The sequence below is a fragment of the Rhinoraja longicauda genome, chromosome 2, assembly GCF_053455715.1.
Source record: "Rhinoraja longicauda isolate Sanriku21f chromosome 2, sRhiLon1.1, whole genome shotgun sequence".
Taxonomy (NCBI): Eukaryota; Metazoa; Chordata; class Chondrichthyes; order Rajiformes; family Arhynchobatidae; genus Rhinoraja; species Rhinoraja longicauda.
The window spans coordinates 93,741,609-93,885,787 of record NC_135954.1 but is presented as its reverse complement, the minus strand read 5'-3'; the positions used below and the strand labels follow the sequence as shown (position 1 = coordinate 93,885,787).

Below are 144,179 nucleotides of genomic sequence, written 5' to 3'. Positions count from 1 at the left end.
ACGAAGAAGCTGATTTTTGATAAAACAAAGTTTTGAACAAGATTTCTATTCAGTTTTCAGTCGCAGTGCTTTCATGTATCTAAGTTACATAAATCTGCTACTTGTCAGCATAAAACAGATTCTGTCTATGTGTGTGTGTGTGCGTACACATGCATTGAATGATTATGGTTGTGGATATGTTTATATTTTACATGTGACGTTCACCTAATAAGGAAATAGATGCTATACCAATGCATTCACGTATTTCAACTGTGTGCACAGAATAATTTTTTTTAAACCCAATGGAATGAAAATGTTTACACTACAATCTAGTTAATTGTTAACTCAGCGCTATTGATTAGGGAAATAAAATGCCTGAACATGGCTATACGGAAGTTATTGATTTCTAAAGACCAGTCTGAGAGTAAGCTGTGGTGCCTGCCTGTGGTTTGATTTCAAGATTGAGACTGAAGAACAGGGTGGTTCTCCAGAGATGCTGCCTGACCCGCCGAGTTACTCCAGCACTTTGTGTCTTTTTTGTTGTTGTAAATTACCACCTGCAGTTCTTTGTATCCAGATAGAGGAGGACATGGCAAAGGCTGCAGACAGTTCAAATGAGCAATATTTAAAACATCACTTAGGTACTGAAAGCAAGTGAATTTACAGAAGCCAATTAACCTACAAAACTGCACGCCTTTGTGATGTGGGAGGAAACTGGAGCACCCGGAGAAAACCCACGCGGTCACAGGGAGAACGTGTAAACTCCATGCAGACAGCGCCTTTAGTCAGAATTGAACTCTGGTCTCTGGCGCTGTAAGACAGCACCTCTACCACTGCACTACCATGCTGCCCCTGACCTACTGAGTCACTCCAGCACTTTGTGACCTCTTGCCCTTTTCTATCGTCTCTAGCATTGCAGCGCTCTGTACCGTGTTTCTCCAGTTCTGGACTGATCACTCTAATTAAGTTGCTCCACCACTGACAGCAGTAGCTTCAACTGCTAATCTTAAACTGCACAAACCCATCCCCTGAGCCTCTCTTATAAGATGCTGTAAAGGCCAGCATATGGGAAGCTTTTGATTATCTATCCTGGTGTATTTTTTATGTGCCATGTTGTCAGCTTTTGATTAACAAAGCTCCCATGTATGGCACAAGATGTTTAATGTTAAAGATGCTCCATAAATCTATTGGTGAAAAGGAGAGAACAGGAATTGATTAGAATTATTTGGAATCTAGGCTTGGAAAAATATCGTTTGAAATTAGGTCAAAGTAAGGACAGCTGATTATAAGTTTAACCACAAAAGGCGATAGGTTACAGCACGACAAATGTTCATGGAGAATTAATTTTTGTTCAATTAGTCCTCTACTATCCTCGCCAAAGTATTACCTGCTTGTCTCTGCAGCATGAGTTATTCAAATTTGTATTTTTTAAGCAGCATTTCTAGCAATGAAGCTTTGAATATTATCTTGTGCACTTTGAAAAGTGCAAGGCCAAAGATTGACAGGCAATCGGCTGTTTTCCGATAATTTTATCCAGCTGGCTCTTGTGTCAAGTGTATGCCTGTGTGGCATATCACAACCTTGTCTCTTCTCCTTCCCTCCCTCTCTGACTGGGTCAGATTCCAACTAGGGATAGATAGACCAGGCAACTCTACTCTTTGTCCCTGTAAAGACCGCGCACTGACCTTGCTGGCTGTATTTCTGGTGCCGATGTCACCCACAAGCCTCCAGGGTTTGTGGCATTTGGGCGATAAATACTCAACTGCAGCGGGCGTGCCAGAACTGGAAAACAAGATACCCCTCAAGCTGAGCCTTCCGAGAAAAAAATTGTCCTTTCAAAGTTTTGCAGTGTGTTTGTTTCTAGATTTTATCTTTGGATGCAGAGGTTAGATCTCAGATTCTTTGTTCCAAGGAGCATCATGATTCCATCAGACACAAAGGCCAGGTTGACCTTGTTTGCTTATCTTTATTGTGCACCTGTCAACGCATGGAATTTGCAGCACAAATCAGGCTGGCCGGTCCTGCTACTCTACGCCGGTATTTATGCTTGATATGAGTATGCTCCCATCTTAACAGCAGGCCCATCTGTTTATTTTTCTTATCTGTGTTCTCTTTAAGGAACATAGAATTGTACAGCACAGGCTCTTTGGCCCACAATGTCTGTGCCTAACGTCATGCCAGGTTAAACTGATCTCTTCTGCCTGCACGTGAGCCATATTTCTCAATTTCTTGCATACCCATGTGCCTGTATTAGAGCCTCTTAAATACCACTGTCATACCTGCCTCTCCCACCACCCCTGGTGGTGCATTCCCTTTGTGTGGGAGGGAAAAATACTTGTCCTGCACATCCCCTTTCAACGTTGTCCTTCTCACCTTAAAGCTATGCCTTCTAGTCTTTGACATTTCCACCCTAATTTGAGATGAGGATGAGGGGTGCAGTGGTTTACCAGAATGTTGTCTAGATTAGAGGATAATCTCTAATCTAGAGATTGGATGTAGAGATTGGATAAACTTGAATTGTTTTCTCTGAAATGTCGGAGGTTGAGAGGTTGGTTGAGAGGAATCTTGATAGAAGTATATCTAGTAATGAGAAGCATAGATAGATAGGGTAGACAGTCAGAATTGCTGTTTGTGATTTATATCAACGATTTGGATGAAAATGTACATTGGCTTTCATCAGTCAGGATATTGAGTATAGAAGGTGGACACAAAAATTTGGAGTAACTCAGCGGGTCAGGCAGCATCTCTGGAGAAAAGAAATAGGTGATGTTTCGGGTCGGAACCCTTCTTCAGACTGATAAACCGGCATCTGCAGTTCCTTCCTTTTGAGTATAGAAGTTGGGACGTTACAGTTGCACAAGAAATTGTTTAGACCACATTTGGAGTATTGTGTTCAGATTGTGCCATCCTGATAGAAGTACAGTACATGAGTTTGTTTCTTGATTTGCCTGGTGTCAGTGGGCAGGGAAGAGTTATGTTTGGAACCAGTTTGATTTTGAGATGAGTGGAGAACAAGCTCTAATACTTGATCTTGTTCGTATCCGAGCCAGCCGGTCATGCTGTGAAGGTGCTGGATGAATTTCATCTTCGTGCTCTAACCTTCTTTCTCCCTTTCCTTTAACAGCCGAAGAGTCTGACAGTGATATTTATATGAGATTTATGAAATCCCACAAGTGCTATGACATCGTTCCCACCAGCTCAAAGCTCGTTGTATTTGATACTTCATTGCAAGTAAGATTTATTTTATTTATCTTGAGTGATTGGGTAATCGGGTTTAATATATCAGACTTTACTGGCATTGTCGATTGTTATTGAAGTGTTTTCACTTGAATGAGATTGCTTTATAGACAATAGACAATAGGTGCGGGAGTAGGCCATTCGGCCCTTCGAGCCAGCACCGCCATTCAATGTGATCTTGGCTGCTCATTCTCAATCACTACCCCATTCCTGCCTTCTCCCCATACCTCCTGACTCCGCTATCCTTAAGAGCTCTATCTAGCTCTCTAGAATTTGATAAAATTCCAGTTATAAGTGCCAGTTCGTGGGACATGCGTTGAATCCGTAACATCTAGCATGTGGCACAACGGTAGAGCCTTCCAGCGCCAGAGACCCCAGTTTAATCCTGTCTATGGGCGCTGTCTGTATGAAGTTTGGTTGTTCTCCCCGTGCCCTGCGAGGGTTGTCTCTGGGAGCTCCGGTTTCCTCCCACACTCCAAATACGTGCAGGCTTGTAGGTTAATTTGCCTTCGGTGTAGATTGTAAACTGTCCTGTGTATGTGTAGGAGAGTGTTAGAGTGTGGGGGTTGCTGGTTGGTGCAGACTCGGTGGGCTGAAGGGCCTGATTCTGCGCAGTATCTCTAAGCTAAAAGACAAAATTACAATTTCCCTGTTAACCGTTATTCCAAGCTCCACAACTGAGGGCAATTTCTAACCAATGACAACAACTGCCTGTGTTTGGGTTGCACCTTTAACCTTAGAGCATCTGAAGCAGCACTGCCAAGCAAATGATTAAAATTGTGCCACACGAGGAAGGCAGGTGAGCGAAGGTGATTTTAAATAACTCTTTACAAGGGGAGTGAGAATTGGTCTTGGATCTATTTAGGAGAACAGTTCAGAGTGTAGGCCCCAAGCCGCTGTAAGAATGTTCAGCGGGGATGAAGGAGTGTGAGGCCAATAGGACAGTGCTACACATAACTTGGGACAAGTATGATTAGATGCTGTTTCTGATTTGGAGTGATATCTGGACCAGAGAGAGAATTGCTGAAAGAAACCTGTATGTGCAACTTTAGTAGTATGGTTTACTTTACACTTCATGTATGTACTGACATCTTTTAGGGAAAATGTCTCCAGTGTATTGGGTTTCAGTGCATGAGGGGAGTGAGTACATGGAACGCACTGCTGTGCGTGGCGGTTAAACCAGATTCATTAGTGTCAATCAAAGACTTCTGGATAGTCATACGGATATGGAGGGATGTGGGTCATGTGCTGGTGGATAAGTGATGGCCTTGACATCACGTTCAGAACAGACATTGTGGGCTGAATGGCCCTGTTCTTGTGCTGCACAGTTCTATATTCTTTGAACAACTATCCTCGAGGCAAAACTTTCCGATTAAGCTTGAGTTGCTTAAGAATATGTAGAAAAGCGGGCAAGCGAGAGGGCAAGATCATCTCTGACCCCTTTCACCCTGGCCACTAACTCTTTGAAGCACTTCTCTCTGGAAGGCAACTCCGGACTGTCAAAGCAGCCACAGCCAGACATAAAAACAGCTTTTTTTCCATGAGTGATAGTTCTACTCAATAACCAAAGTCCGTAGTCTCTTTTTTGCTCTGGTTTATTTTCACCCACATGTTTAGACCGTAATGGTGTATCCTTATTGTTTTGATGTGTTTATGCTTTATTCTTAATTGTTAACTGTATGTTTGTGTTGTCATTTGTGAGCGGAGCACCAAGGCACATTCCTTGGATATGCATACTTGGCCAATAAACCTATTCAAAATGAGAGAGTGACATTTCTGGGAAATGGGTATCGATTTGTTCAAACAATTTCTGGAGATCAGAAATGCCTTTTGAGATGTGTAAAGCAAGATGGTTTGACACAGTACATAATATTCATCCAGAATCATGACCACGGCAGGGAAGCATATTAAAGTTTTAATAAAGCATAAGTGTACAAGGTTGTGGCAGCTTTAAATAAGGTATAGTGCCCTCCATAATGTTTGGGACAAAGACCCATCATTTATTTATTTGCCTCTGTACTCCACAATTTGAGATTTATGATCGAAAAAATCACATGTGGTTAAAGTGCACTTTGTCAGATTTTAATAAATGCCATTTTTATACATTTTGGTTTCACCACGTAGAAATTGCAGCTGTGTTTATACGTAGTCCTCCCATTTCAGGGACACAGAAATGTCATGTAAATGAAAGTAATCATGTTTAGTATTTTGTTGCATTTCCTTTGCATGCAGTCTGCGATTCATGGACATCACCAGTTGCTGGGTGTTTTCTCTGGTGATGCTCTGCCAGGCCTATATTGCAGCCATCTTTAGCTTATGCTTGTTTTGGGGGCTAGTCCCCTTCAGTTTTCTCTTCAGCATATAAAAGGCATGCTCAATTGGGTTCAGATCGGGTGATTGACTTGGCCACTCAAGAATTGACCATTTTTTAACTTTGAAAAACTCTTTTGTTGCTTTAGCAGTATGTTTGGGATCATTGTCTTGCTGCAGAATGATCCATCGGGTGGTGCCACCACAGTGGCTGCCTCTCCAGCAGTCTGTCTGTCCTTTTAATTGTTTTATTATTTAAATTATGTGTTAAAAGTATGTTACCCTTTCTTCCTCTCCAAAGATGCTGCCTGTCCCGTTGAGTTACTCAGTTATTTGTGTCTATCTTGGACTGCACACAACTGCTGGTCTACAACTCAAATATCACTGAGTGAAAGACACAATATGAAAGTGTCAAATTGCCACTGAGTTACTCCAGCTTTCGTGTCTATCTTCGGTTTAAACCAGCATCTGCAGTTCCTTCCTACACAGTGTGTACAGTCATTTTCAGGTTTCACTGAGTGAAGCACACAATATGAAAGTGTCAAAGTAATGAAATTATTTAGCTAACAAGAAATCTTCCCATCTACTGTGGTGACAACACAGATGAACAGCTGATTATATTCCCAACAATAATCTGTATAAACAGTTGGAAAAGGTTTTGACATTGCATCAAATAAAATTTATTAAACTTAAAACTAGAGTGATCAAGAACGTTGAGCAAAACAATTTGACCCGAAACTTCACTCATTCCTTCTCTCCAGAGATGCTGCCAGTCCCGCTGAATTACTCCAGCTTTTTGTGTCTATCTTCGGTTTAAACCAGCATCTGCAGTTCCTTCCTACACAAAACAATTTGCAACTCTTCCATCCTTCTCCTATACTCTTTTGTCTTTTCATCTCTGGCCTTTTGTGAACCATCTGCCTATCCAACACCCCCTTGCCTGTACCCACATCACTTGTCATGCCTAATCTTGCCCCTCCTTACTTCTCTTCCAACCCCCCCCCCCCCCCCCCCCCCGCAAATCAGTGTGAAGAAAGGTCTCAACTCAAAAAGTGACCTAAACATGTTCTCCAGAAGGGCTGTAGGAATGAACTGCAGTTGCTGGTTTAAACTGAAGATAGACACACAATGCTGGAGTAACTCAGCAGGGACAGGCAGCATCTCTGGATAGAAGAAATGGGTGATGTTTCGGGTCGAGTCTGAAGAAGGGTCTCGACCCGAAACGTCACACATTCCTTCTATCCAGAGATGCTGCCTGTCCCGCTGAGTTACTCCAGCATTTTGTGTCTATCTACAGAGGTGCTGTCTGACCTGCTGAGTTACTCCAGCATTTTACGTCATAAACTGTAAAGACAGTTCTTTCACAAAAATCAGGAAAGCGTGAGTAATTGAAAGAAGTGTAATCCAGCTCAGGAAGTATTGAGTAGAACTCTACGAAGATCAATGATTAGAATTTCTTTAAGTGGCCTGGATAATCAAAGCTTTTGCTCTATTGTGGATGGGTTGAAAGTCTACCCGTTGTAGACTTGCATATCTATACTCATGACTGTTCAAAGCAACTCCAAATATTTAACTAATTAAGAAATATAAGTGAACCATTGAGTATATAACCATCCCCACACTCCCGCTCAAGTTATATATCGTGTTCAACACAATATTCAGTACATTTAGTAATTTTAATTTGTCTCTGTATTATGTGGAATTTCATGCATTTAAACTAGACGCAAACAAGATACACCTAAAACAAGCTCTGCAAGGAATGGAAATTGGCAGCACAGTGGTGCAGCAGTAGGGTTGCTGCCTTACAGCGCCAGAGACCCAGGTTTGATCCTGACTGCGGATGCAAAGGTATCGCAAAATGTTGGAGTAACTCAGCAGGTCAGGCAACATCTCTGGAGAGAAGGAATGTGTGACGTTTCGGATCGAGACCCTTTTTCAGACTACGCATGCTGTCTGTGCAGAGTTTGTACGTTCTCTCTGTAACCACTTGGGTTTTCTCCGGGTGCTGCATTTTCCTCCCACACTTCCAAGACGTGCAGGTTTGTAGGTTAATTGGCTTTTGTAAATTGTAAATTGTCCCTAGTGCATAGGATAGTGCTAGTGTACGGGTGATCGCTGGTCGCCTCGAACTCGGTGGGCCAAAGGGCCTGATTCCATGCTGTATCTCTAAGTCTAAATGAATACAAGCTGTCTTGTATTTCCGTTGCACCTGTAGTGATCACCAAAAGTCCCAAAGTGGGACATTGAACAATTAAACACTTTAACACTGCTGTAATTCAAGGATATGTGACAACCAATTTGCACTCCTCAAGGATTTGCCCAAACCATTGGAATAAGGAAAAACATTTTGTTTTTAATGAACTTGGCTTAAGAATAAAAGTAAATCTTTCCTGCTTCTCTTTGAATGATACTGTGGGATCTTGTATGTGTTCTGGAAAAGGAAATTGGGAGGGAGGGAGGAAGGTGTTTGTAGAAGTTACCTAAAGTTAGAGAATTCAACGTTCATACCGCTGGGTTGTAAGATACCCAAGCAAAATATGAGGTGCTGTTCATCCAATTGGTGTGTGTCCTCACCCTGGCAATGGAGGCAGTCCAGGATAGAAAGGTCAGTGTGAAGGGGAGTAAAAATGGTTAGCAAGTGGGAGAACCAGTGGGCCTCGGTGGACTGATGAGCGCACATGTTCAGCAAAACGGCCGCCAAATCTAAACTTAGTCTTGCGATGTACAGGAGCCCACATCGGGAACAGTGGATGCAATAAGTGAAGATAGATACAAAAAGCTGGAGTAACTCAGCGGGACAGAGAACATCTCTGGAGAGAAGGAATGGGTGACGTTTCAGGTCGAGTCTCTTCTTCAGACTCAAGGTTAGAGAAGTTGCATGTTAACCTCGGTCTCACCTGGAAGAACTGCTAGGGTCTCTGGATGAAGGTGAGGGAGGAGGTATAAGGACGTGTGTTCCATCTCCATTGGTTGCTAGGGAAGGTACCTGGAGAGGGGGTAGTTTGAGTGGGAAGGGATGATGAACCATGGAGTTGCAGAGGGTGCGGTCTCTGCAGATGATGTGTAGGGGTGGAGATGGGAAGATGTGACCAGTTGTGGGATCACATTGGTGGTGACGGAAATGTCGGATGAATATCTGTTGCATTGCCTGTTTTTGATTACTTTTGATATCCTACCGGGTTCTTCTCTTTTTTTCTGTCATTTTTCCATTTATTTTCATTTTATTTCTGTTTGAAATTTCATTTTCTTTTCTGGTAGATTCCATATAAATAAGCTGCCTAGAGTTTAATTTTGGCCATCCAGAATAGAAAGACTGCTGGTCAGGCTGTACAATGAAGGTGGTGCTCTACAGCCTTTAACAGCTTTGTTTCTTTCTTCAGGTGAAGAAGGCCTTCTTTGCTTTGGTGGCTAATGGTGTTCGAGCAGCCCCGCTTTGGGAAAGCAAAAAACAAAGTTTTGTAGGTAAGTAAATGCAGTTGTTGACTCACAGTTGGGCAAAGCACTAAAAACCTTCCTGTACATCCAGTGTCACAAAGGTTGAATCCTGCAGACGCAGGAAATCTGAAATAAAAACATTGAATTGCTGAAAATGGTCAGCAGGTCAAACACCAAACGTAGAGAGTGAAACCATTAAGTGTTTGGTGTCAATGACCTTTCATCGGAATCTGTTAAAAAGATGTGTGTGTCAGAGGGACCATAGGAGGTTTACGAGAATTATCCTGGGGATGATTAGATTAACGTTTGAGGAGTGTTTGATGTCTCTGGGCTTGTACTCGCTGAAATTTAGAAGGATGATGGGGATCTCATTGAAACTTACTGAATAGTGAAATACCTAGATAGTGTGGATGTGGAGAGGATGTTTCCAGACGTGGGAGAATCTAGTACCTGAGGGCATTGCCACAGAATAAAGGGACGTACCATTAGAATGGAGATAAGGAGAAATTTCTTTAGCCAGAGGGTGGTGAATCTGTGGAATTCATTGCCACAGATGGCTGTAGAGGTCAAGTCACTGGGTATTTTTAAATGGATTGATAGGTTCTTGATTAGTAAGGGTGTCACAGGTTGTGAGAAGGCAGGAGAATGGGGTTGAGATGGGAGAAATAGATCAGCCATGATCGAATGGCAGCGCAGACTCAATGGGCTGAATGGTCAAACTCTGCTCCTATATCTTATGATCTTATGATCATTCACATGGAAGGCAGTATGAAAAGTCTTATTGTAATGCAAAAAGCATTTACTAAAATCTCTTTAATGAGCTTGGGGATTGTACTGCATGTATAATTTGAGATATGTGGGAAATGCCAGGACATATTGTGCAGACTGCTCTCATTACAGTGGCACTGTCCTTACGCTTTCCACTGTTGAAAATCAAGCGATCGACTGCCATGATCAATTGTATTATCAAATAAGCTGTATTATCATTATATCAAGGACCCTCTACAGTGGAACAGACAGATTTTGGAATTTTTTTTGTCTGGTAATTTCCATGTTACAGAAAAGGCTGTACAGTAGCTAGGCAGAGTGGAGGTGACAGGCGTTTCTATCAAGTGCCATGTTCACCCTGCTACAAGTAATTGAAATTTAATGCATGCAATTTATGCGTAGCTGTTACCCATTGCATTTGTTTAGTTTAGAGAAACAGCGCGGAAACAGGCCATTCGGCCCACCTTGTCAGTGCCGACCAGTGATCCTCATACACTAGCACTAAACACTACACAATAAAGATAATATACAATTTTACCAAAGCCAATTAACCTACAAACCTGTACGTCTTTGGAATATGGGAGGAAACTGGAGCAGCCGGAGAAACCCCACGCATTTTACGGAGAAAACCCACGCAAGGGAGTTTGTACAAACCGTACAGACAGCACCCGTAGTCAGGATCGAATCTGAGTCTCGGGCTCTGTTCTGTCAGGCAGCAACTCTACCGCTGAGCCACCATACCGCCCTGTCTGGAGAAATATTCTGCTTTCATTCGGAGAAATTGCTGTGGTTTTTGTTTGCCCTGTTCTTTTTAAATAGACTTGTTTTTTTGTAGTCAATTGACTTTGTACAATGGACTCCTGATAATCCTAACCACCCCACTTCTCAATTCATTATCTGATGCAGTGTTGTCACTGATCAGGGGCATGCTGCAGATTGACATTTTGGTTGGGAACTACGAATCCTCTGCCTGAAACTGCCAGTGATTTTGACATCACATCATTCTCACATTGCCATTGCAAATTTGACCTCACAGGGTAATTCTATGTGGTGTTGTTTTTGCTATCTCCACTTTCTTTGAGTAGTTTGAGAGGTCCTCCTCATTTTCCCCCTTGGGTTTCTTCATGTCATTATTAAGTTTTTATTCATCGTGTTCCAGAAATGGATCCTAGGATAGACACATAGTGCTGGAGTAACTCAATGGGTTAGGCAGCATCTCTGGAGAAAAAGGATAGGTGACGCTTTGGGGCGGGACCCTTCTTCAGAACCTACCCGAAACGTCACATATCCATTTTCTCCAGCGAAGTTGCCTGACCTGCTGAATTATTCCAAGAAAGAGCACAGAGGGGTCAGAGTGAATTTGAGGGCAGGGTGGAAATTATTGGTAAAGTTAATGAAATCAACGGGCTCTGCATGAGTGCAGAAGGCAGCCCTGATGCAGTCGTCAATGTAACAGAGAGAGAGTTGTGGGGTGATGCCAGTGTATGTTTGGAACAAAGACTGTTTGACGTGACCACAATAGAGCAGGCATGGCTGGAACTCGGACCAGTGCCCATGGCTACACATTAAACTGGAAAAAAATGAGAGGAGTCAAAAGTGAAGTTGAGGTGGAGGACAAGTTCTGCCAGGTGGAGGAGAGTGTTAGAGGAGAGATATTAATTGAGTTTCTGTTCAAATGTCGATGATAAAGATGAGGCAATGAGAGCTTAAAAATTGAAAGGTGTTGAAGGGCGTGTCTCGAATCTGGATCAGAAGGGACTGGTCAGATGGAAAGAGGATTTAATCAACGTGTTTGGAATTGTTCTGTGGGCAGGAACAGTAACAGTAGGTCTGGTCAATCCTGTTTGTGGATTTTGGGAAGGAGAGAGAACCAGGCATTGCGGGGCTAGGGAATGATAAAGTTGGTGGCTGTGGAGGGGATGAGATCAGAAACGGTGTGGGAGATGAGGCCTGATATCCGAGTGTGGGGTCAAGGGAAGGTATGAGGTGTCCAAGAACTGGCTCCTGGCCTCAGCACAGTAGAGGTGTTCCAGTCAGACTACTACAGAACCTCCCTTGTTTAATGTGTCTATTAGGTCTAACATGTGGATTATTGGGGAATGGAGGGATATGGATCATGTGCAGACAGTTGAGATCAGTTTATCTTGGCCTCATCTTCGGCACAGTGTGGGCAGAAGGGCCTGTTCGTACTTTTCACTAACATTCAAAACTAAAGTAATACATGTTTTGACTTCTCAACAATAGTCTATAATGATATACGCTTCAAACCCTGCCGTTTTTTAGTATATAACATGAGAGTTTTGGTCAGCCATTATGGTTTATTTATTCGTGTCATCACACAACTGTTTGGCAATAACGAGCAAATTTTAGTGCCACATCGTTGGCCTCTGCAAGTTCCTTTCCTGTTTCTGACACCTCTGTAAGACCAGTGTTTATTTTGTCTCCGTTCTTTTTACATTCTAACACCACTTTAGGTTTTGATTCCTATCTGGCCACGGGCCATTTTCCAGACTGTGCTTTCAGCAGTGCTAGGAAAAACAATCTCCTTGCTGGTAATTATGAGACGGTCATGGATTTGGAAATCATACACAGATCACTACAAAAAAAAACCGATTGGATTAGCCTTTCTCTCGTTATATATTGGGCTGGTACAATTACTGTGGACAAAGCCCTGGTTAAATAGTGTAGTAATCAATATCTCTAGGGTTTGAATTTTTGGGTCTTCATAAACAAAGTCGTCTATGGCTAATTGGGAAATGGAAGTGGGTTTATTTCCGCCGATGATATTAACTGTGCAGAAAATATATTCTTACTCATTTCACTTGACTTTTGTTTTGGTCTGATAGTGATGGTAAAACAGACCCCTGAACCAATTGCCTCTTTCACCCTTTCTTCCACATACTCTTACTCTTAACTCTACCTCATTTGGTTATTCCATTATTTCACTTCAGACTTTCGAGATGCAGCGTGGAAATAGGCCGTTTCAGCATACTGAGTCCGCGCTGACCAATGATTGCCCCATACATTAGCATCATCCTACATACTTGGTGACAATTTACAATTTTACCGAAGCCAATTAACCTACAAACCCGCATGTCTTTGGAATGTGGGAGGAAACCGGAGCACTCGGAGAAAACCCATGCGGTCACAGGGAGAACGTACAAACTCCATACAGACATTAACCTCAGTCAGGATTGAACCCGGGTCTCTAGCGCTGTAAAGCAACAACTCTACCGCTGAGCCACTGTGCCGTCCCTTGAGTTTTTTCTTTGGCACTACTTCTGATCGCACTGCAGTCTTTTCAGCATTTTGCTGTTTTGTATTTGTCTTTGTTTTATTGTTGTATTTATTGTATTTCCTGTTTAATCTGAGCTTCATGCTAACTAGGAATTTCACCGCACACTGGTGCCTTTGACAATAAACAAATCTGAATCTGAAATGCAGAAGAGATAAAGTATGGGTCAGAATGCGATCCAGGCTGTCCGAATTGACCTGCGTTTTGGGAGTCGAGGCAAGCAGTTAACACTTGTCTCAGTCATGGACCGAATGTGACACAGTTCTAGCAGCTGTTAATTTGGTGGTGGCATGCCACGTGAAATGCTAGCTACAACCTGTTGTGATGGGGAGGGGGACAGGGGTGGAGGCTGATTGTTGGAGTCAAGGTACTCCATGAAGCTTATGAAGATAATTCCCAAACATCTCCAGTGACTTTCAGTAGCTGCTTTAATGTCCACTGGTTAGGCCATCGTGGGGAACAAAACTCCGCCAACTTTAGTTTAGAGATACAGCATGGAAACAGACTCTTCGCCCACCAAGTCTGTGCTGACCACTAGTACTACCCTACACACTAGAGATAATTTACAGAAGCCAATTAACCTACAAGCCTGCACGTCTTTGGAATGTGGGAGGAAACCACAGCACCTGGAGGAAGCCCACGTGGTCACAGGGAGAACGTACAAACTCTGTACAGACCGCACCTGAGGTCAGGATCAAACCTAGGCCTCTGGCGCTGTGAGGCAGCAACTCTAACTCTGCCGCACCTTTGCGATCAATATAGGCCCCAATTCCATGAAAATCGAGTCTCCGTGTAGTACTGTTGCCCCTTCTGCACATAGTTAAATGTTAATTATCATTGCTAGGAACTGATGTACGCCATTCATCATTTTCACCCTAGATAGAGAACCATAGAAAAATTCATTTGGTCATTTGGACTATTGCGTCTGTGCTGACAAACGTTGTTTTCTTTTTTGCTTCTTTTAATCCATGGCCTTGTAGGTTCTTCAGCTGCATAGCGAGTAATTTTAATAAAACATGAGGGTTTCAGGCTCTGCTGTCTGTTTTGGGCAGAGTTCCAACCTACCACTGCACTTTGGGCATAGATTTCCATAAAGCCGCTCCCAGACTTTTACTGACTACCTTAAATGTGTATGTCCTCTGCTCAGGAAATCATATGCACCCTCCCTGCCTGTCTTTAGGATATGCTGAAATAAAGTGGGGAAGGGGGTATACTGTACAAATGGTTAGCTTGGTAATATTCCAGAATTACCATATTCTTTGAATACAGCATGGAAACAGGCTCTTTGGCCTACCGTGTTCACACCGACCATCAATCACCTGTTTATGCTTGTTATGTTATCCCACTTTCACATACACTTCCTACACTAGGGGCAACTTTACAGAGGCCAATTAACCTACAAATCCACACGTCTTTTGGGATGCAGGAGGAAACCGGAGCACCCGGAGGAAATCCACGTGGTTACAGGGAGAACGTGCATACTCCCCAGAGATAGTACCCGAGGTTAGGATCGAACCAGGGTCTTTGGAACTGAGGCGGCAGCTCTAACAGCTGCGCCACTGTGCCGTAGAACTATATGCAGAATAACCAATCGGCATAGCTGAATTGAAAGCTCACTGACTCTGAAGCTCAAAGATAAATTATTAATCCAGCATTTTAACACATTTTCGGGACTGATGTTGTGCGTTACTAAAATGCCAGATGCGATATCTTTCAGATGTGGAAAACTAAAGCCTTGTCAGCTTTTCCAAGTTAATGTGAAGGATCTCATAACAGGTTTTGAAGGGGTTTGTGGGAAAACGAGATCTAAACACTCAATCTTTTACCAACATTCTGCCTGGTTAAAGGGTTTGGGTTGGCCAGACTTGGATTGTTTTCTCTGGAACGTCGGAGGTTGAGGGAAGAATTGATAGAAGTATATAAAAATTATGAGAAGGATAATAGATGGGGCAGTCAGAACCTTTAATGGAGATGTGTGGAGCAAGTTATTTTTTTTACACAAAAAGTAGTGGGGGGCTTGGAATGCTCTGCCAGGGGTGGTGGTGGAGGCAGATGTTTAAGAGCCTTTTGAATAGTTACATGGAAGTGCAGGGCATAAAGGGATATGGATCATGTACAGGGAGACAAGATCAGTTTAACGGCATCATATTTGGCACAAACATCATGGGCAGAAGGGCCTGTTCCTGTAGTGTTCTATGTTCTGTTATTGCCATCCTTGCCCCATTTCACTGCAACTCAAATATCTATACTTTTCCTAGTTTTGGTGAAAGTTTCCTGACATGAAATGTTTACTGTTTCTCTCTTCGCAGATGCGGCCTGATCTATATTTTCTGTCTTTGTTTCAGATTTCCACCCAATAAAAACTAAACGATCATTTCTTCATTTATTCTTTGAGAAAACCTTTCTCTCTAAATAATACCGTGAAATGGCTGTTATGCTACTGAGAAGCCTAGACCATGTCAGCCTGTTCATTCAAATTTTGTTATTATTACATTTTTGTCTAGTTTTAGATTCTTGCTGTGGTTCTCAATTTAAATTGCAGAAGTTTTTTTTTACTTCACCAATAACTTTTGAATCAAGACAGTGAAGAGTCGAGAATGTTTAATTGTCATAGCTACCGAAAGGGAACAATTCAATTCTTACTTGGAGCGGCACAACAGGTTTGTGAATGCAGAACTCCATAGACAACATAATAGACAAACAAAAACAAGTTCAATAAATTACAAAACCCAATATGGTGTAAAACAAAACAAAGTCCCTAGGGCCACAGTTTAAGAATAAGGGGTAGGCCATTTAGAACGGAGATGAGGAAAAACTTTTTCAGTCAGAGAGTTGTGAATCTGTGGAATTCTCTGCCTCAGAAGGCCATGGAGGCCAATTCTCTGAATGCATTCAAGAGAGAGCTAGACAGAGCTCTTAAGGATAGCGGAGTCAGGGGGTATGGGGAGAAGGCAGGAACGGGGTACTGATTGAGAATGATCAGCCATGATCACATTGAATGGCGGTGCTGGCTCGAAGGGCCGAATGGCCTACTCCTGCACATATTGTCTATTGTCTAACCAAGGTAGTTCAGAGTTTGGTTGGAGTTTAGTGTTTGACAGCCTGAGGGTTGGTGGGAAGAAGCTGTTCCTAAACCTGGTCATCAGTGTTCACGTTCCTATACCTCCTTCCCAATGACAGGAGTGAAAAGAGAGCATGACCAAGATGGGCGTGGGTCCCTGGTGATGCTGGCTGCCTATTTGAAGCAGCACCTGCTGTAGATCCCTTCAGTAGTGGGGAGATCAGTGCCCATGATGCATTGGGTAATGTTCACCAGTTTTTGTAATCATCTTCATTCCTGGGCATTCGAGTTGCCGGTTGAACCAGGCTGTGATGCAACCATAAGGCTAATGCTGTACATACATGGGACATTAAAAATAGGAAGGCAATTTGGCTGAACTCATTCATGCTGGTGATTGTGTGGTGCTCTTTCACACTATTTCCCTCTATTGTAGTACATCTGTCTCCACTAACTCCCCCCCCTCATAATGCATTTAATGTATTTCTATGTTTTATTAGCCAAGTATGTAAACATACAAAGACATTGATTTGCCAACAGTCATACAAAAAAGCAACAAGATACATAACCACATAAAAATTAAACATAGACTTGAACAGCCACCACAACGTCGTGTGAGAATCCCCAGGACACACAGCATAAGTGGAGATCCACAGCCATCAGTTCAATGTCCGGGCCACACACACGCTCCTTCACCGTGATGTGACCAGAGTTGTACCGACCGCTGTCACTCTCCACCCGAACAGTCTGTGCTGCCCTGCGATCCCCGTACACCAGTACTATCCTACACATGAGGGACAATTTACAATTCTTACCGAAGCTAATTAACCTACAAACTTTGCATGGAAGCAGGCCCTTTGGTCCATCAAGTCTGCGTCAAGTACCCACTTACACAAATCCGTATATTTTCCTTGTGTACCCATATCCTAGATGGCAGAGGCACAGCTGGTTGAGCTGCTGCCTCACAGTGCAGGAGACCCGGATTTGATCCTGACCTTGGCTGCCGTCTGTGTGAAATTTGCATGTTCTCTCTGTGACCGTGCTGGTTTCCTCCGGGTGCTCTGGTTTCCTCCTACATCCACAAGAACAGATGATCGATGAACTGATGCGTGAACTTGGTAAAGCAAAGGGCCTGTTTCCGTGAACTAAACTCCTCCTAGATTCTACCACTCCCCTGTGGGTTAAAGACAATTTATAGCAGCCAGTTAATCTATCAACCGGATGCGGGAGGAAACCAAGGTATCTAAAGGAAATACACATGGTCACAGGGAGAATATGGAAACATCATGCTGACAGCATGAGATATCAGGATCGAACCCAGATTACCGAGCAGTGTGATAGAGGCTCTCTCAGCTGTTCCTCTGTGCACTGTCTTCATTTCCACTGTGACGACTCACAATCGAGGGAAGTTTTACTGATTGAAATCAATAAATCCATGTGCAATCATGTTTTGAATCCAATAATGTGCTCTGTGAAGTCCAATAGATTTTTCAGTGTTTCGTCCCATGATTATAATGCCTGCAGTAATGTTCTGTACAGGACTTCCCTAGGTTACGACAGGACTCCCACTGGACTCCCACACCCTCGCTTCTACTTTTGTGTTGTACAAACATCAGACTGGGGGAGAACCTGTGAATAAATTTGGTTATTCAGCTGAATAATATTAATATATAATATGACTTGCCATGTAGGAAAATAACTGCAGATGCTGGTTCAAATCGAAGGTAGACACAAAATGCTGGAGTCTGAACAAGGGTCTCGACCCGAAACGTCACCCACTCCTCTCCTGAGATGCTGCCTGACCCGCTGAGTTACTCCAGCATTTTGTGTCCACCTTCGATATGACTTGCCATGATAATAATAGTAATATATGATTGCCTAAACAATAAATGACAATCATTAATATCATTTTTATATATTAAAATATAATAAATAATATTATTTATAATTAATTAATAGTAAATTAAGTGATTTACCTAGAAGGTGAAAGGCAACAATCGAATGGGTATGCCAACGCTTACAAATTAACTTTGTTTACATACCATACTATTTTAGAAATGAGATGCGACTTTTCATCATTGCCGCCATCATTGCATCTAAATCCTTCAGCTCCTAAACAACAGCAGCATCCCAATAACTTCACAAGGGCAATTAGAGGTGAACAATAAATATTGACAACGAATGGACGATAAAAGTATTTACAAGCAAACTAGTTCTTTATTGCAGAAGTGGTCATAAGGAATAGTAGAATTAGGCCATTCAGCCCATCAAGTCTACTCCACCATTCAATCATGGCTGATCTATCTCTCCCTCCTAACCCCATTCTCCTGCCTTCTCCCCATAACCTCTGACACCTGTGCTAATCAAGAATCTATATCTGCCTTAAAAATACCCACTGACAGCCTCTACAGCCTTCTGTGTCAAAGAATTCCACAGATTCACCACGTTCTGACAAAAGAAATATCTCCTCATCTCTTTCCTGAAAGAGCGTTCTTTAATTCTGAGGCTATGACCTCTAGTTCTAGACTCGCCCACTAATGGAAACATCCTCTCCACATCCACTCTATCCAAGCCTTTCACAATTCTGTATGTTTCAATGAGGTCCCCTCAGTGGTTCTAATTAAACTGCCGCTGCAAAATATAGGAAGAGCAAATCTCCTGATAATGATGTATTTTTGCAGATGAAGTATTGGATGGGCTGAGGCAAGGCTAAATGGAGTATTCAGCTCTTGGATGATGTCACGTCAACCTTGCTGTGAATTGTCCGCCCTCATGCTTAATCTGAAATTTAACTTTCATACTCAACATCTTTTAATATAATTCATGGAGACAGATCGCATGGAAACAAGCCCTTCATTCCACCAAATCCTCATCAACCTTAAAGATCCATTTGCACTAATCCCATTTTTTTTCCCTCCAGATTCTACCACTCACCTAAACCCGAGGGGCAATTTTACAGTCGGGAGTTACCTATAAACTCGCATGTTCTTGATTTGTGAGAAGAAACCGCAGTACCTAAGATAAAATATAATACTAGGGAGAGAGTACAAAATCCACATAGACAGCACTGAAGTCTGGGAATGAGCACGGATCACTTGAGCCTTCAGGCAGCAGCACTTTCGTGCCATTACATTCCATATAACCAGTAGAATTATTCGCAGTTAAATTCCTTGGTGTGGCCATAGCAATAGTTCACCAAGCTAGTGAGTTTCGTTTTCCTTGCTTTGTGCTTGGCTATTTTTAAACCTTGTCTGAAGTCTTCTCGAGTTTCATTTCTTTTCCCGAATGATTAGAGTGCTGACATTTTTTAGCCACTATATTTCTTGGAATGGAAAAGTAGATTCCACTGCATTAATCTTTAATCAGCTTGCATCAATAGCACTGCTAATTTGCAGTAGCTGCCTTATGACTCAGCGGTACCAGCATTAAACTGTGCAAAGCAGTAAGCTCTTTTGAAAAGACAGTGGACATAATGAAATAAATGGTTTCAATATCTTTCAACTAAGGGCAGCACTGTGGCGCAGCGGTAGAGTTGCTGCCTTGCATCACCAGAGACCCGGGTTCGATCCTGATCTCGGGTGTTGTCTGCGCGGAATTTGCACGTTCTCCCTGTGTGGGTTTCCTCCGGGTGTTACTGTTTCCTCCCACATCCCAAAGACGTGCAGATTTGTAGGTTATAATTAGCTTCTGTAAATTACCCCTAGTGTGTAGGATATGAAAGTGGGATAACATAGAACTGATGAATGGGTGATCGATGGTCAGCGTGTGGTCTCGGTAGGCTGACGAGCCTGTTGCCATGCTGGGTCTCTGTATCTAAGTCTGGTCTATAAACCTCTTGTCTGTGGCTGTTGCCACTGTAATTTCTGTTGCAATTCAAAATCATTTGCCGTTATATTTTGCAATGAGGATATGGAATCTTTGTATAAATGTGTATGATGGATTGTTATTGAAATATTTGGTACCAAAATTAAAACACAATGCTGGGCGGTAACAACAGGTCAGTGAGTATCGAGGAATAGCGTTATTGATTCAAGTCAAAATTAATGTTTTCAATTTAGATTCTCTGAATCCAAAATATTTTTACACTATCAGTTTCCAATATTTATTTGTCATGTTTTTAGATTCCCCAATTTTATCATTAAATATCTTTATTCCATTCTATCATTGACCTTCCCTTCTGCTCTCTCCTCTCCACCCTCCTTTCATTGCAATTGTTTCTCTCTCCGAACCTGTATAAGAACCTGTCAGTTATGATGTATGGTCATCAACCTGAAATACATTAAACCCTCAGTTTAACGGAACACGTTATAACGGATTGCACTTATAGCGGACGGACCTGCCGATGCCACCCAGTCTTGTACCTCTACCACAGCCCCGGCCTCCGACACCACCAACAAGTTGCAAGGTGCACCAGCGAGCCCTTCAGCTACCAAGCGGTCCGATTTACACTGCAATGGTTGGACCTCAAGTTGTAGACCCTGGGACAGCGCTTTCCTCAGGCCGCTGCCACTGACAGGACGTGCTCAGTCACCATGGGGCTCCCTCCGCCCTCACCAGCTACCGCTTCTTTCTGTCGGCCATCGTTTTGTCCACTCAGCCTCTTCCCCCTCCACCGCCATCCCCTCCTCTTCCTCCCGCCGCTTTGTTTCCTCTGCCGCTGCCTCCCGTCACCCTGTCTCACTTGTCCTCTCCACATCTTCCTCCTCCGCCAGAGTCTCCGATATACTCCTCAATGTACGTTTTGTAGGTTAATTGGATTTGGTGAAAATTGTAAAATGGGGATTAGTGCACATGGCATTATAATAACATTTCTGGTGAGTTTGAGACAATCAGTTATTACAGATACAGGATAAGGGGTAAATTTGTTCACCTTTCCCAAGGAACTTTGATTTGATTAATATGAGCAGTGATTTTCAGAAACATTACTGCATGTGTGCAGTGTGTTTTTTTGTCGAAATGTCACTCCAACTATTTTGGTTTGGTGCCTCTGACCACACTAGTGAGCAACTATCCTCACTACTGTTAACTCGATTTTTCTGTAGTGGTCTTAAAGAGATTATAGATTAGTATGGGTGTCAGGGGTTATGGGGAGAAGGCAGGAGAATGCGGTTAGGTGGGAGAGATAGATCAGCCATGATTGAATGGCGGAGTAAACCTGATGGGCAGAATGTCCTAATTCTGCTCCTATCACTTATGAACTTATGAATGGATCAGTGTATTTGTTTAGTTTAGAGCTACAACAAGGAAGCAGGCCCTTTGTCCCACCGAGTCTGTGCTGACCAGTTATCCCCTATCCTACACACTAGGGACAATTTACAGAAGCCAAATTAACCTACCATCCTATAGACAATAGACAATAGGTGCAGGAGTAGGCCATTCAGCCCTTCGAGCCAGCACCGCCATTCAATGCGATCATGGCTGATCACTCTCAATCAGTACCCCGTTCCTGCCTTCTCCCCATACCCCCTCACTCCGCTATCCTTAAGAGCTCTATCCAGCTCTCTCTTGAAAGCATCCAACGAACTGGCCTCCACTGCCTTCTGAGGCAGAGAATTCCACACCTTCACCACTCTCTGACTGAAAAAGTTCTTCCTCATCTCCGTTCTAAATGGCCTACCCCTTATTCTTAAACTGTGGCCCCTTGTTCTGGACTCCCCCAACATTGGGAACATATTTCCTGCCTCCAACGTGTCCAACCCCTTAATAATCTTATACGTTTTGATAAGATCCCCTCTCATCCTACTAAATTCCAGTGTATACAAGCCTAGTCGCTCCAGTCTTTCAACATATGACAGTCCCACCATTCCGGGAATTAACCTAGTCCCTTTTATGAGGAAAGGTCACCAACGTGAAATGTTGACCATTTTTTCTTTACACCGATGCTGCTTCACTGGCTGAGTTCTTCCAGCATTTCTGCTTTTGTATTGGCTTTCTTGATTATCTTTTTGTTTTAGTTGATTTCCAGTCAGCTTCCAACTATTCACAGATTTGTACATATTATCAACTTGTCTGACCCTGAATCTCTCTGATTGCATTTGCCTTTAGATTCGAGTGGACGTTTCCAAGGTTAATTAAGATATCTGTGGCACCATTACTGTATATCACCCTTGCTGTACAGTTTGCATGGTGTGAAAAGAAAATACCAGTATCTATTTATAAAGATAGTTTGATTGCTGGAGGCCTGAATATCATTCAGTGAAGTATATATTGTCAAATCTCACACTGGGTACGTTGAAATAAAACAAAATACGAGAAGCATTCAACCAGTTAGGCAGCATATGTGGAAAGATATATTGCTTTTTAATATATGTATCTTTCAATTCAAAGCTTTTGGATCTACTCTGGGCGGCACAGTGACTCAGCCGTAGAGTTGCTGCCTTTCAACGCCAGAGGCCCGGGTTCGATCCTGACTACGGGTGCTGTCTGTATGGAGTTTTTTACGTTCTCCCTGTGATCGTGTGGGTTTTCTCTGGGTGCTCCTGTTTCAATGACGAGCAGGTTTGTAGGTTAATTGGCTTCTGTAAATTAGTCCCTAGTGTGTAGGATAGAACTTGTGTATGCGTGATCGCTGTTCGGCACGGACTCAGTGAGCCGAAGGGCCTGTTTCCAGGCTGTATCTCTAAACTAAACTAAATTTGTATTTTCTGTGTATTTCCTCCTCCTGCCTCTGTGGTGTTGGGAAATTTTCATTGCACCTCGAGCTGCAACTGGGACAACACTTCCTTTCCCATCAATCAGTTAGATTGATCTTCCTGCTTGCACCACGGCTGAAGCTAACTGGAATCGAGTTCCGTCCAAAATTGATCACAGCAGCAAGCTACAGGCTTCAGGACCGATGATAATCATTATTTGCAAACAACTAGAGTGGATTTCGCACTAAGTGCCCCTGTGATCCCTTGAGAATATATGTTTCATATTATTCCAGAGATGGAGGCGACATTGCCCCATCGAGTGCCAGCTCTTGGAGTAATCCTATTGCTCCACTTATTTCTTTGTATCCTATTCTTTCAACATATTAATTACCTCCCCACGACTTCTCCCACAAGGACTGGTTTAGGTTAGAGATGCAGTGCCGAAACAGGCCCTTCAGCCCACCGAGTCTGTGCCAACCAGCGATCACCGCGATGCACTAGAACTATCCTACACATGGGACAATTTACAATTTTACCGAAGCCAATTAACCTACAAACCTACAGGTCTTTGGAATGTGGGAGAAAACCAGAGCACCTGGAGAAAACCCACAAACATCACCCGTAGTCAAGATTGAGCCCAGGTCCCTGGTGCAGTAAGGCAGCAACTCTACCGCAGCGCTGTCCTGCTGGACTAATTTACATGTCCTCCCTGGGTTATGAACGCCCGACTTATGCACCCTGTACATAAGAGCGAGTCTTTGGGAGGCCAAGGGACGGATTGTAATGGATTTGCCAAATGCTGCAGGCATCTTCTGCTGGGTGGGAATGAGGCGTTTCCATCTGACTTCTCTTCCCACCCAGCCTCCGAGCTGCAATAATAGTGGGAGCCGCTGCAGAGCTGGGAGTGTTGAAGAGACTCGCTGACTCACCGGATCAGTGAGGCTAGCTGGCAGCTGCTCTCCCCATCACACCACTTCTGTCCATTTCCGACTTATTAACATTTTGCTTACGAGCAGTTCTCAGAAGTTGTGTAGGAAGAAACTGCAGATGCCGGTTTACACCGAAGATAGACACAAAATGCTGGAGTAAATCAGCGGGTCAGGCAGCATCTCTGGAGAAAAGGAATAGATCACGATTTGTAGGTGCCGAATAGGTGAAACTCTTCAGACTGAGAGTGGGGGGGGGGGGGGGGGGGGGGTAGTGGGAAACTAGAGGTATGAAAATATTCAGAACATATCAGAGCCAGTACCGGTGACCAAGGATAGATGGAGCCCACAATGATCCGTTGTTGACTGTGGAAGAGATGATAACACAGGGATCTGTGGATGCAAACAGTGGAACTTGCAGGTCGACTAGGGTGGGGGAGGGTCGGAGAGAGAGGGAGTGCAGGCGATACTTGAAATTAGAGAAATCAGAAGCTCTACCCCGTTGTAATCTGGGGGACTTGCTGGAAACAAATAATGTTACTTTTTGAGGTGTGGGAGGAAATGAAAGGGCATAGCATTTAAGGTAAGAGGGGCAACGTTTCAACACAGGGTATTGAATGCCTGAAACTCACTGCCGAGGGTGGTGGTGGAGCCAGATGCAATCGTAGCACTTAAGAGGTTTTTGGATAGGTGCATGGAAATGGAGGGATATGGATTTTATGCAGGTCGATAAGAGATGATCTTGGCATCGTGTTCAACACAGACATTGTTGGCCGAAGGGCCTGTTCTTGTGCTGTACTGTTCTATGTTCTATGTCTCACAGCTCCTGTGCTGCTCTGAATACCTCCCACTGACATTTGTAGAGTTGCCTGCTGGAGTGATATGAATGCAAGAGGAACGAGTGGCAACGACAAACTATGTCATTTGAGCCTAAAAATAACAGTGCTGAAGTAACAGTATATTATCAACTGAATACCGTGCTAGATTGGCTTACAAAAAGCACAGCTTTCTTCCCACAACCTTAGTGACCCTGGTGCCAAGTGGTGCCTGCTATTCTGTTCAAGACTCTATTTTTCTTCAAGGCATTCAAAGCGGTTTGAGAAATTGAAAGCTCCCAGGCTGAGAATGAATATTAATCCGATGCTGCAAGAGGACTCGACAGGGCAAAATTGTGAACATATATTGTCGCTGGGTTCAGTAATTAAAGGAAGGCTGCATAGTACCTGGAAATATGGGGACTGATGTGGTCTACCTGGCCAAGTCACGGTCTGAAAATACATGCAGTGCGACTTTACCTTGTACCTTTTGTACTGTGCTTTATTTTAAACCAGTCTTTGGCTTTGTTGATGATGGCTTTAATGCCAACTCAACGATGGCTTGGTTGCCGAGTGACACAGTTCTCCAACTTGCCAAATCACTCTTTTGTGTGTTTAATCATTGGCGGATCTCATCGATCCCCCCCACCCCTCCCTTTCCCTGTCCAGCCAGCAGGTTTCAGTCATGCCCAGGGCAGCATGGTGACGCAGCGGTAGAGTTGCTGCCTCACAGCGCCACAGAACCGGTTCGATCCTGACTGCGGGTGCTGTCTGTTTGTACATTCTCACTAGGACCCGTGTGGGTTTTCTCCCGGAGCTCCATTTCCCTTCCACATTCCAAAGACGTGCGGGTTTGTAAGTTAAATGGCCTCGGTAAGAATTGCAAATTGTTCCTAGTGTGTAGGTATAGTGCTAGTGTATGGGGATTGCTAGTCAGTGTGGACTTGGTGGGTTAAAGGGCCTGTTTCCGCACTGTATCTCTAAACTAAACTAACCTAAACATCCTGCAAACTGAAGTAATAATATTTCTTTATCTTTTTCCCAAGGAATGTTAACCATAACAGACTTCATAAACATACTACATAGATACTACAAGTCACCCATGGTGAGTACTCTCAATTGTCAGCATTAATTTTTTGAGAGCGAGAATCAATGCGTTGCATGAGAAAGTACAATCACGGTTTATTAGTGTTCTCTGAGGATGCCTGAATGAAGTTTCCATCCCTTTCCTCATTGGAACTGACCGTGCAATAACACCAGTGGGGAGAAAACAACCATTGGGAGCCATTTAATTAATTCACCCTCCATAATAACTTGCTACTTGCTTATACATTGAGCTTTTGTTCTAGTGTTAGGCATCAAGGTGCTTGATAGAGGAGTAAGCAGGGCAAGTGTTGGTATTCGGAGAGAGCTCGGTGTCCTTGACCACAAACGACCGAAGGTCAGGGCACAGGTACGCTGAGCAATTAGGAAAACAAACAGTACATTGGCCTTTATCACAAGGCAATTTTCAGTGGAGGGGGTGGAGATGCATTGCTCCAATTAGATGGCACTCTGGTGAGATGCATCTGAAATATTGTGCATTAGTGTAGTCTTCCTACCTGAAGACAGATGGAAGGAGTGCAGCAAAGAAAATAAAATGAGTAAAATGTAACACCCGGGGAAGGGATACGGGTGGAAGGGGACAGGATGGGCGGGGGGGGGATAGGAGAAGAGGATGAAAGAGCATGGATAAAAGAGAAATGGGGGATTTGGGTACAGGAGGGGTGGGCAATAGGCACAGGAAGGAAGGGAAAAGACTGGGATGGTGGGAGAAATGTGTGCGCAAGGTTTGTGACATTTGAGGCCTTGATTTTGAAGTACCTTCTTCCTTGCTTGGCCAAAAACTTAGCTGCAGTTGTAAAAGCACTGGTGGATTTCACTATTAATGTCTGTCTTTGTTGAGAGATGACTCCAGAGTTATGGGAAATAGTCCACATTCTCCAGGGAAACAAACAAAACTGTGGTTGCTGGAATTTGGAACAAAAACAGAACTACTGAAATAACTCAACCTGTCAAGCAGCATGTTTGGAAAAAGATAGCCACAAAATGCTGGAGTAACCCAGCGGGTCAGGCAGCATCTCTGGAGAAAAGGAATAGGTGACGTTTCAGATGGGACCCATCTTCAGACTGAAAGTAAGGGGTGGGGTGCGGTGAAGAGTTGGAGGCGAGAAATGGTATGAACATGGTATTCACTCATTTTAAGTAACTTTTACTAACACTTCCCTCCCCACTTGCCCCCTTTCTCCACCCCAGTCGTTTAACCAGTTCCACAGTTCTCCACATTGTATCGCTCTTGAGATTGGATCAATGGTGGGCCTACCAGGGCACCGCCCTCCCTGAGGTCATTTGTGGCCAGCCCTGATTGGTCCTGGTCTATTTTCGAATCCAGCTCTTCACCTCTGCCCCCTCCTTTCAGTCTGAAGAAGGGTCCCGACCCGAAACGTCACCTATCTTTTTCCTGCAGAGATGCTGCCTGACCCGTTGAGTTCCTCCAGCACTGTGTCTTATCTTTGGTATAAACCAGGCAATTCTACATTACGAAGTATGATGTGACCAGGCAGACTATGACAGTAACAGAGAAACAGGAATAACAATACTAATCATAAAGTCACAGAAATTTGTGATACAGCTGTCGCTTATCATTGTGTCAGTGTCGTAATTTAAGTGACCTTCTTTAGAATTTAAAGATACAGTGTGCAAGACGTACAGATTTGTAGACTAATTGGCTTTTGTAAATTGTAAAAATTGTCCCTAGTGTGTAAGATAGTGCTAGCATATGGGGGATCGCTGGTCGGCGCGGACTCGGTGGACAAAAGGGCCTGTTTCCGCGCTGTATCTCCCAAGTCCAAAGGCAGGCCACCTCCTGGCGTCCACAACTCGCGTACACAAGGGGCAGTTTACACTGGACGGTTGAGTTGCAAAAGGAACTGCAATTGCAAAATATTTTGTTTTGTGAGTCAACACTTGGTTATTAGCTCCGGGTGTCCTTGGCTACGTAATGATTGGAACTGAGAAGCTGGGGTCAGTAATGCTGGTCAGGCTGCTGTTTATTTTGATGTATAAAATTTAAAATGAAAAGTGAGTGACTTGCAAGCCGTGCAAGTTAATAATTTATTATGACACAAGAAGCTATTCAGCCCATCAGATCCATGCCAGCTTCCCAACTGAGTTTAGTATTGTTTAGAGACAGCATGAAAACAGGCCTTTTGGCCTACTGAGTCCATGGCGACCAACGATCACGCGTACATTAGTTCCATCCTACACACTAGGGACGATTTACAGAAGTCAATTAACCGCTAAACCTGCACGTCTTTGGAATGTGGGAGGAAACCGGAACACCAGGAAAAACCCCACAAGGTCACAGGGAGAACATTCAAACTCCATACATACAGTAGTCAGGGTCGAACCAACCCGGGTCTCTGGTGCTATAAAGCAGCAACTCTACTGCTGTGCCACAAAGTCAATCAGCTCCTTTTTCCCTCATAACAATGCAAATTATTCGCTCTCACATGACAAACGACTTCCCCTTTGATTTTACCTACACTAACGGATAGTTTACAATGGCCAATCACTCCGCCAACACGTCTTTGGGACAAACAAGGGAACTGGAGTGGCTAGGGAATCCCACACAGTCACAGGAAGAATCTACAAACTCCACAAAGACTGCTCCAGAGACTACCAGAGAGAACAATGTAAGAATGTTCTTGAAGCTTCCTTGAAAAGTGCAACATTCCCACACCGAATCATGAAATTCCATGATCCATGACTACTGCAACTGGAGGAGGAGCGATTGGGATTGCACTATGAACCTTGTGTCTTGTCAAGAGCATGCACGGCCCCCTGTGAAAGCGGACCATGGGAGTACAGGTTTGTAGGTTAATTGGCTTGGTAAAATTGTAAATTGTCCCGTGTGTAGGATAATGTTATTGTGCGGGGATTGCTGGTCAGCCCGAACTCCTTGTTTCTCCTCTGTATCTCTCAACTAAACTAAACTATACCGACTCCAGCTGCAGTTTCTGCCTCTATCCTTCTTGTCATCCATCCGACTCGCCTGCCAATTAACCACTCCTCACTGCATCCACCTATTGTTTGCCAGCTCTTGCCCCACCCTTTCCCCACATCTTTCTGCCATCTGTCTCCCTCTACTCCGTGTCTAGTTCAGTTTAGTTCATTATTGTCACGTGTACCGAGCTACAGTGAAAAGCTGTTGTGTGCTACCCAGGCAAACAAAAGACTATACATGATTACAATCAAGCCATCCACAGTGTACAGATAAATGATAAAGGGTACAATATTTAGTGCGAGATAAAGTCTGATTGAAGATAGTTCAATGGTCTTCAATGAGGTAGATGGGAGGTAAGAACCTCACTCTAGCCGATGAGAGGATGGTTCAGTTGCCTGATAACAGCTGGGAAGAAACTGTCCCTGAATCTGGTATGCATTTTCAAATTTCTGTACCTCTTGCCTGATGGGAGAGGGAAGAAGAGGGAGTCACTGGGGTGAGGCTGGTCCTTGATTATGCTGGTGGCCTTGCCAAGGCAGCGTGGAATATAGAGGGAGTCAATGGAAGGGAGGTTGGTTTGTGTGATGGTCTGGGCAACATCCACAACTCTCTGCAATTTCTTGCAGTCTTGGATAGAGTCAGTCTGAAGAAGGGTCCTGACCTGGAACAATGAAACATTTCCCTCCACATCTGCTGCCTGACCCACTGAGTTCTTCCAGAGTGGTTTTTTTTGCTCAAGTTTCCAGCATCTGCAGTCTCGTGTGTCTATGCCGATCGACCACCCTCCTGCCCCATTTAGCACCACCTGTTCTGCTGTGGCAGAGTCTGTGGATCCCACATTGACTTCAACAGCTTACTCAGAATCACCATATTTAATGGAAGTAAGTTAACCTGCATACAGAGAAGCTGTCTGGTGTGGAATCCTATTCCCTAAAAAATTAATAAAATCTCAGTTCCTTTCTTGGTTTCATTTGCATGTCCTGATCTTTAATTTGACGAATGATTAACTATGAATTGTGTTGTCGGTTGTGTGAGAAGTCGCAATGTGATTGAATGATCTGCCCATCCAATTACTGGACATTGAATAGCATCTGTGAAATATGCCAAATTATGTGGCAACATGCATAGGATTTTGTTCATCAGCCTCATAGAATTTTTTCCCCCATAAGTTTGGTAATTCTATGGGCGTCACGGTGACGCAGCTGGTAAAGCTGCTGCCACACAGTGCTAGGGACCCAGGTTCGACCCTGACCATGGGTGCTGTCTGTGTAGAGTTTACAGGTTTTCCCTGTGACCACGTGGGTTTCCTCTGGGTGCTCTGGTTTCCTCCCACATCCCAAAGACGTGCGGGCGTGTAGGTTAATTGGCCTCTGTAAAATTGTTCCCAGTTTGTAGGGAGTGGATGCGACAGTGGGATAACATGGAACTGGTGTGAACCGGTGGTTATTGGTCGGTGTGAACTCAGTGGGCTGAAGGGCCAGTTTGCCTGCTGTATCTTTAAACTGAAAAAAGTTGTCCCTTCACTGGTGACTGCTGAAATTCGGGTGATTGCCAGATTGGAAAGGTCACTTCTGTTTGCTTGATCAGTCTGTTCCATTGTCCTACAGTGACAGTGACCATTTTTATACATGTTCTGCTAAATTTAAGAGCATGCTGTTGCAAAGTTGACTGGAACCTTTGGGCATATTTTAGGAATAGATTATGATTTATATTTCCATTGTAGGTACAAATCTATGAGCTGGAGGAGCACAAGATTGAATCATGGCGAGGTAAGAATGGAATAATTTATTTTTGCCTTCCATTCAGCTTAAACGATACAGCACCTGAAGGAGTCTTTGTTCATGGCTGAGCGAGCTCAGTGATAATAGACAATAGACAATAGGTGCAGGAGTAGGCCATTCGGCCCTTCGAGCCAGCACCACCATTCAATGTGATCATGGCTGATCATTCTCAATCAGTACCCCGTTCCTGCCTTCTCCCCATACCCCCTGACTCCGCTATCTCTCAGTGATTTATCTTCCCAAGCACAGGGTCAAGTCAAGTCAAGTCAATTTTATTTGTATAGCACATTTAAAAACAACCCACGTTGACCAAAGTGCTGCACATCTGATTAGGGAAAAAAAAAAAGAAACATACAGTGGCAGGCAGCCAAACACAACGGCGCGGCCATCTTGAACAAAATGTTTAACTAAAGCAGAATGGTGTCATTGCAGTCAGCTGCTGTGCTGCTATTAGCCTGCCTGAAATTTAAGGCAGTCCAGACTGACAAACATTTGCAGAGTTCACCTGTGAACCATAGGGACTGCTGCAGAACAATTTAGAAACACATTTTTGTAAGCTAATTGATAAATTTAGTAACGTGCAGTCTTCACGACTGTTCTATGTGGCATTGTAAAGAAGCTATTAGATACAAACAAAATTATTTGTGGACCTAAAAAGGACATAAAATGCTGGAGTAATTCAGCAGGTCAAGCAGATTCTCTGGAGAACATGGAGAGGTGACGTTTCAGGTCAGGTCGGAGAGGTGACATTTCTGGTCGGGACCCTTCAGTCTTCCTGGATTAGAGGGTTTCAGCTACAGGGAGAGTTTTGATAGATGGATTGTTTTATCTGGAACGTTGGATATTGAGGGGAGAATTGATAAAAGTATATAAAATTATGAGAGGCATGGACAGGGAAGGCAGTCAGAACTTGCCAGGGATGGTGGTGGAGGCAGATATGACAGTAGCGTTTAAGAGGCTTTTGGATAGGCACATGGATATACAGGAAATAGAGGGACATGGATCATGTTCAGGCAGAAGAGATCAGGTCAGCTAGGCATCATGTTCGGCACAAACATTGTGGGCCGAAGGGCCCGTTCCTGTGATGTACTGTTCTATGTTCTAGCACTTTGTGCCCTTTTGTGCTTCTGCAGTTCATAGAAACATAGAAACATAGAAAATAGGTGCAGGAGTAGGCCATTCGGCCCTTCGAGCCTGCACCGCCATTCAATATGATCATGGCTGATCATCCAACTCAGTATCCCGTACCTGCCTTCTCTCCATACCCTCTGATCCCTTTAGCCACAAGGGCCACATCTAACTCCCTCTTAAATATAGCCAATGAACTGGCCTCAACTACCCTCTGTGGCAGAGAATTCCACAGATTCACCACTCTCTGTGTGAAAAAAAACTTTCTCATCTCGGTCCTAAAGTTCCTTGTTTCTAAACTCACTTGTGGATCTGTTTATCTTATCCCTGTTTAAAAGAAACTTGCCATTTTCCTCATTTTTGAATTTCACTCACATTTGTACTCTGTTTTGTTGACAAAGAATCTGGAATCTTCATAACTGTTGAGTAACTTCAGCAACTGCACTTTGCACGGAAGGCCTCGGTTATAATCAGCAGGTCGTAAACAGTTAATCTCTGACCTTGCCAGGGTAGTTAAACTCTAGTTACTTGTTTGAATGTAAAAACATTGTTTTATCTTGGAAGAACAGCATAGCATTGCTTTAAATGGCATTGTATGATCCTTCTGAAACCTACCCTTTTTCTGCATATGGGTTCTGAGAATAAATACTTTCCATTTCTGAGTAGTTTCTTTTGCACAGATCATTGTCTTTTTTTTCCCTGCTGGAGAAGTACTGTAATTGGGCATTTGTTTCCTCAAATAATATTGATGGGTGCCAGAGTTTGATATTAACAGTGGCAATATATACAGTACATGCAGTTAAAAGTGGCTTGATTCACATTTCCACTTTCTTGAAGCAAAAATAAATTGCATAGAAGAGAGCAAGACTTCAGAGTCAATCTGGATGAGAAATAGAATGACTTTAAGGGACACCAGACTACAGTCATACATCATTGTTAGCTGGTGTACACCAGCTAAAGGAAAGATGAAGCCAGGATACTTTCATGTGTAGGAAGGAACTGCAGATGCTGGTTTATACTGAAGATAGACACAAAATGCTGGAGTAGCTAAGCGGAACAAGCAGCATCTCTGGAGAGAAGGAATGGATGATGTTTCAGGTCGAGACCCTTCTTCAGATAGTTGCAACTTTGCTCATTGATGAAGATCATCTAAGTTAAAACCATTGTAGCTGTTTTGTTTAAAATGTTTTTAGCTGCTATTTTGTTTGTTTGTTAGGAAATATCTTGGCGTTTCCTTGGTGTTTTGAAATTGGGTTTGAATCCATTACTTATCTGTAATTTTTCAGTCATTGTGAATGGCATCACTTTGCTCTGCAACTTCCAGGACAGCACGGGACATTTTATTCAAAAAATGCTGGAGTAACTCAGCAGGTCAGGCAGCATCTCGGGAGAGAAGGAATGGGTGACGTTTCGGGTCGAGACCCTTCTTCAGACTGATGTCAGGGGGGCGGGACAAAGGAAGGATATAGGTGGAGACAGGAAAATAGAGGGAGATATGGGAAGGGGAAGGGAGGGACAGAGGAACTATCTAAAGTTGGAGAAGTCGACGTTCATATCACTGGGCTGCAAACTGCCCAGGCGAAATATGAGGTGCTGTTCCTCCAATTTCCGGTGGGCCTCACTATGGCACTGGAGGAGGCCCATGACAGAAAGGTCAGACTGGGAATGGGAGGGGGAGTTGAAGTGCTCGGCCACTGGGAGATCAGTTTTGTTAATGCGGACCGAGCGCAGGTGTTCAGCGAAGCGATCGACGAGCCTGCGCTTGGTTTCGCCGATGTAAATAAGTTGACATCTAGAGCAGCGGATGCAATAGATGAGGTTGGAGGAGGATGTCCTACTCTACGGGACATTTTATTGTCTTTACCGTTGTACATCAATGCGCCTACAAAGAACTGAAATTTCCTTCAATTAAATAACACCAATTGCTGATGTACTCAACAAGTTAACCAGTTCCTGCAAAGAAGGAAACATCAGTAAAAATTCAGCTTTACAATCTTTCAACAGGACTTTATTCCTTGGAGTGCAGGAGGCTGAGGGGTGATCTTATGGAGATGTATAAAATCATGTGGGGAATTGATAGAGTGAATGAACAGAATTGCACAGAATTTTTAACGCAAGGTATGGAAATCAAGAACCAGAGGACATAAGGTGAAGGTGTGAGGGGAAAGATTTAATAGGAACTTGAGGGGCAACATTTTTACACAGAAGGTGGTGGGTATATGAACGAGCTGCCAGAGGAGGTAGTTGAGGCAGATACTGTAACATCGTTTAAAAGATATTTGGACAGACACATGGATAGGAAAGGTTTAGAGGGTATGGGCCAAACGTGTGCAGTTGGGACTAGCGTAGAAGGGGCATCTTGGTCTGTGTGGACAAGTTGGGCTGGGGAGCCTGTTTCCGTGCTATATGACTCCATATTTCCATATAAGCTGATCTGGACTTTTATTTTCCGAAATGATTTATGTGGATAAGAACTTAGACATTTTTATCAACTATATATAATGATCCAATTATACTTTATTGTCAAGTGTACTTGGGTAAAGTGAAATTTGTTGTTGAAATATGAACTGAATGGGTTACATTAGCTAAGAAAAACACTCTAAATTTTCCTTCAGCACTTTGTAAGATTGATTTCCACTGCATTGCTCCTTGTGAGCAGGTGCTGGTCGTATATTTATGAACACATACTGTTTAAGCTGTTGAAACCCATGACATGTTTTGCAGTGGATCTGACAATTGCTTTGTTTTCTGTCTTCAGAGCTTTATTTACAAGAAACATTCAAGCCTTTGGTGAACATAACACCAGATGCAAGGTATGTAGACCACCTGGCATAGCTTGCCTCTTCAAAGTGGATGGTTCTGTTTTATCTTTGTCTATAAAACTTCTAAGACTGTACCTGATTCAGGTTAGTTTATTGTCATATACACCAGGGTGCAATGACACTTCTTGTCTACATGTAACTCCCAGAGTAAATAGTATACATAAGAGTAAAGATATATACAACAATAAATACAGTGACAGGTGCAAAATAACAGAATGCAAGATTGTAATGCAAAAGAAATAAGGACAACAACAGAATAACACGATGAGATGGAGTTAAGAATATGTGGCTTGGAAAGATGGCGTGAATGAGGTGAATGGGTCATAAGTCTGATAGCAGTGGGAAAGAAACTGTTCTTGTCTTATGTCAGGACTTTCAACCTCCTGTCCCTTCTCCCAGGAGGAAGAAAAGGGAATGGCCATCCTTGACGATACCTCCAGTCTTCCTGATGGACTGAATGGAGGATAAACTGGACAGTGTTCACTGATCCCTGCAGATTCAGGCAGTCAAGGGAAGGGCAATTGCCGTACCAGGCTGAGATAACCATAAGACGTAGGAGCCGAATCAGAACATTCCGCCCATCGAGTCTGCTCGACATTCAATAATGGCTGGTCTACTTTTCCCTCTCAACCTCAGTCTCTTGCCTTCTCCCCGTAACTTTTGACGCCCTTCCTAATCAACAACCTATCAGTTTCCACCTTGAAAATACCCAATGTCTTTGCCTCCACAGCTGTTTGTGGCAATGAATTCCACAGATTCACCACTCTCTGCCTAAAGAAATTCCTCCTCATCTCTATTGTGAAGGTACATCCTTTTATTCTGAGGTTGTGCCCTCTGGTTGTAGATACACTCGTTACTGGAAACATCCTGTCACAATATCTTTTGTAGTGCATCTGTAGAGGTGAGAGATAATCCTTGTGGACACACCGAATGTTCCCAGAAACCTAAGAAAATAAAAGCATTGCACTTTCTTGATCAGCGCATGAGTGTGAAAGGGCGAAGTTAGGTTGCTGGTAATATGGATGCCTCGGACCTTGAAACTGGCGACCTTCTCTATAGTAGGATTGTGTTCTCCTCCTTGATTCCTTAGGTCATAGTGAACTCTTTTGTCTGACATCAAGGCACAAGGCTCCCAACTTTTTTTCCTATACATCATCTCATCATTTATGTTTATCCAGTCGTCAACAGTGGTATCATTGGTGAGCTTGAAGAATGAGTTGGCATTGTACTTGGCCACCCAGTCATGGGTATACAGGGCATAGAACAGGGGACTGGGCACACGACCCTGAGGGCACAAGTGTTGAGGGTCAGGGTGGAGGAAATGTTTAGAGCTTAAGTGATACAGTGTAGAAACATGCCCTTCGGCCCACCGAGTCTACGCTGACCATCGATCAACTGTACACTAGTTCTATGTTATCCCACTTTTGCATCCTACACACTAGGGGCAATTTACAGAAGCCTGCAAACCCACGTTTAATTTAGTTTAGGGATACAGCGCAGAAACATTCCCTTCAGCCCACTGAGCCAGCGCCAACCAGCAATCCCTGTACACTAGCCCTATTCTACACACTAGGGACAATGTACAAGCTTTACCAAAGCCAATTGACTAATAACTCAGCAGGGCAGGCAGCATCTCTGGAGAGAAGGAATGGGTGACATTTCAGGTCGCGGGCCTGATTCAGTCCCGAGATGTCACCCATTCCTTCTCTCCATAGATGTTGCCTGTCCCGCTGAGTTACTCCAGCATTTTGTCTCTATCTTTGGTGTAAACCAGCATCTGCAGTTCCGTCCTACCCAATTAACCTTCAAACCTGTACACCTTTGGAATGTGGGAGGAAGCCAGTGCGTCCGGGGAAAACCCATGCGGTCATGGGGAGAATGTACAAAATCCATGCAGACAGCTGTAGTCAGGATTGAACCTGGGTCTCTGGCACTGCAAGGCAGCAGTTCTACCGCTGCGCCACTGTGCCAATGTGCACTGTTATGATCAATTCTGACCAACTGCCGGTCAGGTCAGGAAGTCCAGAAGCCAGTTACAAATGGAGGCCTTGGAGATAAATGCAAGAGCTGTTGGACGTGGAGATATGCAACGGGTCCCTGTAAATCAGAATTGGCAAGCAAATAGCCAAAAGATTGGAAGGGATGGAGGGGATAAGCTGCTTGCCATGGAATTTTCCACTTCAATTCCCAAAGCAGGCTTTAAGATATTTTTCTCACTCCTCTTGACTCGCTCTCTACATTTTACCGTCTGCTTACCTCTTTGCTCCGTTCAAATGACTGTTTTCATGCTCGCAGGGGACCTGCTAGGAATTAATCCTGTGAGCTTCTAGGTACTCGCTCTAACTCTGAATTGCTATCATTAGTTGGTCCTTTGAATCCCTTGGAATTAAAATTGTGTTGTATAGTTAATCACACAAAGATAGTGATGCGGTGTGACAAGAGTATTATTGGCATATGTGCCGAAACAGAACAATTACATTCTTAGTTGCAGCAGTACAACAGGTTTGTAAAACAGTATTCAATAGACACACAAGACAAAGTTCAATAAATTAAAAAACCCAATTTTGTGCAAAAAACAAAATGAAGTCCAGAGTCCCTCTTGCAACCAAGGCAGTTCATAGTTTGGAGTTTAGTTATATGTCTGGTTTCTGCAAACAGGGCAAACAATGCCAGATTTTTAAGCATTTATGCTGTGTGAGAGTAGGAAGTTATGTGAAGCAATTCTCTTCTGCACTAGTCTTGGGGTTATTGATTTTTTTTGTTTTTTTTGTTTATATATTATCCATGTGTATTGTATTTATCGGCCTGTTATGCTGTTGCAAGTAAGAATTTCTTTGTTCCACTGTTGCTACACATAATAATTAAACACCTTTAACTCTTTTGATCTCATCAGCCTAACCATTTTAGGTGCTTGCTTGAATCATATTTTATCACAGAGACCTCTAGTCAATCATCTTTTCCCATATTTGTGCTCAACTCTTCAGTGTGGACCTTGAAGCCATGAGCTTCGGATGCATGAGGCAAGAGTGATCCACAGCTGAGATTTCTCGCTTTGCCACTGACATGATGTGCTGGTAACACCAGATTGAATCTTTGTTCTTTCAGCCTCTTCGATGCAGTATATTCACTCATTAAGAACAAAATTCATCGCTTGCCCGTCATCGACCCCGTCAGTGGGAATGCACTTTATATCCTCACTCATAAAAGGATTCTAAAGTTTTTGCAGCTTTTTGTAAGTATTACCTTCTAAAACCTTCATCAGTCAAATGGACATCAGTGTATACTTGTTTCGCTTACCTCACATAATTCAATATCCTTCTCCTCGGTGAATACCGAAGAAAAGAAATTGTTTAATATCTCCCCCATTTCTTCCGGCTCAGTACATAGCTGTCCACTCTGACTCTCTAATGGACCAATTTTATCCCTCGCTATCCTTTTGCTATTGACATATCTGTAGAACCCCTTGGGGTTTACTTTTACATTACTTGCCAAAGCAGCCTCATATCTTTTTTTCGCTTTTCTAATTTCCTTCTTAAGATTCCTTTTACATTCTTTATATTCCTCAAGAACCTCATTTACTCCCTGCCGCTTATATTTATTGTATATCTCCCTCTTTTTCCGAACCGTGTCCAATTTCCCTGGAAAACCACGGCTCTTTCAAATTATTATTCTTTCCTTTCCACCGAACAGGGACATAAAGACTCTGTACTCTCAAAATTTCACCTTTAAATATCCTCCATTTCTCTATTATATCCTTTTCATAAAACAAAAAGTTCCATTTCACTCCTTTTAAATCCTTTCTCATCTCCTCAAAATTAGCCTTTCTCCAATCCAAAATCTCAACCCTTGGTCCAGATTTGACCTTCTCCATAATTATATTGAAACTAATGGCATTGTGATCACTAGACCCAAAGTGCTCCTCAACACATACCTCCGTCACCTGACCCGTCTCATTTCCTAACAGGAGGTCCAACACTGCCCCTTCTCTGGTAGGTACCTCTACGTATTGCTGCAAAAAACTATCCTGCACACATTTTACAAACTCCAAACCATCCAGCCCTTTAACAGAATGTGATTCCCAGTCTATATACGGAAAATTGAAATCACCCACAATCACTACTCTGTGCTTACTACTAATATCTGCTATCTCCTTACATATTTGCTCTTCCAATTCTCGTTCCCTATTTGGCGGTCTATAATACACCCCTATAAGTGTTGCTAAACCTTTCTCATTTCTGAGTTCCACCCAAACAGCCTCCCTAATCGAGCCTTCTAGTCTGTCCTGCCAAAGCACTGCTGTGATATCCTCCCTGACAAGCAATGCAACACCCCCACCTCTTGCCCCTCCGATTCTATCACATCTGAAACAATGAAATCCTGGAATATTTAATTGCCAATCGCAACCCTCCTGCAACCATGTTTCACTGATCGCCACAACATCATACTTCCAGATGTCAATCCAGGCTCTAAGCTCATCCACCTTTCTTACAATGCTCCTAGCATTAAAATATACACATTTAAGGGACCCATCATTTCTTATTCTCAGTTTATTTATTTTCACTTCTTTCTCTCCTACATATTGGGTCTGAGTGTTTCCCTTTTCTGCCTCCTGCCTCACACACTGCCTATTAGCTATCTGTGTTTGAGTCCCTCCCCCCAACCGTGCTAGTTTAAAGTCTCCGCAATTACCTTAGCAAATCTCCCCGCCAGGATATTGGTTCCTCTCAGGTTCAGATGCAACCCGTCCTTTTTGTACAGGTCATACTTCCCCCAGAAGAGGTCCCAATGATCCAGAAACTTGAATCCCTGCTCCCTGCACCAGTTCCTCAGCCACATATTTATCCTCCACCTCACTCCATTCCTATTCTCACTATCGCGTGGCACAGGCAGTAAGCCTGAGATTATTGCTTTGGAAGTCCTTTTTTTTAACTCTCTTCCTAGCCCCCTAAATTCTCCTTTCAGGACCTCTTCCCTTATCCTACCTAGTGATGGAAATTATGAGGATTAAAGAAGAGGAGGTACGGACACTTTTGAAAAATATAAAAGTGGATAAGTCTCCAGGTCCTGATAGGATATTCCCTAGGACATTGAGGGAAGTTAGTGCAGAAATAGCAGGGGCTAGACGGAAATATTTCAAACGTCATTAGAAACGGGGATGGTGCCGGAAGATTGGCGCATTGCGCATGTTGTGCCTTTGTTTAAAAAAGGTTCTAAAAGTAAACCTAGCAATTATAGACCTGTTAGTTTGACGTCTGTGGTGGGAAAATTAATGGAAAAGATACTTAGGGACAATATATATAATTATTTGGATAAACAAGGCCTGATTAGAAACAGTCAACATGGATTTGTGCCTGGATGTTTGACTAATCTTCTTGAATTTTTTGAAGAGGTTACCAGGGAAATTGATAAGGGCAAGGCTGTGGATGTTGTCTATATGGACTTCAGTAAGGCATTTGACAAGGTTCCACATGGAAGGTTGATTAAGAAGGTTAAATCGTTGGGTATTAATAGTGAGGTTGCAAGATGGATTCAACAATGGCTGAATGGGAGATACCAGAGGGTAATGGTTGACAATTGTATGTCAGGTTGGAGGCCAGTGTCTAGTGGAGTACCCCAAGGATCTGTGTTGGGTCCACTGTTGTTTGTCATTTACATTAATGATCTGGATGATGGTGTGGCAAATTGGATTAGTAAATATGCAGATGATACTAAGATAGGTGGTGTAGTTAATAATGAAGTAGAGTTTCAAAGTCTACAGAGAGACTTGGGCCTTTTGGAAGGGTGGGCTGAAAGATGGCAGATGGAGTTTAATGCTGATAAGTGTGAGGTGCTGCATTTTGGTAGGACAAATCAAAATAGGACGTACAGGGTAAATGGTAGGGAATTGAGGAATGCAGTGGAACAGAGGGATCTGGGAATAACTGTGCATTGTTCCCTGAAGGTGGAATCTCATGTGGATAGGGTGGTGAAGAAGGCGTTTGGTATGCTTGCCTTTATAAATCAGAGCATCGAGTATAGAAGTTGGGATGTAATGTTAAAATTGTACAGGGCATTGGTGAGGCCGAATCTGGAGTATGGTGTGCAGTTCTGGTCGCCAAATTATAGGAAGGATGTCGACAAAATGGAGAGGGTACAGAGGAGATTTACTAGAATGTTGCCTGGGTTTCAGCACTTAAGCTACAGAGAGAGGTTGACCAGGTTGGGTCTTTATTCTTTGGAGCGTAGAAGGTTGAGGGGGGACTTGATAGAGGTTTTTTAAATTTTGAGAGGGACGGACAGAGTTGACGTGGGTAGGCTTTTCCCTTTGAGAGTGGGGAAGATTCCAACAAGGGGACATAGCATCAGAATTGAGGGACAAAAGTTTAGGGGTAACATGAGGGGTAACTTCTTTACTCAGAGGGTGGTGGCTGTATGGAATGGAAGTGGTGGAGGCAGGCTCGATTTTATTATTATTTTATTATTTAAGAGTAAATTGGATAGGTATATGGATAAGAGGGGATTATGGTCTGAGTGCAGGTAGATGAGACTAGGTCAGAGAGAGTGGTCGACGTGGACTGGTAGGGCCGAATGGGCCTGTTTCCGTGCTGTAGTTGTTATATGGTTATATGGTTATAAATTAAGCTTTTTTCCCCCCCAAAAGCATTTGTGCATCATTAACATTGTTGCACACACCATTGATAAATAAATAGATTTTCAAATCATACTTCAACAACGTTTTTATGTTCCAGTTGTACATAACGTCATTTCTGTGCTCCAGAGATTTGACATGTTAAGAGGATTAACCTAATCCTCTCCATGTCGGGCTTCCTTTTCTGATTCCTTTTTTGATATTTATTTTATCATCTACAAATTACTTTTCACGGACTATTTATACTTTTGCTACGTGGGCAGGGATTTCAGCCCACCAGAGATCAAAGGTTTTATTTTTATATCGCTGTATTTTTGGTTGTCCTTGAGCAGGATGTGGTGTTGAGCCATGGTCTTCAACTATTGTGCCTTTCACCTTCTAGGCACCACCGATACAACTGTGCAATTTCCTGAAGTACACCGTTGAAAGATAACTATCCAAAAGCCAAAATAAATTCTCCAATTGCTTATTTCTTCTCTTAGCGGGAGGCTTGAAATAAACTGGAATCTTAAGCAAAACACACGGTGTTGGAGGAACTAAGCGGGTCAGGCCGCATCTGCAGAAGGAATGGAGAGATAATATTCAAACTGATAGGAGTGGGGGAAGAAAACTGGAAAAGAGAGAAGGGGTCGGGACAAAGCCTGGCAAGTGATAGGTGGAAACAGGTAAAAGCGGGGGCGGGGGGGGGGGGGAGGGTTGATTGGCAGATTGTAAGTAACAATGGATAGTGGTGAGAAGGAGACAAAAGGTATTAGATAAGGTGATAGGAGAAGTTAAATGTAAAAATTGGGAGAGGGATAAAAGTGGAAAGAGGGGAGATAACAGAAATGGGAGATGAGGATAGAAGGAGTGGAAAGAAGCAGGATGACTGGTGAAGGGGCTAGAGGATGGAGGGAGAAATACTCCACTTAGGTAGCTTACAACCCCAGGGTCAAAACCACCCTAGCCCTCTTTCCCCTGCCCCACCCTAGCCTAGTGCAAACACACTTCTTGCACCATCTCTCCCCCACCCCCCTCCCCAAGTGGCCTTGCTGCTTTCCCATCCTTCGTGCACTCATCTCCAACCATGTCCCAGTCCCTCTCCGTCCATATTCTTCCTTCCAGTTTTACGCTTCACTCCTCCTCTTCTTATCTAGCCCTTTTTCTCTTTTTCACCTCTAGCCTTTGTCACTTACTCCACCCATCTGCCAATCACCCCCACCTGTATCCACCTGTCACCTGCCAGGCTTTATCCTGACTCCACCTCCCTGTTTCTGCTTTCTCCATCCGTACTGCAATCAGTGTGAAGAAGGGTCCCGACCTGAAATGTTCCTCTGTCCATACCCTCCACAGAGGCTGCCTGCCACACTGAGTTCCTCCTGTACTTATGTGTTTTGGCTTGGAATAAGTAATTGTTAACACACTTGGTAGGAGCATGGTGGTGCAGTGGTAGAGTTGCTGCCTTTCGGCGCCACAGACCTGGATTTGATCCTAACCACAGGTTCTGTGTGTGCGGAGTTCGCACGTTCTCCCTGTGCCCGCGTGGGTTTTCTCCTGGTACTCCGGTTCCCTCCTACATTCCAAAGACGTACAGGTTTGTAATTTAATTGGCTTTGGTTGTAAATGACCATTAGTGTGTAGGATAGTGCTAGTGTTCGGGGTGACCGTTGGTCGACGTGGCCTGAAGGGCCTGTTTTTGTGCTGTAGCTCTAAACTAAACTAAACTGTGTGGCTCCTGATTTGGCACAGCTGTGGAAAGAGCATTGAAACAGAAACAAATGTTGGGGCTGTAACATTTTCTTTCATTCCTCCGCAGGTCTGTGAGATGCCAAAGCCTGCCTTTATGAAGAAAACACTGGAGGAACTTGGAATAGGAACCTACCTTAATATTGCCTTCATCCATCCAAACACTCCTATTATAAAAGCCCTCAGTATATTTGTGGACAGGAGAGTTTCTGCATTGCCCGTCGTGGATGAGTCAGGTTGGTGTTTGATCTTTCTCTGACTTTTAGCTTTGCTGATGATGAAAGCCATGGCGAATTAAAGTGGAATTTGTCAGAGACTATAGTAGTCATAGATCAACAGGTTATTCGATAGAAAAGCAAAACATTACAGTGTAGGAAAAAAACTGCAGATGCTGGTTAAAATCGAAGGTAGACACAAAATGCTGGAGTAACTCCGCGGGAGTAACTCAGGCAGCATCTTGGGAGAGAAGGAATGGGTGACGCTTCGGGTCGAGACCCGTTTTCAGACTGAAACGTCACCCATTCCTTCTCTCCCGAGATGCTGCCTGACCCACTGAGTTACTCCAGCATTTTGTGTCTACCAGCAGAATATTACAGATGTTTAGTTTAGTTTATTGTCATGTGTACTGAGGTAGAGTGAAAAGCATTTGTCAGCGGAAAGACAATACAGATTACAATCGAGCCATTCACAGTGTACAAATTATGATAAAGGGAATAACGTTTAGTTCCAGTAAAGTCTGATTAAAGATAATCCAAGGATTTCCAATAAGGTAGATGGTAATTCAGGACCGCTCTCGAGTTGTTGAAAGAATGGTTCAGTTGCCTGATAACAGCCTTATAGAAGTTCCAAGTCAGGAAATGTGGGGAGAGAAACAGCATTAACGATTCAGGCTGATGACCTTTCATTTGAACTGGTGGTATGACAAAAGGTCCCGACCCAAAACGTCACCTATCCATTTTCTCCAGAGGTGCTGTCTGACCCGCTGCTATTCCCCTGCATCAGACTGAAAGATAGAGAAGGCCAGAACAAAACAGTGCTGGCGCAAGTTCTGGCCTCTATCTTTCAGTTTGATGAAGGGTTCCGTCCCGAAACATTACCTACTCTTTGCTCCGGAGACGCTGCCTGACTCGCTGAATTACTCCAACATTTTGTGTCTATCTTCGGTATAAACCAGCATCTGCAGTTCCTTCCCACACAAGTGATGGGTGGATACAGGTGAGAGGAGGGTGAGAGTAGAGACGAGGGATAGAGATAAATAGAAGACATACGGGTATCAGATAAAGAAAGGGGAGGAGTGAAATGGCAAGCCAGAGGGAGTGATATGGGTGGAAGGGGAAAGAGAGGGGATAAAAGGAAAATGGGAGACTCAGAGTATTGTGAGAATAGATTCTGGCTCCCCTCTGATGCTGTGACAGTTGATCAGTCTGTGATGCCACCAGATGGCTGTACGCCCTGCTTTGCTTTTGTTGAAAGACTGGAGCCTTATGCTATCCGCTCCAGCACAATCTTGACTTTAGATTTTTAGAGATATAGCGCGGAAACAGGCCCTTCAGCCACCGAGTCCGTGCCGACCAGCGATCACCCCGTACACTAGCATTATCCTACACACTAGCGACAATTTAATTTTTTTGCCAATTAACCTACAAAATCGTACCTCTTTGGAGTGTGGGAGGAAACTGGAGCATCTGGTGGAGAGCCACGCAGTCACAGGGAGAACATACAGACAGCACCCATAGTCAAGATCGAACCCAGGTCTCTGGCGTTGTAAGGCAGCAACTCTACCGCTGCGCCACTGTGCCGCCCACTCATTTGCTTGTGTCTAGTACAGGAGTGGAACAAGATCATCTTAGTCTACACTGTCCTGTTTGGCATCAGGCACGATATTTATCATGCTGAGTTGTTGAGATCAAATTGAACTCTTCTTCAATATCATTGTAAAGAATCACTTGTGTTTGGCACTGAGAGATGGACCTTGACCTGGAATGTTTGGATAGGACATCAGAGTTTTCTTTTTTTTTTGTCAGTCTACTATCATGTTGCTACAAATATAAATTATTTCACACACACGGTGATGGTTTCACACAGAGTCAAGTCAAGTCAAGTCAAATTTATTTGTCACATACACATACTCGATGTGCAGTGAAATGAAAGTGGCAATGCCTGCGGGTTGTGCACAAAAATAATTACAGTTACAGCATATAAATAAAGTTAATAAGTTACTAAACATAGCACAAAAAGTGTCGACAAAAATTTAGTCTCTGGGGTTATCAAAGTTGACAGTCCTGATGGCCTGTGGGAAGAAGCTCCGTCTCATCCTCTCCGTTTTCACAGCGTGACAGCGGAGGCGTTTGCCTGACCGTAGCATCTGGAACAGTCCGTTACTGGGGTGGCAGGGGTCCCTCATGATCTTGCTTGCTCTGGATCTGCACCTCCTGATGTATAGGTCCTGCAGGGGGACGAGTGTAGTTCCCATGGTGCGTTCTGCCGAACGCACTATTCTCTGCAGGGCCATCCTGTCCTGGGCAGAGCTGTTCCCAAACCAGACTGTAATGTTGCCGGACAGGATGCTCTCTACAGCCCCAGAGTAGAAGCAATGGAGGATCCTCAGCGACACTCTGAATTTCCTCAGTTGTCTAAGGTGGTAAAGGCGCTGCTTAGCCTTACCCACCAGTGCGGCAATGTGCGTTGCCCACGTCAGATCCTCTGAGATGCGGACTCCCAAGTATTTGAAATTGCTCACCCTATCCACAATAGACCCATTTATCTCCAGTGGCGTGTACGTCCTTGGATGTTTAGCCCTTCTGAAGTCCACAATCAGCTCCTTTGTTTTAGTGACATTCAAGAGGAGGCTATTGTCCTGACACCAGAGTGCCAGATCAGCCACCTCCTCCCGGTAGGCCTTCTCATCGTTGTGGGAATTGAAACGGGCTGCCAGAGGAGGTAATTGAGGCAGGTACTATAACAACATTTAGTTTAGAGTTTAGTTTAGTTAAGAGATACAGCGTGGAAACAGGCCCTTAGGCCCACTGAGTTCGCGCTGACCAGCAATCACCCGTACACTAGGTCTATCCCACACACTAGGGACAATTTCCAGAAGCCAATTAACCTACCAACCAGCACGCCTTTGGGATATGGGAGGAAACTGGAGCACCAGGAGAAAACCACGTAGTCACAGGGAGAGCGTACGAATTCCACACAGACCGCACCAGTAGTCAGGTTTGAACCCGGATCCCTAGCACTCTGAGGCAGCAACTCTACCACTACGCCACTGTGCCACCCCATTTAAAAGACATTTGGGTAATGCTCAGGATCAATGCTGACTTGTTTCCATCCCAGTATTGAGATAGAACATAGAACAGTATAGCACAGGTACTACAGCCTGTCTGTGCTAAACATGATGCCTAGATAAACCAACCTCATTTTCCTGCACATGATCCATATCTCTGCATTCCCTCAGATGGACGCAAAGTGCTGGAGTAACTCAGCAGATCGCGCAGCAACTCCAGAGAAAAAGGATGGGTGACGTTTTGGGTCAGGACCCTTCTTCAGGCTCGACGCGAAACGCCACCCATTCTTTTTCGCCAGAGATGCTGCCTGACCTGCTGAGTTACTCTGGCACTTTGTGTCTTTTTTTGTAAACCAACATCTGCAGCTCCTTTTTTTAAAACATTCTGGTAAACCTCATTTAACCCTCTCCAAAGCCTCCGTATCATTCCTGTAATGGGTGAACTAGAAATGCTCACAATACTCCCAAGTGCAGTCTAAGCAAAGTCTTATAGAACTGCATCATGACTTCCTGACTCTCGCTCTCAATGCTGCAAGTAATGAAGGCAACATACCATACGGTTTCTTAACGGTGGGACGTGCAGACTCTGCTACACGTGGGGCAGGAGCTGGCAGGGAGGGTTAATTGTGAGGTGGCATATTTCTGTCATTTTCACTGATCTTCCGCATGATCCCGCGCTTGGACCTGAGGTTCTTGGGGCTGGATGTTCCTCCTCTATTTGGAGTAGTCATTGACACGGATTCTCGGCATCGGTTCGGGTGTTGGACTTTTTTTCCAAGTAAGCTTTGAACACCCCCTTGAATCTATCTCTGTGTCCGTCTGTTAATCACTTCCCATGATAGGTACAGAAACCGAGGCCCAGTTTCAAGCATCAGGTTTCCGATTCACTATAATGGGGCATCCTCTCCAGTTCAACAGCTCCAGTATTGAGGCCTTAATTACATGAGAAGGGCATAACTTCTATGGGAATCAGAAGAGGCATTTGAGTTTCCATATTAAGCTAAACAGTGCCAGAAACAAAAGTAATCTATCCAACATAGACTATTGACACTTACGTCTTAGTGACCTTTAAAACTACAGATGTATTTGTTGATTATGTCTATTTACAGTTAGAATTTGTTTGAATGACATAATTAATTGCTCTATGTGCAACAAAAGCACCTTAAAGAATGAGGGACTTAGACTAAACAGAATAGTGGATCTGTACTTGGGAGGTTTGCATAGGCAAATGAGAAATCGGTGGTCTTTGCATTGAGCATTGCATCTAATTTAACTTTTTCTTTTACAGGGAAGGTTGTAGATATTTATTCCAAATTTGATGTTATAGTAAGTACAGTTCTCTTTGTATTTCACATTGTCATTATGCTGTAGTAAATTAAATTCCTGCATGTATCTTCAACTGCAGCCATTAATCATGTTGTCATTATGAACATAATTAGCTAGTCATATTGACTGCAATACATTGTCAGGCAATACATGTCCTTTGTTCTGACTTTAAATGTAACAGTCACAGTGTAATAAGCCTGCAATCTTTATCAGTTAAGGGTGGCTCATGTAGTTTGCCTTGTGTCTGTGATGACATGTGAGCTGTTGATTAAATAATATTATTCAATATATTGCAAATATCATATGCTTTGGCTTAGTTTAGTCGGACCCAAGCTATACTTACAAAACTGTGCGTTTCCTCCGGGTGCTCCGGTTCCCTCCCACATCCTGGTTCTACATGCCCGTGTGTTGCCTTGTGCCTGCTTGTGTAACTATGTGGAGTTGAGTAGTCATTGGTTCTTTTAGCATCTCAAATATAAAATACTTATGTTTAGCAACAGGAGCACATTCTATTAAACGCATAGTCTTGGTTCTGAAGCTGCTGGAAAAAAATGTTTTCTATTTAAATGATTTAATTTGAGTTAATAGTATTAAAACAATTATACAGCAGTCGCTTCAAATTTGTTGAGTGCAGACACGCGATGGGAATGAACAGATCTCGAACACCCTTGACTTCTTCATTGATTGCAGTTGCTAAGTAACATTCGGAATTTGCTTTGAAGGACATTAATTTAGTTTATTATTGTCACGTGTACCGAAGTACAGTGAAAAGCTTTCTTGTTGCGTGCTATCCAGTCAGCAAAAAGGTTATAAATTATTACAATCAAGCTGTCCACAGTGTACAGATACAGGATAAGGGGTAAATTTGTTCACCTTTCCCAAGGAACTTTGATTTGATTAATATGAGCAGTGATTTTCAGAAACATTACTGCATGTGTGCAGTGTGTTTTTTTGTTGAAATGTCACTCCAACTATTTTGGTTTGGTGCCTCTGACCACACTAGTGAGCAACTATCCTCACTACTGTTAACTCGATTTTTCTGTAGTGGTCTTAAAGAGATTATAGATTAGTATGGGTGTCAGGGGTTATGGGGAGAAGGCAGGAGAATGCGGTTAGGTGGGAGAGATAGATCAGCCATGATTGAATGGCGGAGTAAACCTGATGGGCAGAATGTCCTAATTCTGCTCCTATCACTTATGAACTTATGAATGGATCAGTGTATTTGTTTAGTTTAGAGCTACAACAAGGAAGCAGGCCCTTTGTCCCACCGGGTCTGTGCTGACCAGTTATCCCCTATCCTACACACTAGGGACAATTTACAGAAGCCAAATTAACCTACCATCCTATAGACAATAGACAATAGGTGCAGGAGTAGGCCATTCAGCCCTTCGAGCCAGCACCGCCATTCAATGCGATCACGGCTGATCACTCTCAATCAGTACCCCGTTCCTGCCTTCTCCCCATACCCCCTCACTCCGCTATCCTTAAGAGCTCTATCCAGCTCTCTCTTGAAAGCATCCAACGAACTGGCCTCCACTGCCTTCTGAGGCAGAGAATTCCACACCTTCACCACTCTCTGACTGAAAAAGTTCTTCCTCATCTCCGTTCTAAATGGCCTACCCCTTATTCTTAAACTGTGGCCCCTTGTTCTGGACTCCCCCAACATTGGGAACATGTTTCCTGCCTCTAATGTGTCCAATCCCCTAATTATCTTATATGTTTCAATAAGATCCCCCCTCATCCTTCTAAATTCCAGTGTATACAAGCCCAATCGCTCCAGCCTTTCAACATACGACAGTCCCGCCATTCCGGGAATTAACCTAGTGAACCTACGCTGCACGCCTTCCATAGCAAGAATATCCTTCCTCAAATTCAGAGACCAAAACTGCACACAGTACTCCAGGTGCGGTCTCACCAGGGCCCGGTACAACTGTAGAAGGACCTCTTTGCTCCTATACTCAACTCCTCTTGTTACGAAGGCCAACATTCCATTGGCTTTCTTCACTGCCTGCTGTACCTGCATGCTTCCTTTCATTGACTGATGCACTAGGACACCCAGATCTCGTTGAACTCCCCCTCCTCCTAACTCCTGTATATCTTTGGAGTGTGGGAGGAAACTGGAGCACATGGGGAAACCTCACGCGGTCACAAGGAGAATGTGCAAACTCCATACAGGCAGCACCTGTAGTCAGGATCGAATCCAGGTCTCTGGCACCGTAAGGCAGCAACTCTACGGCTGCACCACCATGCCGCACTAAACACCATGACTGTGCACTTGATTAATAGTGTGCAGTATCATAAGCAACACAGTGATTGTATCCAAGGATTTGACTAAATTCTTGAACAGGCTGCTGACTTTGTGATGAAAGACTTGGTGGAACATTGATAACATGGTTAAAGTTCTTGGGAAGTGGACATTTGGGATAAAGTTAATATTTCGGAATATGGTGTATGAGTAATTTGAATGTTATGGGGAGCAAGCTTTGGAGGTAAAAAGGAGAATGAAATGTGGAGGCTTAATTAAAGCAGATCAATAACTCCAGCACTGCATCACCCAACAACAAAGGCATGAAAAACAAATCTTGATCAATGTCATCTAGCAGTTCCTTTATTCATGTTGACCTTAATTCCTTAAGGCATTTATCTGGAGAGTTTTAGATGCTTATTATTTTCTAAATTTAAAATTGCAAGTAACATTCCAGTCACCGATAAATAAAATTCCAGTTTGTTTTGATGTGCTAAGCATTTCTTTATTTTCAAATGCAGTTTGTTTTGATGTGCTAAGCATTTCTTTATTTTCAAATGATCTCACCCCAAGACTGAATTGACCAAATTAAGAAAAAAGTTAAAGATCTAAATATAAACCAGCTGCAATTTCCAGAGCATTCATTTTTTTGAAACCAAGATAAAGATATAAACATTGCATGTTTATGGAGTTTTTTTCGCCCTTGTTCAGAATCTTGCTGCTGAAAAGACGTACAATAATCTGGACATCACCGTAACCCAGGCACTGCGGCACCGCTCACAGTATTTCGAGGGGGTGATGAAGTGTCATAGGCTGGAAACACTGGAGACAACGGTGGACAGAATAGTTAAAGCTGAGGTAAAGGCGTGTTTTGAGCAGCATTCAATGCGCAGAAACCATTCGACCATTTGGCTCTGCAGGTCCGTGCTGTTGCATTGCATGCAAGCCTGCTCCAGTTTTACACCAAAGATAGACACAAAATGCTGGCGGCACGATAGCGCAGCGGTAGAGTTGCTGCTTTACAGCCAATGCAGCGCCGGAGACTCAGGTTCGATCCTGACTACGGGTGCTGTACTGTAAGGAGTTTGTACGTTCTCCCCGTGACCTGCGTGGGTTTTCTCCGAGATCTTCGGTTTCCTCCCACACTCCAAAGACGTACAGGTATGTAGGTTAATTGACTGGGTAAATGTAAAAATTGTCCCTAGTGTGTGTAGGATAGTGTTAATAGTGCGGGGATCGCTGGGCGGCGCGGACTTGGTGGGCCGAAAAGGCCTGTTTCTGCGCTGTATATATGAAATGAAAAAAAAAGAAATGAAACTCAACTGGTCAGGCAGTATCTCTGGAGAATATGGATAGGTAACTTTTTAGGTCGGGACCCTTCTTTAGACTGACGGTAGGGAGGCGAGAAAAATAGCTGATAGAGAGGAGGGGAGGACAGAGCATGCCCGTAATAGGTGGGCACAGGCCAGGAAGTGTTTTGCCTATCAAATAACCCTCTCTATGGGATCAAGGAAAGAGTGTTCACGTCGCGGCCCTGTTTCCACCAATCTTTCCACTACTACGCACAAGAAGCACAAGACGCCATAGTTTGCAGATGCCGAGAAGTGTGTTCAGCTCTGGCTGAACAATTTATAATCTTGTGACGTGGACTCAATAAGAAGACCCTCTCTATCAAATATTTTTACCTATCAAATATGTATTTATTAAATATATGTTTGCCTATCAAATAATCCTCTTGCCTGTATTAATTTATTATCGGCCATGCCCTGTCCTGCCCCTTCTCTCTCCCATCTTTGTTTCCCGCACCACACTACAATCAGTCTGAAGAAAGGTCCCGACCTGAAACGTCGCCTACCCATGTCCTCTCGGGGTGCTGCCTGACCTGCTTATTTGCTCCAGCACTTTGTGTCTACATTTGCTCATTCGATTGTTCTCCCCCCCCCCCCCCCCCCTAAATGCACTAATTACTCAAGTGGCGAAGAATGTGGTGAGCAGTATAGTCTTCCCCTCCTCCCCTCCTGTCATGGCACATTGTTGAAGCCCAGAGCGCGTGCTTTTTAAACCTGGCAGCTTGGAATGTGTCTGGGTTGTTTTTATGCAGGAATCAGACAACCATGCAGAATATGTTTAATGAGTGGCACCATAATTCATAACTTATTCATAAATTCATTAAGGGTGGAACTGTGGTAGAGTTGCTGTCTTACAGCACCAGAGACCCGGGTTTGATCCTGCCCTTGGGTGCTGCCTGTACGGAATGTGTACGCTCTCCTGACCGCGTGGGTTTTCTCCGGCTGCTCTGGTTTGGTCCTACATTCCAAAGACGTGCAGGTTTGTAGGTTAATTGGCCTCTGTGAATTGTCCCTAGTATGTAGGATAGAATTGTGTATGGGAATCGCTGGTTGGCATGGGCTCGTTGGGCCAAATGGCCTGTTTCCAATCATTATCTCTTTTTTTAAACTGAACTAAGCAAAATATGCATAACACCAAAAATTACTTGCTGATGGCAACAAAAGTGTGTTCTGGGTTCCAGGAGCTTCTAAAAATTGCTGGGTGTTGTCCTCTCTTGAACCTTCTCCCTCATCAATTCCATCCGATTCTCAGGCTCTCTCTGCCTGACCCGTCTTTGTTACAATAACAAATACGTTTAAGACCTTTGGAAATGATTTTTTTTGTTTCACTGGAACCTGAGCCTTTGCCTAATCGTTTTGAGTACGGTTGTCTTGGTAACTGGATTACATAGTGAAAAGTATTTTAATAAAACAAACTAGTGTATTTGCTGCAAACACCCTTTGCTTTCCTGCTTTCAGGTTCATCGGCTGGTGGTGGTTGATGAGAAAGAAAGTATTGTGGGAATCGTCTCGTTGTCTGATATTCTGCAGGCTCTTGTGCTCACGCCAGCAGGTATAGATGCACAATATTCCTAATCTCCTGGAGTCTGACCACTGACCCCTTCCTCTAAGCACTCAGGTAGGGTACACACCATAGCATGTTGTACCCACTAGTCTTGCTGAATCAATGTTGGCTGCTGAAATCCCTTTGCTGCCTTGCTGGTTAGTTTAAACAGCCATTGGCATGATCAAAATGTAGCTGCTCTTAGCCTGTATGGTTTTGTTTTGCCAGCAGAGTGACGATCGGCATTAAATGGGCAACTTGGTGTGGGGGGGGGGGGAGTGGAAAGAAGGGGAGGGGGTGGGTTGAGACACCAAAGTACAGTCTCCAGGGATGATTAGTGCATTTAAACCGCATGGGATCCAAGGTGAGATACACAACTGGATTCCAAATTAAGATGAAGGACACTGCAGATGCTGGAATCTTGAGCAAAACTCGAGGTGCTGGAGGAACTCAGCAGGTCAGACTGATGTTGTTCTCGCAGCGTGCATTCCACATTGGCTTGATGGAAGGAGTCCAAGGGTGATAGAGGAAAGTTAGTTTTTCCAATTAGAGGCCTGTTGCCAGTGGACTGCCGAAGGGTTCTGTCCTGGGTCTACTGTTGTTTGTCATCTATCTTAATTATTTGGATGACAATGGAGCAACGTGGTAAGTACATTTGCAGATGACATCAAAACTGCTGGCATAGCGGACCGTGAATGAGGAGGGCTGTCTAGGTTTACAAAAGGATTTGGGCCAACGAGGGAGGAGGGCCAAGAAATGGCAGATGGAGTTTAACTCTGACAAGTGTGATGGATTTTAGCAAGTCAAACCAGGGCAGGAGTTGCACAGTAAATAGCAGGGTCCTGGAGAGTGCTGTAGAGCAGAGGTTTAGGGCCACAGGTACACAGTTCCCTAAAAGTGGTAACACATGTAGACAGGGTGGTAAAGAGGGTTTTAGTATGCTTGCCTTCATCAGTGAGGGTATTAAGTACAGGAGTTGGGAGGTCATGTTACAGCGGTTTAGGCGGCACAGCGGTAGAGTTGCTGCCTTACAGCGCCAGAGACTTGGATTTGATCCTGACTGTTCTGTCTGTCCGAAGTTTGTACGTTCCCCCTGTGACCGTGTGGGATTTCTCCCAGGTGCTCCAGTTTCCTCCCACACTCTAAAGACGGCAAGTTTGTAGGTTAATTGGCTGCGGTAAAGATTGTAAATTGTCCCTAGTGTGTAGGATAGTCCCAGTGTACGGGGATCGCTGGTCAGCGAAGACTCGGTGGGTCGAAGAGCCTGTTTCGAAGAGTGCTGTATTTCTAAACTAAACTAAGCTGTACAAGACATTGGTGAGACCCATTGGAGAGAATCAGATGATCTGCTGAAGAATGAGCTTCATTCTTCTGGCAGAGGTAGTAGGTTCTGTGCAGCTTTCCAGTATCGATGTGAGAAATGCAGGGGACTGAGCTTGGCATACACGCACCACTATATTGTTTAGATATATGCACCATACTACTCCACAGAAATACAATCAAGCTATGAAAATTGGTATGGACTCTGTCCAGGAAACGCATTTTGCTGGCACATGCAGTTTGAGACATCGGCTTGCATGGAATCAATATAGAAACATGAACTGCATGTTCTGAGGTGCAACGATTCTGATTGTTCTGGAGCACGAATGTGATAAAAAGCATGACTGGTGAAGCTGTTTATGCATAGAATGCCCTGTTTATAGTTTGATCATTGCCTTGCCTGTTCCTCAGTGAATGCCTTAATGACTTCACATTTTCTTTATAAAGATGATCAGTGCGACAGAACCAAAGTTGTGCAAATTTGCTTTTACATTCCCCTGATAACGGTGATTGAGACAGTTTTCCCTGGCCTTCTCTTATCATTGAGAGTTTAGTAATCTAATATCACCCTCTGAGTAGGTTAGAGCCATTATTTGATAGAGCCTTTGTTGTAGTTCAACGGTCTAAATACATGATATATTGTGGCCATCATCTCATACCTCCTGAAATGTTGGACTAAGTGTAACGATCCCATAAGACTTGCTGGTAGTGTTGCTGCCTCACAGTGCCAGAGATCCAGGTTCAGTCCTGACGTTGGGTGCTGGCTGTGATGAGTTTGAATTTCTCCCTGTGACCATGTGGGTGTGGTCTCTGGGTGCTCCAGTTTTCTCTGGGTGCTCCAGTTTTCTCTGGGTGCTCCAGTTTCCTCCCGTATCCCAGGTTTGTAGATTAATTGGCCCTCTGTAAATTGCCACCGGTGTGTAGGGAGTGGATGAGAAATTGGGATAATATAGAACGAGTGTGAACAGGTGATCGAGGTTCAGCGTGGACTTGGTGGGCTGAAGGGCCTATTTCCATACTGTATCTCTAAACTATATTAAACATGCTACTACAGCTGAGGTTGTAGAAGCCTGTCCTGTTGTTTCTCATTGTCCTGATCGGAGACACACAACGCTTAAATAGTTTTAGATTTTTCTTCGATTTAATAAAATAATAGTAATAACGCTGATTACACTCAATATTTTAAATACTTTCAAAATAAAGAACAAATTCAAGGCGCCAACTTCACTATCCGAAACCAGCGATCCGGTTCAAAATGAACAGTCACAGCAAAGACTGCCATTCACCCTGACACTGGCTCATAGCTGAGGTGTCGGTCATAATAAGTGTTCATAAGTTCACAAGACATAGGAGCAGAATAAGGCCATTCGGCCCATGGAGTCTTCTCCGCTATTTAATCATGGCTGATCTATTTTCCCCTCTCAACCCCATTCTCTTGCCTTCGTCCCGTAACCTTGATACCCTTACCAATCAAGAACCTGTCAATCTCCGTTTTAAAAATACCCAATGACTTGGCCTCCATGGCCATCTGTGCCAATGAATTCTACAGATTCACCACCACAGATAAATGGCTTATTGGGGGAAAAATTGCTTTTTCGCACTTTGGATTTCCATGGAAATGCGTTGGTTTTCGGTAACCTCCCTAATTTTATTTAAACAGTGAATGTTTTGGTAATTAAAATTTCATTTTCATTCATTACAGTGGTAAAACAAATTCTCCCACATTAGATGCTCAAATTTAAAATGTGGAACCTTTAATTTCCTAGAACTGAGAAAGTACAATTCTGCATATTCTGCAGTATATGTAGTTCTGCTTATTCAGTTATGCAGCACTTGTTACGATTGATTTTTATTACTATGTATTATTATTATGTATTACTTTTTTATTAATGTGTAATTTTTGGACAGTAGGTAAATAATCAATTATTTAATGTTAGGAATTAGAGATATGTGGATTTAAATTTGTTTTCACCACATGATAACTTCATAATTCTAGGAGCAGAATTAAACCATTCGGCCCATCAAGACTACACCGCCATTCAATCATGGCTGATCTATCTTTCCCTCTCAACCCCATTGTTCTACCTTCTCCCCATAACCCCTGACACTCGTACTAATAATCGTATATCATTATTTAATGTAGATCTCGATTATAAACAGCAACATGCCACATACTTTTTTTGTTTTTAATATTTACTTAAAAAGCATATGGTACAATCCGATTCCAAGCCAAAGGAGTTATTCAATGATCAAAGGATTTTTGAAAAGATGGATTGTAAGGAACAGCTTAAGGAGTAATTTAATTGAGTTCTAATTTTGGACTTTTTTTCTAATTCGGGTGACTGTTATAGAAACATGGAAAATAGGTGCAGGAGTAGACCATTCGGCCCTTCGAGCCAGCACCGCCATTCAATATGATGTTGTTTAACTAACCTGTATTGTGTCTCAGCACTTTATATGCACGGATCTGATTTCTAGAAAGATGGATTTCCCTTTTGCTGAAAAACACATTGATTTCTATTTATATTTTGAAGGTTCTGTAAGAAAGGAAAGCATTTCAGAATGACAGATTACAATAGAACACAGAAGGTTGTTGACAAGAATGCTTGGAAGCTTCTTATTCTGTTCTGGGCCAGATGAATGCTGACTACAGCAGAGAAGAGAAGGCACAAGATTATAAATCACGGAAGTGAAATGGTTTAATCAAACACTCTAGCTGGGTCTGAAATGTATTTGTGACAATACGTGAAGCCAAACATGTGATCTTGCTCACTGAATACCTAAGCAGATACAGCTGTAATGTTGCAGTTAAGACTTTGAAAGAATTTATTTTGCAAAAAAAAACTATTAGCGACTATATCTGAAAGATATTTTTAAGATATCGCGTTAAACCCAGAGCAATTTGAATGGCTGTTTTATTTCCGCAGGTTTATTAGTGTGTTTTTCATGGCATGGAGTGTAAATCAACCAACTCCATTGTGTGAATTCTCATGGAAAGGAGCTCAAACGTAGTTTGGACCTGCACACACGTACATTGCAATCCTCCAATTCAATAGGAGCACGTAGTGTGTTAACTGTACTGTACTGTAAATAGGAAGTTATTGAGGGGAAAATGTGCCCGAGAAAGGTATATTTTCAGGTGTGTGAAAATGTGAAATTATGTTTGTACGATTGCACATTTAATTTTTTTTGTAAATTATATTGTTTTCATATGGCTGCAAGAATGGGGAAGGGTGGGGTGTCGCCTGTGTAAATGCACAAAGGTATGAAGACGGCGATTTATATAGAGGTTTGTGTGTTTGAAAGAGCGGAGGGGAGAAAGGGAAGTGCTTGCCGCAGAGCAGGTTTGTTGGGCATGGAAAGAAACACTCGTGGCAAAACTTTGTGAAGCTAATAATGCACTTTAAAAACATGGCCATTCATTGTGGAGTAAATCGACACAAACGACGGGAACGGACGTTATGTGCCCCCACCACCTCACCCACGAACCCAACTTACAAATCTGCAGTTTGTAGTTGGTGGATGAAATGTAAACCTAACTCCCAGATCCTTGCACAGATCAAACTACCAACAAAAAAAATTGTATTTGGAATGATTGCCATCACCTGTTAACCTGATATCGATGAGGGGAGGCCAGGCTTGAATCTGTTAAGGGCTGTAGGCTATTCAATTAATCATTTAGTTGACTCTGAATCTTGCATTCTCCTCCTTCTAGCCTCCCACCACTGCCCCCAAGAAATTAATCATTGGTGGTGATTCAGTAATGCCAGTGAATTCTGTACTTTTGCTTTCGTAAGGATTGTGTAAAAAGTGAACGGGTGTATGTATGACAGGAATGTGTAGTAACTTTGAACACCTTGCCGAAACCTTGAAGCTAATAATGCCGTCCTCCTCTGTAAATGCTTTGAGTAGAGGACCTTTGCAAAGTTTGTTCAGACCAATATTACATTCTCGGCCTTTTGATCTGGGTTGATGAAGTTAACATCACGTAGTTGCAATTTAAGTGCCATTAAAATTATTCAATCAAAGTGATGTGAACTGATTCTAAATGTAGCTTATTAAAACATTTCTTGTATTATATTTTGAATGCTGTCCTGCATTACTTCAGTGCATTATGTATACAGTATTGTACATTGTTAATGTTGAATAAAGAAGGTTTAATTGCCAACTGCAACTAAATAGTACATCTTTCTTCAGGTGGCCAATCTATCCACTCCTGACTGATGGGTGGGTGGCTCTGACCGTGCTGTGTTCAGATGGCTCTGCATTAGCTTAGGGCCAAGTAGCTCCATGGGACCTGTGGTGTCTCCTCTCGTGTGACCTTAACCACGAAGAACAAGAATAGAAGTACCGTGGAGAAACCCATCGCTTCAGGGTTCCCTCTAATTGAGATTCTGATTCGGGTGAAGATGATTGTATCTTTATCATTCCTTTACCCGGATCCTGGAATTTCATGGAGGCACAAGGAACTGCAGATGCTGATCTACAAAAGATGACACAAAGTGCTACAAAAGATGACACCACACTCGGCGGGTGAGGCAGCAACTCTGCAGAACGTGGATAGGTGACGTTTTAGGTCAGGACCCTTCTTCAGACCGACTGTGGTCAGGGGGTGGGGAGAAAGCTGGAAGAGAGGTGGAGGTGGGACAATGTCTGGCGAATGATGGGTGGATACAAGTGAGTGGTGTTCTTGATAGGTCAAGGGTCAGAAGAGATGGAAAGTGTGAGATAAAGATCAAAGAGATACTAATTGTGGAGGAATGTAGGAGAAGGGAGAATTGTGAAGGAATGGAAGGGGAAGGGGGGAAATGGGTGTAAATGGGCATGGGGAGAGGGGAGAAGGGTTGTTGTTAGTAGATTAGTTACCTGAATTTGGAACACCTGAAATTCAGATAACTAACCTACTAACACCTTCTCTCATTTCCCCCTGCCCCCCCCCCCCCTCCCTTCCTTGTGTCCCACCTGGTTTTGCATCCATTTCTCCCCCTTTGCCTCCCCCCTGTCCCCTTCCAGCTATATTCCTTTCTCTGGCTTCACAATTTGCACCTCTTCTATCCTTATCTCATACTTTTTGTCTTTTCATCTCTGAGCGACCATCCACCTATCAAAACCCCTCCTCTCATGTATCCACCTATCACTTACCAGGCTTTGTACTGCCCCAACCTCCCTCCCAGCTTTCTCCCCAACCACCCACCACAGTCAGTCAGAAGAAGAATCCCACCACGAAAGGTCACCTATCCATGTTCTCCACAAATACTGCCTGACCCGCTGAGTTACTCCAGCATTTCATGTCAGGAGGATAATTGGGCCACTCGGCCCATCAAGTCTACTCTGCCATTCAATCATGGCTGATCTATCTTTCACTCTCAAGCCCATTCTCCTGCCTTCTCTCCATAACCCTTCACACCCTTACTAATCAAGAATATTTCAATCTCCGCCTTAAAAATACCCAATGGCGGCCTTCACAGCTACCGGTGGCAATGAATTTCACAGATTCACCACCCCCTGACTAAATAAATTCCTCATCATTTATTTTCTAAAGGTGATTCCTTTTATTCTGAGACAATGCCCTCTGGTCTAGGACTCACCCACTCCCTCTCAACATTCACTCCATCCAAGCCTTTCACTATTCGGTAAGTTTCAATGAGGTCCCCCCCCCTCAACCTTCTAAACTCCAGTGAATACAACCCAGTGCCGTCAAAAACTCATCATGTGCTAACCCAATCTTCCCTGGGATCATTCTCATAAATGATTTTGTCTTTTTTTCCTGGAATTTCACACTTTTGTGATAATTAGATGAATGTACACAGCAAATAGCATTGCATGAATTATTATATGCGTACTGGCACCTTTTCGTCTTAAGAGAATATTTTCGGCGCAATTTTTGCAACAGTATGGAAGAGATCTTTCTCCAGCCAAGAGTTAGTAAATAATCGTCCTCTTGCCATCATCATAGAGACATAGAAATGCATAGAGCCATACAGCGTGGAAACAGGCCCTTCGGCCCAACTTGCCCACACCAACCAACATGTCCCATCTCTACTGGTCCCACTTGCCTGCGTTTGGCTCATACCCCTCTAAACCTGTTCTATCCATGTACCAATCTAAATGTTTCTTGAACATTGTGATTATGCCTCCTCTGACAGCTCGTCGATACAACCACCACCCTTTGTGTAAAAAAAGTTACCCCTCTGCTTCCTATTAAATCTTCTCCCCCCCCCCCCACTTACCTTATACCTACTTCCTCTAGTTCTCGATTCCCCTATTCTGGGCAAATGACTAAACTGTTCCTGTTGTTTAGGATAGAACTAGTGTAGGGGTGATCATTAGTTGGCATGGGCCGAAGGGCCTGTTTCCACGCTGTATTTCTAAACTAAATTAAACTAAACCTGTAGTGTTGCAGCTGGTCCTACTAATTAATTATCTGGAACACTCTGCAGGTTTGACTTCTGGCCAGTATTTCATCTGCTCTACAATGAATCTTGGACTGTCCAAGGTACCACTTATGATGCCATACACATTCATGAGTAATACAGTGTTTTGATGATATAATGTAAATCATCTTCAGATAATGAGCCTCCAGAAATATATGTGCTATTTCACAGGAATATCAAATGTTGGTTTCACGCATAAGAGTTATAGAGCTGAAAAGATGAAAAAACTCGTCTATGCTGACCAAGTTACCTCACAAACTAATTCCACTTGCATGCACCTGGCCCATATCCTTACAAACCTTTCCTATTCATGTACCTGTCCAGGTGTCTTAAATGTTCTAATTGTATCTGCCTCTACCAGGTTCTGCATCCACCAGGATTCCTCTGGCAACTCATTCCAAAAAGGCATCATTCTCTGTGTGGAAATATTGCCCCTCGGGCCCCTTTTGAATCACTCAAACAGATTAAAACCAGCAGCAAAATGGATAAAGAAGGAACTACGGATGTTGGTTTACAAAGAAAGACATAGACGCGCCGGAGTAACTCAGCCGGGTCAGGCAGCGTCTCTGGGCAACATGGATAGGTGACGTTTCAGGTCAGGACCTCTTGGTTGCCCCTCAGCCTCCGACATTCCAGTGAGAATAAACCACTCTATTCAATCTTCCCTTGTAACCAAACCAAACAATATCCAGGTGAAGAAGGGTCCCGTCCCAAAACGTTGCTCATCCATGTCCTCCAGGGACACTGCCTGACCCGCTGAGATATTCCAGCAATTTGTGTTTTACTCAATTCTAGCATCCGCAGTTCCTTGTTCACTGTCCAGGTGGGTGGTTTCTAGTTTCTCGCAATTACCACCGAATCCTTCCTGCGATGTGGCGATCAAAACTGTACACCATGCTCTCAGTGTGATCTAACCAATACATGGACTGTCAAGGCAACATAGGGTCAAACAGCATGGTCACCAGCCCTTTGGCCCAACTTGTCCATGCCCCCCATGATCCCCCATCTACACTAGTCTCACATGCCTGCATTTGGCCCATATCCCTCTAAACCTTTCCAAAACATGAATTTGTCTAAATATCTTTTAAACGTTGTTATAGTACCTGCCTCAACTCCCTTCTCTGGCAGCTCGTTCCATATACTACCACCCTCTGTGAAAAAGTTGCCCATCGGGTTCCTTTTAAATCTCTCCCCTCACCTTAAACCTGTGAGCCTGGTTCTTGATTCTCCTACTCAATACTTTTATCCAAAGATTTTGTGCATTCACCCTATCCCCCTTATGATCTTATACATCTCATTGTGATCATGAGGGGAGTATCTCCACATACACCTAGTCCCTTCTCGATCTTATGCACCTCTGACACCCCTCAGCATCCTGCCCTAACCTACCTAACCTCTACCAAATAGCTCAGGCCCTCAAGTACCGGCAACATCCTCATAAATCTCTGCATGCTTTCCAGCTTAACAACATCCTTCCTATGCGTAAGAAGGAATTGCAGATGCTGGTTTAAACCGAAGATAAACACAAAAAGCTGGAGTAACTTTTTGGGTGAAGGAATGGGTGACATTTCGGGTCGAGAACCTTCTTCAGACTGGTTAGGGATAAGGGCAACGAGACATTAGCACATCTCCACATCACTGTCTATATCTCTCGTTTTCATACCAGTGGGTTGTAAGCTGCCCAAGTGAAATATGAGATGCTGTTCTTCCAATTTGAGTTTAGTCTCACTCTGACAATGGAGGAGACCGAGAACAGAAAGATCTGGAGGAATGAGAAGGAGACTTAAAGTGTCCAGCAACCGGGAGATCAGGTTGGTTCACACGGGCTGAGCGAAGGTGTTCCAAGAAACGATCGCCCACTCTGCGTTTGGTCTCGCCGATGTATAAGAGTCCACATCTTGAACATCGGATACAGTGGATGAGGTTGGAGGAGGGGCAAATGAACGTCTGCCTAACCAGAAAGGACTGTCGGAGTCCCTGGACAGAGTCGAGGGAGGAGGTGTTGCATCTTCTGTGGTTGATGGGGAAGGTACCTGGGGAGAGGGTGGTTTGGGTGGGAAGGGATGAGTTAACCAGGGAGTTGTGGAAGGAATGGTCTCTGCGGAAGGCGGAAAGGGGTGGAGATGGGAAAATGTGGCTCTTGGTGGGATCCCGTTGGAGGTGGCGGAGATTTCGGAGGATTCTGTGTTGTATGCGACGGATGATGGGGTGGAAGGTATGGACTAGGGGGACTCTGTCTCTGTTGCAACTAGGGGGAGGGGGAGCAAGGGCGGAGCTGCGAGGTACCGAGGAGACACGTGAGGGCTTCATCTATGATGGGAGAGGAGACCCCCACCCCGTTCCTAAAAAATGAGGACATCTCATATGTTCTAATATGGAACACCGCATCTTGGGCGCAGATGAGGCGTAGACGGAGGAATTGGGCTTAGGGGATATAGTCTTTGCAGGAAGCAGGGGGGGAAGAAGTGCAGTCGAGATAGTTGTGGGAGTCAGAGGGTTTGTAATAGACGTCAGTCAATGGTCTATTTCTTGTGATGGAGACTGTATGATCAAGAAAGGGGAGGGAGGTGTCGGAGACGGTCCAAGTAAATTTGAGTGCTGGATGAAAATTACTGGTGAAGTTGATGAAGTCAGTGAGTTCTGCATGGGTGCAGGAGGTTGCACCGATGCAGTCGTCAATGTAACGGAGATACAGTATGGGGATAGGGCCAGTGTACGCCTGGAACAGGGATTGTTCAACATACCCTACAAAGAGGCAGGCGTAGCTGGGGCCCATGCAGGTGCCCATAGCTATGCCTTGGACTTGGAGGGAGTGGGAGGAGTCAAAGGAGAATTTGTTGAGGGTGAGGACCAGCTCCGCTGGGTGGAGTAGAGTGTTAGGAGAGGGAAATTGGATGATACTGTTCTATGCGTAGGAAAGAACTGCAGATACTGGTTTAAATCGAAGGTAGACACAAAATGCTGGAGTAACTCAGCGGGATAGGCAGCATCTCTGGAGAGAAGGAATGGATGACGTTTCGGGTCGAGACCCTTCTTCAGACTGATGTCAGGGGAGAGGGCGGGACAGAGATAGAATGTAGTCGGAGACGGTAAGGCTAGTGGGAGAACTGGGAAGGGGAATGGGATGGAGAGAGAGGGAAAGCAAGGGCTATTTGAAGTTTGAGAAGTCAATGTTCATACTGCTGGGGTGTAAACTACCCAAGTGAAATATGAGGTGCTGTTCTTCAAATTTGCGCTAGGTCTCACTCTGATAATGGAGGAGGCCCGGGACTGAAAGGGCAGATTGGGAATGGGAGGGGGAGTTAAAGTGCTGAGCAACCGGGAGATCAGGTAGGTTAAGGTGGTCTGAGCAGAGGTGTTCAGCAAAATGAAGCGGTATGAACATTGACTTCTCTAACTTCAAATAGCCCTTGCTTTCCCCCCCTCTCCATCCCCTCCCCTTTCCAAGTTCTCCCACTAGTCTTACTGTCTCCGACTACATTCTATCTTTGTCCTGCCCACTCCCCTAACATCAGTCTGAAGAAGGGTCTCGAGCTGAAACGTCACCCATTCCTTCTCTCCACCCACAGATGCTGCCTGACCTGCTGAGCTACTCCAGCATTTTGTGTCTACCTTTGATACCGTTCTATGTTCTATGAGTAAAACCCCTTCTTTAATGCACACAATATCATCACCAGCAGGTGGCAGTGATTCCTAGTAAACTGATCACATTGAGCAGATGCAGATTTACTTTAGACTTTGGAATTCAGAGGTACAGAGTGGAAACAGGTGCTTCGGCCGACCAAATCTACACCTGTCAGCAATCAACCTGTACACCAGCACTATCCTACACACCAGGGACAATTTACAGAAACCAATTAACCTACACATCTGCACTCTTTGGAGAGTGGGAGGAAAAAGGAACACCAATTGAACATTGGTCTCTTGTGCTGTAAGGCAGCAACTCGACCACTGTGCCGCCCTAAGATATTTTAATTATTAAAACACAAATTGCTGGAGTATCTCAGCGGGTTAGGCAGCATCTGTGGTGGGAGTGGATAGGCAATATTTCGAGATGGACCCTTTATCAGACTTACTCCAGCATTTTTAATCTTGTTCAAGGTTCCAGCATCTGCAGTTCCCTGTGTCTCCGTCTTAATTATTACCAAGTCTGAGAGCAATGGTGATGGTCTGTGACATACATGCTGGTTTCACTCCAATATGGAGACCTGGATTGTCAGGGCCCCAATGGACAATCATGACAGTGACCCCAACACAGCTCTGCTATCGAAGCGGGAACACCTGGGCGTTGATTATTCTGCCCAGACTGAGACTGGACAGGTAGGAAAAGCAAAGGTATGTGCTGCAGTAATTCAACGGGGTCAGACAGCATCTTCGGAAAGCATGGATCGATGACATTTCTGGTTGGGACCCTTCTTCAGACTGATTGTGGTGATGGGGGTAGAAAGCTGGGGGGCAAGACAAAGCTTGGCGAGTGACGGGTGGAAACAGGTGTGGGGGGGTTTGGGATAGGCAGATGGTTAAGGCCAGAGGTGAAAAGGCAAAAAGTGTGAGATAAGGATAGATGAGGTGCAAATTGTGAAGCTGGAAGAAGGAATATAGGTGGAAGGGGAGGGGAATTGGAGAAATACGTGCAAGTCCAAATGGTGAATGGGGGAGAGGTGGGGAGGGGAAGGATGGAGAAGGGTGGGACTTTTTATCGGTTAGTTACTTAAAATAGCAGTTCATACTGCTGGATTGTAAGCTCCCCAAGTGGAATATGAGGGGCCGTTCCTCCAGTTTGCATGTGGCCTCACTCTGGCAATGCAGCACAGAAAGGTTGGTGTGGGAATGGGAGGGGGAGTTAAAATGATTAGCAACGTGGAGATCCAGTAGGCCTTGGTGGACCGAGCTAGAGATGGGCACTTCAAAGAACAAGGTGGGGGTGCACTTTGTACTGGGAGGCAGGAGGGAAGAGAAGTGCAGACCACGGAATGGGCTTTGATGCCAAGAATGAGCTGATCTGGTGCCTCAGCGATTCCCCGTAGTGGGATGAATTAATATCTCATCCAGCCTACAACGTACCCCAAAGTACAAACAACATGTTCTGGTCAAAGGCCCCAACTCCTGAAGCTGGGAATAGACACAAAATACCGGAGTAACTCAGCGGGTCAGGCAGCATCTCTGGAGAAAAGGAATAGGTGGTGTTTCTGGCTGGAAACCCTACTTCAGACTGCATGGGATGCGGCCAAAGAGGACTTGAATTGCAACTTGGATAAGACACTGGCCTGCCTCCCAGTTTGAGTCACAAAGAACATTCTGGGTCACTTCAATGTCCAGGTCAGAAAGTACAGAATCTACTGGCAAGATGTAATTGGCAAGGAGAGAGCAGAGAAAGCTAATGCCTGTGGAATCCTTTTCCCAACAAAATACACATTGAATATTCATGCCATTACTACCCACAGTAAGCACCTTACAGTGGCAGGGGTTACGGGGAAAGGGCAGGAGAATGGGGTTAGGAGGGAGAGATAGATCAGCCATGATTGGATGGCGGAGTAGACTTGTTGGGCCGAATGGCCTAATTCTGCTCCTGTCACGTATGACCTCAAGGCCCTACAGGGATATTTATAGTGCTCCCTCAGGAAGATGTGCCCCTCGGCAAGGGCAACAGAAGCTTCCGGTAAGCCACGGCTGTTCCTCGACGGCAGGCCCAGCTCGCCACCGCAGAACCAGAAACCCACCTGGAGTCATCCGAGGCTCGTCCCCTGCACGACCCCACAGACCGGGACACTGGCACGGCAGCTCTGCCAGCTGCACCACCGTGCCACCCTTTGCTTTCTTAAACAAACCTGTTCCTGCCTTCTCTCCAGACCAACACTCCCGGCATTGAAGCCCTATGAAGCTCTACTGGGCTGACGGTGCCGCTCACCCGCCTGACATCAGGCACGCTTTTCCGAGTTCAGAAAGGGTAATAGATTACCACAAAATGATTCACAGGCATTATCTGAGCCACCATGAAAAGAAATGCAACACCCCCCTCATCTCCAGGGAACATCAGGCCCATGAGCTAAGTGGAGAATCTGCTGCGAGACGGAGCAGCGGTGAAGGACGTCAACAACATCAACACTGACAACGACGGCACTGTGGCGTAGTGGTAGAACTGCTGCTTCACAGCGCCAGAGACCCAGGTTCAATCCTGACCTTGGGCTTTGCATGTATGGAATTTGGTTTTCTATGCCGCAGCGGTAGAGTTGCTGCCTTACAGCGCCAGAGCCCCAGGTTCGATCCTGATTACAGGTGGTGTCTGTGCGGAGTTCATAATGTTTTCCCTGTGACTGCGCGGGTTTTCTTTGGGTGCCCTGGATTCGCCCCACACTCCAAAGATGTACAGGTTTGTAGGTAAATTGACTTCTGTAAATTGCAATTTGTCCTTTGTGTGCAGGATTGTATTAGTGTACAAGGATCGCTGGTCGGCACGATCTCGGTGGGCCAATGGGCCTGTTTCCATACTGTATCTCTAAAGTCTAAAGTTTAAAGTAAATCTGCATCTGGTCAATGTGACCAGTTTACTAAGAACCACCAGACATAGTACTTCATAGATCAGTCTGAAGAAGGGTCTCGACCCGAAATGTCGCTCAATCCTTCTCTCCTGAGATGCTGCCTGACCTGCTGAGTTACTCCAGTATTTTGTGAATAAATACCTTCGATTTGTACCAGCATCTGCAGTTATTTTCTTAGACATAGTACTAGTGTACGGGTGATCATCGGTCAGCGCAGACTGAAGGGCCTGTTTCCACGGTCTATCTCTAAACTAAATATCGCCTGTCCATCCATGCCTACCTCTGCAACTCTGACCCAGTGCCGCCGCCAGAGCAACAGGCCTTTATGGCTGTTAAAACTCAACATTTTTGAGAACTTTAAAATTTGAAAGCGCCAGAATCGGGGCAACACTTGTTTACTGCCCCATGACTGTTTTGTAAAGCGTCTTTGAGCACTTGGAAAAGCGCTATATAAAATAAATGTTTATTATTATTATTATTATTATAGGGGAGTGAGAGGTACATAGATCAGGAAGTGTATAGATAAGGAAGTGTAAGGTGGGAAAACATGACAAAGGGAATGATGATCAAGAACAATGTAGAATAGATCATTGTTAGTTGGGAGAAGGTAACAACAAAGCAAACAGAGATAAAATGTAGTGGGAGGCAGTAAGACTGGTTGGAGAACTGAGAAGGGGGAGAGGATGGAGAGAGAGGGAAAGCAAGGGCTACTTGAAGTTAGAGAAGTCAATGTTCATACAGCGGGGGTGTAAGCTGCCCAAGCGAAATATGAGGTGCTGTTCCTCCAATTTGAGCTGGGCCTCACTCTGATAGTGGAGGAGGCCCAGGACAGAAAGGTCAGTGTGGGAATGGCAGGGGGTGTTAAAGTGTTTAGCAACCAGATCAGGTAGGTTTAGGCAGACTGAGCGGAGGTGTTTCAGTCATTTCTGCGCTTGGTCTCGCCGATATACGAGAGTCCACACCTGGAACAGCATCTCTGGAGAACCTGGACAGGTGACATTTTGGGTTGGGAGGCTGCAGGAAGTGGTGGAGGTTGCTTGCTCCATCACAGGTATTGTCCTCCCCAACAACAAAGGGTCCTGCGGGAAGCACTGCCTCAAAAAGGTAGCCAATATCATCAAAGACCCATCTTTGCAGTTGTGTAGTAAAGGCAACATTGTCAAGGTTGATGCAAATGATATTTGAAAACCCATAGAGACAAGGAGCTGCAGATAATGGTTTGCAAAAAAAGACACAAAGTGCTAGAATATCTCAGTGGGTCAGGCAACATCTCTGGAGAACATGGATAGGCCAACAGTTCTTTGTGTCTATATTTGTGTTTTTTGGGAGATTTGCCAGCTCATCCAGCAAATTAACCAATATTTCTGCATCACAGCGCCTGCAGAGTCATTTCTGGGACAACTAAACCAAGGGCAAACAGGCCATGTCATCATGTTAGACTGTGTCCGGAATTTTTTAAATTCTGATGTGATACGAATTAGTTTATATCTGGGGTGCAGTCACTATGAATAAAGTTATATTGAGAAGTAGGAAAGATGTTTGTTATAGGAAGGATCTTGTTGAGCTGGAAAGAGTGCAGAGAAGATTTACAAGGATGTTTGCAGGACTTTGGGTGGTGCAGTGGCGCAGCGGCAGAGATCCCCTCCCACCTCCTTACACCCCCCCAATCTGATTCTGATTTCTTCTGCCTTTCACCCTTCTTAAATGGTTCCCATTATCAATATCCTTATTTATCAGATCCCAGCGTGGTCTCCAAACCGAAATGCAAATTTACAAGTGCGCAGTCGCACCTCCTTCCAGTTTGTGTAACATCCGACTTACAGAAGGGTTCGTGGGATATAACCCTTAAATAAGTTGTGGGAGCTTCTGTATCTGGAATAAAGAGGTCGGAGGTGAGGGCAGGGGGTGGGGCACAAAGTTAGGCGCATCCAGGTGAAGAGGGGTTGATTGGCAGAGGAGTCAGGTGGAGAGAGAAGCGTGGCGAGAGAAACCGAGGCCGAAGGTGGAGAAAGCAAATGGATGCAAATGTGGATCGAAGAGAAGAAGGGAATTGGTGGGGGAAATAAAATGAAGGAGCTCGGGTAGGTTGGGATGAGTGAAGATATAGAATGTGGAGGAGGGGAAAGGATCAGGGTGATTGGTGCAAAGGGGAAAGGTGCATGGATGGGAAGGGGTTTACCGTGAAATTGGGGAGTTCAATGTTCATGGTATTGGTTTGTAGCCTAACCAAGCAAAATATGAGAAATGTACAAACATGGAACTGTAGATGCTGGTTTAAAAAAAAGACACAAAGTGCCGGAATAATTCAGTGGGTCAGACAACATGATGGCTAGGTGACATTTCGGGTTGGGACCCTTCTTCATGATTTGGGTTGTGTTCTTCCAATCTGTGTGTGGCCTCACTCTGGCAATGGAGGAGGCCGTGGACAAAGAGATCTGTATCGGTAATGGAAAGGGGAATTAAAATGACCAGCAACCAACCATCCCTCTTCACTGGTCACATCAAAGTGTGGGCTCCATTCTTCCAAGATGGCAGCTGGATGTCAAGAAATTGTCCAACCCTCCATAAGGATCATTATATTTCCTGCTGCCAAATCCAAAAAACAAAAAATCAAAAAACAAAGTTATGTTCATATTTTAAGGAAATAGCCTGTTCCTTGTGGATCAACCCGGTGGGGAAAACAATAAGCTGAACCAGTCTGAAACTGTAACTCTGAACTACAACTCCCAGCAATCCATGCCAGTTATGAAAGCGGGGGGCGGGCCTTCAAGTACTGACGTCCCCGTCTCACCAACCAATCGGTGAACTGGTTTATGATTGGCGCGCGGGTGGGCCAATGGGAGGGCGGAACTGCCCGGCCAGACTCGGCTGGCCGATGAAAGCCGGCCGGATGATGGACGTGGCGTCCGTCCAATGGGCGGTCGGGGGGAGCGGGCCGTCCAACCGGAGGCGGGGGGGGAGGCGGGACGAGCGGGAACATCCGGTGAGGTGTTGGAGGAGGAGGAGGAAGTTGGGAGGGAGGATCATACCAGACGGAGCTGCGCCACTCCCAGCCCCGGTCCCTCCCACACGCACCGGCTCCAAATAGAAAATACGTTGGGCACACATTCCTCTCCCACCCCGTCGATTACACCCGGACACCGCCCGCTTCCCCCAAACTTGTCGTGTGTGTGTGTTGGAGCCGCCTCCACGCCCATGTAGCGCCGCCGCTTGTGTGTGAAGGTCTCAAGTTGCTTCTTCTCCCCCCCGGCCTGGCTCGGGGAGCGATCGCCGGACCCGGGACCTTACTTCATCCTTTGATTTTTAAGTGTTTTATTTGTGTGTGTGTGAGGTGGGGAGAGGCGGCCGTTTCTCTTTGATAATTATTTCCAGTAAACTTTCTTTATTCCGTGGAGGGGCGGGGTCGGTGTCGGAGTCGGGGTCGGACCGTCGTCGTGCGACACCACCATGCCGCAGCCCAAGTCTCGCAAGATTGCGATACTGGGATACAGATCAGTGGGTGAGTAGAAACCCGCCTGGCCCGAGCCAAACCCAAGCCATGTTTGTACATTTCTCATATTTTGCTTGGTTAGACTACAAACCAATACCATGAACAAGTGGAACCGTCTGGCACAAGTGTGTGTGTGTGTGTTAATCCTAGGCCTAAATCTGCTTGTGCAGCTGGCAGCTTTGAGTTAGCTCTTTTCTCTTTGACATATTTTCATTTGTATTTAATTAATGCATGAAAATAAATGCTGCTGCCTGACTAGCTCAGCTACTAAATGTTCTATACCTGTCTTAAAACTGTTACAATTTGTTTCGTTGGGTTGTTGTTTAAATTAATTAAATTATTGCATCGTATGGGAGGCGCATTCCCAATCTCGTTGTACCCCTGGGTACAATGACAATAAAGATATATTGTATTGTATGAAATCCAATTGCATCACTAAGCTCGGGAAATGACTGACCTTCCTCCTTTTTCCTCCCACCCTCCTTCAATCCTATTCTTTAAAAAAAATGTTTAGACTTTGACCGAGTGGTGGTGTGCTACCGGTTCCTGGAAGCAAAACTCAACTTTATGTAATTTTACTGAGGGGCCCCTGCAGTGGCGAATTTTCTCCTTTTTTTCCCCCTCGCTGAAACTTTTTTTTTATTGCATCGTGCGTGGTATGCTTTGTTTTTTTTCGCCCTGCCTTTTGTGGTTTGTTCCAGCTGTTTCCACTCACAAAGGAATTAATTCTGTGGGAACATTTAACCTCGTGGAATGACGCCTTAATTTTCCTCCCCCACAAGCCGCTAGTTTTATTTTAGTACGTATTTCACTACCAACTGGTTGTGATATGATTGTGATTGAGTAACTTTTGCATATATTTGATTGGATTTTAAAATTGGCAAATCACTCGGCTTTAAATTGGAATTTAATTTCATAATTTGATGAGCCTTTTGGGAGGTTGTGTTTCGTTAATCTATGCTAAATGGGCCTTTTTGTCAGTGTTGATGTCAGTGGGTTTTAGTTAACTATTTACAAAGTAGTTTTATCTACTTCAAAGTTGTTCATCAAATTTCCATTTAACATAACGGGGAAGGTCAGCATTTTACACATGGTGAAAATGAGATATGAAACAATCTGCCTTTTATACATCCTTTCAACTTTTGAATTGTGGGTAGGTTTGTATTTACATAATATATGTATTAAAGATTTTGCCAAATTAAGTCCAATGATGCATACAGCAGAAAAATGTTGTTGCATAAACTGAGCTTTTGATGCTGTTTTGTGATTGCTGATTTTGCCACTTCAACCTGTAAAGATATTAGTTATTAACAGGAGTATTTATAATTTAAAATATATTGGCAGTAGCTGACTTTCTTGAGGAATAATTTTGCTTTATGTTTTTGAGGTCATGTGATATTCAGTATAATTCTGGATATGGAACGAAGCATTAGATTTCCTGTGCTATTATGTGAAGGGAACAGTGAATGTTTTTGGAATATTGTACTTTCCCACATGGCAGAACTGTTTATTCTTTGCAGTAGGTGACCACATTTGAAAGAAATCCTGGCACCTAATATTTTGTACAAATTTAATCTATTTGATGAGGAAGTAACCACTTTGATCATACTGCTTTAAGTCTGAAGTAGGATCTCTCCCTCTACCCAATACGTTGTCTATCCACTCTATCCACAGATGCTGTTTGACCCACTGAGTTCCTCCAGTGCTGTTTTGCTCTTAAACACCAGACTGCATGCCCAGCTGATGTCAAAATTTGCCTCACCAATATCATAATTGTGCAACTAACCATTAGTTCTATCAAGTGAAAAGTTACTTGATTTTCCCAATTGTTTATTCTAAAATGCTAGTGTACATTTGTAAAAAACGGCTGGCATTATAGAAAACTCAACCATGAATTGAATCCAATGTGTTGTGTTTATATACACAGCTTGGGTGTTTTTTGATTTGTCTCATTTTTACATGTTCTATTTGTGGGTGTATAAGCACACTGACAAATGAGACATTATTTGCATTAAAGTTCCACTGTATCCTTATTTGAATGTTGGGGGTTTTTCACTATGTATGTCATGTCGTGGTATCTACATTAAATTAATGCTTTTGAGTACATTAGTCCAAATGTTTCCATGTACGGCAATCCTCTTTCATCATTATGCTTCAGATTTAATTCCAAGGTTTGCAATGCTTTCATTTGTCAGCAAGTTGCTCCACTTTTTTTCAGGTCAATCTAATTTTATAGTTTTTTGGATTTTATATCTTTTAATATTATATATGGGTCGAAAATCCTGTTCCACTTGATTTTCTGCATTATAAATCCCCAAACATACTCTTATTAGTAGGAATTACTACTAACGTATAAGGCACATCCTTCAACATTTAAACTGGCTTGTGGCGCCTCTCAGGGGTCAGGCTACCCTGTGCTTCGAACCCCTCGGCACTTGGTATAGTCCTGGGACAGCCCAGGTGTTGGGTCTATATAGTGGGGGAGTTTTTGGCGCTGGAGGAGTCTCCAGATATCCTCTGGAACGGAGATAACGTCCGACCGCCCAGCATTATAGTGGCTAGTGATTTGCCGATTAAAATACCTTCCTTTAACCCTCCTGGCTTCTCGCCTTATTTCGAGTTCACCAACGCACACCACATTGGTGACCCCGATGTAAGTTACTGCGAAGATGATGCATCACAACGCGCAGCCCGCCAACCAGGCCCAGCTACTCGACCCGGCTCAACTCAACGCGGTAGGCCTCAAACTTCCAACTTTCTGGACCGTGCAACTAAACATACGGTTTAACCACGCGGAGGCATAATTCCACCTCCGGGCATCACTGTTGACACCGCAAAGTACTATCACGTTGTTGGCGCCCTGGACCAGGAGACGACAGGCCGCATTATCACCTACCTGAACGCGCCCCCGGCCGATAACAGGTACGGCGACCTGAAGGCTCTCCTGCTGCGGACATTCGGGCTCAGCTGCATGCTGCGTGCAACGCACATCTTCAGAATGTCGGGTCTCTGTGGCCGTCGGCGCTGCTCGGCAAAATAATGGCGCTGATGGATGGGCATTGGCCCTGTTTCCTTTTTGAATATGCCTTTCCCCAGCACCTGCCCGACGACGTCCGCCTGCAGCTGACCGGGACTTCCTTTGATGACCTTCAGGCACTGACGAGTTGTGGCTGGCGTGAGTTCATTCGCAGTAGCCCTGCACCGGGAGTTCGCCCCGTCCCAACAAGCACCAGGCACCACCGACAGACGGCGCTGGTGTTTCTTCCACCAGCGCTGGGGCGCAGAAGCCGGGGGCCTTAACCACCGTTCCACGCACGCGCTCGCCGACTCCCACCTGGCCAACTCCGCATCGCCCAGGAGGAGTTCCGCACTATGAAGGCCCTGGGTATCGTCCGCCGTTCCGACAGCCCGTGGGCGTCCCCCCTCCATATGGTGCCCAAGGTGAGCGGAGGTTGGCAGCCTTGCGGTTTGCCGCCGACGCGACGACCGCGGACCGGTATCCTGTCCCGCATATACAGGATTTCAGTGCGCACCTGGTGGGGACTAAAAAATTTCAAAGGTGGACCTGGTGCGAGGATATCACCAGAGGGACGACACCCCGCGGATGGCAATAATCACTCCTTTCGGCCTGTGGGAATTCATGAGGATGTCTTTCGGCCTGAAAAACGCTGCCCAGGCTTTTCAACGCCTGATGGATTGGGTGTGCCACGGCCTCCCGTTAGTTTCGGCAAGTCGTCGCGACAGGAGCACGTCGCGCATCTCCGGGAGCTTTGTCAGCGGCTCAGCGACCACTGCCTCGCCATCAACCTGCCGAAATGCCAGTTCACGTTGTCTTCCATCGACTTCCTGGGTCATCAGGTAATCCTGCAGGGTGCAGCCCCATTAACGGCGAAAGTGGACGCTATCCGCCAGTTTCCACAGCCGTCGACAGTACGTGGCCCACAGGAGTTTTGTGGGCATTTTGCCACCGGTTCATGCCAGCTGTGGCCCGCATCATGCAGCTTTAGTTCAACCTTCTGGCGGGTAAGCATGGCGCTAAGGAGGCCCTTGTTAGGGCGACGATGCTCGTCCACCCACGGGAAGATGCCCTGACGGTGGACGCTTCTGAATCAGGCTCTAGAGCAGCTCGTGGACGGGTATTGGCAACACTTGGCGTTCCTTAGTAAACATCTGTCCAATGCCCAGCAGAAGTACAGTGCCTTCGATCGGGGATTCTTCGCCCTCTGCCTCGTGGTGCGTCACTACCGCTATTTTTTGGACGGCGCGCATTCACTGCCTTCATGGACCACAAACCACTTGCATTCGCTTTCGCAAAGATTTCCGATCCGTGGTCTGCTCGGCAGCAGCGCCAACTCGCCTTTGTGTCGGAATTCACCACTGGTATCTGTTCCGTGGAAGGGAAGGATGCACTGTCTCGCCCCGCCGTTGATGCCATCCAAGAGATGTCTAGGAATTGATTACTCAGCCCTAGCGGCCGCCCAACGGGAGGACGGCGAGATGTCGGCTTACCGGACTGCCATCTCCGGTCTACGCCTAAAGGACATGCCTTTCGGGCCATCCGGCGCTTCGTTGCTCTGTGACGTCTCGTTGGGTCAGCCGCGGCCCATCGTTCTGGCGGCCTGGAGCTGTAGGATTTTTGACACAATCCACGGGCTCGTGCACCCCTCCATCCAGACGACGACAGCATTGTTGGCCTCGCATTTCATGTGGCACAGCCTGCATACGCAGGTCAGTCACTGGGCCTGATGCTGCATCGATTGCCTGACTGCCAAAATTCAACACCATACCCGAGCGCCTCTGCAGCGGTTCGACTTGCTGCAACGCCGTTTCGACCACGTCCACGAGGACATCGTGGGCCCGTTTCCTCCATCCCCTGGCATCCCCCACCTCCTTACGGTGGTGGATCACTTCACACGGTGGCCGGAGGCTATTCCACTGGCCGATACTTCCACGGCCACGTGTGCCTGGGCTTTCTCAGCTCATTGTTATCCCGTTACGGGTGCCAATGGACATCTCAGACCGTGGGCCACAGTTCACTTCCGAGCTATGGTCGGCTATGGCTCGCCTGTTGGGTGTGCAGCCTCATCACACCACGGCCAACCACCCGCAGGCGAACGGTCTGGTGCAGAGGTTCCACCGTCAGCTCAAGGTCACTCTGAAGGCGCGGCTTACCTCGCCCCGACTGGTTAGATGCATGGCTGTGGGTCCTGCTGGGAGTTCGCACCACCCCCAAGGAGGATTTGGTGGCTTCCTCGGAGGAGCTAATCTATGGGACCCCGCTCACCGTACCGGGGGAGTTTGTACCGTCGGCGATGGATCATCCGGAACCACCCTCAACCGCCCTCCAGCGGCCCTGCAGGACTGTTAATACGTTTTTTTGGGCCGGGATGCCCACCAGGTGCCACTCCAATGGCCGTATGAGGGCCCTTTCAAGGTGCTGCAGCATGGACAGTCAACCTTTGTGCTGGACGTTGGGGGTCAGCGTGAGACGGTGTCAGTCGATCGCCTCAAGCCGGCTCACCTGAGCATCGACCAGGTTGCCCGGCCTCGCCCGCGGGGCCGTCCTCCTGCACGGCCCCCTCTGCCTGCGCCTTTGCCGGCCCCGATGTCTATGGATATGGACATGCATAAGCGAGCCGGTCGTCGCGTGCGTCTGCTGGTCTGTGTTGATGCCTCCGGTTCTGGGGGGGGGGGGGGGGTGTTCATGTGGCGCCTCACGGAGCTCAGGCCACCCTGTGCATCGAACCCCTCTGCACTTGGTATAGTCCTGGGACAGCCCAGGTGTTGGGTCTATATTGTGGGGGAGTTTTTGGTGCTGGTGGAGTCTCCAGATATCCTCTGGAGCGGACATAACGTCCGACCGCCCAGCATTACAGTGGCTAGCGATTTGCCGATTAAAATACCTTCCTTTAACCCTCCTGGCTTTTCGCCTTATTTCGAGTTCACCGACGCACGCCACAAGCTCTCATTTCTCTTTTCAGTCTGGTTTAGGAGGTACAAAATTCCTGCTTTAAGTAAAAAAGGAAAATGATATATTAACGATGTATATTAAAATTTTCCCGTTGGCATTTAGTGTATGAGAATTTTTATATTGCTTTTGTTTGGACTTGGAATTTTGTTGACTGATAGTTTTATTTTCTAATCAACATTTTGAAAATTTAAAAAGAACGGTCAATGCTGAAAATCTGAAATATAAAACATCAAGCAGCTTCCGTAGAAAGAGAAACAGTTAATGGTTCAGGTCGACCTGAATCGTTAACTCCGTTTCTTTCCACAGATATTCCCCAACCTGCTGATTGTTCCCAGTATTTTCTGTTTTTGTTTTTGGTGTGGCTGTCATTTTTTCCATAACCATTCTCTGCAGTAGAGCTGATCACTTTCAAGATCCTCTTTTATATTGAAGTCTTTGCTCATTAAATTCAATGTTGTACTGACAATCTGGTAGGGCAAGGTATGGGATTAAAAATAAGTCACTTGAATAACGTGTTGGAAAAGAAACTGGCATTTCTACTTGGTGATCATTCATTAGAACTGGAAAAAAAGACAACTGAAGCTTTGTTGAAATGAAAGGAGGGGAAGTGAGATCTGTGATAGGAAGGAATGTAGAAGATATGGTTATGATAGAAAAGTAATAGAGTTCATTCTTCCTCAAATGCAGTGCAGTGTGGATCCTATGGTCTAAATCATTCTGAAACCACTTAAAGCATTTGGACACCAAGACTGGGGATTAACTCTATACGCAGATTTTCAGCTTTCCTGAAATTGCCGAATTCAATTTTGTTTTTTTGCATGCAGAAGGGAAATAATGTATCTACTTGATGCCTTGTTCATCTCTTGTGATATACTCCTCATTGTAAAGTCAGAGGTCAAAGACAGCTTGGCTCAGAATATGAGACGGGCAGAGAAGTGACGGGTTATGTGGACTGAATGGAGCAGTCACACAATGTTAATTTCTGTAGAGATCACGGCATCTGCACCAAATACATTGTAACAAATTTGGAAGTGTAAGCAAGTCTTTAATTTTTTTTTAGTTCAGAGATACAGCATGGAAATGTGTCCTTCGGTCCACGTCGAGAATTGATCACCCGTTCTCATTAGTTCCCTGTTATCCCACTTTTTCTGTACATTAAAGGTGATTTTACAGGGGACAATTAACTTAACCTGAACGTCTTTGGGATGTGGGAGGAAACCCATGCGGTCACGGAGAATGTGCAATCTCCACACAGACAGATTCCAAGGTCAGGATTGAATCTGAAAATCTGGTGCCGAGAGGTAACAGCTCTACCAACTGCGCCATTGTGCCTTCTTAACTGGAAGCATTTTGAATGCCTTATTTGCTAACAAGGATACACGCAAGGCCTGGTCCTATTGGTGATTAGGATGTCGTACAGGAAATGCTTCCAGAATGTTAAAATAGATCTGTGCAGCAAGTGGTGAAAAACTAAAAATGAAACCTGAAGGGGTGGAAGGCAAGAGGGAACTAAACCATGTCTGGAAATGAAGGGAAATGGGTGACAGCAGGGGTTCTGCCAATCATCATTGTACTTTCAGTTGTTGATGTATATTTATCTATATTTATATTATATATATATATATATTTATATATCTTAATATACTAAAACACAGAAGAGTATATATGTTTGTAACAGTGATTTCGGCTGATTTCGGCAAAAACGGTGAACCGTAGCGCCACGACTTTTGCACCGCCTTAATCACCACGCTGAACGCTGCTGGAAAATGATTTTTTTATTTGATTCGGTCGTGTATTTTTTAAGTTAGAGGTTTTAGTAAAAAAGAAATATTTCAGCCGTTTTTTCCATGGCCTTCAGCGTGTGACGTCAAAATGCCCATGTGACAAGAGCTCGTGCAACCCCCCTCCTGCTGATTTATTGAAGGCTTTCAGCGTGGTGCGTATGGGCTCCCCTCTCCTCTCTCCCCTTGCTTCTCTCCTCTCTCCCACACCCGGGAGACCCTCTCCCCGCTATCTCCCCCCCCCCCCCCCCCCCCCCCCCGGACCTTTCACTGATGCGCTCCACCCCCCCCCGGACCTTTCACTAATGCGCTCCCCCCACCCCCGGACCTATCACTGATGCGCTCCCCGCACCCCCCCCGGACCTGTTGGTGCTGGGGGCAAGAGAGAGTAGGGGAAAGGGGTGTGCTGGGGAAAGGGGGTGGGGGAGAGTAAGAGTGTATCTGGGGGAGAGAGAATGGTGGCGGGGTCCGAGACTGGGGAGGGGGACAACAGGGGTCGTCCGGAGGGGGCTTGGTGGTGGGGGAAATAGGGGTCTGGGAAAGGGGGAGGTCGTGGGGAAAGGGGGGGTGTGGGGAGAGTAGGGTTGGGGGAGGAGAGAATGGGGGGGGGGGAATGGGCCCAACTCTACTAAAACTCAGATCTCGTGTGTGGGGGCAAGAGAGAGTGGGGGGGGGAAGGGGGGCAGTGGCGATGGGGAAGAGGGGAGAGTGAGAGTGGGGGGGTGGGGTGGGGGGAGAGTAGGGCTGGGGAGGAGGGGAGACGGGGTGGGGAGCAGGGTGGGGTGGGGAGAAGGGAAGAGTGGTGGTCGGGTAGAGTGGGGGTGGGGAGGAGGGTAGGTTGGGGTGAGGGGAGGGAGATGGGGGGAAGGGAGGGGGGAATAGGTGTGGGGAGGGAGGAAGGGAGGTGGAGGCAGGGCTGCGGGGGTTGGGGGCAGGGGAGGTGCAAATGGGGGTGGGGTAGGGGGGGATGGAGTGGGTCAGTGGGGGGAGGAGGGGGGGGAATAAGGGGGATTGAGTGGGGGCTTCAGGGTGCTGCACCAATACAGGAGAGGCTTTGGGTCCAGGGCTCACTCTCCCGTTCCCTGCCCCCCCCCCCCCTTACGAGGAATGGCCCAACTCATTAAAAGTGCATACCGAAGCAATGTCATGGTGTTTTGATTTAACTGTTTGGGTTAACAATATCAACATTTTATTCTACGCCGAAGTATTTGGAAATATTTTTTAGGTGTATTTATGCTGGGTTACGTACATTAGTCAATTGTGGATTCATATTTTGAAAATGCTTTTGCTGGTTTTAGATAGAGGTTGAGCGAGGACTGTCGGCTTGTTTTGAATTTCTATATTTATTGCTATTTAAAGTTTAATTTCTCCCTTATAGATCGTTGACAAACAGGATTGTTGTGCACAACCTGCAGGCATTGGCACTTTCATTTCACTGCACATCGAGTATGTGTATGTGACAAATAAATTTGACTTGACTTGACTATCCTGTTAACCATGATTGTTCTGGCAATTGGGTGAATAATTGTTGTTAATGATATTTGGAAAATTAAGGTGCCATCTACTCAACCAGCTAAGACTGCAGATGGAAATAAAATGCTGAGATTTAAATGCAATGAGTGTAATTATACTAGAATCATTTCAGAATACATGTAGCTTAACTTTAAAGTGTAGGAAGGGACTGCAGATGCTTGTTTACACCGAAGATAGACACAAAATGCTGGAGTAACAACTCGATGGGACAGGCAGCATCTCTGGATAGAAGGAATGGGTGATGTTTTGGATCGAGACTCTTCAAATCTTTTTGAAGAAGTATCTTGACGCGGAACGTCACCCATTCCTTTTATGCAGCGATGCTGCCTGTCCCACTGAGTTACTCCAGCATTTTGTGTCTATCTTGGCTTAGCTTTAATATGCATCAAATCCTTTGTAATTTTCTGAGTGGTAAGATGATCCCCAAATTTCTCTCCAGATACTATGTTTAGATCTAATATCTTTAAATACTCCATTTAAATAATTCTCTTAATTGTTCGCTGTACTATTCTATCATGCCTTCCTGCTGCCCTGTGGTCCTTTCACTTCTGCATTGAGCATTTCATTGCTTCACAATGAACCTCCAACCACAACCTCTGACCTCCATTTAGAATGGAGATGAGGAAGAACTTTTTCAGTGAGAGAGTGGTGAAGGTGTGGAATTCTCTGCCTCAGAAGGCAGTGGAGGCCAGTTCGTTGGATGCTTTCAAGAGAGAGCTGGATAGAGCTCTTAAGGATAGCGGAGTGAGGGGGTATGGGGAGAAGGCAGGAACGGGGTACTGATTGAGTGATCAGCCATGATCGCATTGAATGGCGGTGCTGGCTCGAAGGGCTGAATGGCCTACTCCTGCACCTATTGTCTATTGTCAATCATTTGCTACTTGGTGGGGGAAATAAGTGTTTAACAACTTTAAACATTACTTAAGCTCTGGCATGTTTTTGAGTAGAAATACAATTTCTATACGGGCTTTCTTAGAACTAACGTCAGCTATTTCTTTCTAATTTTAATGAGAAATGGCTAGTTTTTTATGATAGTAAAAAAACTAGTTCAAGCTTCCAATGAATTATGCTGTCCAACTTTCTGAGTGCTTTCATGAAATCCTCTCAAAAATTCAAGGGGAATAAAAAAGGGTTTAAAGCTTTTATTTAACTACCTTGCATCTGCCCAAAGTGCTCATGACATTTCTGATCACATGGCCTTAATCCTTTTTGATTTGTGTCACTCTCGTCCCACGTTCCTTTCCCTCATTTCTAATCAATTGCATCTATTGCTTATCTCCACAAATCATGACAGCTCTTTTGACCAATGGCATGCAAACAGCGGATTTGGGACTAAATGCAGTTTTCTACCTAGTTACTGTGTACAAAGGTCTTCATTGAGCACACAGTTCTCTTGTTACAGTCTCAGATTACAGCTGTTACGCTGTTCCCAGTGGGACATCTGAATGTCGGAGCCACAATTCTCATTTGATCAAAGGTCACTCAACTATCTCACTCCTGTAATTTCTCCATTACTTTCATATTACTGTCGTACCTCTCGCCCAATGGCTGCCTACGAATTTAGGCTGAGAATGAGCTCCCATTCAATTAACTTGCAGTTGATCTGTAACTAGATTTCATTTATTCACATTTGTTTCATTATAGTTCCAGTCTTTCAATATTTTTGGTATGTTTAAATTAAGATGACCCCCTGATAATTCATTTTGGGAAAATAATTGTGCTTTCCTTGCCTGCTCAGGCCAACGAATCCAGATCAGTGTGGTTATTCCTGTTGGCTCTGGCCTTAACTTTGACAATTTATGACACCATTGGTGTGTCGTATCCAAAAGGTTAACTGGACTAACTCCACCTCCCAGCCTTGCCAGTCATGGCTTTTGTAGTATACATAAGCACAAGCAGACAAACAGTATAGGAACAGCCCTATGATTCATATACCTCCACTCCCTGCATTTACATGTGCTTATCTGAAAGCCTCTTAAGTGGTACTGTCGTATCTATCTCCATCACCCAAGGCAGCTTATCCCAGGCACCACCCACTCTGGTTTAAAAAAAATAAACTCTTGCCCCTCATCTCATTTAATTTGGCCTCTCTTCACTTTCTAATGATGTAAATACTTATGCATCTACCACCCTCCCAGACTTTTATCATGAGTGAAAAAAACACTGTCATACTTCCCCTTCAATTCTGTGCTTACTCTTGTTTTTCCTGTAGAAAGTGACCCCAGTTGTTTAATTTCCTCAATTTAAGAATCTTAAATCCTATCTCAGCCGATTAGCAATGTCCACATAACTGCTAGTTATCTGCAATTAGTATTTTTTTGACTGGTTATTTATATAAGGGTGTTTCTAAATAGCATCTAATTGATGCCAATATTACAATTCAACTGATTGTGAACATAATTGCTATTTAACACACTGTATATGGCAGTAATTATGCACAATATAGTATTGATGTATTTGAAATATATTTCATAAAGCTTATATTAATCTATCAGCACTTTATTTAGAGAGCTTAGTTTATTATTGTCATGTGTACCCAGGTACAGTGAAAAGCTTTTTTGTTTGCATGCTATTCAGTCGACGATGGTAATCATGATGTACGTTCTCCCCGTGACCTGCGTGGGTTTTCTCCGAAATCTTCGGTTTCCTCCCACACTCCAAAGACGTACAGGTATGTAGGTAAATTGGCTGGGTAAATGTAAAAATTGTCCCTAGTGGGTGTAGGATAGTGTTAATGTGCGGGGATCACTGGGCGGCACGGACTTGGTGGGCCGAAAAGGCCTGTTTCCGGCTGTATATATATGATGATGATGATTACAATCTAGCCATCTGCAGTGTATAGATAAAGGGTATATTAATTAGTGCAAGATAAAATCTGATTAAAGATAGTTCAAAGGTTGCTAATGCAGTAGGTGAGGTCAGGGCTCCACTCTAACTGATGAGGACTGTTCAGTTGCCAGATAACAGCTGGGAAGAAATTGTCCCTGAATTTGGAGGTATGCGTTTTCTGTACCTCTTGCCTGATGGGAGAAGAGGGAGTGACTGAGTTGAGAATGGTCCTTGATTATGCTGATGGGTTTGTGTGATGGTCTGGGCTACGTCCACAACTTTGCAATTTCTTGCGCTCTTGGGTGGAGCTGTTCCTAAAGTTGTGATGCATCCCGATGGATTGGCTTCTACGGCGCATCTGTAGAAGTCAGTGTGGGTTATTGAGGACATGGCGAACTTCCTACGCCTTTGAAGGAAGTAGAGACGTTGATGTGCTTTGTTGGCCATTGTTTCCATCTTCCAATAACAGCAAGTCCTGCATATTTAGCTTTGGGCTTTGTTTTCTTCAGAATGAGTGTCTCCCAAAAATGTTCTTCAGAAATCAAATCTAATGTTTGGTACTCTTAATTGACCTTTCCTCAAAGGAAGCTGAATAGCAATTAAACTGACCTCATCAAATATTTATTTGACTTTGTTGTATTAGTGTAGCAGGCCTGCAGTTTAGCAGAATAATATTTTGTTTCACATAGGATATGCAAACCTCAACAAAAAAAACATTGATTGATAGTATTCGCTGTAATGCATAATATTTACTGTATCAGTGATTGGAGTTTGAAATAATTCTTTATAGTGAAACTGAGTTAATGTATCTGTTTCTTCTCGGACACTTCCCTCTCCCCAACCTCTTTATACTGGTTAGTTATCCTGGAATCTTTCAATCAAGATGAAAGGTCTTAATCACAACATCGACTGTCGATTTCCTTTCATAGATGCTGCCAGACCTGCTGAGTTCCTCTGATTCACAATTTTTTGCTGCAGATTCCAAAATCATTGCAACATGATGACTTTATAAACAACACTTCATAGCCCATAATACTGTGTTGTCATCTTAAACCACAGTTCCTTGCATTTTCTTTGCTATAAATGAATTGAAGGTCTAACAAAGGGGTTAGATTCCAGCAGATTCTTTATTTATGCAACAATTTGTTTTGTTGGAGGTAGATGGCAAGGTAAGAAGCTAGTTAATCTTCTTTGAGAATGGAGTAAATCAAAGTAAGCTGTGCTTGGTTTGACAAGCTGAAACATATATCATTCATCTAGTGGCCATTATTGTCAGATGAAAGAACATAGGTGCTCAAGAGCTTTTCCCAATTTCCAATAGCATGCCAGAGACACCTTTCCATTGATGCAATCACAATTAAGTATTACGGGCTTTTACTATTGTGATTGAGAAATGCTTTCCAAATGTGTTCCGTATCCTTCATAGTAAATAAAATCTATATTAAATAATAAATTAAGTGAAATAAACCCTTTATTGTAGAGAAGATTTGTGGTATTCACGAACTGGGGAGAACTCTAATGCCTTAAAGGGGCACTGTTGTAGTTTAACAGTCATACAGCAAGGAAATAGACAATAGGTGCAGGAGGAGGCCATTCGGCCCTTCGAGCCAGCACCGCCATTCAATGTGATCATGGCTGATCATTCTCAATCAGTACCCCGTTCCTGCCTTCTCCCCATACCCCCTGACTCTGCTATCCTTAAGAGCTCTATCCAGCTCTCTCTTGAATCTGACTTGTCCATGATGCCCCATCTACATTAGTCCCACCTGCCTGCGTTTGGCCCATATATCTCTAAATATTTCCTGACTTTGCAATAATGTTTTGAAATTTACTAAAAGCAATTGAATTCTCTAAATGCTGTGTGGAACAGTTAATTCATGCATTTTAAAACTTTGAGTTTGCATTCATCTACAGTATTCATATTTTCAGTTCTTTTCTAAAGTAAATGACTCTTCATATGAGAGTTACATATCCTCATTTGGTCGGACCATTGATATCCACCCCCTGTTTGTCACACCCTGTTTCCTGATCCACATGTCCTCCCCAGATTATGAACACCCGAGGGATGGGTTTGCCGGCTGCAGGCATCTTCTGCAGTGTGAAAACTTGGTTCATGGCAATATCCGACTGGCCGAGTGGAACATTCTGGTTAAAGTATCTGTTGCCCTTTGGACTGTGTTTTTTTTAAATAGTGCTGGGTAACTGCTTTTCCAACTTGCAAACTGTTAACAATTCTCGGGAGTGGAACCCATTTGTTACTGGGGAGGATATGTATGCAGCAGAACGGCTCCAAAGTTATGACCAATATGACATTGGTTTTCAGTTTGCTGTATCATTGCATCTAATAGGAAAACATGTAATTTGCAACCTCGAAAATGTTGTGTAATGTTTACAAAGTCTGCATGACTTGATCCATTTATCGTCACTCTGCTGTGTACTGATTGCAGTTGGTCTTGATTATATCTCTCCTGTCATTGGAGATCAGCTCTGTATTTATTGAGAACATGTTGTCCTGCAGTCTTGGGTCCAGAACGGAAATAAATGAAATACTGTTACATAACGCATAATGCCGCTGTTATAAGGCTACATTAGAAAGGGCATTATAGTTCAGGAAATACCCTGTTCCAGCAATTAAATTCAAAATAACAAGACTCACTGACTTGCACTTTATAGTTATAATAAAGCATCACACCATCATAATTCAAGCAGGATAATACATTCTGTATCTTATGATACAAATCCTCCGAGCAATACAAAGTTGCTCATCTGACCATGAGCTGTGCCATAAATTACATATGGCTTTTCAAATATAAATTCCTGTATACATATATTTGAATTAAAAAAAAATAGTAGTATGGATGTTGTTCAGATGTAAAGTGCTAGAAGGTCGGTGCAGTCACAAGGTAAAGTATTGACAGAAATCTGGGAACCGATTTAGTCTCAATGTCTGAAGAAGGGTCTCGACCTGAAACGTCACCCATTCCTTCTCTCCCGAGATGCTGCCTGACCTGCTGAGTTACTCCAGCATTTTGTGAATAAATACCTTCGATTTGTACCAGCATCTACAGTTATTTTCTTATAGTCTCTTAATGTGGAATCAGCATGCAATATTTGGGTAATTTCTGCATCTCTACTCAATAATAAGAGCAGTTAATAACATCATGGTTAAAAGGACGAAAGGTGGTGCTTCCTCATTCATCATTGAAACCAGTAATAGGGAATGCAATGGTACAAAGGTGGACAAGTTATTGTAAAAGAAAGCTGTCTTGCTATCAGCACCTGTCTCTATATTGACTGCATTAATGTTGCGCAAGTTTATTTTTGAACTGGCCTTCCCTTCTGGTAAGTCCTTGAATGCGGGAAATTTATTGATTGTCACTGAGTACACAAGTCCCATATGTCCATTTAGTGCAATTGATAAGTGTACTGAAACAAAAGCATTTGACTTGAAACAGTCTGGTTAGTCAATTTAGGGTAGTTCAAAGTTGTTTCTTCCAATCAGATGTGGTTAAATGATATTTTCACAAACAGTAATTGTGCTGGTAATCTTGATTCTTCAAGTTTTCCCAGTTTGTTAAATTTCAATCATTTTTGTTTTGCAACAGTACCTCCTGACTAAGTTTCATATTTAAATCCAAATTAACAATGGTAGTTAGAAAACAGAGTGCTGGAATAGCTCAGCTGGTCAGGCAGCATCTCAAGAGAGCGTATAAAGGTAACGTGTCAGTCGGGACCCTTCAGAGTGATTGTAGGGATTGGGGGAGAGAAAAAAGGTGGAAGAGAGGAGGGGCAGGACAAAACCTGGCAGGTAAGAGGTTGACACAGGTGGGGGGCTGATAGGCAGATGGTTGGACAACGACCAGACTTGAAAAACAGGTGAGACAAAAGGGTTGAAGAGGAGTGAATTGAAGCAGGAGGAAGGAATGTAGCTTAAAGCAAACAGGGAGAAGGTGGTATATGTGGGAAGGAACTGTAGTGGCTGATTTAAACTGAAGATGGACACAAAGCTGGAGTAACTCAGCGGGACAGGCAGCATCTATGGAGAGAAGGAATGGGTGACGTTTTGGGTTGAGACCCTTCTTCAGACGATCTAAGGAGAAGAGGGTGTTTAAATGACTACCGACCGGTGGCCCTCACCTCGGTTGTCATGAAATGCTTTGAGAGGCTAGTCAAGAAGCACATCTGCGTCCTCCTTCCTCGCAACATGGACCCACTACAGTTCGCATACCGTCCGAACAGGTCCACGGATGATGCGGTCTCCCAGGTTCTACACACCGCTCCCTCTCATCTGGACAGCCAGGGGGGCTATGTGAGGATGCTGTTCATTGACTTTAGTTCAGCATTCAACACAATAGTCCCCAGCAGACTGGTTGAGAAGCTGCTGGAACTGGGGCTTAGCACCCCTCTGTGTGCCTGGGTCCTGGACTTTCTCACTGCCAGGCCCCAAGTGGTCAGGATGGAGGAACACACATCTAGCTCCCTCACCCTGAACATAGGATCCCCCCAGGGCTGCGTCCTTAGCCCCCTACTGTACTCCCTGTACACACATGACTGTGGGGCCAGGTTCAGCTCAAACTCCATCATCAAGTTTGCTGATGACACTGTGGTGGTGGGCCGGATCTCCAACAACGATGAGAAGGCCTACTGGAGGTGGCTGATCTGGCACTCTGGTGTCAGGACAATAGCCTCCTCTTGAATGTCACTAAAACAAAGGAGCTGATTGTGGACTTCAGAAAGGCTAAACATCCAAGGACGTACACGCCACTGGAGATAAATGGGTCTATTGTGGATAGGGTGAGCAGTTTCAAATACTTGGGAGTCCGCATCGCAGAGGATCTGACGTGGGCAACGCACATTGCCGCACTGGTGGGTAATGCTAAGCAGCGCCTTTACCACCTTAGACAACTGAGGAAATTCAGAGTGTCGCTGAGGATCCTTCATTGCTTCTACTCTGGGGCTGTAGAGAGCATCCTGTCCGGCAACATTACAGTCTGGTTTGGGAACAGCTCTGCCCAGGACAGGATGGCCCTGCAGAGAGTAGTGCGTTCGGCAGAACGCACCATGGGAACTACACTCATCCCCCTGCAGGACCTATACATCAGGAGGTGCAGATTCAGAGCAAGTAAGATCATGAGGGACCCCTGCCACCCCAGTAACGGACTGTTCCAGATGCTACGATCAGGCAAACGCCTCCGCTGTCACGCTGTGAAAACGGAGAGGATGAGACGGAGCTTCTTCCCACAGGCCATCAGGACTGTCAACTTTTATAACCCCAGAGACTAAATTTTTGTCGACACTAATAGTAACTTATTAACTTTATTTATATGCTGTAACTGTAATTCTTTTTGTGCACAACCCGCAGGCATTGCCACTTTCATTTCACTGCACATCGTGTATGTGTATGTGACAAATAAATTTGACTTGACTTGACTAGTTGTAACATTCATCATTACCTAGAAGTCCAAACAAGTGCTTTGGTGATAACATGTTATCACTGTGCCCCTCTGGCTTAATTTCCTATACACTAGTGTTCTTTCAGTTCCAAAATAGCTTTTTACACATTAAAACTTGGGCAGGCTAAGTTGTGTATTTCAGCTTTTGACACCATTACTTTTGTATGAAAGTAGTAGTTTAGCCAGTTAGTGAAGTGAGATGTGCAATCTTTAAATAATGTGTACACTTGAAACAAGCTGCTTTTAAAGTTAATGTTTGACTTTGTTCTAGGTCTGTGTTTCCTGTCACTGTCCTTGCTCTATACAATTTTTTTAAATTTTGACGGTCTGTATTGCATTTTGCTGTCACCAAAAGAAATGCGTTTTTGAAATAGTTATGACATAGAAACATTTTGGTCACTTTGTAATTTTGTTCGAGGTCGCATATGGACTATGCCATCTGTTTGGCTTATATTACTTATTCGTATCTTTGGAAATAAGAACAGTAATCCCCCATCTGGTTTCATCCGCCCTTCATATCTATCCATCTATATATTATTATTATATTATATAATATATATTACCACCAAAACGTTGGTCTCGTCACCAAAACGGTACACCATAGTGCTACAATTTTTGCACCACCATATTCACCATTATCCTGGCCATATAATGCAATTACTTTCATTCAAATTGAAGCTACATTTTTAAAGCTAGAGAGATATTAAAGTTTAAAATTTTCATTTCTAACCCTTTTCTTGAAGGGTTTCAGCGTGTGACGTCACAATGCAATGCGACCCGCACGTCTTCAACAGATCAGCTCGCTCTCGCCCCCCCCCCGGACCTTTCACTGATGCGCTCCCCCCGCCCCCGCCGGACCTATCACTGATGCCCTCCTCCCCCCCCCCCCCGCCGGACCATTCACTAATGCGCGCCCCTCTTCTCCCCCCCCCCCCCCCGACCTTTCACTAATGCGCTCCCCCCCCCCCGGACCTTTCACTGATGCGCTCCCCTCTCCCCCCCCCCCGGACCTTTCACTAATGCGCTCCCCCGCCAGCCCCCCCCCCCCGGACCTTTCACTAATGCGCTCCCCCGCCCCCCCCTTCCCGTGCACAGCTGCCCATCCCGGCATGCCTCGCGCCTGCCATTCCTCAGATCGGGCCGCGCTGACCGCCGGGAGGTGGAGTCGCCTCTCCCGCGCCGTGAGGGGGGCACCCGCCCGACTGACGGCAGTGCTGAGGGGGGATGGTGGGTGAAGGGGGGGGAGATGGACTGGGGAAGGAGGCAGGAGGAGAGGGAGGAGGAGGGGGGAGCGCACTCCATTCCCACCTCAACCCCCCGTTAAAACTCCCAAACCTTTGTAAGAGCCCCACACCCCCTCAACCCCACTTATCATCCCCTGCCACAACCCACCTCAACCCCCCTTATCCTCCCCTCCCCTCAACCCCCCTTATCCTCCCCTCACCCACTCCAGCCCCCTTATCCCCCCCTCCCCCACTCTCCATTCACCCAATTCATCCCCCTTTAGCCCCCTTTAAAACTCCCCCAAACCTCCACTGCATTGGTCTAACACTCTCAGCCACTCCTTACCCACCTCAACCCCCCCTCACTCAGGCACTCCATTCCCACCTCACCCCCCCTGACTCACGCACTCCATTCCCACCTCAACCCCCCCTCACTCACGCACTCCATTCCCACCTCAACCCCCCCCCTTAAAACTCCCCCAAACCCCTCCTGCATTAACTGAAATTGTGTTTAGAATTTTTTTCAGTGCCCCGCTCACGCACTCCTTTCCCCCCCTCAATCCCCCTTAACTCCCCCAAACCTGTGCTGCATTAATTTAAATTGGCTTCAGGCTTTTTTAAGAGCCGCACTCACGCACTCCAACCACACCCCCTCAACCCCACTTATCATCCCACACACAACCCACCTCAACCCCCTTATCCTCGCCTCAGCCCCCTTATCCCCTCTCTTCCACCCCCCATTCGCCCAATTCATCCTCCCTGAACCCCCTTTAAAACTCCCCCAAACCTCGACAGCATTGGTCTAACGCCCTCCCCTTACTCAGCCACCACATCCCCTCACTCACGTACTCCATTCCCACCTCAACCCCCCCCCCCCCACCTACCTTAAAACTCCCCCAAACCGTTCTTGCATTAACTGAAATTGTGTTTAGGATTTTTCTTCAGAGCCCCACTCACGCACTCCATTCCCCCCTTAATCCCCCTTAAAACTCCCCCAAACCTGTGCTGCATTAACTTAGGTTTCAGTTTTTTTTGTTTTTTTACGAGCCCCACTCACCCACTCCATTCACACCCCCTCAACTCCTTATCATCCCCCCCCACAACCCACCCCCTTATCCTCTTCTCACCCACTCCAGCCCCATTATCCCCCCCTCTCTTCCACCCTCCATTCACCCAATTCATCCCACCTGAACCCCCTTTGAATCTCCCCCAAACCTCTACTGCATTGGTCTAACATTCAGCCACTCCATCCCCCCGCGTTCCCGGGTGGGGGGAGGGGCAAGTGGGGGTGGAGTGGGTTAGTAGGGAGAGGAGTAGGGAGGGGATTGAGTGGGGGGTTGAGGGTGCTAAAATACAAGAGAGGCTTTGGGTCTAGGCCTCACTCAATCATACCCTCTCCCCTTCCCTGCCCCCCCCCTACGAGGAATGGGCCCAACGGGTCCACTTGGTCTAGTCTCCCTTAAAGGTTCCCATTATAACCTTCATTACTGATCCGATACCAGCAGTGAGAGAGCAGATGAGGCAGTGGGGGCCTGGAAACTGGAAGTTATTGAGGAGACGGAGAGCATGTGAGGTGTCTTGGACGTAGGTGGGGAGGGATTTGACCAGGGAGGATAGGATGGAGTTGAGGTAGGTGGAAATGAGTTTGGTGAGACATGAACAGGCAGAAACAATGGGTCTGCCAGAACAGTTCCTTCTGTAAGAGAAGGTACCTTCTCCCTAAAATCCATAAACAGAACTGTCTTGGCAGACCCATTGTTTCTGCCTGTTCATGTCTCACCGAACTAATTTCCACCTACCTCCATCCTATCCACCCTGCTCAAATCCCTCCCCACCTATGTCCAAGACATCTCACATGCTCTCCGTCTCCTCAATAACTTCCGGTTTCCAGGCCCCCACTCCCTCATCTTTACCATGGATGTCCAGTCGCTCTACATCGATCGACACCAGCAATGTGTTCCTGCTTATCACCCTCCATTCTCCTTTGCCCTTTTCTTTCCCCCCATCGTACTGCCCACTGTTCTTTCAGCAGCTTTGTTTTTTTCGCTCCAGATTCGAACATATACCGTCGTTTGTTTTGGTATATCACCAGTTGACTAATGTTGCTTGAAGGGGATACAGTTTTCTTGCCTAAAATAAGGATAGTAGCATTGGAGGTAGTCCAAAGGAGGTTCAACAGGTTGATTCCTGGAATGTTGATTCCTTGTCTGGAAAAGCCAGGTGGTTCGTGTCTCTGTTTCTTGGAGTTTAGAAGAATGAGGGAATTACCTTATTCAAATATAAGTTCCTAAGGGAGCCTAATAGGGAAGGTGTTGAAATGTTTTCACTAGAGAGAGTCACAAACCAGGGGACACAGATACAAAATAAAGCACCAAAAAATTTAAACTGATGGTTGTGAATTAGTGGAATGCCCTGTCCTAAGTTTGGATGGATCATTGGATATTTAAGGCGGAGGTAAGTATTTGAAAATGGAATTGAGATCGATGGAGAACTGGGATTTGACAAATTGAGGCGAGCAGAGATCAAGCATGATATCAAATGCTAGAGCAGGCTTGAGGGGCTTGCTGGTCTTCCACCACTCTTGTGTTTGCATCTTCATGACTCCAATCGTACACCAGCTTGATTCTTGAATATCTTCTAGATTAGGCCAACATATGTTTTGATTGCGGCAATAGGGAATAGCACGTTTGTTGGAAAGACTTGTATGGCCTGCAATTTATCATGATTGCAAATATGATTACATTTTTGCATCTAATAAAGTTGGTGATTCTGATTTAGTAGGCAGTTAGTAAAGGTTTGAGGCATGTCTTATCCCATTTGGGTTTTGCCACTACCTCTTGATCCCAAACATCACAACATTGGTCCAAGCATTGTCTCAAGAGCTGAATTCCAGATTTGGGTGCAAGTGATTGTTCTTGACACCAAGGCAGTATTTGACCATCTATAGCATTAATGGTCGCTAATAAAAACAAGTCAATGGACATAAAATTTGGAGCCATGCCTTGCGTAAAGGTGACCCTCCCAGCCCCAGAACACCACTGCATGTACAGTTCTTGTTGCCATACTATAGGAAGAACGATTATGCGAGACGGGGTGTAGAAAAGATTTGTAAGGATGTTGCCTAGATTGGAGTTTTGTGTTATCAGAAGAGATTAGATAGGGTAGGTCTATTAGCCCTGAAGTGAAGAAGGCTGAGAAGTGCATTATGGTGGTTTATAAAATTGAGAGATATCATATCATATCATATATATACAGCCGGAAACAGGCCTTTTCGGCCCTCCAAGTCCGTGCCGCCCAGCGATCCCCGTACATTAACACTATCCTACACCCACTAGGGACAATTTTTACATTTACCCAGCCAATTAACCTACATACCTGTACGTCTTTGGAGTGTGGGAGGAAACCGAAGATCTCGGAGAAAACCCACGCAGGTCACGGGGAGAACGTACAAACTCCATACAGTGCAGCACCCGTAGTCAGGATCGAACCTGAGTCTCCGGCGCTGCATTCGCTGTAAAGCAGCAACTCTACCGCTGCGCCACCGTGCCGCCCTAGGTGGGTGAGATCTGGAGAGTTTGTTTCCCATGGAAGGTGCATCTAAAAGTAGAGGCCATATGTTTAAGGTGAGAGGGAAGATATTTAAAGGGGGTCTAAGGGGTAATAGTTCCACAGTAGTTGGCTATCTGGAATGGGCTGTTAAAGGAGAGTGGAGGCAGGTTCAGGAACAACATTTAAGAGGTATCTGGACATGTACATGAATGAGCAGGCATAAATCCTGCAGCTTTCTCTTCCACAGCATTCTTGGAATATCTTTACTAAAAGAACCACAGTTTCAAAAAGGTGGCTCTACCATCTCAAGGTTAGAAATTGAACAGGACCAGCCCTACATATTCTGTGACCGTCAAGAAAATGAGTCAGAGGCGGAGTATTCTGCAACGAGTGACTCTTCGTGACGGGGCAATAAATACTGGCCTTGTCAGTGGTGTCCACTTGCTGAAAAGTGAATGTGATTGGTCTCCTTGAAGCTTCTGCAATGCTCTCATAACGCCATCTTGGCTTGAAGATAATCTCTTTATTGCTGGGTCGAAATTCTGGAACTTCTCCAACTGCATTGTTGGAACATATTCACCGGCAAGACTCCAGTGGTCCATCACCACCTCAAAGCCAATAAACTAACTGGACCAGTCATGCACGTACTGTGGCCACACAAATTGTACAAAAAGAAAAATTGCATTGTCCTCAGCAGAGGTGCAGCAGAAAGAAAATAAATCATAAATGATGGTTTGGTATGAGTCTTTCTGCTGGGATCGGTGCCTCTATCATATGCTACCACCAGTCATATTTTCCCATCTCCACCCCTTTCCCCTCCATCTGCAACTCCTCCGTTCACTCATCCTTTCCCACATAAACCACCCATTCCCCAGGTAATTTCCTCTGCAACCACAGGAGATGTAACATCCTGTCCCTATACCTTTTCCCTCGACTCCATCCAGGGACCCAAGCAGTTCTTCAAGGTTAGACAGAGGTTCACATATGCCTCATTTTATGCTTTTAGTGTTCCTGATTTGTCCTGTACATCAATGAGACCAAGCAAAGACTCGACAGCAATTTTGCTCCACACTTGGTCTGCCAAGGCCTACTAGATTTTCCAGTTGCTATCCATTTTAACCTTTCTATCCTGGGACATCTCCATTGCTGGAGTGAGGCCACTTGAAAACTTAAGGAATAACAACTCGTATTCTGCTTGGTGAGGTTACAACCCACTGGCATTTATTCACAAAATGCTGGAGTAACTCAGCAGGTCAGGCAGCATCTCAGGAGAGAATGCTTCATCTTCTGAGATGCTGCCTGACCCGCTGAGTTACTCCAACATTTTGTGAATAAATACCTTTGATTTGTACCAGCATCTGCAGTTATTTTCTTACACCCACTGGCATGATCATTTGAATTCTCCAATTTTCAGTAACCTCCTACAAACCCCACACACCTGACTCTACCCACTCCGAGCTTGCTCACCCCCCCCCCCCCCCCCCCAAAGTCTTGACCTGAGACTTCACCTATCCATGTTCTCCAGAGATGCTGTCTGACCTGCTGAGTTACTCCAGCAATGTGTCCTTTCATGGTATAATTTGAGGCTAATGTTAGCCAGGGTGAAGTAATGTGCAAGTGCTTACCAGGTAAGAATTGTTTTGTGCATTATTGGATAATGGATGTGTAATCTGTAGAACTAATAAACTAAGTGCATAAAATCCAAAGAACCCTATTTATAGATATGTCTAAATCTAGTATCATTTAGTAGCATTTTTTTAAATTTACCCAGAATTCTGGTCAAGTGAGTAGTTCATATATTCTAATTTGTTTTGCCATATTTAAGAACCTGTGGTTCTTAAAGTGCCACACACATTCAAGTGCAAATATTTTTTTTAAGGGCTATTTTTTCAATGTTTATGCAGAAGGCTGTTAATTAGTTTAAGCTACAAAGAACTAATTGCATAGTGTAAACTACTGCTTTAGGCATTAGCATTAATTATTTTCACAGCAGGTTGTTTCGATTAAAATCAAGTTGGGCTGTTTACAGAGATTTTATTTTGCTGTTGAATTCTGCTATTCAGAAATTGTTCAGGTTGGAAATATTACAAATAATGTCTGAAGATTTAACTAATCTTTATTGTTTTTACTTTTGAAATGAAATGCTTGGATCTTGTAACACCTATGATTAGATTTATGATAGTGGAGGGTGGTGGGGGGAGGTGAGGAGATGCACAATAAAGACCAATTTAGGAAAATGGCAACTCTGAAGAGAATTTAAAGGGAGAGTAGGGAATGACTTTATGAAACGTTGGTGATAATAGACCCTTCTTTGCTTCAAATTGTTGAACTTTGAAGAACATTACTGAATGTTACGTAACCCCTTAAAACCCCTGATGGGGTTGATTGTTTCCAATAGCTTTGTTTTATTATGACTTTAGCAAATTGGACATTGTTCTCAGTTTTTGGATTTATGTTGGATGCAGTGTGATGGAAAGTACCTAAATGTTCAGATTTACATTTGGCTAACTCATTCTTAACAACAGAATAAGGTGCTCTGGTTTCCTCCTGCAACCCAAAAATGTGCAGGTTTGTAGGTAAATTGGGCCTCTGTGAATTGCTCCTTGTGTGCAGGGAGTGGATGCAAAAATGAGATAACAGAAGTAGTGTGATTGATGATCGTTGTGGAATTGGTGGGCCGAAAGGTCTATTTCCATGCGGTATCTCTAAACCTAAAACAAAAATACATGGTTACAACTTGCAGATTCGCCAATACAATTTATCGTTTCTACACCTTGACTTTCTCTCCCAAAGATTAATGCTGCTGTGCTTGGCATTTACAGACAGACAGGACCTACTAGAAATGCTCCTTTTTTAAAAAACTCTTGGGTATATTGAATGAGTGCTATTTGTTAATTGGTTTGTCCTTTTCTAACTTGAAATTAGTTTTTTTCAGTTATAGAACCCTGGTAATTTCCAAATCTGTATTACCATCTCCTCATGACATTAAAGGACGCCTATTAAGTATATGCCTAGTCAAAGCACTCCTATTTCCCACACGCTTTCTAGCGACTTTTTACTATCATCTGCCCACGGCTTCCACCATGTTCCTTCATTAGGGAAAGTTTGTAGCAGCTGATTAATCTACCAGCCTGCATGTTTTTGGGATGTGGGAGAAAACTGGAGCACTTGGGGGAAGCCCCTGCTGCCAGAGGAAGAACATGTGGGTTCCCCCACATAGCAATGGACGTCAGGATTGGATTGTTGGAACACTACTGTCTGAGCTACAGGGATCAAGACTGATATTATCTTTGTGCCTGCCAGGATAAGTAACATTTAAAAAATCATCTTGTACTTGTATGCATCAAGTCGGTATACAGAAGAGATCCTGCAGTGGAAATCAGCATATGTTATGGATATCAGCAAGTTGCTGAAGCTCCTATGCTTTTTCTACCTACAATCTATCCTTCCGGTCCCAATTTTCCTGATGGACATTGGTTTGGTATATTTGTAGAGCTGTTTGTTTCCTCTCGAGTCAAGAGTCATGTGCTTACTTGTCATATGTACAGCCATGAGATTCTTGCAGTGCCCCTGCTAATAATTAAGGGCAATGACAACGGTGGAAACTCAATTCATGTGGTATCTCAGCAAAGGCAAACATTGAAGTTTGCCTTCATATACCAGCGTAATCCTTTTGCATCTTGGCAAAGGTTTTTGAATATCAAGACGTCAAGCCCAGCTCAAACTTCATGTTCTACCTGCGGCGGGGATCCCTGGCGCCGCATGTCTCTGACTTGGATCACTTGGAGCAGGTGTCTCATTGCACTAGACACCACTGATACTCTGCAAAATCCTCCAGATTGACTGACTTTGTGTGAACCAATGCCGTTATCCTAAGTCTAATTCCCCAACTGCTTTGTGGCAGTCTCCCAACATTCTATTCCAAGCACTGTCAATAAGTGATTTGCAGGTTGACAAAGGAAAAGATTCAAGAGTGGTGTTAAGGCCCTGGGGGAAATGATTCCTAAGAATACCTGGTCCATGATCAGAAGTGGAAAAGGAGCATTTGGGTTGAGATGGAGCACCTGACATTCCTATGTTGCAATCATACAGGAAGGAGTGCAGCATAAATGAAGGTACAGATGTCTTTGAGGCAGTGTTGGTGACACACCCACTCCAGACTGCAGGACTGTGTGCTGAGCGCACTGAAGCTCGGTGTAGCCAACGCGAGGACTCCATGGAGTGGGTTAGCTATTGAGCTGAGTCTGCATGTCTCATAATTTGGAACTCTGCTTGCTTGTATCCTTTCTATAGAGTGGTGCCCACACCTACTTGCACCAATCCAGCTGTTGCCCAAATAGACACAATGCTGGGGTCACTCAGCGGGACAGGCAGCATTTCTGGAATTAGGAATGGGTGATGTTTCGGGTCAAGACCCCTCAGACTGACTCTTGTCATTAGCTGGGGCATAGTATACATGCGTCCATGTTCCTCCTTAAAGGCTGTCCATTTATTTTTATTTTTTCTCCGCAGGTGCTGTCTGACCTAAGCATTTTCACTATAATGAAATGTTATATTGTAATGAAGCTTAGGTTCTGTTATCAGAACCTAAAGATTATTTTAATTGATGTATATTTATTGATATTAAGAAATGGGGTTTTGATTATGGGATATCAGTGTTTACATTTCAATGAGTGTAGAATAAAATTATCTGTGACAATGCCCTGTTTGGTAGTGAAAGATGCAAATTATACTGTAATTATTGATTCCACATCTCAGCTAGGTTACTTGAGCCTATACAATACAATATATCTTTATTGTCATTGTGCAGGGGTATAACGAGATTGGGAATGCGCCTTCCATATGATGCAATAAATTAATTAGCTAAACAGTATAAATTTATACAACCCAGTGAAACATAATTAGAAACAGATTTAAAACTAAAGTTCAAGTAGGTCTGTGCCAGTTCACTGTGCGATGTGACAATCCGGCTCAGCAGGACTGGTTCATAGCAGCTATGGCCCTGGGGATGAAGCTGTTCCTGAGTCTGGAGGTGCGGGCGTAGAAGGCCTTGTAGCGTCTGGTAGAATTTCGAACAGACTATTGCAGGGGTGTGAGGTCTTTGTGAATGCTGGTGGATTTTAGTTGGAAGCAAAATGTTACACAAGAAAATGTGTTGGTGTGGGGGGGGGTAGAACTACTTTAAATAGGGATAAGGAATTAATTTACTCCTATTGGTATCTAATGACTTAAATCTAGTTCAAGGGTTTATCAAACCTATTTTCAAGGAATACCAGAAATGTACATTAGTGGCACGATGGTGTAGCGGTAGAGCTGCTGCCAGATACCCAGGTTCAATCCTGACTCTGGGTGCTGTCTTTATGGAGTTTTTAACGTTCTCCCTGTGACTCTGGGTTTTCCCCAGATGCTTTTCCAAAGGTGTACAGGTTTGTAGGTTATTGGCATTGGTAAAGAAAAATTATAAAATGTCCCTAGTGTGTAGGATAGTGTTAGTGTATCAGGGTTCGCTGGTCGGCATGGACTCTGGGCCGAAGGGCCGGTTTCTGCCCTGTATTTCTAAACTAAACGTAACTAAAATTAGAAATGAATAAAATGCTATGATTACATTTGTGGTGCTGTAACATTTTATGCATGACTCAGTAAAACCTCAGCATTTTTGCAAATAATGATTTTGAATATAATTGCTGTTTAGAAGCAGGAGGATTTTATTGTAATACAGGTGCTCCTGAGCTTTCGTTCCGTTTTGTAAAACCCATTGGAAACCGAAAGTATTGTAAGTCGAAATGTATTGAATACGCACGATCACGTGGCTGGAAGCGCGTGGCGGCTCGCTACGGGTTGCTGCCGTTTGCACCATCGCAAAGTCAAACTATTGTAAGCCGGGGCGCACCTGTAATCTTATTGGATATAATCTTTTAAAACTTCAGTCTTTCAGGAAAACAGTTTGATACTCATCTTGATTTATTCCTTTTTCTTTTCCAGGGAAGTCCTCATTGACTATCCAGTTTGTTGAAGGGCAGTTTGTGGATTCGTATGACCCCACAATAGAAAATAGTAAGTGTCATTTTAAAATAATTTTTAAGTTACATTTGACAGTTTTATGACAATTGCCAAAATGAATGCAACCTCTTTTTCTATGCTCTGACCTTGCACCAGTTCTAATATGCTGAGCAATCTTAACCAAGCCAGCTGAATTTTATTTGAATAAGTATGTGTAAATACAGCTGAACAATTGCTCAGCTCTTAATATTTACCTCCAAAAGAATATACATGGTGTGCATTTTGAAGGCCGCCATAATAATTGCATTGGGGAAACTTGTAAAATATGCTCATTTTATTAGACTTTTCAGATACTGTGCGATTGTCAAGTTGAATTCCTGTCAAGATGCTCTTAAGTTATACTTTGCACTTCCAATTATTAACTTGGTCTGTTTTCATGCCGGTAATTAGATTACAGGGGCTGGTAGTTTGTGAGCAAGTCATTTATGGTGCCCTTATTAAGCTTCAGTTTACTTGACCTAGTGCTGGAAAAAAAGTGACCCGGGGTTTTTTGGTGGAACCAAAGGCATTGATTTTACAAGAAGCTAACCTTTGGACATCATACTTTGAGATTTTGATTGGAAGGAACAGTAAAGAGTGGAGTTCAATACTTTTTCTGCAGGCTACCTGGAACCTGATGAGGCAGCCAATTGTTGGTCTGACTCTAAACCATGGATTGTCAATTCGTTTTCATCCAGACTCCTTTTGTAGTTGAGCATATGCCAGATGTTCTTTTTAAATAAACCAGTGTTTTGCATTTACAACCTGGACTAATTTGTTTATCCTAATTTAATTTATTGAGTATGATCATCCAGTATTTGATGTTACTCAGTTAGTAATCCAGATACATTAACCATCTTAAGTTAATTAAAAATGCTATAAAAGCTGATTGAGAATTTTTTCCAAGAAGTAATTGGAAATAAGTTAGTAATTGATTCCAGCTGCATCTGAAGCGATCCATACTTCAGGGCGGCACGGTGGCGCAGCGGTAGAGTTGCTGCCTTGCAGCGAATGCAGCGCCGGAGACTCAGGTTCGATCCTGACTACGGGTGCTATACTGTAAGGAGTTTGTACGTTCTCCCCGTGACCTGCGTGGGTTTTCTCCGAGATGTTCGGTTTCCTCCCACACTCCAAAGACGTACAGGTATGTAGGTTAATTGACTGGGTAAATGTAAAAAATTGTCCCTAGTGTGTGTAGGATAGTGTTAATGTGCGGGGATCGCTAGGCGGTGCGGACTTGGTGGGCCGAAAGGGCCTGTTTCCGCGCTGTATCTGAAATATAATAAAATATAATAATATAATACTTAGTTGTATCGAAACAATGGCATCATCTCAGTAGATGCAAGGAACTGCAAAAATAACAAGTGCTGGAGTAACTCTGAGTCAGCAACGTTCACTTTCTGATAATAATTTTACATGATTGTTTAGAAAATGTATTATTGTGCTGTATCGACATCCAGGGATGGAGTGATATTGGGGCCAAATGGAGGCGTATGAATCACATGGCAGGCAGAGCAGATAAGTTTATCTTGCTAACATGTTCAGCGTGGATATTATGTGCCGAAGGGCGTGTTGCTGTGCCGTACTGTTCTGTTTTACAATGGTAGGTTGAAGTATTCAGTCATCTGTCATTTGAAATGTAAACTGATTCCCAGCCGGTGTACTTTGGGGAAAGATGCTTGTAAACCCTACAGGTTGGACACAGTTCTACAGGGAAAACAACAGGTGCCCTTAAGTGTTCACTGTAAATCATTTAATTATCAAGGATGAGTGACACTTGCCAACTTTGCATATACAGTGCCCTCCATAATGTTTGGGACAAAGACCCATCATTTATTTATTTGCCTCTGTACTCCACAATTTGAAATTTGTAATAGAAAAAATCACATGTGGTTAAAGAGCACATTGTCTGATTTTATTAAAGGTAATTTTTATGCATTTTGGTTTCACCATGTAGAAATTACAGCTGTGTTTATACATAGTCCCCCCCCCCCCATTTCAGGGCACCATAATGTTTGAGACACATGGCTTCACAGGTGTTTGTAATTGCTCAGGTGTGTTTAATTGCTTCCTTAATGCAGGTATAAGGGTTCTCAGCACCTAGTCTTTCCATCACCTTTGGAAACTTTTATTGCTGTTTGTCAACATGAGGAACAAAGTTGTGCCAATGAAAGTCAAAGAAGCCATTATGAGACTAGAAACAAGAATAAAACTGTTAGAGACATCAGCCAAACCTTAGGCATACCAAAATCAACTGCTTGGAACATCACTAAGAAGAAAGAGAGCACTGGTGAGCTTACTAATCGCAAAAGGACTGGCAGCCTCCACAGGAAGACCTCCACAGCTGATGACAGAAGAATTCTCTCTAGAATAAAGAAAAATCCCCAAACAACTATCTGACAGATCAGAAACACGCTTCAGGAGTCAGGTGTGGATTTGTCAATGACCACTGTCCACAGAAGACTTTATGAACAGAAATACAGAGGGCTACATTGCAAGATGCAAACCAATGGTTAGCTGCAAAAATAGGATGGCCAGGTTACAGTTTGCCAAGAAGTACTTAAAAGAGCAACCACAGTTCTGGAAAAAGGCCTTGTGGACAGATAAGACGAAGATTAACATATCAGAGTGATTGCAAGAGCAAAGTATGGAGGAGAGGAGGAACTGCCCAAGATCCAAACATACCACTTCATCTGTGAAACACGGTGGTGGGGATGTTATGGCCTGGGCATGTATGGCTGCCAAAGGTGCTGGCTCACTTATCTTCATTGATGATACAACTGCTGATGTTAGTACCATTATGAATTCTGAAGTGTATAGACACATCCTATCTGCTCAAGTTCAAACAAATGCCTCAAAACTCTTTGGCCGGTGGTTCATTCTACAGCAAGACAATGATCCCAAACATACTGCCAAAGCAACAAAGGAGTTTTTCAAGCAGTCATTGCATGCAAAGGATATGCAACAAAATACTAAACATGACTACTTTCATTTATATGACATTTCTGTGTCCCAAACATTATGGTGCCCTGAAATGGGGGGACTATGTATGAACACTGATGTAATTTCTACATGGTGAAACCAAAATGTATAAAAATGACCTTTATTACAATCTGACAATATGCACTTTAACCACATGCGATTTTTTTCTCTTATTACAAATCTCAAATTGTGGAGTACAGAGGCAAATATATAAATGATGGGTCTTTGTCCCAAACATTATGGAGGACACTGTACTATATTTCCTCTTAAAATATTATTTCAAAGTGGATGGATTAAAGGCACCAAAGTGAAGTTTGGCCAGCAGATAATATGCTATTTTCAGACTGATTCACAAAGGTTTAGGCTTTAGTAATATTTAAATGTCAGGATTTGTCAAAAGGTAACATTCGTTGTTTGAGAAAACATAGTGAAGCATTTAATGTGTTTAAGTTTCCATATTACCTCAGTCTAATAAATAAATCTGAGCAAGATGTGGAGGAGGAGGAAGAAAGATGAGAGAGGGAAAGGTGGGGTGTGGGGATGCAAGAACATTTACTTGGCTAATCTGTAATTTAATTAGATTAATGTTGGGATGTTGTGTTACAGTTGCACAAGGCAGTGAGATCACATTTGAGCATTGTCTTCAGTTTTGTTCACCCTGCTCTAGGAAGGATGTTGTAAAGCTGGAAAGAGTTCAGGGAAGATTTGTGAGTACGTTACCAGTACATGAGGTCCCGACCTATAGGAAGAGGTTGGGCAGGCCTCTCTTTCTTTGGAGTGCAGCATAAGATCATGAGGGAAATAGTTAGGGTACATGCACAGTCTTTTACCCAGAGTAGGGGAATCAAGAACCAGGGAACATAGGTTTATGGTTAAAAAGATTTAACAGGAACCTGAGGGGGCAATTTTTTTTGTACATTTCTCCATCAAGGCACATTATAAGGGTGGCACAGTGGCGTAGTGTAGAGCTGCTGCCATCCAGTGCCAGAGACACAGGTTCGATTCGAACTATGGTTACTATATGTACGGAGCTTGTACGTTCTCCCTGTAACCATGTGTCTTTTCACCATGTGCTCCTGTTTCCTCTCGCATGCCAAAGACATGTGGGTTTGGCGGTTAATTGGTTTCTGTATATTGTCCATAGTGCATGTGGTGGAACTAGTGTATGGGTGATTGTCAGCATACACTCGGCCGACCGGTCCTGTTACCATGCTGAGTCTCTAAACAAGACGTACGCACAGCACCTCCTCGACTGAGGCTGATTGCAGCCCTTGCAAGTAGATAATAAATTTAACAATTTCATGGAATCACCTAACTCTCCAGGTGTGGCTTTGCCTTTCTAATTCAAATTTTCTTTGTCACCGACTGCAATTTTTTAAACATAACAAGCATGAGTCTGCTCTCATACTGAAGTTGACTCTTTTCTTCCTCTTTCTCTCTACAACCTAAACATACCTGCTTGTTTTCTTACTTTTCAAGCTCTTCGTCATGCCTTGGGCACTATTTCTCCACGAATGGTGCTTGGCCTGTTGAATGCTTCATTTCATTTATATAGTGCCTTTAGTATGTGAAAATGTAATGATAACAAATTAGAATATCTCTTGGTACTTTGACATAAAGCAAATTTTACTATCAACTATTCGTTCAGTCTTTCAGGAAGAGCATGCTGAATTGGCCACAAAATATGTTCCTCGTGTGTAGGTGGATGGTAGAATCTGGGTAGTGGTGGAGAGAAAGCGGCGGGATAAAAAATGGATTAATGTAGAATTGTTAGGTGTGGTTGACAGTTGGTGTGGACTTAATATGCTATTTCAGTAATAAAAAGGAACTGCAGATGCTGGTTAATACCAAATGTAGACAAAAAATGGTGGAGTAACAGCGGGTCAGGCAGCATGTTTGGAGAAAATGGATAGGTGACGTTTCGGGTTGGGACCCTTCAGTCTGAAGACCTGAAAAGTCACCCATCCATTTTCTCCAGAGATACCTGCTGACTTACTCCAGTATTTTGTGTCTATTATCTCTGGGCCAACTTCAGTGTTACATTTCCCTATGAAGCAGGGATATTTCTCTGTTCCTCTGTTTTTAATTGCCAGCCCCTCATCTTGTCCTCTCGTACAAGAGGATTAACTAATTAGCCAAAAGCTATTGGTGAGGAATTTAAATCTTTTACCCATTTACTCATTTGCTTAATGCCCCTTTGTTACTTAATTATTTCTGAAGTGTATATTTCATAATTTGGTGGGCCTTTTGTGCCCTCTGACCAAAAGTACAATTAGCTGTGAAGCATAATTATGAACCACTTTGAAGACTCAACATAGCAGTTAATTTGCACGTGATGTTATCAAGCGAAAGGCAAGGGAAGAAATTATTTGCTTCATGATGGTATGGCTTGCCAACTGTTAAATTAATGCTGAGGAATAAATTTGGATTGTCAGCCGAGATTGTGCTCAAGACTGGGAGCAGGACTTCAATCCACTGACACACTGTGCAGCTTGAAGTCCTACTGATATCCAAATTGGAGCAAATTATTTTCACTGAGCCAGAGGCCGAGTTATTCTGAGTGATTGGGCATGATGAAGCTTGCTTTTGGCATTCTGCTGATTGGAAGCATCCATGGAATTCCTGTTCTGAACATTATTGAGAGCGCTCCACAAATCGGTTTAAACGCCATCACTTGAGGTCAGAAATACAACAGGTAAATGGTGCCAGCTGCTGCTGTTTAAAAAAAAATGTGATTATGAAAATTAACTGTAGCAATAGATTTAATTTGACAATTAGCAGGGAATGAATTGGAAATTTTGACTTTTCCTGTGGATTTGTAGAACAGTATACTATCAAAGGGTACTAGCTCTCTGAAATAGATATTTCCCTTGTCCTGCGTACTTGCCCTCAATCTGGCCATTTGACTTCCTTAATTTCACTTTTTCATTGAACAGTATAGCACAGGAACAGGCATTTTGGCCCACCATGTCCATGTCAACCAAAATGCCAATTTATCTAATCCCATCTGCCTGCATGGTCTGTATCCCACCATTCACTGATATTTATATATCAAATATTGCTAATGTATCTGCTACCACCTCTCCAGGCAGTGACTTCCAGACATCACCACTCTGTGTAAACAAGAAACTTGCCTTGCAGATCTCCTTTAAACGTTTTCCCCTTTTACTTTAAAACTATGCCCTCTGCTATTTGCCATTTATGTTCTGGGAATAAGATTCAGCCTATCTATGATTTTTGTAATTCTATATACCTCTGTCAAAATTTCTATGCCCAACTAATTTTTATCCTGTCTATCCTTTGGCAATATTCCTCATTATCCATAACTATGCTGATTTGTTTGTCTGAAAACCTACTAATCAGGCCACCTATGTTTTCACCCAAATCATTAAGAACACTATTGGTCACAGATCTCCCAGGTCAAATAAACGGTCCTCTGCCACTACCCCAGTCTTTCATGACTAAGCCATTTTGGATCCAATTCACCAGTTTCTTATAGGTTAAAATTTGCTTTCATTTAATAACTTCATCCTTTCCTATCCTGGTAGTCGTGGAAATTGTGTTCACTTCTATGGCTGCTGCATATTGTTGGAATTTTAAATGAAATACTAAGTTTATTTGAGTTAATCTGAAACATAGGACAACCATAAACCTAGGCCGCTGGCTTTTAATATTTTTTCCACTTGGAATGCAGCAGTTTGTATTTGAGACTTGTGACAATTATTTGGAGTACTGTGTCCAGTTCTGGTCGTCAGGTAAGATGTAGAAGCTTTGAAGAGTGTGCAGGGGTGATTTACCAGAATGCTGCCTGGATTAGAGGGTTGCAGCTGCAAGGAGTAGTTTGACAGACTTGGATTGTTTTCTCTGGAAGATTTAAGGTTGCGAAGAGACCTGATAGAAGTATATAAAATTGAGTCAAAGATAGGGTAGACAATCGGAACTTTTTTCCCCAGGATGGAAATATGCAACACTTGAGGACATGGCCATAAACTGAGAGGGAATGTTTAATGGAGGTGTGGGGCATGTTTTGTTTTACAGTGGTGGGGGCCTAGCACGGATTGCCGGGGGTGATGGTGGAGGCAGATGTGATGGTGGAGTTTAAGATGCTTTTAGATAGCCGCCCGCGTGGAAGTGCAGGGAATAGAGGGATATAGACCAGGTACAGGCAGATAAGATCAGTTTAACTTGGCCTCATATTTGGCACAAACATTGTGGGCCCAAGTACTTGTACCTGTGCTGTACTGTTCTATGCATTACAACATAGCAGCCTTTTTCATAATGTACAAAAGGTTTTGCCAAAAATCCTTTGATTTGAAGTAGTTTGAAATTTCATTTGGTTTCATTTTTTCCCCTGGAAGTTGAAAGTAAGTGCTTCATTATATCAAAATGTCAAGCCCTAAATCTTTGAGTCTATTTGATTCTCAATCCTAATAATCCCGTAACATGACCATGGATGATCTAACCTGGTAATTGATGATGATGGAATTAAATTTTGCTAAACGTGTCTAATGTTATTTGTGTTTCTTGAAAGTGATTGGAAGTTTTCCAAGACACGTCGAGGTGTTCTCCAACAAGATATTGGTTCCTTCTAGTGAGACGAAAACACTAAATTGATGTCCAGCTTTCTATTAATCAACAGTTATTTACATCGTTCAACTTGGCAATAACTTAAAAGTGTGGAAAGTTGAAAAGTGGTTGCTTTGCATTTAGTTAAAAGAAATCATTTGCTACTTTTGAGCTCCAAAGATTGTTAAATAGATTTTCCAGGCTCTGATCTTGGTACAGGTCCACCACCAATTTTATGGCATCCTTGGATCCAGAGCTTTTTTGGTTTATCTGTTTTGCCTGACCGACAGAGGTCATGGCCTCCAACGGTACCAGAATGGTCCGCCGAGGGGCTGAGATACCGGCTTTCAAAGTCGGCTATGAGAACTGATCCGCCAGCTCTGTTCCAGTTCCCGAACCCCGGCCACGGGGCAAATTCGACCCGCTGATTGGCACGGAAGAACTGATGAAGTCAAGATCTGCTGCCTCACTCGGCCTAGGTGCCACATATTTTGAGAGAGTTCCGGGGGGATTTCAAGTGCGCTCTCATAACATTGTCTGGATTAAAGTAGGTGCTGGGCCGGTTATGGAGAGAAGGCAGGAGAATTGGGTTAGGCGGGAGAGATAGATCAGCCATGATTGAATGGCGGAGTTGACTTGATGGGTCAAATGGCCCAATTCTGCTCCGATAACTTCTGATCTTATGACCACCAGCTGCTGAAAATCCTGTGGTGGACCAATATCTCATTTGGCATGAGGAAGAGAACATGATTAGGATTAGTTGGACATTTTATTCCACCCAAAGGTGCTGCAGTAATGTCCTTGGTTGAATTGTATTTCAAAGATACAGGTAAAAAGAACTCCAAAACCTTGCCATACCATAATTCTACATTTTGAAACTTTTTTTATTAATGACTGCATATTATCATTTGTTCATGAAGAACTGCATCCAAATTAGATTTGCCCTATTAATAAATTCACGGTAAGTTACAAGAATCTGCATCATTTTAGTGAAGGGAGAAGCTGTCATTTTAGTGCACCCATTGAGCTCGATTTGGTGAATAGAACTTGTTCATTCCAGTGTCAATGTTGTAACCAAGCAATCATCTGGAAGGAAATAAAGTTGATCAAATAGTCAAATCCAATTATATCAGTAAGGATCAAGCCATTTCAACCGTTATTTATATGGGTCAACTGTTTTTATATATCCTTTCATTTTTTGCTGTTGCATTTGGAAAACTGGCTTGATTAAATATGATACAGCTGTGAATTTGGCTGAGTATTTATTTATAGAATGTGGCATTGTAGGATTTTTTTACTACATTTGCACGGGTATATAATTTAGCAAATTAAATCAATCTGCCTGCCTTCAAAGGCAAATACTTTTTGAAGTCACTTTCTGCAAGTTCGGTAACTGGAACTACAAATGCATGTACCAGTTTGATCTAATTTTTTCATGTATGGAATAATTCAGAGTTAAATGATTAACTACAACTTCGTTTTCTACTGTCAGTAGAAAGTTTACAAAGAAAACATTATTTCAGTTTATAGGTACAGCATGGAAATGGGCCCTCTTGCTCTGACTCCATGGTGACCTTCGACCTGTCAAGGCATTCACAGTAGTTCTATGTTATCCCACTTTCTCATCCATTCCCTTTACTTTAGGGGTGCTTTTTAGCGGCTAACCTGCAAACCCACATGTTTTTGGGATGTGGGGAGGGGGTTCTATCCAGGGCACCTGGAGGAAACCCGTGTGGTCATAATCAGAACATACAAACTCTACACAGAACCCCCAAGATCAGGATTGTATTCGGGTCTAGCGTTCTGAGGCAGTAACTCTGCCATCTGTGTCACCGTGCTGCTAAATGTTTTTGTTCAGCTTCTGTTTCCATTTTTTATTTTGCCAATTTGTGAATCAAAATTAGTTCCCTTTCGATTAATCAATCATACAGCAGAGAAGCTGACCACCACCTACCACATCATGCCAACCATCAGTACCCATTTACACTAAATACCATTTACCAGCATCTGGTCCCTGCCTTAGTGCTGCAAGTGCTCCTCTAGATACTTAAATGAGAGTGCATGCCAACAACTCCTACTCTGGTAGTGTATTTCAGATTCCATCTTCAGAGTGAAAAGGGTCTACCTCGGACCCCTCTAAATATCCTTAAGCCTGTTCCCTTTAATTTCAGGTACCTCTTATGGGCAAAGATTTCCTGTGATCTATTCTATCTATGCCCCTCATATTGTTTTATTGGAACACCCGTAACTCCCTCTGCATTAAGGAAAACAACCTCAGCCTACCTGGTTTCTCCTCATAACTCCCAAGCTGCATCCTTATGTCTCCTCTGCCCCCTATCTGTTACGATCATGTTCTCTATATATTGTGGTGTCCAGAATCATGATGTACTCCGTTTATGGCTGAACAAATATTTATTTAACTTGCAGCTCTTGGGTTCTATGCCTCAACTGAGAGTCATATTGCTGTACAGCATGGAAATGGGTTCTTCTGCCCATATCACCCATGTCGACCAAGTTTCCTAACTGAGCTTGTCCCATTGCCTGCTCATGGCCCATATCCCTCCAACAATTCAATTATCTGTACCGTTGACCTGCCCAACCTACCAATTGATCATTTTCAACATAGTCTATGATTATCAACAAAATAGTAATCAGTTTTGATTTCCTTCTGGTTGTAGGTTATGCCAAGAAAAAATTGTAGTTATGTCATGAATTTAGGCGCTCTTGCATACTGGTTATGCTGACCTTCCTGATCACGCAGGATTATAGTTAAAAATGCAAGATAGCGCCTCCGGTTTGATCCTGACCTTCAGTGCTGTTCATGTGGAGTTTGCGCATTCTCTCTGCGACCGCGTGGATTTCCTCCTAGCGTTCTGGTTTCCTGCTGCATCTCAAAGATGTGGAGATTTGTAGGTTAATTGGCCATCTATAAATTGTCCCGAATGTGTATAAGCAGATGAGTAAGTGGGATAAAATGGGTGATCGATGGTTGGTGTGCACTCAGTGGACCAAAGGACCTATTTTCAGGCTGCATCTCTAAACTCTAACCCTGTGTCGTCGTCCCCGTCCCCCCCCATATTTTCAAAGCTGCTTTATATTAAGTAATTCATTGCATAATTATAGGTTTTAACTAGTTTTTTATAGTTTCCAGCCTTTTATCAGTAAGTCATTAATAAAAATACAACCATTTTTTTTTCAATTATGAAACTGAAAAATGTCATTGTTACAACAGTTTTGTCAAAATGCATTATATGCGTAATATGTTTGTCATTGAACTATTTCACCTATAATACCATGACTATTTCTGACTATGTCCTGCGAGGGTTAATTTTGCTGTAGGTTCCGGAGTACAATGAATGTGATGTGGAAACGTGAAGCCAAAGATTGTGCTTTATATGCAGTTGGAGCTATATTTAGCACCAGCAGATTGCAGAATCAACTTGTGCGTAAAATGCTGTGCTATCCTTGTCTGTGGGTCATTTGCTGATTCTGTTGGAATTATAACAGGGTTGGAAAGGCACTTTCATTGTGGTATTAATGATAAAATGTATAATGGTGCAACTCTACAGTTTTATGTTGTAACCTAATAAGGAATTTAATGCTGCATAAACAAATACGTGGTAGGGAAAAAAATAAAAAATCCACAAGTGGGAACCCTTCATTAAAAAGAAGAGATTTTGGGCCGTGCTTAGTTGAAATTGTTTAGTAAATTAATTATTTTTGTGGAACTTTGACCACAAACCACCATCAACAGTAACACAAATGTATTGGCTGGAGCAGTTTACATTTAAGTAAATGCTGGCAGCCTTTATCATGCATTTTCTTGGGTAAATCCTCATGGGCATGGTTTACGTGGTTCCACTGAAGTAACAGGCCCTTGTGAGATCTCCAGGCTTTGACTCGGGTGGCATAGGAGTTGCTTGACTGGGCAGGCAGTGGATGGTAACAGCTGTAGTGTCCTTCTGCCATTTTAAGGCTTTTGCCTGCACCTCAAGGGGAATCCAGCATCTCAGTGCCATTCTTAATGCGCCTCCATTTTGAGGGCACTTGGGGTAAGGATTGCTGCACTTGAAGATCTGTCACTTTGCCCAAAGAACCTTTAACAACCTTGAATAGTTCCCTTTGACCTCCTGATTGTCTCTTGCCATGACTGAGATTGGATGTTGTGTGTAGATCTTGTCCCTGAAGCGCACAGAAAAGCAGGGGTCTCTGTTGTCCAGTAGACCATTAACTTTATTTTGTGTCTGAGGTTTTGACCTTTTAATACACTTTCCATCTGTAGGGTTTGAGTTTCCAATGAGACTGGAATCCATGATATGCATAGGATTTTGAGTAAACTTAGTATCAAGAAATGCCAGGGTTCAATCCGGTGCGGCATCTCCCCAACCATTTTTTAGTCCATTGGAAAACGTGCAGAGATAAGCAACAATGGTGAATTTAATGGGAGTTTGAAGGATGTGTAAGATGGCCTGTTTGCATTGGATTTTATAAACATTTTCTTTTTTGCTCAAAGCTGACACTGGCAAAACAGCATTAATCTTGAAGAGAACGATGAGATATCACTTAGGATCATTGCTATCCTGTTGAAAGTATTCCCATGATTCTGTTGGAGGAACCTTCAGATTTGAATTTGTGACAATATATTTCCAGGGCTAATTGGTGTGCTACTTGGAGAGGAACCTGCTGATTGTTTTCTTGTGCCTGGTGCCCGTGTCACTTTCAGTGGTATATGTCACAGGTTTGGGAGTCGCTGAGGGAGTAATAAGCAACTGTACATCTTGTCAATGCTAAGCACTGAACCTACAGAATACATTTTATAAATGAACAGTGCCAATTAAGCCAGTTTCATAATCCTGGACGGTGTTGAATTTCCTGAGTGATTACAGAGCTGCATGCATTAATGTAAGACAGCAGTGTGATGGAGTGAATACCATCACACTGACTTGTTATTGTGGATAATGGAAAGGCTTTGAGCTGTTAGGAGGTGAACTGTGCCGCAGGATACTCGGCCTCGAAGCTGTTCTTGTACATTGTATTGAAATTTTAGTCATTAGTATCCCCAGTTTGTTGCTGATTAACATTTGAAAATAGCTGGTCACTCTCAAGCTCTGCAACAATGCCCTGGATTGAGTCGTTGAACTCCAATGATCACAAATCTCTTGGGTGTGATGCGACTCCATCCAATTCAGTGCTTCCTCGTTGCTTTTTCATTTATTACCAGGGCTCCTTGATGCTACTGTTGGTCAAATGCTATCTTGATATCAAGGATAATTATTACCCTTTGCCTCACCTTTGGAGTTCAATTTTTGGGTCCATGTTTGGACTAAGATGTATGGCTAAGTGGTCAAAGTTTAAAAAAAAATCAAACCTATCCCATTGGTGAGCAGGTTTTTTGAGGCCGAGTGCCATTTAACAGGGCAATTAATGTTGCCTCCTGTTACTTATCTGCCATTAGTTATTTGGATTTGTGTTAGCATTTGTGTATTTGTGCAATACAGTGCCCTCCATAATGTTTGGGACAAAACACCCATCGTTTATTTATTTGCCTCTGTACCACAATTTGAGATTTGTAACAGAAAAAAACACATGTGGTTAAAGTGCACATTGTCAGATTTTAATAAAGACAATTTTTATACATTTTGGTTTCACCATGTAGAAATTACAGCAGTGTTTATACATAGTCCCCCCATTTCAGGGCACCATAATGTTTGGGACACAGCAATGTCTTGTAAATGAGAGTAGTCATGTTAAGTATTTTGTTGCATATCCTTTCCATGCCTTGACTGCTTGAAGTCTGCGATTCATGGACATCACCAGTTGCTGGGTGTCTTCTCTGGTGTTGCTCTGCCAGGCCTGCATTGCAGCCATCTTTAGCTCATGCTTTGTTTTGGGGGCTAGTCCCCTTCCGTTTTCTTTTCAGCATATAAAAGGCATGCTCAATTGGGTTCAGGTCAGGTGATTAACCTGGCCACTCAAGAATTGACCATTTTTTAGCTTTGAAAAACTCCTTTGTTGCTTTAGCAGTATGTTTGGGATCATTGTCTGGCTGTAGAATGAACTGCCGGTCAATGAGTTTTGAGGCATTTGTTTGAACTTGAGCAGATAGGATGTGTCTAGACACTTCAGAATTCATTATGCTATTAACATCAGCAGTTGTATCATTAATGAAGATGTGAGCCAGTACCTTCTGCAGCCTTACATGCCTAAGCCACTGTGAGGTGGTTTGCTTTCGATCTTGGGCAGTTCCTTCTCTCCATACTTTGCTCTTGCCATCACTCTGATACAAGTTCATCTTCATCTCATCTGTTCACAAGACCTTTTTCCAGAACTGTGGTTGCTCTTTTAAGTACTTCTTGGCAAACTATATCATGGCCATCCTATTTTTGCAGCTAACCAGTGGTTTACATCTTGCAGTGTAGCCTCTATATTTCTGTTCATGAAATCGTCTGTGGACAGTGGTCATTGACAAATCCACACCTGACTCCTGAAGAGTGTTTCTGATCTGTCGGACAGGTGTTTGGGGATTTTTCTTTATTCTAGAGAGAATTCTTCTGTTATCAGCAGTGGAGGTCTTCCTTGGCCTGTCAGTCCCTTTGTGATTAGTAAGCTCAACAGTGCTCTCTTTCTTCTTAATGATGTTCCAAACAGTTGATTTTGGTAAGCCTAAGGTTTGGCTGATGTCTCTTAACAGTTTTATTCTTGTTTCTCAGTCTCATTATGGCTTCTTTGACTTTCATTGGCACAACCTTGATCCTCATGTTGATAAATAGCAATAAAAGTTTCCAAAGGTGATGGAAAGACTGGAGGAAAGACTAGGTGCTGAGAGCTCTCATACCTGCATTAAGGAGGCAATTAAACACACCTGAGCAATTACAACGCCTGTGAAGCCTTGTGTCCCAAACATTATGGTGCCCTGAAATGGAGGGGACTATGTATTAACACAGCTGTAATGTCTACATGGTGAAACCAAAATGTATAAAAATGACCTTTAATAAAATCTGACAATGTGTACTTTAACCACATGTGATTTTTTTTTTCTCTGTTACAAATCTCAAATTGTCGAGAACGGAGGCAAATAAATAATTGGTGGGTCTTTGTCCCAAACATTATGGAGGGCACTGTATTTCACATTGTCACGAAGTGGTGGGTGTGCTCATGCAAAATAGCTGGAAGCATAGATACTTTTGGAGTGCACATCTGCAGTGCAGTAACCAGGATGTCGTCTGAACCTAAGATAGACACAAAAAACTGGAGTAACTCAGCGGGACAGGCAGCATCTCTGGAGAGAAGGAATGGGCGACGTTTCAGGTCGAGACCCTTCTTCAGGACCTATTCAGAATGTCGTCTGAACCTATTGTCTTTACTGTTTCCAGTGCCCTCAGCCACTTTATCATGCGGAATAAATCAAAGGGACCGAAGATTATATAATCTTATATAATATCTAAAATAGGTATTGATTTTGGAGAGAGTTACATAACAGGTCTTGCAGTCCAACAAGCCCATGCCAACCATCCATTTACATTAATCCTTTTGTTCTCCCCATATCCTCATCAACTATTAAGGCAATGGAGCTCGGGCAGGAATGTGATGGTAAGGAAGGATTAACTGTGATATTATTGAATAGCAAAACGGGTGCAACGGACTAGATAGCCCACAGCTTCTATTTATGTTTGAATCGATTTTGTTGCAGAAAGTGCCTGCCTGTAGAATCATATGCCAGTGCAGTGTAATGCTTGCTCCATAGTTTGTGATGTCTCATATTTGTTCCAAACAATTGGACATCCTGGCAATAGTCACTAACTGCGGATAAATCATTTGGAATGTGTTTTTTAAAAATGCACCTATGGTTTGGTTACATATCTGTTCATAAGTTACGAAGTGCTTTAAGTAAGCTTACACAAATTGGTCATGATAAATTGCTTTTAAAACATGGAATGTTGGGAGAATTGCCTCCTTTGAAATATCAAAAGATATACTGTCTTGAGATATAAAAGTTGCAATGCAGAATTTCACCATTATGCATATGAGCTATTTGAATATCCATCATTGGCTTCGTTCTATGCTGTAACTATTCAACCTGGGAAGTTGACACTGGCTGAGCTATCCTGTTAGTATAAGTTAGTTCCTTCTCTCATGAGATGCTGCCTGACCTGCTGAGTTACTCCAGCATTTTGTGAATAAATACCTTCGAGCTATCCAGTTAAATGCATTTCTCACAAACCTTTCATATTATATTTCCTTTTGAATTGTTTCATCTCCCTTTTGAATGCTTTAATTGAATCTGCATCCACACCCAATTTTGGCAAGCCCTAACCATAAAAAGAATGTTTTGGGTTTTTCAGTCACTTTCATACAAAGACACCTGTTCCTGACCCCTCTGCCTGTTGGAATAGTTTACTGTGTGTAATCTTTTCTGTGTCCTTCATTATATTAAATACTATCTGCAACTTCTGTTCCAAGGAGAGTAGTCACAGTTTTTCCAGCCTAACCACATAACTTCGGTATCTTCTGTTATCTGTAAAATCAGTCATTTAGTAGATATTTTCTGTTCCCTCCTGAAACCATTACTGGTTTCTAGGTATGTGACATTCAGAATTGGGTACAATGCTCATGAGCAGATGAATGCATAAAACATTTTCAGTAAAACCTCTCACTTGAACTCCACCATGCTTCTTGTAAAGTTCAAGAGGTGCAATGTTGCTGTATCAGCTCCATTTGATCTTCTCCACCCGTCAGTGCTGTCTGTGTGAAGTTTGCACATTCTGCATGGGTTTTTTCCGACTGCTCTCGTTTTCTCCTATATCCAAAATGTATGGGTTGGTAGGTTACTTGGCCTCTGGACCTGGTTAGTGTTATGTGGGGGGCAGTTGGCAGGAATTTGGGTAAAATATGGGATTGGTGCCAGTGGTTGCACGATGATCTGCACCAATTGGCTTTGCGTCCCTGTTTCTGTGCCATATTTTGAGCAAGATTCTATTTTTTCAATCATCTTCAGCTTTCAATGAAATGTGCCTATATTGGTTCTTGTGCCCCTATTAGATTTGAATCCTTTTTTTTTGCCTCATTGTTCATTCCAAAATGCAACATCTTAATTTATCATCTCTCATTGCTCTTTCTATCAAGCTATCTACAATTACTTGGTCTATCACTATTGTCCTTGTAATTTGCTGCACATCACATTTTATGTCATAAACTTCAGGACTGTCTTGTAGTTAATTTACCCTGTGTATTATTTTTGTGTCTGTAAAATAAATCTTCCTGTTTAAATGGCTAAGACTTAGTTGAGGGAATGTGAATCCATGCTTAGCATGTGTATCCACCATGTGCATAGTCTACGTCTAAGTTCAGCAGGATGCCATGACCATGCAAGATGATTTCTGACTGGCTTGAAAGTGGTGCATGTCAATGACTGATTATAGGTCAAATCAGATATTGGATCACTTCAGTTTTTTTCCCTGTTCATCTTCTGGTGTATTTATTTCCCTTTTTAATTGTTAAGGGTAAACTTGTGTAGTTGTAAAAGTAGCTGAAACTGCTTTTGCATATGGAAATGGTGTTCCTGCTGATTTCCACAGATGTTGGAGGAGTAGAAATGAGAGGAATTTACCCCAAGTTAGATCCACATAGAATGCATTTTAATTTACAATTTCAGATGCAGTAATACAACAAATCAAGAAAATTAGTATTGTTGTTGTGGAGGGAAATGGACAGATGACGATCTGGATTGGGACTCTGCTGCAGTCTGAGGGGTCCTGACCTGAAACAGCATCTGTTCATTTTCCTCCTCCCATACGCTCTGACCTATTAGGTTCCTTGAGCAGTTTGCTGTTTGCTCAAGATTTCAGCATCTGCAGTTGTTTGTCTCCAGAATGAGCATTACATTTCATATTTGTGGTAATCGCAGCCGCATGTGGCATGGTTCTTTATACCAAAATCTCTTCCAATCTAACAAATATCTGTGCTTCAAGTTTGAATTATTGGTCTCTTTCTTGAGGAGACATTAACCATTACCCATTGTTAATAATTTGGCTGCCCTTGCTCCTTTCCCATGGTGATTCTCACTGTGACATGTTGATTTGTATTTATGTGAATTTTGAGCAAATCATCAACATATAGCAGTTCCTGCCTTCTGTAATATTAAACTTTCTAAATATGAAATAATGCTGAAGTGGTTAATGAATTATTTGAAGTAAACTTAAATATTTATGCTCTTTCTGACAAGATCTTTGTCTAATCACAGCAAACAATGCTACATTCATTGTTTCATACCACGGCCCAGACTTAGTCATATTGTCATGCAGGGTTTTGACCTGAAACAACGATTTATCTTTCTTGCCTCCAGGGGTGCTGCTTGACATTTTGAGCTAGACTTTATATACAGTGTGGAAACGGGCCAATTGATCCACCAAGTCCGCACCGACCAGCGATCGCCCCATACAATAGCACTATCCTACACACTATGGACAATTTACAATTACAAGCCAATTAACCTGTAAACCTGTACATCTTTGGAATGTGGGAGGAAACTAGAGCACCTGGAGACAACAATGCAGTCACAAGGAAAACATACAAACTCCGTACAGATGGCACCCGTAGTCGGGATTGAACCCGCGTCTCTGGCTCTGTTAGGCAGCAGCTCAACCACTGTGCCATTCTGCTGCCAGAGTTCTTTATTCATTTTTTCCTCAATTATTGTGTCCCAATCCCATAAACTAGAAATGAAATCGTTATGCTCAATAGATATAGGTTTAGTATTAGAATATACAGCAGGTTTTGAAGGTATAGATGGATATGGGTGAAATGTCGGCTGGTGGGTCTGGTGAATAGAGCAGATAACGAAAGCCAGTGCAAAAATGTTTCCAAAGACATTTTATTCCTGAATCTAACAGTTTCGTACATGGTTGTCATAACCACCAGTGCCAGTTTTGTATTCATGCCAAAGAATTGCTCTCATAAAACGTAATCGGAATCTGATGACAGTACATAACTTAACCAGTGCCCTTAAGTAACCGTAATCAGACTGTCAGCGAATTGGCATTATATGCCAAAAGATATCCTGCATTTTTTCCGCATTCACTTGCAGACAGTGCTGATGAGCCTATTGTGCATCCTTTGAGAAATATTCTAATCCAGGACTCTTGATCCTAAATGGTATCTGTCCATTTCTCTTCACATGCTCACTTGTTTTGGTACAGATGGGGAACAACTCGTTTTACTCTTATGTGGTTGAGTAGGGCTCTGGTGGGTTTCTGATCCAGCCTTCTGTTGATCATAGTGGAAACTGGGTAAAATGTTTTTTTGAAAATCGATAGCAGTATCTTCCGTTCTATTCAGTGGTTTTAATGTAGTGCATCTCTTAAACAAGAGGCTTTGTGTGGGGTAGATCCTGCCTTATGAAATTGGTGTACATTTTTTGAGGTGCCGATGATTGCAGGTAGGGCAGTGGATGTTGCTGCATGGACTTTAATCAGGCATTTGACATAGTGGACTGATCCAGAAGAATAAGGCACGTGGAATCCGTGGTGATCTGTTAGAATGGATTCAAAAATTGGTTTGGTGTTAGAAGACATAGGGTAGCTAAGGAGGGGTATTTCTCTGACTGCAAGTCTGCAACCAGTGATATTCTGTGTGAGTATGTTGAACAAAAATGCAAACTGGAATTATTTTTTTTCTGAATATTGAAAGCTGAGGAGAGACTTGATCAAAGTATATAAAAATGAGGGGCATAAATTGTGTCGATATTCTTATCCAGGATGGTAATGTCAAATACTAGAAGGCATTGCTTTAAGTTGGGGGGGGGAAGGGTGAGTTTTGAGGAGATTGTATTAATGATCAGTGCCTGGAATGCATGCTGCGTGCGGAAGGAAGTGGAAGCCAAAGTCAATGAACCTACAAAGCTGTACGCATGTAGTAATCTGTCAAGAAATATGATGAGTGTTGGAGGAAGCCGGAACACCCCCGGCGAAAACCCACACAGACACAGGGAGAACATACAAATTCCGTACAGACAGCACCCGTTGTCGGGATCAAACCTGGGTCTCTGGCGCTGTAAGGCAGCAGCTCTACCACTGTGCCACCTGTGTTAAGGAAGAAATGCAAAAAATATATTTTAATAAAGAATTCTAAAATGAGTAGACAATAAAAATTATATTTGCTGAGTGTTATATGCATCAAGCATGAGCCAAAATGTGCATTTCATTTTTTGACTGCCCAGAAACCGGCAATGTCCCAGCAGCCCAAAAATCTACTTTGGGAGCTTCTGATATTCAAATTGTTTTATATCACCAGGAGTACCTAGGAATCATTGCCTCTGGGTTGATTTTGGAAAGGTGTGTATGCCTTGTATTGAATTCTGTTCACTCTAATCAGAAGGGTCAGAAGATAAATCATTGCTGGCACTACTCTCTGCGGTGACTGTGCTTTCTCTTGCCTTTCCCTGAGCAGGTTTTGGTTGGTTGCCATTATCCGAGGAAACCAGTGTAGTGTCAGCATCTGCTTGTTAAGCCGGTTCATTAATGTTGCCTGTGTTCAGCACATCACCAGCTATTTCCATCCATGACTCTGCCTGCATTCCTTTGGGAGTAAGCACTAGCCTGTAATACAATTAGGGCAGACTGCGTTTAACAAATCATCAATATTAATGATGCATGATTAGAAAACCTTATTAACATAATATTCTTTGTGTTATTCTGATTTTTATATTCCATTGCCCTCTTAATGTTAGCTGCCCTAATATCTTCAGTGTTAAAAACCTTTATTCTGGAAATTAAATAAGCTGCATCCCCTAATGCCAGAATAATTTTCTTATGGCTGGGATCCAGGGCCCTTTGACACAGTAGTTGCTCACATGCTTCTCTTGGCAATGGATTCACCACAATGGAATTTAAAGCACAGTTCAGTGGAGAACTGCACACAGGGGCACCATCTTCTATGTGAAACATTTTGCGTTGTATACTAACTTGCACATTAGCTGAAGTGTTGGTGGAACTCAGCGGATCTGGGGAGGGAATGGGCAGGTGACGTTGTAGGTTGGGACCCTTGGGCTGATTGGGCTGGGGGAGCAAAAACTTGAAAAGGAAGGTGGGGCCAGGCCAAAGCCCGACAAGTGGATATAAATGAGAGTGATACGATTGGCTAATAGGCCAATTGTGGGGAAAAGGAGAGAAAAGGTGTTGGATAATGGGAGAAAGGGAGGGATTAATTGTTAGGCAACGGAGAGAGACTTGGGGTAAAGCCAGAGGGTGGGATATGGTTGGAAGGAGGCGGGGGAAATGTAAAGGTGTGGGGGGGGGGGGGGTTGTAACAAGAGAAATAAGGACTCGGGGGTGGGAGATGTGAACGAGGGGAAAGGCACATGAAGACTAGGTCTTGCATCTGAATTAATGTATTTGCAAAAGGACAGGGATTTCAGCCTTCTATGACATTTATCTGCCTAGCATTGCTAAAAAATGTTTTCAAGAGAGAGTTAGATATAGCTCTTAGGGCTAACGGAATCAAGGGATATGGGGAAAAAGCAGGAACGGGGTACTGATTTTGGATGATCATATTGAATGGCGGTGCTGGCTCGAATGGCCTTCTGCAACTATTTTCTATGTTTTTAAAAACAACTTGTACGGTTATTCTGTTACTTTATCGCTGTACTGTTACATTTCTAAATTGTGTTGAGATGATCACACAAGGATGTCGGTGACTTTAAAACAACTTGGTACATCTGAAGGTCAGGTTGCTCTGGCTAAGTATTCTTCATTGTCGTAGCGCAGTATAGTATAATTTGGTGAACTCATCATATTTCTTGACAGATTACTACATGCATTCACTGGAAATGTCATGACTGTTGCTGAGCATGTTGATATATCATTATCCTTGTGTAGGAAAATAACTGCAGATGCTGGTACAAATCGAAGGTATCACAAAATGCTGGAGTAACTCAGCAGGTCAGGCAGCATCTCTGGAGAGAAGGAATGGGTGAAGTTTTGGGTCGAGACCCTTCAGACTGATGTCAGGGGGGCGGGACAGGAAGACAGTGAGAGAACTGGGAAGGGGGAGGGGAAGAGAGGGACAGAGGAACTATCAAAAGTTGGAGAAGTCAATGTTCATACCGCTGGGCTGTAAGCTGCCCAAGCGAAATATGAGGTGCTGTTCCTCCAACTTGCGATAGGCCTCACTATGAAAGTGGAGGAGCTTTGACTTCTCCAACTTTAGATAGTTCCTCTGTCCCTCTCTTCCCCTCCCCTTCCCAGTTCTCCCACTGTCTTCCTGTCTCCACCTATATCCTTTCTTTGTCCCGCCCTCCCTGACATCAGTCTGAAGAAGGGTCTCGACCTGAAACGTCACCCATTCCTTCTCTCCAGAGATGCGGCCTGACCTGCTGAGTTACTCCAGCATTTTGTGATACCTATCATTAACCTTGGTGTTTCCTGTGCTAGGTTATTGAGATTTTTTTTGATAATCTTAATGCTTAGGAATTTTCTTTACCTTATTTGAATTTATGAAATACAGGCTTTCCCAGGTACTGAACGATTTCAGTTTGTGTAAACATTTACAAGTAGATTTTTGTCTAAAAATTGGAAAACACGCATTACCCTTTGGTAACTACACCTCTGCAGTATTATCATGAATGGTATCAAAATCACGTGTGTACATATGACTTAAATAATATTGTGGAAGGTCATTCATATTAATGTGTTTATCTGTCAAGGTTTTGTAACCTGTGGATGACTAATATGGTTTTGATTTTCCAACTCAATATTGATATCACTGGTGATGGCCATCAATCTTATAACTAGGAGTCTTTTTAGAAAAGTGACGCGTCCCCTTGAAATTGTTGAAGCTGCTAAATTTAGTTGTCTCAATGGATTGCTATGGTCTTGTTGCCTTGATGAGTTTTGTCTTCAGAATTTCTGGTGATATTTCAAATGTCAAGCCTCAGTCCAGTTTTGGATATCAGTGACATTTCAAAATTTTGCATTGCAAGGCATTAAGATACCTTTTTTATTCTTTTATTCTTTTTTTTAAACAAAATGAAAGAATTATTTTCTTGGGAACTAACCATTGTATTTTTGTTTTGTTTTTAGCATTTACTAAACTGATCACGGTGAATGGGCAAGAATACCACCTACAGCTTGTGGACACAGCTGGACAGGTAAGGGTTCAGGGGAATGGTTCTAGGTGATATCCAGTATGATTTGTGTGTTGTGTGAATCATATAGAGCTTCACAACTTGTATTGGAGTGAAATGTAGTAAAATAATTCTGCTTAGTGATGAAGTTATAATAATTGTAGTAATTAGTGAAGACAATCCAGTTCTATGCATTACTTGTTACTGAACAAAAGCAGCAGGTCGTGAAACAAAATCGCATCAACCGAGCTAGTGGTATTTATTATTGCACTGACATCTTTCAATGACACTCAGTTTTGCTCTATGCTGTTCAACTACTGGGATCAGATGACAAGAAGGTTGCTGCAAAAGGATAAAACTGAATAGTGTGTGTCTATCTTATCTGCTACTGCAAGAAAGTAATTTTTTACCAAAATGAATGCAATCTGAATAAAATTCATTATTCACTTTTCACTCAATAGAAAATCATTGATAGTGATCAGCCATGATCGCATTGAATGGCGGTGCTGGCTCGAAGGGCTGAATGGCCTACTCCTGCACCTATTGTCTATTGTCTATTATCTACTCTTTCAAAGTGGGAGCTACCATTTCTTTACAATTCCATATATTAAGCTTCTGTACAAAAGCTTTATTTTTGGTGTTGCTAAGAGACAGCTAGTTGCTTTCATCTTTATCAAGCATCGCCACTGTTTTCCGCAGTTCCCTTGTCCCTTCCCCTCTGCAGCTTTTTAAAATTATTTTGTGTCACTGTGGTATACCTTATTAAAAAAATCATGATCTCTAGCTTTTTGTAGGTGATGAGAGCTATTTTACCCATTTATCTACATACCCTTTGTATTCAGTGATTTAATCATTGCTTAGAGCCCTGGGAGTCACTGTTGCGCAGAAACTACTGGATGAGCCACGTTAATACCGTGACAACACGCTCTTGGAAATTAACATCCTGAAGCAAGTGAATCCCATTCTGACACCTTGAAGCTTTTCCAACATTTACAAGGAGTCAGGAGTGTGATGGAACGCTATCCACTTAACTGGATGGGTGCCATTCAAACAACAGTAAATAAACTATCGTCAAGGACAAAACCATCTGTGATTGTTCTCCATTCACAACTTCTCTCCATTCACAAAATGTATTGCAGTTCCTTGGACTGATAGCATCCACAAACCCAGTAACTCTACCACCAAGACTGGTCACTACAGCAGATGAATGACAACTCCACAACCTGTAGGTTTCCCTTCAAGTTGCATATTCTGAGTTCAAAGTGGGTTGCTACTCTTAACTCCTTGACCCCTGCAGATATGTTGGGAGAACCTTTACCCAAAGTACTGCGAAAATGAAGGCGATTCTTCACCTTGATGGCATATGGGAGTAGACAATAAATGCTGACCTTACCCATGTTCCAAAAAGCGAATGGATGTAAAAAAATGCATCATGGCCTCCGCTAATGCAGATCTATTCACACTGCAAATCGCTAGTAGGGTCAATCCTTGATGTTTTGGCAAGGGCTTCTGTCTTGTCTGCTTTGCTGCTTTCATCTTCCTATCATAGTCATACAGCTTGGAAACGCCCTTCAGTCAAACTTACCCATTTCGACCAAGATCTACACTGCCACATCTGCACCGGTCCCATCTGCCTGGGTTTGGCCCGTATCCCTCTAAATCTTTCCTATCCATGTACATCACATGGGTTCCATGTATCAATGTGCTGAAATGGATAGTTAGTTTTAATTGTAGTGGCCTTTAGTATCCTCTGAACTGATCTTTTATCTGTCCAGGCTATAAGTTCCATATGAAGATTTTGAGTTTGTCTCTCTTCCAGCAGATGAGTGATATACTCAATCTGTTGATGTACTAATAGCCTTGAAAGAATCAAGTTTAAAGTTCTAAGCTTTTAGCTTCACTTTCAGGTCAGACTTGCGTCGTCCCTAGTCCTCAACTGACAAATGTCTTGACTGGACCAGCTCAGAGAAGCTATGTTTTCAGCAACTGATGTGCATCTGAGATGGGCAATCATTGTTTTCTGGTATTGTCATCACCTATTTGAGTAACCAGCATGCAAAGGGTTACAGCTTTCTCAGACAAAGAGCCTCCTGACACTTTAATTTATTATTCAGCCAATCAACCTTTGATTCATATGAGATGAGATTTGTGATTCAAGCACCTTTCAAAGCTGTCATATCTACACAAAGGGCTATTAAACTTATAGTTTCATTATTTGTAAATTATTTCTTGGTTGCACCTCAGTTCCTTAATGTTTCTATCTATCTTACCATTTTTTTTCGATAGAAAATGTTATTTCATGCTGCTATTGAGGCATTTGCAGTTTAAATAAACCTACACAAGAAGGTGACAACAGTTAAATTGATTGTGCTCATTTTGCGAGGCTTAGAGTTTGAGGGCTCATTTGTTGCTGTTTCTCAGGCCAGTTAAAATGAATTCACTTAGCTAGTCACGCTCATTTCATTGAGCTCTTGATCTGCTGACCTAAGACAGCAAAATATTCTACTATATTCCAGTATAGTTGAAAGATTCATCATAAAATGTAACTTTTTCTAGTTTGCCACTTTCCATGTAAATGGAACCGATTGTGCATTAATAATATGGCCTTTCTAATTTAATTGGTTTATTTTGGCCTCTTGTTCCTTGGAGACAGGAATGAATGTGGCTGGTATTCTATGAAGAGATAGGATGGAAATGGAGAAAGGGTTTGGAATATCAAAAAGCATTGAATGAAGTTTGTTAAAATTGTATCAATTGTTAAGGTAGTTCTCCAAATAGTAATGTATTGTTTAGACTTATCTTCTAAAAATTGTGCTGTTTGTAAATCATTACTGAACTTGAGTTACACCTCCGCATTTCCAATGAATTCCCTTAGTCTAATTTTTGACCTGACCAAAGTACCGAGAACATGCTACTAAGATATATTAATGGTGTCCTTTGTAACTGTAATTCACTTTTAATCCCATCACTCAGTTGCATCCCCACCCAAGATAAGCATCTTGTACATGTCTCCACTTCATTGCGGAAGTTAGAAAATTCCATTCTAAGCCCTATTATATGCTTATCTGTGCCTTCCAGTACATCACCCGGGATGTGGACTCTGCTCCTGTTTTAAGTGTGCAATGACAACTCTTTCAATTATTGCTCTGTTGTACTCTTGTTGTATGACATCAGTGACCAGATAAGCTGGAATCTCTTTCAATGTGATCTGTAAGATCAACTCATCCAACCTCCTCCAAAAACATTTTCCTCTAACCCACCATTTCATTTTGTTTCCTAGTTAATGAACTTAAAGCATGCTATTCCTATTCATTGCCAGTGTTGAGCTGAAGGCCCCATTACCAGAATCATGCTTGTAAAGAGCCTTATAACCATATAACCATATAACAACTACAGCACGGAAACAGGCCCGTTCGGCCCTACCAGTCCACGCCGACCACTCTCTCTGACCTAGTCTCATCTACCTGCTCTCAGACCATAACCCTCTAATCCCCTCTTATCCATATACCTATCCAATTTACTCTTAAATAATAAAATCGAGCCTGCCTCCACCACTTCCACCGGAAGCCCATTCCATACAGCCACCACCCTCTGAGTAAAGAAGTTACCCCTCATGTTACCCCTAAACTTTTGTCCCTCAATTCTGAAGCTATGTCCCCTTGTTGGAATCTTCCCCACTCTCAAAGGGAAAAGCCTACCCACGTCAACTCTGTCCGTCCCTCTTAAAAATTTAAAAACCTCTATCAAGTCCCCCCTCAACCTTCTACGCTCCAAAGAATAAAGACCCAACCTGTTCAACCTCTCTCTCTAGCTTAAGTGCTGAAACCCTGGCAACATTCTAGTAAATCTCCTCTGTACCCTCTCCATTTTGTCGACATCCTTCCTATAATTTGCCGACCAGAACTGCACACCATACTCCAGATTCGGCCTCACCAATGCCCTGTACAATTTTAACATTACATCCCAACTTCTATATTCGATGCTCTGATTTATAAAGGCAAGCATACCAAACGCCTTCTTCACCACCCTATCCACATGAGATTCCACCTTCAGGGAACAATGCACAGTTATTCCCAGGTCCCTCTGTTCCACTACATTCCTCAATTCCCTACCATTTACCCTGTACGTCCTATTTTGATTTGTCCTACCAAAATGCAGCACCTCACACTTATCAGCATTAAACTCCATCTGCCATCTTTCAGCCCACCCTTCCAAAAGGCCCAAGTCTCTCTAGACTTTGAAACTCTACTTCATTATTAACTACACCACCTATCTTAGTATCATCTGCATATTTACTAATCCAATTTGCCACACCATCATCCAGATCATTAATGTAAATGACAAACAACAGTGGACCCAACACAGATCCTTGGGGTACTCCACTAGACACTGGCCTCCAACCTGACATACAATTGTCAACCATTACCCTCTGGTATCTCCCATTCAGCCATTGTTGAATCCATCTTGCAACCTCACTATTAATACCCAACGATTTAACCTTCTTAATCAACCTTCCATGTGGAACCTTGTCAAATGCCTTACTGAAGTCCATATAGACAACATCCACAGCCTTGCCCTTATCAATTTCCCTGGTAACCTCTTCAAAAAATTCAAGAAAATTAGTCAAACATGACCTTCCAGGCACAAATCCATGTTGACTGTTTCTAATCAGGCCTTGTTTATCCAAATAATTATATATATTGTCCCTAAGTATCTTTTCCATTAATTTTCCCACCACAGACTTCAAACTAACAGGTCTATAATTACTAGGTTTACTTTTAGAACCTTTTTTAAACAAAGGCACAACATGCGCAATGCGCCAATCTTCCGGCACCATCCCCGTTTCTAATGACGTTTGAAATATTTCCGTCATAGCCCCTGCTATTTCTGCACTAACTTCCCTCAATGTCCTAGGGAATATCCTATCAGGACCTGGAGACTTATCCACTTTTATATTTTTCAAAAGTGTCCGTATCTCCTCTTCTTTAATCCTCATAATTTCCATCACTACACTTGTTTCGCTTACCTCACATAATTCAATATCCTTCTCTTCGGTGAATACCGAAGAAAAGAAATTGTTTAATATCTCCCCCATTTCTTCCGGCTCAGTACATAGCTGTCCACTCTGACTCTCTAATGGACCAATTTTATCCCTCGCTATCCTTTTGCTATTGACATATCTGTACAACCCCTTGGGGTTTACTTTTACATTACTTGCCAAAGCAGCCTCATATCTTTTTTTCGCTTTTCTAATTTCCTTCTTAGGATTCCTTTTACATTCTTTATATTCCTCAAGAACCTCATTTACTCCCTGCCGCTTATAGTTATTGTATATCTCCCTCTTTTTCCGAACCAAGTGTCCAATTTCCATGGAAAACCACGGCTCTTTCAAATTATTATTCTTTCCTTTCCACCGAACAGGGACATAAAGCCTCTGTACTCTCAAAATTTCATCTTTAAATATCCTCTATTTCTCTATTATATCCTTTTCATAAAACAAAAAGTTCCATTTCACTCCTTTTAAATCCTTTCTCATCTCCTCAAAATTAGCCTTTCTCCAATCCAAAATCTCAACCCTTGGTCCAGATTTGACCTTTTCCATAATTATATTGAAACTAATGGCATTGTGATCACTAGACCCAAAGTGCTCCTCAACACATACCTCCGTCACCTGACCGTCTCATTTCCCAACAGGAGGTCCAACACTGCCCCTTCTCTGGTAGGTACCTCTACGTATTGCTGCAAAATATCCACACATTTTACAAACTCCAAACCATCCAGTCCTTTAACAGAATGTGATTCCCAGTCTATGTACGGAAAATTGAAATCACCCACAATCACTACTCTGTGCTTACTACTAATATCTGCTATCTCCTTACATATTTGCTCTTCCAATTCTCGTTCCCTATTTGGCGGTCTATAATACACCCCTATAAGTGTTGCTAAACCTGTCTCATTTCTGAGTTCCACCCAAACAGCCTCCCTAATCGAGCCTTCTAGTCTGTCCTGCCAAAGCACTGCTGTGATATCCTCCCTGACAAGCAATGCAACACCCCCACCTCTTGCCCCTCCGATTCTATCACATCTGAAACAATGAAATCCTGGAATATTTAATTGCCAATCGCAACCCTCCTGCAACCATGTTTCACTGATCGCCACAACATCATACTTCCAGATGTCAATCCAGGCTCTAAGCTCATCCACCTTTCTTACAATGCTCCTAGCATTAAAATATACACATTTAAGGGACCCATCATTTCTTATTCTCAGTTTATTTCTTTTCACTTCTTTCTCTCCTACATCTTGGGTCTGAGTGTTTCCCTTTTCTTCCAAAACACCAATTAATTTATTTAACTTTAGCCCCTCACCATCTCCCAAATTCACTTTTGGTTACTTTCATCTTTGACTACCTTACTGACTCTTATCTATCGTCCATATCTTATAAGGCTCTTGTCCATATCCCAACCTGCAGTGAATTGTTTTAATGTGGCCTTCTAAAACACTCTTTGCTGTCCTCCCTTGGCCATCTTGCCTGTACCTGCTATTCTTTTTGATCACTGTCTCTATTCTCCAACTCAGTTGTGACCCATCTCCAAAAACCACATCTTCAATGTCATCATCGGTTGCCTACCGATTACTCCGATATGGTTTCACTTCTGTCTTTGATCTTACTCTTCTGATGTTTATTGTGTGAAAGATACCATGTATAAATATAATGCAAGATAACCAGATTATGGACTTTAATTGAAATCTCTTCCACTATAGTCATAAAGCTATGCAGCATGAAACAGGCCCTTCAGCTTAACCTGACCATGCTGATCAAGTCACCTAACTGAGCTCGACCCACTTGCGTGTGCCTGGTCCATATCCCTCCCAACTTTCCTATCCATGTGCCTGTCCAAGTGTTTTAAAATTCATAAATGTTCCCACTTCTATAACATCTTGCAGCAGCTCATTATCTGTAAGCATCACTTTATGGGGGTGGGGGGAAGCCCCTCTGGTCCCTTTTAAATCTTTCTTCTCTCGCAAGCCCATGCTCACTGGTTTTAGATTTCCCTACCCTGGGGTTTTAGATTTCCCTACCCTGGGGAAAAGGCTGTGGCTATTGACCTTATCTATGTCTCTTTGATTTTATAAACCTCTCTGAGATCACCCCACAGCCACCTCTGCTCCAGGGGATAAAGGCCCAGCCTAGCTAGCCTATCCTTTTAACTCAAACCTTTCAGAATGAAATTTATTTCCAGGGACTAGTTCAGTGAGGCAAGCTGGTTGCACTGGATAATGAGCTGCAGAACCTGTTTCTGTGCTGTATGACCATGACTATTTTCTATGACTACCCAGGACATTGCCATTTACTCTCAGGTCTGCCCTGGTTTGTTTTACCAAAATGCAAAGCCTCACATATTGATCTGGATTAAACTCCACCTGCTGTTCCTCTGCCTGCTGACCCAGTTGTATCCAAGATCCTTTTGTAACCTTAAATAACCAACGCTGTTCACAATGCTACCAGTGTCATTTGAGAGTCATCCTCAAACTCACTAACCATGCCACCTTGCAAGGTGTACGGAAGTTTATAAATATTTGACATGTCACCAAATATTTTGACAAAACTACAGATGCACTGTAGAAAGTAACCAAACTGGTTAAGTCATGGCGATTCCAATGCACAGAAACGGAGGTTGCAGAGAGTGGTGGACTCACTGACATAAATCTCTCCTCTATCAAAAGCATCTGCATGAGGTGGTGCCTCACGAAAGTGGCATCTCATCACAAATCCCTATTATCTGGGCTGTGCCCTCTTTTCACTGCAACCATTGGGCAGGAGGTACAAAATCGTGAAATCCCACACCACCTAGTTTGGGAGCAGCTACTTCCCTATAACCATCAGGTTCTTGAACTGATGTGCACAGCCCTCATTCTACTTCAGCAGTAGAATACTTTGAATTGCCTCTTGCACTACCACGCACTCATTTCAAAAGCTGTTTAATAAAACCACCATTGAACCATTTTTAATTGGATTTTTGCATTAATTTAATTTTTTTCGGTTTTGTTTTCCCTGTCTAGTATATTTCAAGATGAGTTTAATGTGGGCACTCAAATAATCCACCATTTTATTTATGATGGAAACATTATATATGCGTGTATGAATTGAACAACAAAGAATTAATCCTAACACCATTTCCCTGCAGATGTGCTGGAATATTTTGTACAATTTAATTATACGTTTGCCTTCTGGACCTTCACTGGATTAAAGACCTAAAGAATGGAATTAAATTAAACTTTCTATTAAAGCTTTGCCATTGCTGCATTATACAGTAAACCTGAACTTTCATGCAGAAATCCTTCCAAGTAAAATTGCAAGACATGATTTGTACTTTGCTTGTCTAACTGTTGGCAATTTAATAAATATTGATGAGTCATTACTGAGTCAAGCCTGACATCCTGATATTTGTCTTTTTGACTATTAGGATGAATACTCTATCTTCCCTCAAACGTATTCCATTGACATTAATGGGTACATTTTAGTGTATTCAGTTACATCTAACAAAAGGTAAGTATTTCTCTTCAATTTTGTACACTTTTAGCGAGTTAGGCGCGCTAGTTTGCAACAGTGTATTTCTGCTTGAGAAGGTAGTAATTTGCATGCCATATTATAGTTGCCTCATTATTGTTCAGCATAATTCAGAAAATTATAGCCGACTTTAGAAAAGGTATTTTCTAATGCAAGGCAGAGCTGGTAATTTTTCAAAATTGCTGAGCAGTGTGGTTATAAGGTATTATTGGAGTAATTGCTTTAATGTTGTATGACATATTAAAGAATCAATCTTGCAGAATGACATTTGCAAAGGCTAAAATACCTTCAGTATTTAGTGCCTGTATCGTGATTAATCTTTAATTTTCTTTCTGGTATTGTGTGTTGACCTTCAATTCTCCTTGTGAAGAACAGTTTATGGGGGGTTAAATAGCAATCTTCTATCTTTGTCAGTTTTTTTAGTGGCTTGCATTGCATATGAGCAGGAGTAGGCCATGTGGCTCTGTGAGCTCGCATCACCATTCAACGAGGTCGTGGCTGACCTTATACCTCCTTATCCCTTGATTCCTTCTAATATCTGAAAATCTGGCTATCTGTTTTGAATATATTGGATGACGGCCTGGCTTGAAGAGGATGTGTACAATATGAATCCAAGCTGAGGAAAAATGGTCCTTGCCACATTTTGCATGAAATGTTAGGATTGATTGCAATATTAAGAAAAAAATTTCACCTAGCACTAAACTGAGAAAATTAATTCCCAAATTCTATTCTGCAAGTGGGAGTAGCATCTATTAACGAGAATGTAAATTGTTGTGAAATTTAAAAATCCGTATGAATTCTTCATTTTAATATGCCCACGCAGAAATTTGCCAGAAAGGCAACTAGATTTGGAAATAAATTATTTTACAAGTTGGACCTTTCAGCATGACTCAAACTGTTAAAAATTTTAATAAATCTGCAAAATTACATTGCCGTATCTAAAGTAGCCTTTCAAATGTGCATTAAATTAGTGTTTTGTTTGTAGCGTCAAAACAATTGCTTTGTTTCATGGGAAACCATGGATATTAAGGATTTTTGGAATTGCAAATTATCCTATAGTCAGTTGTTTTACAGTACATTTATTGGAAGTGTTGGAGTCCAGCTTTCGGATTAAGTTAAATCTGGAACACGAGTCAAATAATTTAGATTCTTTATCTTTAAAGTTTGGGAGAAACCATCCATCAAAAGTAAACCATTATCTGTATCAGTTACTTTTTGCGTATAGTATGAATTGTTACAGGAATGAGAGTTGTGGTCCAAGCGTTGGTGTAGTTGAATCAGAATGGGAGTATTGAAACTATTCCAAATTCTGTTTCATCATCATTCTTATGTTGGCTTCAAAAGGATTACTTTATATAATTGGATGCGAGTTATCTTAACTTTTTTGAATCATAACTGAAAATTTTAATACAATTTGACTAAAATCGTGAAGAGAAGTTCAGTGGGAAACTTCATTGACACCTGGTTCTGTGCATTTTTAGCATTCAACCTCCAAATAAGCTTAGTCAGAATTCATGTCTTGTTTGTGCTTAGTCTATCCAGAAATCTGCAGTGTCAAACTTCATACTTTCATTTGAGTCAAGTAGTATATTTCATTAAATGCTAATGAAAGTATTGAAAATTGGATCATTTGAAGTAAATGGTACTGTTTTCTTGAGCAACCTTGCATTTTACAATTAAGGGACATCAAATTAAATGGTGATATTGAAATGACGGTAACTAAAGGCACAATATGTAGGCACTAAAGGCTTATATTGTAGAAACAAAGAACTACGGATGCTGGTTAATACGCAAAGGATACAAAGTGTTGGAGAAACTCAGCAGGTCCAGCAGCATCTCTGGAGAACATGGATAGGTGACGTTTCTGGTCAAGACCCTTCTTCAGACTGATTGTGTGTGGGTGGGGGGGGGGGGGGGGGGGGGGGGAAGAGAGCATGTAAAAAAGCAATAGGAATCGGAGGGGGAGCAGTGAACCCCTTTCCCAGCTTTCTTCTCCTGATAATCAGCCTGAAGAAGAGTCCCGACCTGAAACATCACATTTATCCATGTTCTCCAGAGGTGCTGCCTGACCTGTTAAGTTACTCCAGCACTTTGTGCCTTTTGGTTATATTATTTGTTGGCTTGGACTTCAAATTGGGTAGGATTTGGTTACCAGGATGACGGGACTGTCATATGATGAAAGAATGGAGCGACTGGGCTTGTATTCACTGGAATTTAGAAGGATGAGAGGGGATTTTATAGAAACATATCAAATTATTAAGGGATTGGACACGCTAGATGCAGGAAACTTCTTCCCGATGTTGGGGAAGTCCAGAACCAGAGACGACAGTTTAAGAATTAGGGGTAGGCCATTTAGAACTGAGATGAGGAAAAACGTTTTCACTCAGAGTTGTGAATTTGTGGAATTCTCTGCCTCAGGAGGTAGTGGAGGCCGATTCACTGGATGCATTCAAAAGAGAGTTAGATAGAGCTCTTAGGGCTAGCAGAATCAAGGGATATTGATTGTGGACGATCAGCCATGATCACATTGAATGGTGGTGCTGGCTCGAAGGGCCAAATGGCCTACTCCTGCACCTATTGTCTATATATCTATAAATTCACTATTCATTGTATATTTATTTTGTTAATGAGCCTGAAGAGCAGCAAGATTTCATTGCTCTGTTCATAGTGCATATGATAATTGCTTTTGACTCGAACCAGATGTAATAATTCTATTTTTCTTAACATGTCTGCAGTTTTGAGGTGATCAAAGTGATTCACGAAAAATTGTTGGATATGGTGGGGAAAGTTCAGTAAGTAAATTAAAAACATAAATTTCAGTCTTTTTTCCAGATTTTATTTCTACCTCAGTCTAAATTTGTTTCTTTTTTTATATTGTAGAGTGCCCATTATGTTGGTTGGAAACAAGAAGGATCTACATATGGAAAGGTGAGTGGTGATTGCAGGCACAGTTCAGAATCGGTGTGCAAAAATTGTGATAACCATTTCATTTGAAGATTCTCAAGTGTAAACAAAAACCCACAAAATGATCATCCCAAAACAAATCATTGACGTGCACATGGCCACCATTAAAATGGAGATCTTTCTCTTGTTGACCACCAGCCAGCCCTTGCAGTGGCCGTGCAAAATGAAGTCAGAAGATGCCAGCATGCATTGTACTTCTGTATAGACTTTAATACCTCTGGTATTGTCCTAAATAATTGATTTAAATAATCTGAAGGAGTTTGCAGCAGGCTTCTCCACTTTGAGCTAACATTTCCTCTCAACTACTGAGCCTGCTTGCCAAGAAATGACTGCCAGAAATACGTTAAATCATCTCTGGTATTATGGAAAACTGCTTAGATTTGTACATGCAGCTCTCTGTTTTACACTGAGGGATGATACCAAAGGACATGCATTTTAGAAATTAACTGTACAGTTATTGGCAATTGTGTAAAGTGACAACTGAGAAGTTAATGGGAAATTTTAATTCAATTAATTTAATATTAATTTTCAACAGCATGAATTTTGTAAATACACCACGGTAAAAGATACTATAGATACATTATGCTAAGTTCCCCTTTTAATGCGTGGCAGATGCAGTATAATATGGATAAATGTGAGGTTATCCACTTTGGTGGCAAAAACAAGGAGGCAGATTATTATCGCAATGGTGTTAGGTTAGGTAAGGGGGAGGTGCAGGGAGACTTGGGTGTCCTTGTACACCAGTCACTGAAAGTTGGTATGCAGGTACAGCAGGCAGTGAAGCAGGCTAATAACATGTTGGCCTTCATAACGAGAGAATTTCAATATAGGAGTAAAGAGGTTCTTCTGCAATTGTATAGGCCCTGGTAAGACCACATCTGGAGTATTGTGTACAGTTTTGGTCTCCTAATTTGAGGAAGGACATACTTGTAATTGAGGCAGTGCAGTGTGGGTTCACGAGATTGATCCCTGGGATGGCGGGACTGTCATATGAGGAAAGATTGGAAGGACTAGGCTTGTATTCACTGGAGTTTAGAAGGATGAAAGGGGATCTTATAGAAACATAAAATTATAAAAGGACTGGACAAGCTAGATGCAGGAAAAATGTTCCCAATGTTGGGCGAGTCCAGAACCAGGGGCCACAGTCTTAGAATAAAGGGGAGGCCATTTAAAACTGAGGTGAGAAGGAACTTTTTCACCCAGAGAGTTGTGAATTTGTGGAATTCTCTGCCACAGAGGGCAGTGGAAGCCAAATCATTGGTTGGATTTAAGAGAGAGTTTGATAGAGCTCTAAGGGCTAGTGGAATCAAGGGATATGGGGAGAAGGCAGGCACAGGTTATTGATTGTGGACGATCAGCCATGATCACAATGAATGCCGGTGCTGGCTCGATGGGCCGAATGGCCTATTTTCTATGTTTCTATTGGAATTTCATTTGATCCAAATTGGTCATTGAGTGAATGCTATAAATTTCCATATGTTTAATCTTTTCTCTAATCTCAATATATCATTGGAAAGCTTTTAACTGATGTGCACTATTAGAACAATATGGCATCATTATTAAAAGAGGGTTTTGGAACTTTGAATCATTTGATACTGGTCTGTCACAGTGTTAACCCTTCTAGATTTTGAAGACGCATCTTATTTTATCCTCACATATCCGACGAAAAAGAGCTAAGGATGTTAGTGCCACAGAAAATCATGACATACGTGCACACGGTGTTGCTTCAGGACAAGCCCTTTTCAATTGCAGTAATCTGCAGCAGATATTTAAATTTGCATGATTTTTTTGCCAATGGATTTGCTTCATTTTCCTTTGAATTTCTACAGAAGGCATAAAAGTATTTTAGGATCTTGCTGATCATTTTCATTCTGATCCATGCAACAATTGCAAATAGTTGATTTTTCCATGTTTAAAAAAAAATGCTTTTAGGGTGATCAGTTTCGAAGAAGGGAAAAGCTTAGCAGATTCCTGGAGTGCTGCCTTCATGGAATCTTCTGCTAAAGAGAATCAGGTGAGGACTATAAAGTTGATTAATGGATATGAAGCAATATTGTATTTAAACTGTATGATTTCAGTTTGGATTTCAGTGACAAGAGGTTACAGCTGGACCATCCCAAAGTGCTTCTTCACTGAAGTACTTTTAAAATGCATCAATCTTCTGGCAGGGAAATAAGGCAGTCTGCTTCTGCATTGCAGTTGCCCGCACAAGAGAAGTGGTTAGAGGGTTTGATTTTCTTTACATGGCTGTTTGTCAATTAATATTGCTTATGGCATCTTAGCAGAGCTGGAGACACACACTGCAGATGCTGGATTCTTGAGCAACAAATCAGTGCTGGAGGAACTCAGTGCGTCAGGGCACATCTATGGAGAATATGAATAGGTGATGTTTTGCGTTTGGTCCCCTTCTCCTGAGACATCACCTATCAATTTCTTCCGGAGACACTGCTTGACCTGCTGAGTTGCTGCAGCACTTTCTGGCTTTATTTGTAAACTGGCATCTGCAGTTCCTTGTAGCTCTTCAGGCTCAATCTTCAGCCTGAAAAAGGGCCCCGGCCCAAACTGATCCTGCCTGACCCACTACTTCCTCCAGCACTTTACCTTTTTTCATCTTAGCAGAGCTTCCTTGTTTTACATAAAGTATTGTAAGATGCTTTATAGAATAGATGAGCAAGTCTTGGTTTAACACACTGTCTGAAATACTGCATCTCAGGTACTGCAACACTTCCCAGTTCTGCACTGAAACCCAAATCTGGATTGTCAGAGAAGCCATCTCGGGTGTGAATCTGTAACTATCCACTTGTATGGCAAGAGTAGCAAGACTTGGCATTCGACCCAAAAAGTCGTTGTTCCTTTCAACTCACAGATAATGCTGAGTTACTCCAGCACTTTGTGTCTATCGAGGGTAAATTATTTGGAGAATGTCCTCCCAGTTAACAAAAGATCATAATTGGACACAAACTTACCTTCGCAGTCTTTGCCCATCTCGTGGAAAAGTGCTCAAATGTCAAACTGAAACTCTGGGACAAAGAGCCTGCCTCTGTGCGATATCTCTGTGGCTCTATGATTTATGGGAGCTTTTTAATGTGCAGAGAGCTAAAAGCAGGAAGTTTGTGCGAGAACTCTATACAACAATTTGCCCATGTAAGGAAAAGTACTCAAAGACCTCAAACTCGGTGCCAGCTCATGATGATCTGGGCAGCAGTGAACCATGCCCTTTACAGTTGGGGTACGTGGGGCTACATCAAAGCACTAGAGAGGTACTACTGACTCTACAAAATCTTCCAAATCATTTTGCCATAAGAAAATGTTAACAGCTTGTCCTCGGTCCTCATGCAGGCTTTATTTATGGCCTGTGGATAGGCCACATCAACCACGTGGGGCGGCACAGTGATTAAGCTGGTAGAGTTGCTGCCTACTGTGCCAGAGTCCTGGGTTTGATCCTGACCTCGGGTGCTGTCCATGTGGGGTTTGTACGTTCTCCTTGTGACCGTGTGGATTTCCTCCGGGTGCTCTGGTTTCATCCCACATCCCAAAGGCGTCCCAATTATTGGGTTAATTGGCAATTGAAACTTTCCCCCAGTGTAGTGAGTGGGATAACATAGAAATGGTGTGAAGGCGTGATCGATGGTTGGCATGGGCCAAAGGGCCCGCTTCCATGCTGTATGTCCAAACCAAAAAAATCTAAACATGCATAACACCAGAGTCTTGAAACAGACCCACCAATCTCAATTCTCTCACAGCAAGAAATTTCCACGAAATTTCCAGGTTGTTGTTGCAGCCTTTGGGGGTTGGGAGTAAAAAGTAACAATCTCACCAAGAGAAGAGGTGGAAAAAGGTGCATGGAGAATATGCACTTTGTACAGGAGTTTGTCTTGATTGTATCTATGTATAGTATATCTAATCTGTTTAGAGTCATACAGTGTGGAAACAGGCTCAGTCTACACTAGTCCCACCTGCCTAAGTTTAGCCCATATCTCCCTAAACCTATGTTATCCATGTACTTGTCCAAATGTTTCTTAAAAGTTATGGAGGTACCTGCCTCAACTACCTCCTCCGTCAATTCGTTCCATACACTTTGTTTTTTAAAAAAGTTACCCATTGGGTTTCTATTAAATCTATACCCCCTCACATGAAAACAATGTCCTATGGTTCTTGATTCCCCTACTCTGGGCAAAAGACTCTATGCCTGATCTATTCTTCTAATGGTTTTGGGTACTTCTATAAGATCATCCTTCATCCTCCTGTGCTCCAAAGAAGTCCCAGCCTGCTCAACCTCTCCCAAAAGCTCGGGCCCTTGTCCTGGCAACATCCTCAAATCTTCTCTGTGCCCGTTCCAGCTTGATATCATCTTTCCTATAACATGGTGACCAAAACTGAACACAAATGGATAGTTTGCAAAACAAAGCTGATCACTGTACCTTGGTACATGCGACAGTAATGAATCTAAATGCCCTCAACGGTCCATCCATCCTAGAACCTGCAGAACTGAGGGAAAACCAAGTCATCCGTGATCCCTGGGGGACTGCCAAAGAGAAGAGGAGATGGGCACAGACCTCCATACCCAACTTTTCTACACCACTGCTAAAATAAAAGGACTGGTAACCTAAAATCCTCAGATGCCAGTGTACTCTCTGTACCCACCAAGGTCACTTTAATTAAACAGCTGTTGTGCTTGTCAACACCTGGTGTTGGTGTATTAAAAAACATTTCAGAAAGTCCATTAATCGCTCTGGATGTTCCAACGCATATTAACAGCTGATTAATCGCTTTTATTTTTGCACCAGTAACAGCTCTAAAATGTAGGCAAACGATGACTTATCTCCAAAGATAGCCATAATGCTGGAGTAACTCAGCGGGTCAGGCAGCATCTCTGGAGAGAAGGAACAGGCGACGTTCAGGTCGGAACCTTTCTTCAGACTGAAGGAGGAATCCGACCCGGCACCTCACCTGGTCTTTTGTTTCCAGATATGCTGCCCAACCCGCTGAGTTACTCCAGCCTTTAAACAACAAATTATCCTCCAACATTTCCGTCACCTTCAACGGGATCCCACTACTGGCCACATCTTCCCATCCCCACCCCTTTCTGCTTTCCGCAGAGACCGTTCCCTCCATAACTTCCTGGTCCACTCGTCCCTTCCCACCCAAACCACTCCCTCCCGAGGCACTTTCCCCTGCAACCGCAGGAGATGCAACACCTGTCCCTTTACCTCCCCCCTCGACTCCATTCCAGGACCCAAACAGTCTTTCCAGGTGAGGCAGAGGTTCACCTGCACCTCCTCCAACCTCATCTATTGTATCTGCTGTTCCAGATGTCGACTTCTCTACATCGGCAAGACCAAACGCAGGCCCGGCGATCGTTTCGCTCAACACCTTCGCTCAGTCCGCCTTAACCAACCTGATCTCCCGGTGGCTCAGCACTTCAACTCCCCCTCCCACTACCAGTCTGACCTTTCTGTCATGGGCCTCTCCATTGTCATAGTGAGGCCCACCGCAAATTGGAGGAATAGCACCTCGTATTTCGCCTGGGCAGCTTACACCCCAGCGGTATGAACATTGACTTCTCCAACTTTAGATAGCTCCTCTGTCCCTCTCTTCCCCTCCCCCTTCCCAGTTCTCCCACTGTCTTCCTGTCTCCAACTACATCCTTTTTTTGTCTGACATCAGTCTGAAGAAGGGTCTTGACCCGAAACGTCACCCATTCCTTCTCTCCTGAGATGCGGCCTAACCTGCTGAGTTACTCCAACTTTTTGTGATACCAGCCTTGTCTATCTTCGGTATAAGCCAGCATCTGCAGTTTCTTCTTATGCTTATCTTCAGTTCTGTGGTCCCTTGCCTACATTTCTTAAAGCCTGTCGCTTCCTCCACTGCTCTGATGCTAGAACCACCTTCACATGCTGCAGTCAACGTCCAGAAAAAACAGGCAGATTGCATGACCACTTTGCAGAACACTTCCATTCAGTCCACAGGATGGCACTGAGATTCTAGTTGCTATTACTTCAATGGTTCAGCTAGCTGCCACTCAACTCTCACATTTTTAACTTCTTGCACTGTTCCAATGAAGCCCAATTAATCTTAAAGAACAGGGGCAGCACTGTGGCGCGGCAGGTGAGTTAATGACTTACAGCGCCAGAGACCCGGGTTTGATCCTGACTATGGGTGCCGTACAGAGTTGTGCATTCTCCCCGTGACCACGTGGGTTTTCTTCGGTTGCTCGGTTTTTCTCCCACGTACAGTAGGTTAATTGTCTCCAGTAAAAGATTATAAATTGTCCCTAGGATAGTGCTAGTGTATGGGTATCACTGGTTGGTGTGGACTCGGTGGGCCGAAGGGCCTGTTTGTCATGCTGAATCTCTAAACTAAAGTAGAAACAGTTGCAGAAATTGCAAAGAAAGGCAGAAAATACTGAACACAGTTGGGGGCTCAGAACTGCTGAATAGTTGTAAACCAGATATATGAACTCTGTTGTTCTCCCCACAGATCCTATTTCCAGCTGTTTTTACTTTTCCCTCGAGTCCATGCAGAAAGCAGGTCATCGCGTTGAGGCTTAACTTTCGAATAGACTTGTGGAATTTGTTTCCAAATCTTCACTTCACAACTGATTTGGAACGCTACTGGTCAACGCCGACTCAGTGGGTCGAAGGGCCTGTTTCACTAAAGTAAACTTTGCCACCACAGCAAGGACCAATCCTAGTTTCACATTTCTAAGCCCCCTACTCTCTCCATCTGTTCTTAACTTCACCTCCACCACGAGCCTCTAAATCTCGCATTGAGATACTTTTTTGGGTCATTTTCATTCAGTCGCCTTCCAAGAGTAAAATTCATGGTGGGGACCCTTCACAGGTTTGAGAGTTGAGGGGAGAAACGCTAAAGTGAATCTGCAGTTCCTTTCTAGTGTTGTTCCCAATCCGTGCAGGCAATTGATGGTTCTGGATTTGCGTTTAGTTCATAGTGGATCAGGTGAATGATGTACCAGATCCGTTTCAACTATTACCAACCTGATGGTTACAATTACCAGCCTTTTCCATGTAAAGAAAACGCAGGCAAATGAGCTGTGTGTGGATGGCAAGCATTGATGGGTTGGGCCGAAGGACCCATTTCTGTTCTATATGTCTGTGACTGATTGCAAGCCTGTAGTCAGCTCTCTTTTCCTTCAGCTCACGGGGAAAGGTTAGTCTGCCGAAGTTGAGAAAAGCAATAACCTTCCTTTCATTGCAAAGCCTAAGCAAATCATCACGTGGCCCAGTGCCACGTCAGTGAGGCTGCCGATTCATTGCTGCTATACAGACATATTTGCAACGCCCAGCAATTTGAGGTTTGGAAATTTAAGAACCACCTCCAGTTTAAAGGCAAGTTTTGACTGGCTTAATTTTGCATTAAAAGTCACAAAGGCTGTCACATTTAGCATCATTCAAAATTAATACTGGGGAATCTGAAAAAGCCTGTATTTATGGTACTGAATTTAAGCTGATGTCATAAGTGAAAGGGGCAGAATTAGGCCCATCAAGTCCACTCGGCCATTCAAGCATGGCTGATCTATTTCTCCCTCCTGCCTTCTCCCCATAACCCTTGACACCCATACTAATCAAGAATCTATGCCTTAAAAATATCCCTTTAATATCCATAATTAATCTTGAACATAGAAAGTACAGTGCAGGAACAGACCCTTTAGTCCATGATGTTTGTGCTAACCATGATGTTAATTTGAAGGAATCCCATCTGTCTACACATGGTCTGTCTCTACATTCCCTGTCCTAATAGCGTGTTTGTCAGAAACCTCATGTTTAGAGAAACCAGATCCATGCTGACTATTGATCATCTGTTCACAATAGTTCCATCTTATCCCACTTTTGCATCGTACACGGGCAATTTACAGAAGCCAATTGACCTACAAAACTGCACGTCTTCGGAATGTGGGAGAATCCTAGAGCACCTGAGGAAACCCACGTAGTCACAGAGACCCGAGGTCAAGATCGAACCCAAGTCACTGGCACTGAGAGACAGCAGCCCTACCACTATGCTGCCCTTTCATACAACCAGGCTTGCTGGCATGTTTCTGGTGGGAAGCAGCTGAGTTGACATTGCTGTACTCTAGCGACAATAAACCGATGTACGGGCAGCTGGTTTCATTTCCTTAAAGGGCTTGCGTTTCACAATTGCTATGTCTGATGCCAGCTTTTTATTTTCAATTTGTTTGATTAACAATGTAAATTCTCTGCTGTGCTGAGATGCAGCATGGAAATGGCCCCTTTCGCCTACTGAGTCCACGCTGACCATCAACCACCCATTACACTAATCCTGCACTAATCTTATCCAATTTTGCCATCTCCAAATTGTCATCAATTTCCCCCAGATTCTGCCTCTTGCCTACACACTGGGGGCAATTTACAGCGGCCAATAAACCTACAACCTGTATGCCTTTAGGATGCGAATGTAAACGGGAGCACCTGGAGGAATCCAACGTAGTTAAAGGGAGATCATATAAACTCCACGCAGACATCACCTGAGGTCGGGATTGAACCCAGGTCTCTGGCGCTATTTGGCAGCAGCTCTGCCAGTTGGGCTACTGTGCTGCCATAAACCACTGATTTGAACATGTTTCTGAATTATCATTTCACTACCTCATAAACCCTGTATTTGGGCAAGAATCTGTGGGCGGCACAGTTCGCAGCGGTAGACCTGCTGCCTCAGACTAGAGTTCGATCCTGACTACAGGTGCTGTTTGTATGGAGTTTGGACATTCTCCCTCTGACTGCACGGGCTTTCTCTGGGTGCTCTGGTTTCCTCCCACATCCCAAAGACCTGCAGGTTTGTAAGTTAATTGGCCTTGGTGTAAAATTGTTGTCCCTGGTATCTAGGGTAGTGTGCGGGGTGATCGCTGGTCGGCACGGACTCAGTGGGCCGAATGGCCTATTTCCACACTATCTAAAGTCTACAGTCAGTTGTGAGTGTATAGGAAATATTGCAAAGGAGCTGAGATTGCAGCCTTGCAGGGCACAAATGTTGAGAATTATCGTGGTGGATGTTTTGTCTTGATTGCATTTGATGCGTCAGGAAGTTGAGGAACCAGTTGCAGATGGGGAGTGCTGACCTCCCATGTCCAGGAGTTTGGAGATGAGTTTTGGTTGGTACAATGAGGCAGGTACAATAACAACATGTAAAAGACGATGGGTAGGAAAGGTTTAATTTTAAGCAAGAATCTTCCTCGACCAGAGACTACAAATGAACACTGGAAATCTTTAAATGTTTTTTCTCTCCTCTTTCAGACCGCAGTTGAGGTGTTTAAGCGAATAATCATGGAGGCAGAGAGGGCAGATGGAGGCTGTCAGCAAGCAAAGTCTTCATGCTCAGTAATGTGAGCCCTGAAGACAACACCGAAACTGCTTTACTTGAAGAGGCTTCCTGCCACTCTCCCTTCAAATAAAAAAAACTCTGCCTTTCTTTCTACCAGTTCTACAGATGGTCAGAGACTTCCTTTTTTTCTTTCCTCACTACGTTGAATTCTGACCCTTTTTGCAAATGGCTTCACTTCTGCGTTTAAAAAAAATACTTAAAAGCAATTCCTATTTTTCGAATTGTACATTGTATTTCTTGACGAGCAATGAGTAGTCATTTGCCAACATTCATTATCCATGTAGTATGAATGTCAGTTGGGAAGTAGATTGTAAACTTAAAGCGTGCATATTGTTACACTACTATTCACACACGGGATTGGATATATCAGTGTTTTTCCTCATGTGTTGTATGTATACTTGTAAATAAAAGTTAGCAGCAAACTGATTTGTTTTTAATACTTGCTGGTAGAAATATATTGTAGGAAAACTTTTGTTTATACCAGGTTTTCTGTATTATACAAAGGTATTTTAAAAACAATCGATTGGGTTTTATTTATGAGCTTACATTTTTGTTCTTGCTCTGATAGCAGCTCACGGGACCCTAACGTTGACTGACATCTGCTTTTTGTTCTAACTAGTGTACTTTTTTTTAAAGCATACCAACCTTCATGAATTGGAAGACAGTAGTTCACTGCGTGCTGGTTTCTACTGTATTTCAATGGGGTTTCAGCAGTCAAAATTGAGATTTGGGAGTTCTAACATGCAATGCAACGAAATGTATATATTTATGAAATTGACGTTCAGCTGGGTGTGATTTTTTTTTTTCCTCTCCAAAACATAACGTGATTAATGTTGTTGACAATCTGCAGTAGTACTATTGCCTTATAATCTACATTCTTAAGCCCATCGCCCTTCAGTAATTACATTGCATCGGGACCGGTGCATAAATCTTCACATGGACCGACTGCCTTTTAATTTCCATTCTGTAACATTAGCAAAACCAAATTGGTTTCTCACTTTTTCCTCAATCTGCAAACTCCACTGAAGGATTGGTAATGTCCTATTCAATCATAAACTGTAATTTCTACATACAGGGTAATTTAAGTGGGATTTAGTCCTTGGGTAGATGAGATTTGTTCAACTGCAGAAATGCAAATATTTGTGTTTTAAGTTAAAGAAAGATGAAATATTAGTTTGTCTCTAGTGTAAATTTGTTGCAATTCCTACTGATCTGTACACTTGGGCAATGCAATTTACAACACATGATGAAAATGTTGCTATGATTGGTCAGAAATGCAATAAAAATATTTTAATTTCACCTCATTTGAATGACAACTAATTGAGTGACTTGATTTTGAGTTGGTGTCATGGCAACACGAGCAGCTCTGGAGGCCAGGTCTATGGATATTTTTAACGGGTATTGACAGATTCTTGATTAGTAAGCGTATCGGGGATTATGGTGAGAAGACAAGGGGATGGGGTTGAGAGGGAAAGATGAATCGTTCATGATTGAATGGTGAAGTAGACTTGATGGGCCGAATGGCCTAATTCTACTGAAACTTTGAGCTCATGACTGGAAATGAGCCGCTCAAAGCGGAAAGGTTGAGGGGGCACCTTTGAAACACTAGTCAAATGAGGTCAGTTCCACTGATCGCTCCATATCTCTTCACATTAGTTGCTTGGGGTGTCTACATTGCACAGGTTGCATTTATTGGAGTCCGTGTTTGAAGTTGGTGAGAAAACTAACTGCAAAATAAAAATTATTGACTTTTCCCCCAAATTAGTGGCAAATTACAAGGGTGCAACATTTGAACGTTGTACAAGGATATACAACATCCTCCATTAATATGGGTAGTTTGCTGCCAGCAATAAAATATTGAGATTTTTCAACATAGAATTATTCCATTGAATATACTTTGCTGTCCGATGTTATGAGCATTTTTGCCCACTTGGTTTGGAGACAATATCTTTGGCTATTTACAAAATACACAGTCATAGTCTTACAGCGTGGAAACAGACCCTTCGGCCCAACTTGCCCACATATCCCATCTTCATTAGTCCCATCTGCCTGCATTTGGGCCATATCCCTCTAAACCTGTCCTATCCATGTACCTATCTAAATTTTTCTTAAACCTTGCAATAGGTTTT

The 144,179-nt window shown here is 43.2% G+C and overlaps 2 protein-coding genes across 12 annotated transcripts in view; both read left to right on the top strand.

Annotated features, from left to right (window-relative positions):
• LOC144607619 (5'-AMP-activated protein kinase subunit gamma-2) overlaps positions 1-57,820 on the top strand; it is a 340,164-nt gene extending 282,344 nt beyond the window's left edge. For 10 of the 11 annotated variants that reach the window (XM_078424584.1, XM_078424612.1, XM_078424629.1 and 7 more), the window contains 11 exons: positions 3,104-3,210; positions 8,907-8,988; positions 25,502-25,560; positions 30,224-30,269; positions 34,168-34,222; positions 37,337-37,463; positions 42,655-42,820; positions 47,159-47,196; positions 50,153-50,299; positions 52,249-52,342; positions 56,188-57,820. In XM_078424584.1, coding sequence (XP_078280710.1) covers positions 3,104-3,210; positions 8,907-8,988; positions 25,502-25,560; positions 30,224-30,269; positions 34,168-34,222; positions 37,337-37,463; positions 42,655-42,820; positions 47,159-47,196; positions 50,153-50,299; positions 52,249-52,342; positions 56,188-56,219 — 953 coding nt within the window. In that variant the 3' untranslated portion in view covers positions 56,220-57,820. Of the gene's footprint in view, positions 1-3,103; positions 3,211-8,906; positions 8,989-25,501; positions 25,561-30,223; positions 30,270-34,167; positions 34,223-37,336; positions 37,464-42,654; positions 42,821-47,158; positions 47,197-50,152; positions 50,300-52,248; positions 52,409-56,187 lie in introns of all 11 variants that reach the window. The other variant, XM_078424574.1, reaches the window with a different exon arrangement.
• An 11,830-nt stretch (positions 57,821-69,650) lies between these two features.
• On the top strand, positions 69,651-143,349 carry rheb (Ras homolog, mTORC1 binding). Its single transcript, XM_078424423.1, has 8 exons — positions 69,651-70,125; positions 98,438-98,509; positions 121,117-121,184; positions 129,629-129,711; positions 132,468-132,524; positions 132,613-132,660; positions 134,629-134,710; positions 141,963-143,349. Exons 1-8 carry the CDS (start codon positions 70,074-70,076, stop codon positions 142,053-142,055), a joined length of 555 nt encoding a protein of 184 aa, XP_078280549.1. The 5' UTR covers positions 69,651-70,073; the 3' UTR covers positions 142,056-143,349.
• Positions 143,350-144,179: the final 830 nt, after the last annotated feature.

Coding starts and splice junctions, on each gene's coding strand:
- rheb (XM_078424423.1), top strand. CDS start 70,074: ATGCCGCAGCCCAAGTCTCGCAAGATTGCGATACTGGGATACAGATCA. Junction 121,185..129,628: donor TTGTGGACACAGCTGGACAG/GTAAGGGTTCAG, acceptor TTTGACTATTAG/GATGAATACTCTATCTTCCC. Junction 134,711..141,962: donor CTTCTGCTAAAGAGAATCAG/GTGAGGACTATA, acceptor CTCCTCTTTCAG/ACCGCAGTTGAGGTGTTTAA.